At 28.7% G+C, this 144179-nt stretch overlaps 17 protein-coding genes, 1 non-coding gene and 1 pseudogene across 24 annotated transcripts in view; 7 read left to right on the top strand and 12 right to left on the bottom strand.

The window, feature by feature from the left end:
* The window catches only part of LOC114194161 (triacylglycerol lipase 2-like), a 2468-nt gene extending 736 nt beyond the window's left edge, over positions 1 to 1732 (top strand). Inside the window, exons 4-9 of one of the 2 annotated variants that reach the window (XM_028084250.2) lie at positions 1 to 96; positions 177 to 320; positions 418 to 458; positions 903 to 982; positions 1070 to 1165; positions 1285 to 1732. The exon at positions 1 to 96 is cut by the window's left edge and continues 15 nt beyond it. In XM_028084250.2, coding sequence (XP_027940051.1) covers positions 1 to 96; positions 177 to 320; positions 418 to 458; positions 903 to 982; positions 1070 to 1165; positions 1285 to 1607 — 780 coding nt within the window. In that variant the 3' untranslated portion in view covers positions 1608 to 1732. The remainder of the gene's footprint in view (positions 97 to 176; positions 321 to 417; positions 459 to 902; positions 983 to 1069; positions 1166 to 1284) is intronic. The other variant, XM_028084251.2, reaches the window with a different exon arrangement.
* Positions 1733 to 1790: 58 nt separating this feature from the next.
* Positions 1791 to 2096, bottom strand: LOC146884458 (signal recognition particle RNA). Its single transcript, XR_014984297.1, has one exon.
* Positions 2097 to 3098: 1002 nt separating this feature from the next.
* On the top strand, positions 3099 to 6943 carry LOC114192984 (protein disulfide isomerase-like 2-3). The gene is made up of 9 exons (XM_028082670.2): positions 3099 to 3326; positions 3532 to 3690; positions 4338 to 4451; positions 5020 to 5177; positions 5277 to 5376; positions 5577 to 5753; positions 5953 to 6098; positions 6275 to 6421; positions 6506 to 6943. Exons 1-9 carry the CDS (start codon positions 3192 to 3194, stop codon positions 6678 to 6680), a joined length of 1311 nt encoding a protein of 436 aa, XP_027938471.1. The 5' UTR covers positions 3099 to 3191; the 3' UTR covers positions 6681 to 6943.
* Positions 6944 to 8076: 1133 nt separating this feature from the next.
* Positions 8077 to 15104, bottom strand: ATZW10 (centromere/kinetochore protein, putative (ZW10)). 2 transcript variants are annotated; one of them, XM_028084566.2, is made up of 14 exons: positions 14320 to 15084; positions 13595 to 13732; positions 13339 to 13497; positions 12954 to 13115; positions 12431 to 12658; positions 12207 to 12356; positions 10714 to 10806; positions 10304 to 10399; positions 9943 to 10071; positions 9772 to 9849; positions 9429 to 9587; positions 9190 to 9334; positions 9012 to 9094; positions 8077 to 8637 (listed from the first exon to the last, which is right to left on the bottom strand). In XM_028084566.2, exons 1-14 carry the CDS (start codon positions 14977 to 14979, stop codon positions 8554 to 8556), a joined length of 2364 nt encoding a protein of 787 aa, XP_027940367.1. In that variant the 5' UTR covers positions 14980 to 15084; the 3' UTR covers positions 8077 to 8553. The 2 variants fall into 2 exon arrangements, 1 of the variants encoding a protein (XP_027940367.1); XR_003606386.2 differs by lacking the exon at positions 8077 to 8637 and having other exon boundaries at positions 9010 to 9094; positions 9429 to 9522; positions 14320 to 15104.
* Positions 15105 to 16953: 1849 nt separating this feature from the next.
* On the top strand, positions 16954 to 20740 carry LOC114193811 (transcription termination factor MTEF18, mitochondrial-like). The gene has a single exon (XM_028083753.2). It carries the CDS (start codon positions 17038 to 17040, stop codon positions 18778 to 18780), a length of 1743 nt encoding a protein of 580 aa, XP_027939554.1. The 5' UTR covers positions 16954 to 17037; the 3' UTR covers positions 18781 to 20740.
* Positions 20741 to 21653: 913 nt separating this feature from the next.
* LOC114195146 (transcription termination factor MTEF18, mitochondrial-like) lies at positions 21654 to 23710 on the top strand. Its single transcript, XM_028085535.2, has one exon. It carries the CDS (start codon positions 21783 to 21785, stop codon positions 23538 to 23540), a length of 1758 nt encoding a protein of 585 aa, XP_027941336.1. The 5' UTR covers positions 21654 to 21782; the 3' UTR covers positions 23541 to 23710.
* Positions 23711 to 25652: 1942 nt separating this feature from the next.
* Positions 25653 to 27386, bottom strand: LOC114193003 (GDSL esterase/lipase At2g04570-like). The gene is made up of 3 exons (XM_028082686.2): positions 26953 to 27386; positions 26181 to 26670; positions 25653 to 26069 (listed from the first exon to the last, which is right to left on the bottom strand). The coding sequence occupies exons 1-3, from the start codon at positions 27337 to 27339 to the stop codon at positions 25873 to 25875; spliced, it is 1074 nt and encodes a 357-aa protein (XP_027938487.1). The 5' UTR covers positions 27340 to 27386; the 3' UTR covers positions 25653 to 25872.
* A 15522-nt stretch (positions 27387 to 42908) lies between these two features.
* On the bottom strand, positions 42909 to 46513 carry LOC114193877 (GDSL esterase/lipase At4g26790-like). Its single transcript, XM_028083846.2, has 3 exons — positions 46112 to 46513; positions 45134 to 45623; positions 42909 to 43349 (listed from the first exon to the last, which is right to left on the bottom strand). Exons 1-3 carry the CDS (start codon positions 46475 to 46477, stop codon positions 43156 to 43158), a joined length of 1050 nt encoding a protein of 349 aa, XP_027939647.1. The 5' UTR covers positions 46478 to 46513; the 3' UTR covers positions 42909 to 43155.
* A 12616-nt stretch (positions 46514 to 59129) lies between these two features.
* On the bottom strand, positions 59130 to 64776 carry IBR5 (indole-3-butyric acid response 5). The gene is made up of 5 exons (XM_028085111.2): positions 63993 to 64776; positions 63071 to 63170; positions 60317 to 60374; positions 59988 to 60094; positions 59130 to 59818 (listed from the first exon to the last, which is right to left on the bottom strand). Exons 1-5 carry the CDS (start codon positions 64227 to 64229, stop codon positions 59502 to 59504), a joined length of 819 nt encoding a protein of 272 aa, XP_027940912.1. The 5' UTR covers positions 64230 to 64776; the 3' UTR covers positions 59130 to 59501.
* A 3179-nt stretch (positions 64777 to 67955) lies between these two features.
* Positions 67956 to 72722, bottom strand: CPZ (Metallo-hydrolase/oxidoreductase superfamily protein). Its single transcript, XM_028082880.2, has 8 exons — positions 72234 to 72722; positions 71315 to 71477; positions 71171 to 71241; positions 70821 to 70916; positions 70633 to 70746; positions 69077 to 69145; positions 68561 to 68635; positions 67956 to 68243 (listed from the first exon to the last, which is right to left on the bottom strand). The coding sequence occupies exons 1-8, from the start codon at positions 72609 to 72611 to the stop codon at positions 68154 to 68156; spliced, it is 1056 nt and encodes a 351-aa protein (XP_027938681.1). The 5' UTR covers positions 72612 to 72722; the 3' UTR covers positions 67956 to 68153.
* A 766-nt stretch (positions 72723 to 73488) lies between these two features.
* On the bottom strand, positions 73489 to 75779 carry LOC114194564 (lipid-binding serum glycoprotein family protein). Its single transcript, XM_028084887.2, has 6 exons — positions 75264 to 75779; positions 74921 to 75060; positions 74435 to 74789; positions 74083 to 74331; positions 73861 to 73986; positions 73489 to 73763 (listed from the first exon to the last, which is right to left on the bottom strand). The coding sequence occupies exons 1-6, from the start codon at positions 75669 to 75671 to the stop codon at positions 73560 to 73562; spliced, it is 1482 nt and encodes a 493-aa protein (XP_027940688.1). The 5' UTR covers positions 75672 to 75779; the 3' UTR covers positions 73489 to 73559.
* Positions 75780 to 76920: 1141 nt separating this feature from the next.
* Positions 76921 to 79646, bottom strand: IQD33 (IQ-domain 33). Of its 2 annotated transcripts, none has more exons than XM_028084889.2 (6): positions 79377 to 79646; positions 78970 to 79251; positions 78628 to 78834; positions 78099 to 78212; positions 77525 to 77902; positions 76921 to 77182 (listed from the first exon to the last, which is right to left on the bottom strand). In XM_028084889.2, exons 1-6 carry the CDS (start codon positions 79446 to 79448, stop codon positions 77069 to 77071), a joined length of 1167 nt encoding a protein of 388 aa, XP_027940690.1. In that variant the 5' UTR covers positions 79449 to 79646; the 3' UTR covers positions 76921 to 77068. The 2 variants fall into 2 exon arrangements, with proteins under 2 accessions (XP_027940690.1, XP_027940689.1); XM_028084888.2 differs by having other exon boundaries at positions 78970 to 79254; positions 79377 to 79567.
* A 7352-nt stretch (positions 79647 to 86998) lies between these two features.
* Positions 86999 to 87804, bottom strand: LOC114195348 (heavy metal-associated isoprenylated plant protein 47-like). Of its 2 annotated transcripts, none has more exons than XM_028085776.2 (3): positions 87719 to 87804; positions 87524 to 87599; positions 86999 to 87420 (listed from the first exon to the last, which is right to left on the bottom strand). In XM_028085776.2, exons 1-3 carry the CDS (start codon positions 87722 to 87724, stop codon positions 87080 to 87082), a joined length of 423 nt encoding a protein of 140 aa, XP_027941577.1. In that variant the 5' UTR covers positions 87725 to 87804; the 3' UTR covers positions 86999 to 87079. The 2 variants fall into 2 exon arrangements, with proteins under 2 accessions (XP_027941577.1, XP_027941578.1); XM_028085777.2 differs by having other exon boundaries at positions 86999 to 87411.
* An 8913-nt stretch (positions 87805 to 96717) lies between these two features.
* LOC114195349 (heavy metal-associated isoprenylated plant protein 47-like) lies at positions 96718 to 97367 on the bottom strand. 2 transcript variants are annotated; one of them, XM_028085779.2, is made up of 3 exons: positions 97309 to 97367; positions 97141 to 97216; positions 96718 to 97043 (listed from the first exon to the last, which is right to left on the bottom strand). In XM_028085779.2, exons 1-3 carry the CDS (start codon positions 97312 to 97314, stop codon positions 96751 to 96753), a joined length of 375 nt encoding a protein of 124 aa, XP_027941580.1. In that variant the 5' UTR covers positions 97315 to 97367; the 3' UTR covers positions 96718 to 96750. The 2 variants fall into 2 exon arrangements, with proteins under 2 accessions (XP_027941580.1, XP_085521653.1); XM_085665527.1 differs by lacking the exon at positions 97309 to 97367 and having other exon boundaries at positions 97141 to 97222.
* A 5737-nt stretch (positions 97368 to 103104) lies between these two features.
* On the bottom strand, positions 103105 to 103772 carry LOC146884457 (heavy metal-associated isoprenylated plant protein 47-like; annotated as a pseudogene). The gene is made up of 3 exons (XR_014984271.1): positions 103663 to 103772; positions 103481 to 103556; positions 103105 to 103400 (listed from the first exon to the last, which is right to left on the bottom strand). The product of XR_014984271.1 is annotated as a heavy metal-associated isoprenylated plant protein 47-like (transcript).
* A 6301-nt stretch (positions 103773 to 110073) lies between these two features.
* LOC114195647 (uncharacterized) lies at positions 110074 to 110753 on the bottom strand. The gene has a single exon (XM_085665210.1). The coding sequence runs from the start codon at positions 110720 to 110722 to the stop codon at positions 110315 to 110317; it is 408 nt and encodes a 135-aa protein (XP_085521336.1). The 5' UTR covers positions 110723 to 110753; the 3' UTR covers positions 110074 to 110314.
* Positions 110754 to 123114: 12361 nt separating this feature from the next.
* LOC114195145 (uncharacterized) lies at positions 123115 to 127736 on the top strand. Its single transcript, XM_085665993.1, has 5 exons — positions 123115 to 123264; positions 123411 to 123665; positions 126125 to 126298; positions 126894 to 127133; positions 127318 to 127736. The coding sequence occupies exons 1-5, from the start codon at positions 123174 to 123176 to the stop codon at positions 127590 to 127592; spliced, it is 1035 nt and encodes a 344-aa protein (XP_085522119.1). The 5' UTR covers positions 123115 to 123173; the 3' UTR covers positions 127593 to 127736.
* Positions 127737 to 135214: 7478 nt separating this feature from the next.
* On the top strand, positions 135215 to 136764 carry LOC114193020 (uncharacterized). The gene is made up of 2 exons (XM_028082709.2): positions 135215 to 135346; positions 136282 to 136764. Exons 1-2 carry the CDS (start codon positions 135253 to 135255, stop codon positions 136482 to 136484), a joined length of 297 nt encoding a protein of 98 aa, XP_027938510.2. The 5' UTR covers positions 135215 to 135252; the 3' UTR covers positions 136485 to 136764.
* Positions 136765 to 139954: 3190 nt separating this feature from the next.
* LOC114194024 (uncharacterized) lies at positions 139955 to 140918 on the top strand. Its single transcript, XM_028084054.2, has 2 exons — positions 139955 to 140158; positions 140294 to 140918. The coding sequence occupies exons 1-2, from the start codon at positions 140062 to 140064 to the stop codon at positions 140566 to 140568; spliced, it is 372 nt and encodes a 123-aa protein (XP_027939855.1). The 5' UTR covers positions 139955 to 140061; the 3' UTR covers positions 140569 to 140918.
* The last annotated feature ends 3261 nt before the right edge of the window (positions 140919 to 144179 follow it).

The following is a 144179-nucleotide window of genomic DNA, read 5'->3' as shown; positions in this document are numbered from 1 at the left end:
TCATGGGATGAATTAGTTGCATATGATCTTCCAGCCACATTCAAGTATGTGCATGATCTAACTGGACAAAAACTGCACTATGTTGGTCACTCACAGGTAAATTTCACATTCTAATCTTCAGAAACTGCACCATTCTTGTCTTTGACTTCTTCATAGAGTGTTGAATTCCTTTGTAGGGAACTTTGATTGCATTGGCTGCTTTTTCCCAAGACCAGTTATTGAACATATTGAGATCAGCTGCGTTGCTTAGCCCAATTGCTTATGTTGGTCAGATGACTTCACCCCTTGCTAAAAACGCAGCTGAAAACTTCATTGCAGAGGTATTAGTTATAAGAATGCTTTTATTGTTTGTCAAGAAAATTTTCCTTTTACAATTTAAATGATTGACACTGAAAACCTGTGTTTTCCTCTTTACAGTCACTGTACAACTTTGGAGTCTTCGAATTTAATATGAGAGGGTATGTTATTCTTATTGTCTATTATTCATTGTCATTCATTTCTTTGCACTGTGGCTAAGATTAGAAGGCTGCAATGTTGGTTCCTCATGGTTCCAATTTTAATGTTGTAAGAAAGTAATATGCAGACATTTCTCAAATTCTTAGTGGGTAGAATAAGATCGGATCCAGAAGTCATCCTGATGTTAAACTGTGTTTCCATTGAATGAAAAGTTTAAGTATAATTTAAGAAACCACGAATTTGATCCTCCAAAGTTATATGCATCCTCACACTAGTCTTTCTGTCACCACTTTAGCCTTCAAAGATTTTGTCTCTGAAATATTCTTTCAAATGTTTAATCTATCACCGAATTTGACTCTAAAGAGTGTTCTTTCACTACTTTGTTTCTTCAAAAGGACCCATATGCTGAAGTCTTATATCACTTAATTTTTCTGATGTCTGAATAGGGTCTCTGTTATAAAGTTTCTAAAGGACTTGTGCAATAACACAGGCATTGACTGCACCAACTTGTTGACCTCTTTCACTGGTAGCCTTCATGTTCTTATTCAACTATCATTCAACCACCAAAACTAACACTTAGTTTCCTTCATTGACAACACTGTTATGCTTTCAGGCCCAAATTGCTGCCTCAACCCTTCCATTGTAAATGTATTTTTGGATCACGAGCCTCAGTCAACAGCAACAAAGAACATGATCCATCTATCTCAGAGTAAGTGGTTCCATTTTCCTAATTTAGTTTTAGCAGAGATTTTGAAAATTTGACTACAATCAGCTGTTAAATTTTTCTTTCATGAGGGGTTATAAATCTTAATCATACATGAATATCAGTGATCAGAGAAGGAACCACATTAATGTTTGATTACCAGAATGAAGATGAGAACATAAAACACTATGGACAACCCACTCCTCCAGCATACGACATGGCAAGGATTCCAAATGAGCTTCCTCTCTTCCTGAGTTATGGAGGCGCTGATGCTCTTTCTGATGTTAAGGATGTGCAACGTCTATTAGAAATTCTTAAAGATCATCGCCCAGATAAGCTTGTAGTGCAGTACAGAAATGATTATGCTCATGCAGATTATGTTATGGGTGAAAATGCTTATCGAGATGTCTATGAACCTCTTATATCTTTCTTTAGGCTCCAGCAGTGATATCTAGTGAATTATACATCCTATAGAATTTTATCATCACCTGTCTACATCATAGAATTTAATAGCACAGAAATGTCACCATGTAATTTTACCGAATATGATATCAGTAAAGGAAATTCCTACAATCTTGCTTTTTCTCCTATAATACCACATTTTATGGTATTAAAAACAGAAAGAAAAAAAGAAGAAGATGGTTTATGAGCTTGGGACACCTGGTTTTTAGTGGGTTAGGAATGGTGCAGCCTGTTATCCCTCCACTGTCAACAGTAGGAAGTGTTCGCTGCTCTGTGAAACCAGCCTCACGCTATGCCCTCCATTTTAAGGATCAGGAGACCAAAGCTTTAGCCCAAATCCCATGGCCCAGCTATTGACTTGGAGTGGGCAAGCCAGCATATTGTGCATTCATCAACCCAACCAAGCATAGCCAAGTCGTATTCCAGCTCTTTAATGCTCCTATTTAGGTTACAAGCTAGCATTACCCAGCTCAGCGAACAAACGCAAATGTCAGAGATTTATAAAGCACGATTCATATGAAAATTTCTTCGATGCGGGACTTGTTTCAGTCATGGGGTAAAATGTAAAGTGATATAATAACTTACTTGAATTGAATCTACTTAAGATCACTAGTAAAATAGACGAGAAACAAAATAAAAACTTCGAAGTGCACTTAACTTGGTGATTGCCTTTTATGGTGATCAATACCACATCAAACACTTTACAATCCCTCATCGTCAAACAGTTTATAAGGGGATGAGTTGGTGAAACTAAAGTTATATAATTAAAATACATTTTTATGTCGATTAAAAATGTATTTAAGTATTAATCTTATACGATATTAATTATTGATATATCTTATATACTGAAAACATATTGTGTTATGAATAACCAAATTAAGATTATACATATTTATTCAATATAAGAGTTTATTATTTATTTATTTATGTATAACAAATATATTACATCTGACACATTATTTTTGTCGGAATTCTCAGAGGATGAAGCTAAGCTCATGGATGAAATGAAACTGAATTTATTAATTATTTATGTTATACAAATTTAAATACAAAATAATACATTAAAAGTAGTGTGATTTTTAATTTTAAATAAGTTTTTTTAAATTTTAATTGAACACTATTTATTTTTTTGCTATTTTATAAAATTATAGTCTCGAAAAAATACTTTTTAAAGATTTTTTCAATGTTTAAAAATCTTGATGGAATACCATCTCATTGTTTTTGTTTTATATTATTTTTTAAATATGTTAAAATTCAAATTAAATTCACTTGCTAATTTTGAAGATTTTTCTATCGTATATTATAATTATATAAGAATCTTCTGTCTAAGAGTAATTTACTTTTATCATCAGAAAGAAACATTTTTTCTTAACATTAATCAAATTCTTTATTTGGACTTTAAAATGAAGAAAGAAAATTTATTTGCCAACACGAGTGTCTGACGTGTAAGTATATAATTGGATGACACACGTAGCAATAGAAAGTACTCGAACAGACAAAACAAACCAAGAAGGGTTCTTTCTTCCCTGCGTAGATTCAGAGTGCACAGAGTGAGAGAAAGACAATACCAATGTCTCAAATTCGAACACCATTTTTCGTTTCATTTCCTCTTTTGCTAATTTTCTTCAACCTCGCCCCTTCCTACGCACTCTATGGAGCATCCTCGCCCGTGCTTCAACTCACACCCTCCAACTTCAAGTCCAAGGTGAATCATGTTTAAATCTTGAACTCTTTCCTCAGTGCCCCCATTTCGTGATCTCACTGTATTTGCACTTTTTTCAAATTGGTATTTTGTAGAAACCTTAAATTTTGTATCTTTGTTCTTGAAATCTATCTGGGCATGTACATAGATATTTGTGGCGTTGTGATGTGGTTGTAGTTTTGATGGCTGAAATCAAGGTTCATGGCAGGTTCTGAATTCAAATGGAGTTGTTCTCGTTGAATTCTTTGCTCCATGGTGTGGACACTGTCAGGCTCTGACTCCGATATGGGAGAAGGCAGCTACTGTGTTGAAGGGTGTGGTTACTGTGGCAGCACTTGATGCTGATGCTCACTCGTCTTTGGCTCAGGTTGTGTATTGTTCATTTCTTTATTAATGATGGCATTTTTAGATGTAATGAAACATTGAAATGTGTTAAATAAAGAGTATGATACATTTGTTCTTTGGTTCTTGCAATCAGCCTTTCTGAAATATGAAGGTGCTTTATTATATGCTTGACTTTTATGTGTATTGTACACTGGAATTGCCTTTATGTGGATCAGGCAGGATGCGAAACACGGTTTGTTTTGCATACTTATTTGAGCTCTTAGAACTGTCTGTTTCAAACAATTGAATGTTATTAATTGAAATGGACCTAATCATTTGGACCATTTTAGATTACTTGTTTGTTTTATGGAATATCAGCACGCAAGAACTATTGTATGTGTAAAGTTTTTCCTTGCTGTTGGATCTAGCACCAAACACTTTTTTTGTGCAAAGCAACCAAAGAATATAGTACCTGGACAAGATAGAATATCTCCTTGGAGATTCTTTATTTGCCTGTTGCTTCATAACATCAGCTGTCTATGCATGAGATTTTTACTCGTAGATTTTGAATTATGATTTACACGTTTGCCTGTTTCTTATTTTGTTATTATAACTTTATGTTGGAACTTTAAAAAACCTTTACATTTGCGCACATGTGGGTGTGCATGGTTTTTTCTTGATTCCCCACAGGAATATGGAATCAGAGGATTTCCAACTATAAAAGTGTTTGCTCCAGGAAAGCCACCGGTTGATTACCAAGGAGCCAGAGATGTCAAACCAATTGCTGAATTTGCACTTCAACAGGTTCGTTGGAATCTTGCGTCGGTTATTTTTAACCTTTTTCCCCCATCTTTAATGTAATATTTCTGGTGTTGTATGAGAAGTAGTATTGCTTGTGTGCTGTATAAGTGGATAGATCTCCTCTTCATAACAAATAAAACAATTTCTTGTATTTCTTTTAAAAATTGAATAACTGCATAGTGAATGAAATTCTGATTAAAAATTTAACAGCAAAATTCATTTTACACACCCCTTTTCTAGTGTAAAAACCCTAAGCAGAGAAAGTTTGAATGTATTAGGTGAGAGTTATGTGACTACTTGTAAGTACAGGTCTATGAAAAAACAAGTCATTCAGTTTTGTTTTAATTCTTGATTTGCATGATTTATTGACTGATGTTTGATAAATAAACAAAGTCATACGTGGCAGACTATCACAAGCAAACTCACTAATTAATTTTTGTGACTAGTTACTCCATGCTAAATCATTTTGTCGTGTTTCAAATATGCAGTATTTATTTTAGAAAAAAAAAATTCAGTAAATAGTATTACCTTGACTCTGAAGTATTGCCTCCTTATTTATATCTCTATACAGGTAAAGGCTCTTTTGAAGGAGCGGTTAAGTGGAAAAGCAACAGGGGGTTCAAATGAAAAGACAGAAACCAGTTCTTCAGTAGAATTAAACTCTGGAAACTTTGATGAATTGGTCCTCAAAAGCAAAGAACTCTGGATTGTGGAATTTTTTGCACCTTGGTAAGTGCTGCTTGTGTTCTGAAATCTAAAGTCTTACCATGTTGACATTTCAGAGGTGTAGCTCTAATAATAACATTTATCCTCTTTTATTTCCCAAAGGTGTGGACATTGTAAAAAATTAGCTCCTGAGTGGAAGAAAGCATCCAATAATTTGAAAGGAAAGGTTAAACTGGGCCATGTTGACTGTGATGCTGAAAAGGTAATGTTATACTTCAAAATAGATTGTAAGAACTTGTCAAAACCACTATGCCTGTGATCAAGATGGTCACTGCATAGTTATTTTTTTATTTATTTTTTATGTATTCTTGTTAAGGGTAAGACTCTTACTGCTGTCTTATTTTATAATGTTTTATTACGCTCTTTAGTTTATATTGTTCTGACAGGAAATTTTTTTACCAGTCACTAATGAGCAGGTTCAAAGTCCAAGGATTCCCCACAATCTTGGTATTTGGTGCTGATAAAGATAGTCCTATTCCTTATGAAGGTGCAAGAACCGCCGCAGCTATTGAATCATTTGCATTAGAGCAGCTGGAAACAAATGTTGCTCCTCCAGAAGTGACAGAGATACACAGTCCAGTAAGCATTTTCTCTCCTGCCTACTTAGTGTGCATTGGTTTGAAAAAAGATTATAATAAGATAATGGATATTGCTAAGGAAGAGTGCCCTAAGGGCACTGATTGTGAAACATATAATTTAACATGTGTGTGTGTTCTGTTAAATGATTTCAATTATTCACAAAACCATGTATTAAATGATACATGAACCTTCTCTATAGGATGTTTTGGAAGAGAAATGTGGTACTGCCGCAATCTGTTTTGTTGCCTTCCTTCCTGACATTTTGGATTCCAAGGCTGAGGGGAGGAACAGATATATTCAGCAACTATTATCAGTTGCAGAAAAGTTTAAAAGAAGTCCATACAGGCAAGTTAAAACAACATTTTGCTTTGCTTCCATCACTTTACGCGTTACTCTCTACATTCCAATTTTTTTTTATTCTGTCAGTGCTGCAAATACTTTATTTATGTGTATTTTTAATAAATCTTTGTTGGTGAATTCCTTAACATTTTTTGATTGAATTTTTGTGTCTTTGAGCACAGCTATGTCTGGGTAGCTGCAGGGAAGCAGCTGGATCTTGAGAAGCAAGTGGGTGTTGGTGGATATGGTTATCCAGCTTTAGTGGCCCTTAACATTAAGAAAGCTGTTTATGCTCCTCTCAAGAGTGCTTTTGAACTCGACCAAATTATGCAAGTTTTTTCCTTCTTATGCTAAATATAAACAAACTATTGAGATGAACAAGCTCTTAAACATTAGTTATCTATTTTCTGCAGACAATTTGTGAAAGATGCTGGACGTGGAGGCAAAGGGAATTTGCCGCTGCAAAGCACTCCAACCATTGTAAAGACAGAACCATGGGATGGAAAAGATGGAGAAATAATTGAGGAGGATGAATTTTCACTTGAAGAACTAATGGGAGAAGATGCTTCAAGCAAGGATGAACTATGATCAATTGAGAAGGGAATTATAGCAAATTAAAGTTTCAACCACCGATTTTTACGTTACAGGCAATATGTTTCTCATGATGATTGTGATCACTGTTCTGTTTTTCCATGTTACAAGTTAAAGACCAGTCTAGTGATGTGTGATCTTATGAGGATTTTGAAATATGTCATTCAGTGGTACTGATATTTATCTAGGAAAATGTCAGCGATGTTTTTGTTTTACCTATCAATGAGCATTGAGCTAACAGGTACAACATTCATAACAAAGGATCTTTGATGATCTATATACTCTGTTGGTTTTTTATGTTTAGAAAATATATTCTAGAAGAAGAGATTTATCATAAAGAGAAGTTTTAACAATTTTTTTAAGACTCTATCTCTTTATATGTGTAAAGAAAAAATGTAATAAAAAATAAAATACAAAGTCTCTCAATCTTAACTTCCTAAATACCTAATATATATATATTTTAAATTGAAACATAAAAAAACTCTTATAACTAACTTATTTAAATTAAAGTACAAATATTTAGACATACATTCTCCTCAAAATCATTAGCTATTGAAAGAGTGATGTCATTTAGATATAAATCTAGGTGTAGTGGATCATTGAGGTATTACAAATCTTATAAACAGGTATCATCAATGTAAAACACTTACACGGGATTGAATCTCGTTGACAGTTTTTGAGATATGTAGATAAATTACAATTAAATGCATACGTTGAAAACATGCCTGTTACATACAGTCAAGAGTCTATGTCTGGGGATCTACTTCAGTTTTATTAATCAAGGTGCATGTGTTGTGACTGATGAGTGTGTAATGTTGCTGTAAATTTATTGATGTGTTGAATTTGTATGAATAAATAAAATTTAGTTTAAATGGAACTTTGTCTATATTTGTGTCGAAATCATCGGTTAATGTACAGTTAGTACTATTACTTTCACTCTTACCTCTATCTCCATTTGATATCTTCAGGTTTCAGTAATTCAATTTTCCTCGGTTCCATTTCTCTCTGCTTTCCCTGCAACAGTCACGGATACGATTTCCCCACTTGCATCCCGCTGAAATCTATTAATATTAATATTTCACATTATTCAATGATATAAGGTTTTAACTTTTGTTACCAAGACCACTTATAATGAAAAGTTGTCCTTTCATTGACCAAAAATATTAAGCTCGACGAAGAAACTTCCTCAGAAAACCTCAATCATGTCGTATTTCTTATATATCAACACGAGAGCATTGATACCAAAAAAATCTAGCCAAATTCAAATTGCCAGTATATAGAGCTTTGGATTGAATTTAAACAAAATAACATCATTTCTATTAAATTCAAGGTCGATACAATCCAATTGCATGACCGCCATGTAGGTAATTGCACAATATTTATGACGTAATAATGCGAATCACAACACCTGAAAAATAATTCTATTTCCAACATCTGAGCGATAATCGTTTACCTATATATGTATCTAAAAATGGTCTCACTGAATCTATCTTTAAGGAGTAGCATTACATGCTTGTATCTACCATTGGATTCATACCAGTTATTCCTATCGATGCCAATTAGGATTTTCTCTACAAAAGAAACCAGGCACAAGTCTGCACAACCCCTCCCTACATTGCTGCTTTGAACGAAAAAGGAATAAAAATGTAAATAGAAAGACTATCACTCGTACAGCATACACTTTTGTCTAACAAAATCTTTATCGGGAAGCCTCCTCATCAGAATTTATCAGCACACATCTGCTACCCGTAGTATTTGGAGTGGCAGCTCAAACTCCAGCATGCCTTTGCCAAGGTCTTCGATCATCTCAAAATCTCAAATTCCAGTGTGTTCTTCGTATTTATAGATTCAGCACGAAGTTAGATGAATCCTAAAAGCTTGCATTTTGTATCCTCCATAAACATGCTTTTCTTAAAGGCGAATCTGTAAATATAGCTTTTATGAAATCTTCCACCTACCAAAAAGATCAACAATCAACGTAAGAGACCTTACAGGTTCTCATCAAATACAATTAATATACAACACTTTTAAAATTGCAAAAACATGAACAAGACAAAGGAAAAGATATCACATCAGGCCATTTAACATAAACTTTTATGGAACAAAACATACTAGTGAATCATATGAAACAACCCACTCAAACATGTTCTTATTTCCTGTAGTAGCAATATGATCCACAATTTTTTCTCTTCGAAAAAAAAAAAAACGCTTTTGATATGGAAAGAGGAGGAACAAAAATTCAACCACAGGAAAATAAAGAAATCAAGGATATAAAATATATTGTCCCAAGAAGGCCAAAAAATAAAGACATCAATAATCAAATAATACCTCAGTTACTGTAAAGCCACAAGAGAACAATTCTTTATTCTCCCAAGATGATGTAATGGATTTTAAAGGCATATCTAATAATTCTGAGGCAAAATGAAAGATGAGGAGATTAGCTGTTAACAGATAACACAATTCAATCTGTCTTTTAAGGAATAATTGAGAAGATTCTACATCATACCTGATAGTTTCCGGATTTTACGCAAGGATGGGATTAAATCTTCAGGAGACTGTGCAGGGAACTCTTGCAAAGTCTGCTCCACTGGGGCCAAAGACTCCAATAATGATGATAGGTTTTCCAGCATTAAATGAATAAGCCTTTGAAGCTGAAAATGTGTGAAATAATGCTTAAGACCAACTAATGAATTACAATAGTGCTACTACAAGCATTAATTAGTTGACTTATGGTATAAATTCTACCTGTAAAGTCTCGTCTGCAGCAATGTCGTCTAACAGAAGTATATCTCTAGCAATTCTTGAGAAAACTGACTCTAAGACAGTACACATGCTTTTCCTGTAGGTTGAAGGCAGCAAAAGTGGCTCCCATATGATATGTATTTTTTCCAGAATGAAAACAACCTAATCAAGTACATGCAGTTTCAATTTGTGAAACTAAAAAGACATCAACTAATACTAGAAATCCATGGTAATAAATCCACCACATATGCTGGATACAGGGGAGGACAAAGGGGAACAAAAGAAATGAGGAATAATAAATTGTAAAGTATTGTAGACAGACACATTATGAGTACAAGGAAATTACCTGCTCTATACTAAATTTAGCTGACTCAAATTGTTTCATCTGGTGAGTATTTTGAAACCCATCAGCACCATCTATAGCCTATAAACAGGCAAATATGGGGAAGCACCAGGTCAGTAAGGCAAGTGTCAATTATATCACTGCATGCTTCAAGCATTTTAATTACGATAGTACCTCCTTCAAATTATAAATAACAAGGTGAACTTGTCTCTGCAGTATTTCTTCTGCCAACAGCTGAAATCTTGGAGCCAAATCAACAAACACAGCATGCTCCTTAATGGAACTTGGAAAGTCTGTCCGATACTGAGAAAAGCAAACAAATGCATGAGGAGCAAAGAAAAAACAATAAACATATAAAATTGAGAAGGTTTACATAGTCTGATTGTCTTGAATTTTTCATTTGAGGAATCACAGTTATGTTTTAAGCAAATACTACGAACTAAAGTTAAAATAAAAGCCGATGTTTTTGTTAAACAATAGTAAATAACTTAAATATTGCGAATTTACTTCATCCTTAGCTATTAAAAGTGTTTACCTCAAATGCAAACCCAAGTATCTCCTGGGAGAGATAAAGACAGTCATTATGCAACAGAACAGCTACTTGATTAATGCCACTGAGCTGCCTCTCTAGCTTCACAAATTAAAAATAGAAGTTATTACTGTAAGATGAAAGTATAAACAGACAACAACTAACACCTAATGGTAACCTTGACAAGGACAACAACTGCATAAAGAAGATAAATTCTCCACATAAGTCTAGGATGCCAATTATAGGTTATCTCAGCCAAAGATCAGGAAAGGTATACACATTAGTACAAAAGGGGGTTACTCTAGAATTAATAATTCTATTGACAATAAACTGCCATTCATTCATTAGATTCACTCATAAATTTACTCCATTAAAGAAATACTAAAATGTACTGTCACTGCTATACATGGACTAACCTTGATAGGGACAACTACTTCATAAAGGAGTACGGCATCTCTAGCTGTCTGATAAAATTCCAAAGCAACTCTTGTAGATGATAAGCAAACATCCTGGACAATATTTTGTTGCAAAGATCAGCTTCACTACTAATATAAAAAAAATTGTTAACTAAATTAAGGGTATTGGTACAGTTCAATAATCAAACAATTGTCACCACAGTATTAGTAACATGAAAGAAGAAAAAAACAATGCACTCCGATCACCCAAGTTCAAAAATAAAATGAATTTGAGCCTAGACAGAGTAACTTCAATGCTCTAGACAACATCAACAATAGCTTTATCTCACTAGGTGAGTTTGGCTTATAGATTAAACTGTGCCATTTGGCTTGGTTAAAAACTAAATTCTCAAAAATGTCATTCATCCATTGCATTTAATAACTTTTCCCAAAGTCTTTTTTGGTCCCCCTCTACCTATTTCACATGACTAAAATCCATGCTATCTATTCTCTTAATTGGTGCCTCCACTGCCCTTCTTTCCATGTGTCTATCTGCTTTAACCATTTTTCAGTCGGAAGTCACCACTATCACATTACATAATCATTTTATGTACTGTCCTTTTCTGTGATCAAATATTCATCTTGACATTCTTATTTTTGTTACTCCCAATTTTTGTAGTTTATCTCTTTAAAGCCAAACACTCAGAATATAGTTGGTCAGCAGTACAACAAAACTTCCCTTTGAGCTTGATAGATATTTTCACCAATAAACCTACCACGCCTGACGTCTTTCAGTTAGAACTCACACCATTATCTCCTTATATATAATCATTCTATATCCTATGTGATCATACATCCATCTTAGAATTTTAATTTTTTACTCCTTAGTTATCCCTTTAAAGCCAAACACTCATACAATATAGTTGTTCAGCAGTATGTCGCAAACTTCTCTTTGAGTTTGATAGGTATTTTCACTAATAAAACTACACGTTTCTTCATTTTAACCACTCAACTTGAATCTTGTATGTGACATCTCTTAGTAATTTCCCCATCATTTTATTATACATAACTTAACCTTACAAACCTGTGGTATAACATCTTCAATTAATATATCCAAGTCATTTTCTCTATCGTCACAAATACCCCCCACCTATGTATTTGTCCATTTTAAAGCACCTAGTCATTATAGTGTGACATCTTCAGTGATATCCGCACCATTTTGTAATATTGCTCCCATATACTTCAATTTAGAAACTGCTAAACTATAGGAAAGAGAGACATCGATCTATACCCATGTGCTTCTGGAACAACATGGATGGCTTATTTATACTGAGAAAACTGAATCAATAAAATAAGCAGAGATTTGATATCCTCTAGTGATAAAGATAAAATATAGGACCTCTAGTGATCGAAATGATATATAGAAAAGAGAAGTCCAGAGTTTATATTTCAAATAAAATATACTGCATATTAGAGTCACTATTTAGATACTTCATTTTTTATGGATGGTATACCTGCAGTGTCTGATGAATTAGCCCCATCAATTCTTTGGCTGCTTTGGATACTAGACATCTCTCTGATAAGAAAAGTAAATTTACTACATGGCTGGATGACTGGACAGATGTTTCATCATTCTTCCAAATAGAACCATCCCTTGTATACTCCTGCAGCAACCTTCTTCATAAATAATTGCAAATCAAAATAGCAAAAGAATAATTTTCCCAGTCTGGAAACTCACTTGAGGAATTGAAAAGTCACATTCTAGAAGCAGATTTCTAGCTTTAGCCAAGATCTCTGTCTTTTTCTTAAATGCAAAGTGAACCTCAACATTTTCAGCAAAATTGCTCAGCCTGTTATCATTATCAGATGAAATGTACATAAGCTCCTTCAAAGCTGCCTCAAATTCAGATGTACGGATGATGATCTTCTGAAAGTCAGGAAGTTTTGATGCATCGGTTGGTACAACCTGAAATCAGAGATCTTGAATCACTATCTACAAATTATTAAAGACACGCTTCCTCCTTGTCTTTCAGACACTACAACTAACCACCAAGTAATCATTCTAGATCAGAAGATAGACAGGGATAGGAATAACCTTATTTTTGTTCTTAGGGATCATATGGATCATGTGCACTAGCATATTACAAAGCAATAGCAGCATTCATTTCAATTTCATTTGAAATCAATAAAATGGTATTTATATGGATACACATCCTTAGACTCGCTTCAAAGCACACAATGCTTAGGTCTGAAGGGCAAACCTTTGAGAGAAAACTAGATATTATTAGGTCTGATATCCTTGGCCATGTCAACCGTCCAAAACATTGCATCCAAGAACTTTTCTGGAGGCAAATACTTCTGTAAACAAATTTGATAAATAACAGAATCCCTGAATAGAGAAACTCTCCATCTAAAAATTCAAACTGAAAATGAAAATAAGATTATATCAGGTAAATGAAAATGCTTCCTGATCTAATCAATATAAATTCAATTTAAAATTAGTGAATGTTGTCCGTGAATAAACCAATAACACATGCAACTAAGTAACAATATCCCCTGCCAACGGTGCAGGCAGGTAACTCTGGCATGGAATGGAAAAGTGTGAGTAGTACAATTGATTCCATGACCCTAGCACATCACACTCACCTTAATATCTGGTGATGCAACTATCTTCAGGACAGCCGATTCTTGATGCAATTCCTCTAAAAATGAAAGAGGTCGTCCATGATTTACAAATGGAGTAATAACATATTTGATCATCAAATCAGCAACTTTAGCAAGCCCATACTCTAGAATACTAACAACCTAAAAATGAAATAAATAAGAGGAAGAACAAATAGCACGATTGGAACACAATAGAAGATCTCAAATAGAGAGTTAAAATTATAATGAATTAACTTACATCCATTGCCTCCAGAACTGTTTGTAACTGAATCCTGTTCACATTCTCTACTTCTAATTGATACTTGACCTCAACTTGATTCAAGTCCCCATCAAATCGTACAGCTTTTTCCATATATTTCACAAGGACCTCTTGAATCTACAAACCCAAATCGAATTCCTCTAAAAACAATCACAAACTCAATAAAAATCACAAACGACCCAAACATCATAACTATGGCACAAATCACACAAATTGATTATATTGTGAAATATATCAATGAAAGTATAACTCAGCTATCATCTTCAAAGCAAATATGAGGTAATCATCCAGGGAAAATGCATTAAGTATTACCATCATTGTGTTTAGTTGAAGATTTCCGACTGAAATATACTTGGCATAACTTATAACTTCATACTGCATCTTGTTTCCGTATAACTGAGTACTTAGCCTTTATTTGGGAGGCAATATGAAGAGCAAATAATGTGTAAATCTAGGAATCTAGTTTTTGTTTACTGCACATTCCCCCCCTAAACCAACCCTGATCTACATTGTTTTCACACTAAATTGTCAATACAACTCAAATCACCACTTACAAAAACCTATTTCATTTCCCACATACTGAAAGGCTTCACCTCAATTGGCACACGCAAAATACATTCAAAGCACGACGTATTAGCAAATAACCATAAACCTAATGCACCAAATCAAGCTATAAAAAATTGTAACAAGGAAGCAGAGCATACCTCTTCAAAGCACTGAGACCACTCCTTCCTCAACAAACCATACACCAAAGGCTCCCTATCATCCTCCTCACCAATCCTCAACGCCACTTTCAACTCCTTTAATCCTTGTGCTGCGAATTCGAACCTTCCACTCCTCAACGCTTCCTTCACACTTTCTAACCCCTTGTTCAACGCCACAACGGTTCCAACCAGCCCTAGGAGCTCCTTTTTCACCTTTAGCTCCTCTTTCTTCACCTTCATCTCCGACACAACCTCGCGCACCTCGGCATCGATCGGTCGATCGGAGAGGAGTCGGATAATGGCGGCGACGTCGTCGGAGACCTCGCGAGTCTGTGAAACGGCATCGTTGCAGAGAGAGAAGAGGCGCGCGAAGTCTTCACGGTGTGAGACGAGGTAGGACTGGACCTGCGAGCGGATCTGGAGGGACTGTGACTCGAGGCGCTGGATCAGGAGGTGCAGATCGGGCGCTGATAGAGGGGAGGTTGGGTCCGAGAGGTCCTGCGCCGAGAGAAGGTCGCGGACGTTGATCGTGTCGAAGAGAGACTCCATCGACGGCGCTCGCGCGGTGGCGAAGACGGCGGAGACTGCTAACGTGCGCTTGGAGTGTGTGTTTTTGTGGGGGGTGTTAGCGTGATGGGAGCGTTTGGACTTGATGGACATTTGGTTTCAGCTCTGCGTGACTCGCTGTGACCCAACCGCCACCGGCCCAGTTAATGGAGCAATTTTCTACATAAGCCCAAAGTTTGCATTTGATAGAACATCAGTTTAAATTCTTAGATTTTTTGCAAAATTAGATTAAAATATTTAAGGAAATGTTGACACTTTACATGTTTTGGGGCAGAAAAAAATTTAATGTAAATAAATTAAAAAATTTTAATTTAAATACAGTAACTAATTTTTATATGTGCAAGGTTTATATTTTAAAATATTTAAAATTGTTTTCTATAAAATATGTATTAATCAAAATTTAAATATTTAATAATTTTAAAATCTAATTTTTTATATCAATATCTGATAATTGAAAGAATAGAGAGTATAGAAAAAACAGAAAGAAATGGCTTAATTACTCGAATCATAAATGGTTCGAAAATTTCAAAATGATACTCACTCTGATCTTTGTCTCAATTTAGTACCCAATTTTGATTATTGCATCAATTTAGTATCCTGTGTTAAGTTTTCACAAACGGTGTTAACTACCTTGTCACGTATCAGCCTCTTGATTTTTTAAAATTTTTTTAATCGTCACGTGTCAAGGTACCTGACAAGTGTCATTGTCTTCATTTCAACTTAGTCCCCACATGTGTCTATTTGTTTCAATTTAGTACCCCTATATATTTATTGGTTTCAATTTAGTACCCAATTTATTTGTTTTAATTTTGTCTGAATATTTTTTTACAAAATAGAAAAATATTATTTGACCAAATTTATTATTTAATAAATGTTATATTTATATTTGTTATTAAAAATGACTTACAAATATGTTATTCATGACTTTTACCATTAGCTTTAATATAAATTTCAATATTTAATTTTATAACTCATGTTTAGTAACAAATATTAATAAAACATTTATATAAATAATAAATTTTGTCTTAAAAGAGATACAATATTTCTTCATTCAAAAAAAGATATTTGAATAAAATTCAAACAAATAAATTGGGTACTAAATTGAAACAAATAAACATATATGGATACTAAATTGAAACAAATAGACACATGTGGGGACTAGGTTGAAATGAAGACAATACACTTGCCAAGTACCTTGACACATGGCGATACCTTGCCACGTGTCATATCAAGGATTTGACACGTGGCAATTTTTTAAAAAAAAATTCAAAATAAAAAATAAAAAATAAAAATTCAAAAAAAAATTCAAAAAAATTCAAAAATCCAAAGGCTGACACATGGCGAAGTAGTTAAGACCGTTTGTGAAGACTTAACGAAAGATACTACATTGATACAATAATCAAAATTAGGTAATAAATTGAGACAAAATTCAAAATGGGTACCATTTTGAAATTTTCTAACAAAAATAAATACGATCCGAGTAATTAAACCAGTAAAGAAAGAACGAACTAACAAAATGCCGGAAGAGAAAGCAAAAGTGACTACAGGAAAAAGATATTGACAATTTAAAAAAAAGCACGGAAAAGGAAGAGAAGAAACGTCAAAGGTAAAGTGAGACTGAAAAAAACATGAAATTTTAAATTTATATTTTTAGGAAATTTAAAATTCTATCATTTTAAACAATTAAATTAATTTTTATCAAAACAGTATATTTTAACAAAAAATAATTCAGTTTCTTTGTAAAATACTCTCTTATAAATTATTGTTCAAAGGTTAATGTTATGTTAAATAATTAATTATAAGTTAAAGTTTAACTATTAATTGAAGAAATTTAAATAATTTTTGGGAGGGAGAAAAAAATTCTAACAATTTTTACTATTGACTTGTTTGTTTCTATATCAAAAACATTTAAACATAATCCACTTCACTTCAAAATTAATTTTAATCAAATTAAAGTTTATTTTAATTAAAATTAATTTAATAAGCACTAGTTGAAATATTTTAATTCACTTCTTGTATTTAGTCTGAACACAATTTTCATTTTAGACAACTCAAAGTCTTTATAATAATAGCAATTAAAATTATAGTCACAGTTTTTTGCTTCATGTTCTTCCCTCTTCACTGTTTGAACTCATAACTTAGTTCTTCCAAATGATTTCCCTGTTCATTTCAAATGGCTTCTTTCTTTCCCATGGCGCAATGCCTCCGAAACCTCTTCCAACAAAAACCCCATCTTTCATTTCCCTCAAAGTTCGATGCTTTCGTGCTTCTGAGCCAAACCCAGTTACCGATTTTCCTCCTCCAAGTTCCGTTCTCTTGCCACGTTCCATCAAACGGGTCTCTCGCCTCTTGAGGACCGAACTTCAACGCGCTCTAATGGATTACCTGCATTTCACTCGCGGCTACACCTTCTCCGACGCTGAGTACATCAGCAAGAACTCGCCTCGTTTTGTTGAATCATTGGTGTCAATGATTGACGACAAATATGACGTTCCCCGGTCGTTGCGGAAGTTCTTCAGGTACAACCCCATTAACGAGTTTGAACCGTTTTTCGAGAGTTTGGGAATTGGCCCTTCTGAGTTGCATTTGTTTCTCCCCCATGACATGATTTTCTTGGCTGATGATCACGTGTTGCTTCATAATTTCCATGTTTTGTGTAACTACGGGGTGCCGAGGAATAGAATGGGGAGGTTCTATAAAGAGGCAAAAGAAATTTTTGGGTATGCAGGTGGGTTGTTGGAGTCAAAGTTTCAAGGTTATGAGAATTTGGGTTTGAGTAGATCAACTGTTGTGAAGCTTGTTGTTTGCTGTCCTTTGCTTTTGGTTGGTGATGTCAATTGTGAATTAGTTGCTGTGCTTGAGTGGCTGAAGAGAATAGGGATTGAAAGTGATTCGATGGTGAATTACTTGTCTTGTTCAAGGACATATAGTTGGAAAAGAATGCTTGATACCTTGCAGTTTCTTCATAAAGTGGGTTATTCTGAGGAACGGATCCACAATTTGTTTAGGGGAAATCCTAAACTGTTTTTGGAAGGTATTGGGAAGAAGGTGTACTTATTTTTTGGTCGATTGGTTAAAATTGGTGTTGAGATAAATGTGATTTATTCTTATTTTGTGGAGTATCCCAATATCTTGTCGTATAAGTGTGCGAAAAATATGTTGAAAGTGATTGGCTTTTTGTGTGCTATTGGAATGGGAAAAGATGACATTGCTCACATTTTCTCTAAGCACGTGCATCTCTTGAGTACATGTTCCTTGAAAGGTCATAAAACTGTCTGCCAGGAGTTAAAAGTTGGTAAAGCTGATTTGTACCAAATCATAAAGGATGATCCGTTGAAGCTAATTAGTTTTTCATCAAAGCAGCAACAGAAGAGCGATGGAAAGGTAGATAGTCATGACCCACGAAACTATTTGGAAAAAAGAACTTTCTTGCTGAAATTGGGATATACTGAAAACTCTGAAGAGATGGCAAGAGCATTAAGAATGTTCAGAGGTAGAGGTGATCAATTACAAGAGAGGTTTGATTGCCTTGTAGAAGCTGGTTTGGACTATAATAGTGTGATTGAAATGATAAAACGAGCTCCTATGATTCTAAGCCAGAACAAAACTGTAATTAAAAGGAAGATTGATTTCTTAAAAAATGTTTTAGATTACCCACTAGAATGTCTCGTGGGATTCCCAACATACTTTTGCCATGATTTGGACAAAATTGTTGAAAGACTTTCAATGTATGCATGGCTGAAGGAGAGGAATGCCATAAATCCTATGTTAACCTTGAGTACCATAGTTGCATCCAATGATAAACGCTTTGAAAAGTACTTTGTGAACGTGCATCCTCAAGGTCCAGCCGTCTGGAAGAGTTTAAAAAGGTTATCTATTAAAGATAAGAACTAATAGCTCCTTGCAATGTATCCAAGTTTTGTTTTGCTAAGATGTGTCTTGATTTTAATGTATGCTTTGCTTGCTCTCTGTTCAAGGAATCCCTTGCATTTTCTTTTTTAAATATAGATGACTATCTATTTTCTGCGTGCTAAAATTTCTATTGTTGATAATATTGCTATCTATCATATGTTGTTTTAATGCTATTTGGAAGCAATTGCTTATGTACATAACATTAATGTTTTCTGCCCTTCTTCAGTTTGTAAAGTAACCAGGGACATACACTTGCCATTTTTCTTCATCTTCTTTTTTCCTTTTTGTTGAATGTACTTCTTCTTGCCCCATTTTCCACTCAAATCATCCCATGTTTTCCCACATTATATTGTCATATTTTGTTCTCATCCCTCTCTTTTTATTTTTTTGTTAACTTTAATCAATGGTATCCTGCAAGCAATCAACACTTTTACTGCTTGAAGCTGTGTTAGTTATCTTCTGCTAAAATTTGCATAATTGTAGACTATGATTTTGTTCAAAACATCAGTATCTTGAAAAGAGTTGGCTTATGTGCTATCATGTTCTGTTCATATTGTTGGGTGAGATAGATACTATGTTTTATTTTACTTTTATTGGCATGTTCTGTGCTGTAATTTTGTTTTTTTTAATATATATATAGTTTACTCGTTCTTAAAAATTTGACTTCAATTTATTTTAATCTTACAAAACTAGTTTGTAAAACAAGATTTGTATTAATTTATATATTATAATTTAGTCATATCTTTAGTTAATATAGGATCTTCTAAATACTCTCATGCCGATGTCTTAACATGTCGAGTGAATAGATAGGAAATGGTACAACAAACCCTTCAAAATGATGATAGATAAAGTAAATTTTAAGTTTAACGATCTTACCAAACCGTCTTATAAAATTGTATTTACTTATATATTATAATTTAAGTATCTTTAGTGAACATGCGATTTCCAACACTTATAATCTCTTGCAATTATATTGATTGATTTGATTGTTTTATATAAAATGTTATGCTTTAAGTCTCAAGGCTTTTCAAGATGTTACTTTTGGTATTTTATGGAAATTCCTTTTCATCATTTTTCTTCTAAACCTGATTGTAAAATATTACATATTATATGTACGTACAAGCATAACTCTATACACTTTCATATATTCTAACTGGATTTCTAGCATGATGATTCCCTTGAACTCAACTTTCATTCAACTGTTTTAAGGCTTGTTGATAATTTTGATGGCTTATTGGGTCCAAAACACTAGTTTCCATCACCACCTTACATGGAATCAGTTGTTGAATGTGATGAAACGTTGGCAGAATTTGTCTGAGACTTCGTGTTTGTCTGAGAATTTTGCATATGCACCTCTTGTCTTTGATGGTAAAAGTGCAGCTGAAGTTGTAGTAATGCCTAAGAATCTAAATCTGAATGTACACCCGGAGATGATGCAGAGTGTTACAGTTGAGGAAGCCTTGCCTGGCACCAAAGTTAAATCAAAATTGTTGAGAAAATTGCTCTGGATTCTCTATCTGATGAATAAAAGCATGATATGTTCAGGTAATAGTCACAGCAGCTGATGAAATGGTTCTAAGGCATTATTAACAAGTGCACAAGTAGCATGTCTCCCTCAAATTTGTCAAGGCCACTAGAAGCAGTTTTGAATATTATGAATGAAAACTGGCCAACAAGAGGTAAAACTGCTAATACTCTCAGGTTTGAACCATCAAGAATATTCTAACAAAAACAGCCAATGTCAATATTGAAGTTCAATGAACCACAAGAAGGATATCATATGTAAAACTTAGTTTTTTCCCAATAGTTTTGGCAGTCTGCTCAAGCATGAGTGTGGCTCATATGTACCTGGCTTCTTGTTCAGTGTCTAGTCACTTCTCAAACTGGCTTCGATGAAAAAAAAAATCAGAAAAATGGAATTAAGGTCGTATGGATGCTCAAAGACTGACTTATGAACAAGCAATTACTTTCATCTCTTTGCAAATACAATTTCAGATTTTCAGCATTGGTAGTATAAGACTTAATGATGCTAATATTGTACAGACTTAATGATGCTTACAATGTTGCAGCAGATAAATTAAAGCTCTCAGATGTTGCAGAAGAATAGTATATCTGCTTTATTAAGAGGAATGGTCTTATATAAGCTTTATACAACTAACACGAAGAAAATGCAGTATAAACGTTTAACAACCCCTAATAACTTGGAAGACTAAAAACCACTATTTAAATTGTAACCATGTTCCTGATATTTAGGACTTTATTTATAATAAATAATTACTAAAAACCACTTATTTAAATTGTAATCATATCCCTAATATTTAGGACTTCATTTGCAATAAATAGTAAACTGAATTGATTAAATAAAAACTGAACCCTGAGCAACAGCCTCTTAAAATAATGAAAAGAAAAGTTCACTTTTATTAAAATTTAAAAAAAAAAATAGTAGTCTTTTAAATTCTTAAAATTTGATTATAAATATTCGATAATAAGTACTTAAGAAGAAAGCACAGTAAAATTATTTATTTTCGTCAATCAGTCACTGATAATTCATCTTTAAATTTAATCATTTCATTTGTGAAAAGTGTGTATTTTTAATGGAAAACCAAACATTATTATTTTCATAAAAAATATAATTTTAAAATTAAGAAAAAAATATATTTTTTAAAAGGACATTGGTTTGGTTGCCATTAACACAGTGAATTTAATCACTAACATAAAGACTTCTTTTATTTGATTATTCAATCATAAACATAAAACTAATGACATAAATGATAATTATTAAAGATTATATAGTTTAACATAAACAAAAATAAGGTGATTTGTATCCTCTTCTTCACCCCTTTCCATTGCATTGACCTTAGCCATAGCTGCCACTTTAACTGTGTTCATAAAATGTACCATGTTGCATTTTGATACTTCAATTTCAAACAAGCGCCCTCTGTAAATGCACGCATCCCTTAGTCGCGAAGGGTTATTTCCTCCCAATGATTTCCCACCACAATGGAAACAATCCCTTTCTCTTCTTCCATGGTTCATATAAAAAACCCCTAACAAAACGAAACCCGTTTCCCCTTTCTCCCAAAGTTCCAAGCTTTCCTAGTTCTACGGCTACCCCTGTTCTTCAAGTCTCAAGGGTGCATTTCATTCACTCACACTTTTCCGCGAAACGGTTATCTCGGCAGGTAAAGGGGAAAGTGGAGGATGTGCTGTTAGATTACTTGCATTCGAGCCGGGGATACAGTTTCGTGGATGCCGAGTTCATCAGCAAAAACTCACCATCTTTTGTTCAAGGTTTGGTGTCAGAGTTTCATGGACAAGATGATGATGTTGCCACGTGTTTGAGGAAGTGGCTGTGGTACAACCCCATCAATGAGTTTGAACCATTCTTTGAGAGTTTGGGGATTAGCCCTCATGAGTTGCCTTTGTTTCTCCCACGTGGTATGATGTATTTGTCGGATGATCATGTTATGCTTGCCAATTTCCACGCTTTGAGTAATTATGGAGTTCCAAGGAATAGGGTAGGGAAGATTTATCGAGAGGCAAAGGAGGTTTTCGGGTATCCTAATGGATTGTTGTTGTCGAAATTTCGAGGTTATGAAAATTTAGGTTTGAGTAGATCCATGGTCATCAAGCTTGTTGTTTGTTGCCCTTCACTTTTGGTTGGTGAAACAAGTGTTGAATTGGCCATGGTTCTGGATTGGTTGAAGAAAATTGATATTGGACATGATTGGATTGGGAATTACATGTCTTGTTTGAAAACATATGACCCAAGAAGAATGCTTGATGCTATGCAATTTTTTCATGAAGTGGGTTATACTGAAGAACAGATGCACAATTTCTTCAAGGAAAACCCTGCATTATTACTGGAAGGTCTTGAGAAGAAGCTATATGTATTTTTGGGTCTAGCATTTAAGTTAGGTCTCAATAGGAATGTGATTTATTCTTGTTTTGTAGAATATCCTCATATCTTGACTACGAAGTGTGCAAAAAATCTTTTGGGAGTGATTGGTTTTTTGCATTATCTTGGAATGGATATAGATGACATTTCGCGTATTTTGTCTAACCACATGCATCTCCTGAGCTCACATCCCCTGAAAGGCCCTAAAGCTGTTTGTTCGCAGTTAAAACTTAGAAAAGCTGATTTATGCCAAATCATAAAGGATGATCCACTGAAGCTAATTAGTTTGGCTTCAAAACTGAAACAGAATTCTAATTTACAGTTATTGCGTGATGACCCAAGTAAACATTTGGGGAAAACAACATTCTTGCTGAAGTTGGGATATGCCGAGAACTCTGAGGAGATGGCAAAAGCAGTAAAAAGATTCAGAGGGAGAGGTGATCAATTACAGGAGAGGTTTGATTGCCTAGTTGAAGCTGGTTTGGACTATAACATTGCACTCAAAATGATAAAATGTGCTCCTATGATTCTAAACCAGAAAAAAGTTGTGATTCAAAAGAAGATTGATTTCCTAAGAAACATTTTAGGTTACCCATTAGATTGCGTCGTGGCATTTCCAGCATACTTGTGTTATGATTTAGAGAGAATCATGCTCAGATTTTCAATGTATGCCTGGGTCGCAGAAAGGAAAGCAGCAAAACCTATGATGGCCTTGAGCACTATCCTCGCATCCTCTGATGATAAGTTTGTAAAATACATTGTGAATGCACATCCTGAAGGTCCAGCCATCTGGGATGGTCTAAAGAAGTTATTGCTAAAAGATAAGAGCCAGCTCTTCCCTTAAGTTTTGTGAAGTGTCTATTTATGTTAATATATTCATTACTAAATCATTTTAGCCAAAATAATTTTTTTCTTTTGGTATAGGAGATGTCTTTGCAAATGAATAGGCTGTTTTTCTTTTATGCACGATAAAATTCTATTTCAATAAAGAAAAATAATTGTTTTTTCTTTTTATTCTTTGATGTGTTTTTAGACTGAGGTCATATAAGTACTACCCAGGTGTGCCAGTTTAATTTTCCCCCCACTTGACTTTGTTTTAGCTATTTCCTTTATATTGGACAATTAATAAAAAATGTCAGTGAAGAAGGCAATTATTTGTAGTAGATGTCTGATAAATCTGGTCTGGACAACAGAAACTGTTATATTAACTATAATATTTTCATGGTAATTGAGGTGATCTCCTTCAAATAAGGCTTCTTTGCCATTTCTTTATGTGGTGTTTCTACAGAGTGTTTTATCACAGCTGGTGTGGCTTACGAATAGAAGTTTCCCGTGTTTAGTAGAATAGAATAGAATTAACATATATTACTTTATGCGTATCAGTCAAAAGTACCAAATTTTAGGATAATCTATCAGTACTAATCAATGGAAAATAAGCTTCATATATGATGATATCAATAACCAAAAGAAGAAACAAAATACATGCAATAGTGAATGAGAATAAACTTTAATATCTCTCTACGTGAGAATATTTTGCTACTAAGATGTTAATAGAAAATGTCTTCTTATGATAATGTAACTTTCTTATTTATATATAGATCTATGATATTCACAATTTGAGTAATTGACAGAATCTTTTAATCATCAAAGTCTGTTTCTTGCACTGTATACAATATAACATGCCATGATTTCTTCTTACATAAGCATTTCCTTTGGTCTAAAGTGTGACTTAGCAAGTTAGCTGGCAACTCTTGCTCATCAGGGACAGGGCCAAGCCATTTTGCTTAATCTGTCTTTCTTACCTTACTTGAAGTATATGCTGCCAAAAATTGAATTGACTTATTACTAGTCATTATTCTCTTCATTGTCCTTTTCATTTATTTGCTTGTTTTGTAATTCGTGCTTTGCATTCTGCCTCTCGGTATGTCATTTTTGTGTTTTGTCCTCCTTTAGGCCTAATATTATGTTTGTTCCTTGTAATACTTGGAATATTTTGGTATAGTTTAGCAGGTGAAACTATAAATCATATGCATATAATTCCCTGCCATTGACAGACGTAGGTACTGAGATTATTCTGTTTGTATCAGTCATAGACGTCTGAACTATATAGGAACTTACAAGACATTGATTCTGTTAACTGAGGCAATGAGAAACAGACATCTTATGAAACATAAATTTATTGGGTTAATGTTACATATTAATACATAAATGAAATACACTTGCATATCTAATCACAACATTCTTTTTTTTTTTCACCAGAGAGAGAGAGAGAGGTTACTTAGTTCAGTCCAAGGGTTACACACCAAAATATTCCTTGATTCAAATTATGAGCCAGATTTGTTAGTCATGTATATGATCCCTCACAATTTTAGCAACTTGATGCGGCATATTGACTCTTAGGACACCTTTGTATTTGCTTGCTGGCACTTTTCTATTTAGTTTTGTCATGAAAGCGCCAAAATTGGCTTTATTAGTTGCATGATTTGGTTTGGTTGTACTAATGTACTTTCTTAAAAGTCAAAAGTTGTGTGATATCATGATAAATTTGACAATCACAAGTGACTGACTTTCAGGAACTGTTCATGCGCAGTTATGATTTAAAGAACATTTACCTTTCAAAAGCGATAGATGACCCAGAAATGATGTCAAATTAAGATGCTGATAATTAATAAAGAGTTGATACCATGTTGTCCACCAAGAGTTAATTTGGGAATCCAAGTTTGGATGAATTTCTTTAGATTTAGATGCTTTCTCAAAAGTGAATTTGGCAATGTGATAAGTATTTGATTTTGCCCATAATTCCAACCAAAGAAAGAACAGGAAATTCTGTATTTCGGGGGCTTAACATTTTCCAAACCATGCATTGTAAATTGATATTACAAACTATAGACCCAATAACATAATAGGGCCAAGATATATATATGTGAAGGAAAACATACATAGAGAACACCAAATATAGTAAAGTGCCTGAGAAGTATAAATACTATATATTGTCGAAAACAAAAGGACTTATTTCTAATTATCAGCACATTACATGGTGAATGTGCTGTGTTGACATACTTGTATATGTACACATCGACATGCATTCGTTCATAGAAAGGCCAAATGGCAGTTTATGGCGAATGTGCAAACGTGAAGAGGTAGCAGTACTTAAATAAAATTCCAGTACAAGTTATTTATTGTAAAAATTGATATAAAACACGCAGCACCATGTACTTTGCAACAATACTATTTGTCTTCTCAGTTGGATGGAAAGAGTCCCAAAACACATATTTGGAAGCATCTGTGCAGCTGAACATCTGGCCCCTGCTGCATGCGTAACCCATCTCGAACATTCCAGTGGCACAACATGCCACTGAGGTCGACTGAAATCCTGCAGAGAAAAAAAAAATAGAATGAATTATTGTGCATCATAGTTATTATATATAACATATTGTTATAGGTATGACTTTTAAGATGCATGATTCTGGGGGTGACAACATACCGTAAAGTTCAGGCTTTTTTATGATGTTCAACATGATGTAATACGGATTTGAAAACACCAATTTGATTCCAGGAAGCTCTTGGTTGAGCTTAATGGTCAAATTCTTGAGCCTATCATTGAACTCCAATGCTATGTTATTGAATCTGGCAACACAATCATTCCCACCAGCAATGTTTGTGGTTCTTTCTAGTGGCAAGCATCCCATGGGAGGTAACCCTCCTAGGGATATCTTCCTAGCACCAAGTTCATAGAGGCTCCTTATGAAGTTCTCAGCTATTCCAGCAAGAAAAACTTGGTACTGTTGGGGTGTGAATTGGGATGCTCTACCAGGCATGGTGTAGTAGTTTTCAAGGAAGTCGTTTGTGCCAAGACTTGTAAGGTGTAATGCATCAGTTATGGTCTCTTTTGCCTTGCTTTCACCAAGATATGCACTCAAATTCTTTTGGTATCCCTTGTAGTACTCTAATTGCTTCCATAATGGTATCACAGACTGCAACCAATATTCATTTCTTCCATATCAAACAAAACATGCGTATATTGATAAATTGATTATTCAAACATAAAACCCCTCGCTCATAAAACAGAATTAAAGGCCAGACATGACATGAAAAAGATACCAAGAATAAGATAAAGGAAAATGGGGTGTCCTAAAATCATTATAGAAAATTTGAAAAAACCATCAACAGCCTAGAAAGAAAGAAAGAAAGAGAAAAAGAAAAAAGAGCTTTGAAAGCACTTGCACTATATATAGGTTGAAAGAGACATGAATTACCAGAACATCTGAAGTTGCATTATCATAACCAGTTGCAGCAGAAGCAAAAGTGACCCCACTTGCAAAATCTGAAATATTATATTTGGGATCCAAGTACGCTGGCACATAAGTTTTGAGGCCAAAAGCCTCAGAAATAAAATCCGTTGGTATTTTTCCGTTGCAAAACCTGCCAGTGGCTTTTCCACCTTCAAAGTCACGGCCATATGGTTGGAAATTGCTCCTTGCAATGGTGGGGATGTAGTTGTTGTTGCCGGCATCGACAGACGAGTCGCCGAAGACTATCACCGCCGGCACCTTGGCAACAGTCTCTCCCACCAGGGAGAGTAAATGAAGAAGCACAATGTGGAAGCATAGTAGTGTTGTTATTCTTCTTCCATGGCCTTCCATTATGTGTGTTGAGTAGGGTGACTTTGGAGTATGGTAGGAAGTGAAGTTGTGATAAAATAAATATTGGTTAGGATTATTAATGGAAGTTTGATCTTTTGGTGTTTGGGTGAAGAAGTTGTTGGGAACCATTATTGCTTAGACAAGAACACAGTTCTCTGGATGGGACGAGCATTCATGGATTTTTAGAGTCGTAATTCTCTTTAAATTTGGATTTCTTTCTTTTTTTTAAAAAAAAAAACGTAGTTAGTGTTTTTATGTGAATGATTATAAAAATAATCACTTCATTTTGTTTATTTTGTTTCCATAAAGTAAAATGTAAAAATATCAATAACTTTATTTTCCCTAGTAAACATTAATAAATGTATATTTTAGGAAGAGAAGAGAAGAGAAGCTAAAAGCATGAACAGTTATTAAGTAGACATTAAAATAAGTGTTGTTGGTATAATGATAATTTTTTATTGTTGCTAGTAATAAGTTTTATGGCTCTAAGATGGGACATTTTTTATGTTTTTACATACGACACTTCTATATGTTTTCTTGAACTTCCAAACATGAGTATTAGAAAATAATGTATTTGGAATTTGTTAAAAGATACGATGAAATTATAAAATTTGTGACATTTTGAAAATTTAGAAACAAAATACATAGAAAGAAGAGGGAGTAAAATGAACAAGAGGATGAGAGAAGTTGAAGGCAATATAGAAATTAATTGAAAATATTCAAAAATAAATTACTTGAATGTTTTGTTATAAAAGGAAAAGAAATAAATTATCCATTACAGTAAATAAAGTATTTATCTAAAAGAGGAGGAATGTCATTACTTTTAGAATGAAAAAATTGTAAGAATATTTATAAATTAAAAAAATAAATGAAAGCTAATATTGTTATATATAGAATCAAATAGCTCAAATAAAAAAATAACTATCTTAATACCAGAATAACATATATTATATATCACATTATATCATAAATTTATATAAAGAAAAAAAGAAAAAAAAAAAAAAGACGCGTCAACGTTCAATCTCCTACCTCAATCCCCGTGCTGGGGTATGTTAAGTTGTTGGAAACCGTAATTGATTAGACAACAGCATTCAACATTTTTTTGGTTGAGTCAATGCTGGTTTAAATTTAAAAAAGAAAAATGATTTTGAATAATTATAAATCGATTATTTATTTTATGTGTTTCTATTTCAAGAATTTATATAAGAAATTCTGAAAGTAAAATTTTGTTTATATTAAATTAGTGAATGTTCCGACTTGATCTAATGAATCGTTCCTTTTGGAACATAAAATTTTAATATATTGAAATATTAAAAAATATTTTAATGAGTGAAAGAAAAAAATAGTATTTAAATTGTGTTTAGTCTCGACACTTGAGTGATACGAGACTTATTAGATGTATCGAAAATAGAAAATTCTAACAAAATAAAGAGTAAGAGAAAATAAATAGTATTTTATAAACATTAAAAATAAAAATGAAATACCAACTTTTTTCCGACCACGTGCCCTTTAGGACAATATCATTAAAATAATCACCATGTAATTTGCTTTAGAATTTGAATAAAAATGTCACAATTTAATTTTTAAAGGATGGTTAAAGGATTAAAAAAATGGATAATAATATTTTGATTACTAAATTTTGACAATTTTCTCTTACAACATGATGTGTCATCATCTTTTAAGTGGTTTTGGAATATTGAGGATGAGAAAATGGAGAAATGGATAATCATTTAGAAGAAAATGTCACCTAAAGTTGTAAAAAAAAGTTGTCAAAATTTAGTAGTCAACAAATTATTTTCTTAAAAAAATATGTATTTAGAATTCATTTAGTCTTGATTCCTAAAAGATAAAAAAATTTACTCAATATATCAAAACAAACTTTCCCAATTGAGGAATAGGAAATAAGGGATCATCTCTTTCTAGACGAGGATTAAGGGGATAAGAACTTTAATTTCGATGTAGAGCATGTAGAATGAAGATTTATGTTTGGGACATTTTTTACATTTAGTGTCTCATTTAATCTTTTGAAACATCTTTATTAACCATAATTATAATATATCAATGGATTTGGTTTTAAAATGAATAATCACCTATCAATCTTAAACATGACAATAATTTAATGTTGTTAAAAATTAAATATAATTAAACAGGAGAAAGTTTAAATTAACAGACAAATAAAAAAAAAATAGTGTTTAACATCTAAAAGGTTTACAAAAAAAAAAAAATTAAGGTATCAATTTGATACTTCATTGAATTTCTTTTATTTACAACATTCCTATTAGCTTAACAATATCTCCGTGTATTAAAGAAACACACCATATTTTAATATCTGAAATTATTAATTATAAATACATAAAATTAGTAATATAAAAAATTTAATTACCTAAACTTTCAAGTGAAACACTTGATTCAAATTTGCATCTTCATAAACTTTTCTATCACAAAGTTATTATCTAAAAATTTAAAAGAGTACTTTATCTTTATAAAATCTATTATATATATTTATATTATTTTAATTAATGTATTTAATTATTCCAGCTTTAAATACAAAAATAATGAAACCAATACGTATTAATTATTCCTTAACCGGTGTCTAGACACCGGTTAGCATTCTCCAATTTTAAATTATATTTTACATGAAAAAAATTAACATAAGTGAAAACATATATAAAAAATGGACTAAATTTAGACATGTTTTAATGTGTTAAACCATACCATTTTCTCTTTTGCACTCAATTTCCTTAGTCATTCTAGTAGGGGTAAAGTGAAGACATTTAAAAGCTTATTGTTCACAAATTTCATAAGAAAATATTCATGTTAAACAAAAAATATTATCCTTTGCTAAAAAATTAATGCTATAAAACTAGGTGTTGACTTTCTTACCATTATTTTGCTATCATTTTCCAAGATATTAAAAAGTGTGACATGAGGAATATATGAAGTAACTTCTTATTGAGGGTAGTGAAGATCAAAGTAAAAATCATTGAGTGAGTTGGGATAGGGTGTGTTGCCCCAAAGATCAAGGAGACCTCAAGGTTTAAAAACATCATATTTTTTAATCAACTATTTTTGGGAAAATGGAGATACAAAATCAAAATATCTCTAGTATTTAGCTTTAAAATCTAAGTATGGAGAATGAAGAAATATTGTGGTGAAAAACAAGGAAATTTGTTACCATAGAGGATATTTAAAATAATAAAATACTTATCACTTACGCTGGGTTAAACTATCAATTATGTATAGATATTCATCACTTACGTTTTGTTACACCGTTAATTATTTTATACTTGTCATTGTTCCTAATTTTGTAAAGCAACTTGATGTAAAAAATTGTTTTTTCAAAATATAACTTAAAATTAAAATAAATTTCAAATTAAAATTAAATAAATCATTATCAAACATTAGCAAATAAAAAGTATAGCGCAGAACGACAAATAAAAATAATTTGTTTTGTAAGGTTCCAAAATTTAAATTAATTAATTTTATCTTGAATACTTAAATAATAAAATAAACTTAAATTCATGTAAATATAACATTTAATTTAATTACGTAAAAGTAATTTTCCATATAAGAATTTATGTATATTATACATTAACATTTCCAAATAAGAATTACAATAGTGTTGAGAAGTAGTACATTAGAGTTATTCAAGCTAAAAACTGAAGATAATGTGCAAACATAATTTAAATTACAATTATTCAAATTCAAAATAAGAAGAAAAAAAAGTCATGTTTATATATATAAAAAAAGACCTACTGTAAATTATCAAAGTTTTGTTCAAGCTCATTAATTTATTAAAAAACTCTTTCCAAACCTTCACAACCATTTTAAATTTTTAAATGTTTGTTGAAGTCATCCTAAATTGGATTAAACATATCATCACTTTGGAAAAGTTGAACTTGTGGTCTCATACCTCATTATCGCTTGGAGGATTTTCACGATGTTGGTTTTGGTTGACATGTTGCTAGATATTGTTAATATCATTGACATAGGTAGAAATCAGATTAATTATGTCACATAATTTATATTTCACTATAAAAATTCAAATATTAAAAATGTGTGGTGATATTTTTGTAAATAAGAAAAACTTTTTTACATATGACATAAGATGTCTTAGGATCATATTTATGTTTGACTACAAAGAGTGACGTAGAGTTTTAAAAATGCTAGGTGCAACTTATATTGTTCACTTATTTTTTTCTAAAAACTTAAGTATATGACTTTTCTCTTATCGACGACGATCCTAGGTGTGGTGGAGGCTCCATTGGTGATTAAAACAATTTCTTTCTTCATTTTTTGTATGTAATTTCTCATAAAGAACAGTTTTGTTCGATTGCATTTGTGTTTTACATTGAGGTTGATTGTCTAAATCTCTATTTTATTTACATTAAAATCATGTTAGTTACTTCGATTACATTGAAGTTTTTGCAGGTTAAATGTATAAATTGAGGTATATATTTTATATCTCTGGATTAATTTTGGAATCATAATAACAACAATTGATGAATGTCTTTATTGTGATTCTCTCTTTGTCAATTGTTGTTATTTGTGTTTAATGTGTAGAACAAATTTTATCATACTGACACAGTACTGTTTGTCAATTGTTGTTATTTGTGTTTAATGTGTAGAACAAATTTTATCATACTGATACAATACTGACATGACACATAACATAAATAATTTTCAAAAAAAATAAAAAATTTAAAAAATTCAAAGATATAATAAAATAATCAAAAAAATATGGAATTGACATGTGACATGTAATTAACGTTGTTAATCTATACTAACGGAATGAACCTAATTATTACACATTTTCAATAAAAAAATATAAATCTAATTAAAAATAAAAAAATTTAGAAATGTATTTAAAATTTTAATAAAAAACATTAACCAATAAAATATTTTAACCTATAAATAATGCACGCGTATATAATCAATAGTCAAACTACATTGGTGGCATTCTAACTCTGCGACAGTGGTCGGTCGAATCATAAAACTCAAAGTTCTATCCTTGTTGTAGTTCAACTCCTGTAAAATATCATAAGCTGAAGCTTTGCCCCTGATAATTTATATTACCCACAACCAACCAATCTTAAGATTTGCTTATGACATTTTTTTCTTATAAGTTTGAGTAAAAGATCTTGATATTCATAGTCAAAACCATTTCAAGAAAGAAACTAATTCAATTCATGATATGCTAAGTAATGATGAAATTGTAATTAAGACTTAACGTAGAATTAGAAGTTCCTCCCTTAAATAAAAATCTTACATAATTATGTTTAGTTATCTAATATGCTTATTGAACAATTGTGTATAATTTGAAACCTCTTATATTGGTGGCATCTAAATATTTATTACAAATATTATTTAAAAAAATAAAGCATATTATTAAAATTTTAATGTCAAAAGATTTTTTTTTGTCAATATCAAACAATAATAAAAATATTGTAGTTACATATATTCTAAAATAAATGTCAAATAAATTAAGCGTGTTTTAATATTTAAAACTATGACGATCTATATATACATATTTCTTGTTGTGCCATACTTGGTTTAAAAAATTATAAGTTTCTCGTATTCATATTCGTATAGTGACAATTTAAATATTTTTTATAAAATGGAATAATTGTCATCTTACTTACAGACTAATAATTGAGACATTCTGAAATACGTTCTCCATCCGTTTGATTCATTTTCTTTAAATCTGACTTTAATTTATATAAACTTTTTTGGATTTTAAGTTTCCCACGTCCATTGCATGAATTGATCTTGTGGATTGGTGGATTATGTGAAACCGAATTCGTACATCAATAATAAATTGCATTGGATGCAGATACCAATAAAATCAGTTAAAGCACTTCCTTTCGTATATCTGAACAACGTATCTAGCACCTACCTGCACCACATCCCATTTTCACATTCTTCTAACTAAACCTTTGTTAATTTTCATTGTTTACATCAATTTTTTCAGGTCACAAAAGCTTTTTTCTTGTTAATTCAAAGGTAATGATCCAATAATTTTAAGTCGAAGGCTAAATATAATCTTGGTCCCTTATTCGGTGAAAATTAGAATTAATTCATCTTTAAAATTTTGGTCAAATTTAGCCATTTAACTTTCGAAATGTGTAGATTTAATCATTTTAATCAAATTTTGTTAATTTTATTTGATGTTTTCAACGTGTTTCATGATAGTGTTTGAGTTCTTTATACCGTTTAACACTTTTTTTCTTCGATGTTAACTAAAAAATTATCATGAAACTAATTTGAAATGTCAAATAAACTTAAACAAAATTTGGTTAAAATGACTAAATTCATGTATTTCTAAAATTGTGAAACTAAATTGGACCAAAATTTTGAAGAGAGACTAATTCTAATCTTCACTAAAAATTAAAAAACCAGAAACATATTTAATCCTTAAGTTGATGTGAAAAATAATTTAAATATATATTTTTTAAATTAAACATCTTTTAAAGATAAAATTACATTAAGAAATTTTGAGTTTCCAAATAAATAGCATCTCAAATACTTTTTTTTTATATGTAACATTATGATGGTGTCTCGAAAAATATTACACTATCAGAAATTCATTATCAAAGAACTACGAATATAATTATAAAAAATTGACATCATTTTTAATTCAAAAATTCGAGACATTAACGACTAGGTAATTTTTTTTCTTATATGGATTTTTTCAACATTGATATATTTCCTTTTGAGCGTAAACATTCTCGATCACAACCACAAGTATCTCTATGATAACATTATTATAATATCATGGTATGGTAATATGACACACTAACCATTGGCTCTATGATATTATTGATAAATCTTTTGAACAAAATTTCTTAAAATGATTATACTAATGAGTCCAACCTACATAAAAAAATTAACATTATTTCAAACTTAACCTTAAAACATTGAATTTATAATTCTTTTATAAGATGTTCAGTTGTTTTATGTTTTAAAACACAAATTCATATTCAAATTTTTTGAACACATTAGGAATGATATAAGAATATTATATGTTTGACTGATTCCGGCACCAACTAACTGCCACCGAAAGAGGTGGAATAGAAAAGAGAAGAGAGGACATCATTAATTAGAGAGTGGTGTGTTGTGGTTGCAACCGTCGAAGGAACAACTTAAGTTATATGTATTAATTAAATGCTACCCAACAATAAAGGAGGTGACACAATTTATGTATACATTACTCAATAAATGCACCACACCTCCCAAATCACCAAGGACATCTATAGTGCAAGAGACTCATACTATACCCTATTACACTTTTTCTTTAATATACTCAAATTCTAAATATTAAATCACATTCTAAATTATAAAGATAAAGATTACAACCAAATAAAACATTAATTAGATTTTTTTTATTCAAATAAAAATGATAAAATGGCTTAAAGATAAATTTGTATCTGATATGTAATGATTTTGCTTCCTATATAAATAAGATTATTAAAAAATTTGATTATTCTTCCTAGATAAATAAGATTATGAAAAAAAATTAATTAAACTGTATAATGGAATTACGGCTGAATCAAACGGCCATAATTTTTTATAGAGTTAAATATGTTTTTATCTTTTAATTTTTAATGAATTTTAGAATTAATTCATTTCAAAATTTTAGACCAATTTAGTCATTCATCTTTCGAAATACGTAAATTTAGTCATTTTAATTAAATTTTGTTAAGTTTATTTGACATTTGAAGCACGTTTCATAATAGTATTTAACTTAATATTGAAGCAAAAATGTGTCAAACGGTATAAACAACTCAAATACAATCCTAAAATGTGTACGGAATATCAAATAAACCTAAGAAAATCTGATTAAAAAGACTAAATCTACGTATTTTAAAAGATAGAAGACTAAATTAGTCCAAAGTTTCGAAATAAACTAATTTTAAAATTTACTGAAAGTTAAAGGAAAAAAACATATTTAACTTTTTTTATTATAAGTTGTAATGAATAATTTTTGGAAAGGTTAGTAACATTTTAAAATGTGGAATTGTAGTTTCACTTAAATGGGAAAATAGTACGAACCCTAGTCTGCTAGTAGAAGGTGTAATGTTTATTGTTGTCATAAATCTTGTCCATGCCTTTGTTTAAGCCTTTGGGGAGACAAAGAGGACGACGAATAAAAGGGACACTTCAGGGATTGTTGTTGACTTTTGAACAATTTGAATAAATTTTCCTTTTTATTTTTAGTTTTTTTAAACCAACACTCAAATTAACTTAATAAGAAAATTTTGCACTAAGTATCCTACTCTAAATTATTTACTAAAACGGGACCTGGTTTTTATAAGGTTATAGAGTTCAGATTTGGAAGTGTCAAATTTTCAAACATAAGATATTGAAGGAAAAAAAGGTGGGAATTGGAGTGTCTGATAACGAATTATACTATAGTATTTTGTTTTAAAAAAACAAATATTTTTAAAAATATTGATTTCAACAATATAAGACTTTAATATTATATTGAAACTATTATATTAGTAAATTTATTTTGGATTAAATATGTTTTTGTCCCTCAAGTTTCAGTGAATGAATTGGTCCCTCTTTGAAACTTTTGATCAATTTAGTCCTTCATCTTTAGGAATGTATGGATTTAGTCCTTTTAACCAGATTTTGTTAGTTTATATAACGTTTCAAGCTCATTTCACGATAGTATTTGAATTGTTTACATCGTTTGATCCATTTTCGCTTAAATGTTAACTCAAATATTATCATAAAATACCTACGAAACTTCAAATAAATTTAACAAATTTTGATTGAAATGACTAAATCGACGTATTCTTAAAGATAAAGAATTAAATTAATCAAAAGTTTCGATGGGAGACTAATTCCAAATTTCACTGAAACTTAAGGGACAAAAACATATTAACCCATTTATTTTTATTGATATTGAAATATTTTAATTTGTGAATATTTTTCAGTAAACCCTCTTTGAGAAAAATGAATTCCATAACCAAATCATTTGCCTTTTACTTATAGGATCTGACCAACCACACAAGATTAGGGGAGTAGAACTATCAACTTCTTTCTTCTTTTTTTTTTTTTTTTCGTTTTAGTTCTCGTTAAAAAACATGTGAGAATTTAATTTTCATGAATTGATTTGGACCTGGTTTTTCTTTTCTATTATTTTTACAAAAAGCCAGAACCTTTTGTAATATTAATAGATAATTAATTAATAAAATGTTAACTTTGTTACACAATAGTTAGATTAACTATTACATAGAATAATTAAAATTGAAATGTACTTTCAAATCTTTATTTATTTTAACTCTATCTTAAAATTGTAGTTAATGGAATTTTTTTTCTTAATGATTTTTTTCAAGTTGGTAAATAAATGTTTTACATTTTTAATTTTCTTTAAAAGATGTGACTAACGTCCTTCATGTTTTTTTTTTTTTTTATATATAAATTATGTATGAACTAATTAACCATATTCAGTATAAGTTAAATATGTTATGGTGTGTGACGATATATCAATGTTTTCATTTGTGTATAATATCTGTCCTTAATAGTTGGAGTTTGATCTTATCTAATACTCATTTTCAATCTCCTCTGGTTGGAGAATTTACTAATTTTGTATGATATCATCTCATTTTTTTTTCAATAAATTCAATGCAAATTTTCATTGATAAAACAAACAAATACATGATTTTGATCTTGAGATTTTAATTCCAAGAAAGTTTTTCAAAGATGGAAGATTCTTCATCTTGAATTTTTTTGTCAAGTATTCTTTCAGCTTAAGTTACTCTAAATCATCTTTTGTAATTATCATATCATCAACACAGACAATAAAAGTTATAACCTTTACTTCCTTTTTCTTTAGAAAAATGTATGATCTTGGCCGTTTTGTTGATATCCAAAAGCAAACATTGACTTGAATAATCTACCAAACTATGCTCACGTGGATTGTTTTAGTTCATATGACGACTTCTTCAATTTGCACATCTTTTTTGTTATTGTATATTCAAAATATCACGTCCTTCTGGTAACTCCATATAAACTTTTTTATACAATCTTCCTTGTAAGAATATGTTTTTCATTACAAATTGGTATAAGGAATAATCAAAATTTACAATTAGATATAAATACTCAAACAAAGCTAATTTTGGCTATGGGAACAAATGTTTCATTATAGTATATTTCATATGCTTGTGTGTACCTCATATGTATTAAATTTCATTGTACAATCGACGTCCTACTACATTCTTTCCAACTCAACAATATAACACAATTTCGATGTTTCGTTCCTTTGCAAGGAGATCTCCTGTCCTCATTCATAACATCCTTCCACCTAGAGTTATCTTCCTGTCAACTATTAGGAACAAATACAATATATAATTGACTTATAAATGCAACATGAGTTAGATAAATTTTGATTACAAATGCAATTACTCATTGATAAGGAATCTTCAAGTGGGAGAAATTTGAGGAAAAATTCTCTTTAGCAAGGAGGGTATGATAGAGAACTATTTCCTAAACTTCAAGTGGTATGAATTTAAGGACAAATTCTCTTCAAGAAGGAGGATATGATAGAGGACTTCCTAAACAAATATAAGAAAAACTTGAGAAAGAATATTTACAATTCAAATTATCTATGACAAGTCGAAAATCAAAAACATGTCTCTTGAAGCTTATAATGTGTCATTGAAGGAGAAAATTTAAAGAGTATGAAGATCATGAACACATTTGAAAATAGTTTTTAGGAAAAATAATTTATGTTCTATGCTTTTGGGTTTTGGCTTTCTTCTATAAATTAGTTTATATTTCTATACCTTTGGGCTTTTTGCTTTCTTATATAGTTTCTATGTTTTCTTAAATTTTGTGCACATATATAGAAGTACCAAAAACTAATGTAGACACTTTTAGTTATATATTAAATTTTATTTCGTTAAAGAGATGATTCTCTTTGTTTTCGGTTCAGGCCTCAGGTTCTTATCAAAGATTAACATCTTTGTGGCGAATATGCACTTGACTTATCAATCTTAGCTTGTGGCATCCTTCATCCCTATCTTATTTTACGTTATTCTTTGATTTATTTTTGTCGGTCCTCAAGAAAATTCAAATTCAAAACATTTATACTCTTTTCTAAATAGGATCGGGATCGTATCGCTCATACTTATAAATAGGTTTAAGGACATCTTTAATGACAAGATTTGACCAAATTCATTTTGTTGTATTAAGTTGTTGAGAAGCGATGTGATTTATTATCAACATGAAGAAGTAACTTTCAATTTTCACATGATAAAATTCTTCCTTATTGTGAAGTTGTTAATATCATATTATTATGCACTTTCATCATATAGTTTCACACTTTCATCATCTTATGATATAACTTTGTTATTTAATTTCTCTAATTTAAACTCATTATCATCTTCTTATGGAACAAAGCTGAATATAAGGTATGGATAATGGATCCTATCAAAGTTAAGAAGTAACTTTTGTTTTTCTTGAATTTGATTTTGAAGATATGATTTATTTATGATATACGATTATATCTTTCTATTATGGTATTTTACATCAAATAAAACATTAAAATAGTGAACAATTACACTCACATTATGTACAAAAACTAGTGAGTACTTATAATATCATAACAAAAGAAGAAAATTAAATTATACAAAAAAAAAATTGTCTTACAGTGTTAGTAGATAAGTTTTATTTATATTGTTAAAAGTTTTGACCTATTTTTAGATTTGAAGGGCTACTTTATATAGGACTCAAATATTAAAGTAGGAGGACTACGTTTTTCTTCTTGGGATTATGCAGAATTTTCTAATCAGAATTCACTAAATAGTTGCGTTCATGAAAAAGCAATCCTGTGGTAAATTTATCTCTTTCAAATAAATTTCCCCAAAATGTTTAATATATTTCTTTTATTTAGAAATTAAACGAGTTAATCAGGACAATCTTTAAAATTTAATTCAAAATTTTCAAAAACAGCACAAGCTTTTTACACCAGTTTAGCTCATGAAAAAATGAAAAAAAAAAAAAAAAGAGAAGAGATTGATATGCAGGAAAATGTGAACAACTGTATATAGTTGCCCATGGATTTATAGTATCTAACATTTATATTTGCAGGAATCCATCACTATCCTTATAATTCCGAGATAATATAATTATCAGAGTCTTTCTAAGAAAACATTATTTTGGAGGGGAAACATAAATTGAATCAATGAGCAAATCAGAGAATGCATTGAAAACTGGGCCATGATACATAGACCAATGCCTCATTAATTCCATTATTAAATTGGTCTTTTATTGTCAACTTTTCTTTCTGATTTTGATTTTAGAATTTCTTTTAAGTGAATTTAATTTTTTAAATTTTACAAAATATTCAATTTTAATTAGGTTCTTAATCATGTGGTTATTTTAATGTTTTAATTAATAACTACTTTTAATAATATTATAAATAAAGATTATAGTTTCGTATACACACGTAAAATTCAGAATCAGATTCAAATAAGAGTTTTTTAAAATATAATGAAATAAAAACACAAAATAATTAAAAGAATATTAAAATTGTAACGTAACCTAAGAATACGCCTATTAGTTTTTCATTCTTTAATTAAAAAGATAATAGAAAATAATTTCAGTATTAATTATTTTATATTTCACATTAAATATTAAGATAATAATATAATTTATTTTATCAATTATTTTAACTTGGGATTAAAGCTGTTAAATGGTTCTGGTCTAATTTAATGGAGCACTTAAAAATTAGTACTGAGACGGCTCAACAAGTTTAATAACAAATTTTAACCCCTGTTAAAATATTTAACACAAAGTTAGAATGAAATAAATTTGAAAATTTAACTTTTAGTTTTTTTTTTAACATGGGTTAGAACACTCTTAGGACTCTCTTTTATATTATTTTATCTTTTGCTCATAAATAAATAAATAAATATATATATATATATATATATATATATATATATATATATATATATATATATATATATATATATATATATATATATATATATATATACACACGTACGAAGGGAGAATATTTTTACACTACAAACTAACTTCTTGATTCTAAGACTAATTTTTTTTTTTCATTCAAAACATTTGAACTTTATATTTTACTAAAAAATATTCTTCTGCAAATTCATAACTGCTATAGACTATATTTGAACATATAAAGAAAATGAATGAATGTATAAGGAGAGTATAAATAACTTTTGTCTATTTTTTCCTATTCCTTCACAATTTCAACTTGTATTTTTATAAATTTTTTATTCAAGAATGCATAGTCTATAATACAGTATTTAAGATTATACACTAGAATAAAAAATAAATAATTTATTTTAATGTGTATAATCTAAAATATAATTTTTTATATTTTGAATTGTTTATTAATATCATTTATACTTTTTTAAATATAAAAAATTCTATTTTAAATTATACATTCTAAAATACAAAATTTATATTTTAGATTGTTCAATCTAAAATAAAAAATTAATGGGAGTGCGGATTGAAAATATGAAAATATGAAAGTACATAAAAAAAATTCTTAATTTTTAATTTTCTTTTATCTCTATATATTTTTTTTCTTTTTCGACCACATAATATTTTTGGGTTTTTCACTTTTCCGTGGGCTTCGAACACAAACTATTATAACCTGTATTGGACTATGGGACCTTCGTGATATCAAATTGGGTTTTATTTGGGAATATTTCTTCCTGCACCTTTAAAACTTCAACCTGCACTCCAATCCATTTTTGTATATGAAATATATGATTTAAAATATAAAAAAATATATTTTAGATTGTATTTTTGAAATGTAAAATAAAAAAACATTTCGAATGATTCAAAATATAGTTTATATATTTTGAATTATACATTCTAAATTGAATAAATAGAAAATATCTTATAAGTTATATAATCTAAAATATAAAATTTTCATTTCAAGGAATATAAAAATTTATGGGAATGAATTAAGTTACCTTATTCAAACCAAAATTTGTTTACTCATGTGTAATGTAAGTTTGTCTTTGTGAACCCCTTTATTACTAACTGCACCTACAAATCAATTATAATTGTATCTCCTAATTCTTTCTCAAACATAAAAATTATTATTCTAAACCAATTCTAATTCCCATATAATTTGAATTGACATTATAGTTTCAATTTTCAATTACAATTCCATGTGCCAAATTGAATCTAACTTAAATATATTGACAATTTGTAAAATAGTGTTTTATTTCACAGGATAGGGGACCATTTAACATATTTTTCTTCAGCACATGTATGACATGAACATACTATAATAAGATAATTATACTATTTAATTGTAATATATTGTTTATTACATATTATCTTGTCACTTATTTTATCACATTGTAGAAATATATTTTTTACTCAAAAAGAACTAGTTATATTCGACATATACATACAACATAAATTCTTCTCTCTCCTTTCTTCATATATAGATAAGATACATATATTTAAATTATAATGATAATTATACTATTACAAAATAATTTTATAATTAAAATATTTTGCAAAGAATTGATTTTAATTATAATATTGATTTTAAAAACTTTTACAGTTATTTTAATAATATTTATATCATTACTTTTATTTAACATATTATATTTTTTATATTTAAAATTTCACAGTATAAAAAGTAGTTATGTAAATAAAAAATAATTTTTTATAATTTAGAAAAATATACTTTTCTTATACTTTTCATAATATTTTTAAAAAATAAACTAAGTCAACTTTTGATAAGTTATATGTAGTTTTAAAGAAAAAAAAATACTATTTAAACATAATTTATGTTATATGTGATCATTATTTATTTTGTTATTATGTTATGTGCACTAAAATTTGATATGATTAATTTCTAACATTTCCATTCACAATATCTTTACCTTATTACATTCTATAATTTGACCCTACAAGATACTGTTCACAAAATGAGCTAAAAGAGATTTTATTAATTATGTTCTATGAATTTTGTTAGGATAAAATTAACTCATAAGGTTTTTTGTTGTAACTATTCATGTTTGAAGTTGGGTTTTTGAAGAAGTAAACGTTTTTTCTTTATACTGAAAACTTTCTGCATAAAAGTTTTTAAGGAAGTAAAATTTTTAAACACTCTAAATTTAATACAACAAGATATATAAAAAGAATATTGTTTCAGTTGTAAAGTGATTTACATATCAAAGGAGAGTGAGTAGTTGCTATCTGAATCAGATAGTTGTTCCATAAATATTCTTTGTTCTAGGTATGACCATTTTATGCTACTTTACCTAACTCCGCCGCAACTTTTAACTCTCAATATTTGTCATTTTCATGGTTGGACAACCTATGCAAAGTTCAACTCTTCTGAAATTTCTTTTCGTTGGTTGTGCTATACCTATACTTAGATTCTAATTAAGACCATGTTTGATTGGGAAATGCAAGCTTTAGAACATCTACTGTGTTCCCTATATATATATATAGTATTTTCCATTTTAGGTGCAAGGTAACAAGGTAGTTTGTTGAACAATGTTGGATCTGGTTTACGAGGTAATCAAAGTTGGCAACACAAAATCACGTAAGAGCCACACATGAATGAATTAAAGCGAAAAAACCAAACACAACACGAGGTTCTAAGTGGTGCACACATGACTAGAATTCATCAGGTGTTAATTTATTTGCCATAACAGAAGACATAAAACGTATACATGTCGAACATGCATGCATGGGAACCCAATAGAAAACCTAGCTATTTGTATATTTTGATGCTGCTCTAGGCATGACTGTGCAATCTTGTAAAGTAACGCGTGGTGATGATGATGATGATCATCTAAAGTTTGCTTTCAGCTTCGGAATCAAATAGTTTGAAACTATGCGATTTGTCTTTTCAGTAGGATGAAATGCATCCCAAAACACATACTTTTCAGCATCTGTGCATGTAAGAGGATTCCTGTCACTGCACAAGTAGCTCATCTCAAACGTTCCTGTCGAACAACACGCCTTGTCTACAACCTCGTATCCTGAAATCAATTTATGTGTTTCAATACTTTTCAAGTAATGAAATGATACTAGAAATTTACATGAACTGAAAGAGTAACTCAGTTTTAGTAATTTCATCAACAATAAATGTGTTTTTATTGTGCTTAAACTTGCAATGTCAAAAATCCATGGCCATCCCTAAACCCTAAACTCATCCCTATAAAAGTTACATAATACTTAGGATACAACTGTTAAATCTGTGACAGTGATTCGAAGTATTTACATAATTTATATTCATTTCATACTTCTTATTCTAGAAATGTGAAAACAAGTGCTTTAAATTGATTAAAAGACATTTAAACAACTACATTAAACGTTTAAGCAGTTGGCTAAAAATATGCAGAACTAAGTTAGTTTTATTATATATGTATGTAAATCACAGACACAAATATGTGTGTTGCGTGAAATTATTGGACTCGAAATTAAACCTTTTCTGAATTTGATTCTGGTTGGTGATATATAGTGTGACCTGGTGACAATAAATTAGTATTAATGATAAGAAGTGAAAGCATACCTAAAAACTGTGTATGCAAGCACACAAGGTTTCAGTGGCCATTAAAATTCAGAATTAAATGCTATGTTTTTCTTACATCTACTATTTCCTAATTAAATTCAAATGAACTAGAAAAACAAACCACTCTATTTCTCTGAGATGCAACTGTTTACTTGATATTTTTATAATTTTGTTTGACTGTGTGACTGAAGTATTGAAGAGAGATTCGATCTCATTAATTTATAACATTTCTTACATGAAGTAGCTAATGAATTTATTTATTTTTTCTTTTATTCTCAATGCTTTAATGATTTTACCATTTTTACCTCCTTTACCACTTTCATATAAATAACTATTAGCTATATTTAAGCATAAAATTGCCAAAGTTATCACTGTTGATATTAACTGGTATTATGCATATCACATTATAGACTCGTCTATATTAATATAACTAATGTTTAATTTCCATTAAATAAGGACTATACTGATGGAAATTTAACATTTTTTTAGAATATAATATTTACAATGTATTTGTTGAATAAGAATATTAAAATTAGTAATAAGCACCGTTTTAAACATTTTAAAAAAACTAATAAAATGTAAATAAATATATGTGAACCTTTAAATAAAAAAATCGTTAAAATATATTTATTACATTAAAATTAAAAAAAAAACATATTAATGCAGAAATTTTTGAAATAGTTAAAATACCTAATAAAATATATTATTAATAAGACACTTGAAAAACTAGTAAAACTGTATTTGAAGAAGGAGACATAGTCATCCCATTTAAAAATTAAAAGAGAAGAAGAACATTCCCATATTTGTACTTTTCATAATATAAATATATTTTAACTTTCTGTTGCACAGTTTTATATAAATTTGTTGTTTTATATGTGAATTTGAACATCTTAATATTCTTTATATATATACATATTCATATATAGTTTTCTGATAAAAAAAAGTATGATCGAATATTAATTGCATTCATCAATAAATGTATTTCTTTGGTTATAAAAACACGGCACAGCATTCTTTTGTATATTAATTGCATGCATTTACTATTTTATATTTTTACTTTGTATAATTGAATGTTATAGTATCTGTTTTTTTTTTTTTTTATAGGAAAATGTTATATGCAATACGAGGAAGAAAGAAAAAAAAGCACAGAGCACAGAACACCATAATCATGGTCGCCATCATTGTGTTCATGCATAGCAGATAAAAACAAAAACACCAGAGAAAGTGAGAGTAGAAGAAGATAACACATACCATAAGCAGAAGGTCTTGCAATGATATCACTGAAAACAGAGTATGCATTTGCCGACAGTGCTTTAAACTGCGGTAGTTCTCTATTAAGCCTTGCTACCACATTCTCCAACTTGGCATTGAAGGTCAAAGCAACGTTGTTGTATTCCTCGTTGCAACCATGGTCCCCCAAAATGTTTGTGGCCCTCTCTAAGGGTAGACACCCTACGGGAACAAGACCAGTTATGGACAACTTGCGTGCTCCAAGTGCGTACAATTCCCGCACAAAATTCTCTGCAATACTCAATAGAAAATCTTGATACTGTGAAACAGTGTAGTGGATCCTTCGGGTTGGGAACACATAATAGTTCTCCAGAAAATCGTTGGTTCCAAGGCTCATCAAGTACAAGGCTTCGCTTATGATCTCGTTCGCTCTTTCTACACCAACATGGCTTCTCAATCTCGCTTGGTATTCCTTGTAGAACTCTAGTTCCTTCCACAGTGGTATCACGTTCTGCAAGATTTAAGATGTAACCAAAAAAAAAAAAAGAAAACTGAACGCGTTATTAATTATACAAATTGAATGGTCTCCATCCAGCCTACTGTATCACTGGCAGAAGAAGACAACAAGATATTAAAGTGAAAGATTAAATACAACATTGAAGTGATTGAATAAAACATTGGGAGGATTGAGAAATATTAATGATGACAGAGGCAGATCCACCAAAATAATATTATATTTGGTGAATCACTTTCTAACACCCTTTTAAATATATAAGATAATATATCAGTAAAGTGTGTTTACTAATATATGTTTGTGGGGTGTGAGCTGATAAATCTGGTAAAAAAGATCAGTTATGTTATACAACTTCTTTAAAGTCATGAAAAGATAAAAGAATAGAAACTATTTCCTAAAAAGAAATCCGGCAACTGCAGAAGTAGGTAAGATTACTTTGTTTGGTGACTCAAAAGAAGAAGAAAAAAAACCCAAAACACACTTACTAGAACAGCAGAAGTAGCATTATCGTAACCAGTTCCAGCAGAGGCAAAGCAAACACCAGTGGCGAAATCCTGAATGGTATAAGCAGGATCTAAGTATGCAGGAATGGTTGATTTGACGCCAAAAGCCTCAGCAATGAAATCTGGAGGGACACGACCGTTGCAGAAGCGTCCCGTAGGACGACCACCTTCGAAGTCACGACCATAGGGCCTGAAGTTGCTCTTCAGAACAGTGGCTATGACGTTGTTGTTCCCAGAATCCACAGAGGAGTCTCCGAAAACTATAACAGCAGGGACATTGTTACTAGCCTCAGAATTTTTTACCACCAGAATTTGGGTTAAGAATAGTAACAGGCATGTGAGAGTCATTATGATAATGTGGTGGTGGTGGAGAAGAAAAGTTATCGGGGAAGAAGGTTTTATAGTAGTGGTTCGAAATTAGATGTGTGTGATTAATTGGCTGAGAAAGTTTGGTTGCAGATTTTAATGAGGGTTTGCATGTGTTTTCACGTTTCTGGGTTTATTCCCAATTTTTCCAACCTAATGTGTCGCCTATCACTCACTAAATTACTTTGTGTGTATCATAATGATAGCAATAGTTGTTTTTGTAGCGTTTTTTTAATATAGTTATATTATTAATTAAATGTATTGAAAACTTAAAAAGCTATGCCACTTTTTGTTATCTATTCTATGGTAAACCCGAAATTTAATCAATTTTTATTTAAATTATCATTCGATTTTTCAATTATTTTCAAAAAAAAATTTCTAAAATGTCTTTCATCAAAAGTAAAGAAAGGGCATTAAGAACAAAGTTTTAATTAATTGAACGGTATTTTTAGAATAATATAACTAATTTGGAATGAAAGTACTTAAATTGTTTATATATTTTAGTTAAAATTTATCCTTTTCACTTATAATTGAGTCCGAAAGGAATATTTTAAAAAGGTTATGCTGATGTTTAACTTATTTTATTATCTTATAAATAATACCTATATTAAAATTTTAAAAATAGTATTTAACATTACTTTTTATGCGTAATAAAAGCATTTTATATAAGTTATATAAGAAAATATTCAATTAAAACCCAATTTTAGAAACAAAAAATAATTAGTCACAATATAGTGACTAATTTAGATACAACTTTATGAAATAAAAAATTCTTAATTTCTAAAATAGTCATTATTATAAATAAAAAAATTATAATTGGTCACTAGATTGATTACTTATTTATTAGAAACTAATTTAGAAACTAAGTCATTTTGATAACAAAAAACTAGATTTTGAGTGACCAATTTTTTTATAGCTGAAATCATATTAATTAATTTTAAAGACCAGCGACCAATTTAGTAGTGACCAATTATAATTTTTTTTTATTACTCTTAGTTTTATAAATCGATACCTAAATTGATCATCATTATATTTACTAATAATTATGGATCACTAAAATTGATAATTATTTATATGTTTTCTCGTTAATTATTTATTTAATGTACTTCGTACGTTCAAAACCAATTTTAACTTTTGTCTGTTAATTTAATTATAAAAAAATAATGTGGTTTATTTTTACTATATGAAGGTTTATCGAGAAATTTCCGTAATGATAACAACGTTTTTCTATAATTTTATAGTTTGTATTGACATTTGATAGATCTTGTTTGGCCATTTGGAGAGAGTTGACTAGCATTTAGCTAATATAGAACCCCTCATTTATTTATTTAACTATTTTTTTTTCAATATTTGATGAAATATTATAATATATAAATTGGAAAATGTTTTTTTTTACGCTTAATAAAAATAGTAATTTAAAAAGTGAGCTTTTGTATTTGAAAAGAAAAAAAAAATGAGATTGAAGGGTAGTGCCAATGGGGATAAAAAAAAAAATGAACCTAAAATGTCCGTACAAATTTTGTTCCACTCTCTCGAGTTTCATACCATGAATTGAAGTAAAGTCTAAGTTTAATACCTCATAACATTTAAACCAAATGAATGTAATGGTTTGTTTTATCGTTTAGGACCAACTTAAAACATAGTCAAACTTGATTTTGGTTAGTTTGAATTGTATGATCATTAATTGCACAAGCTATAACAACTCCTAACAAGGGTGGACAAGCCAAATTAGTTAAGCTAGAAGTATAACACGAACCACATTAGATATATCGATTATGTTAGGTGAACAGATGGATGTTGTGTTTAATTTCTAGAACATGTTCAGTTTCATTGAATTTGGATCAAATTGGTTGAGTTTTGAAAATGCTTTTGAAATTTTAATCATTTGTATTATATAATTGTTTAGATATATAGAAAGCGTTAAAGGATATAAAAAAATTAATTAAGTTTTTAAGTTTAAAAGTGATATTTGACATGATTAAGTTTATATGAATATGAATAAAATATAATTACATAAAATTTATTTAATTTTTAGATGTCATATTATATATAGGTTAAATTATACTTTTGATCTCCATTTTCGTAAAATATCAATTTGATCCTCTATTTTTTTATCTCAATTTGGTCTCTGTTTTGAGAAATTTGATGCAATCAAGTCTTTTCCGTTAGTGGTGTAGTAACGGCGTTAGATGGGATAGTTCATGGATTTTTTGAATTTTTTATTTTTATTTTTGAATTTTTTGATTTTTTTTAAATTAAAAATTTGTCACGTGTCAATCTGACATCGTGTCATATGATAATGACGGTGTGATGTGACAATGACAGTGTCACGTGTCACTGTTATGCCAGATATCATTTTTCTAATTTAGTCACAATTTTTTGTAAAAATTATACAATTTTGTCTCCACCAAATTAAAATAAAAATTATACTAATATTTTTATTAAATTTAATATTTTTATTCAAATTGATATATATTCACAAAGTTCATATTATCGTTTCACTAATAAGTTGAAAATCATATGATCCAACTTAAGAAAATATTATAATAAAATATGATTATATATTTAGATATTATAAATAATCAATTATTTTGTTTCCAGATATTCTTAATATTATATATAATCAATTATCGTGTTTTTTTACCGTTCAACTTGTTAATATGTTTTGCTGTTATAACTAGTATGAAAACGATAGATGTTTATTTAATAAATTATTTTATTTCTTTCTCTCATAATTAACTGAAATAAATTTATTTCAATTCCTTTTTTGAACAACTTTAACTAAATTTAACAAAGAAAAGAAATTATATTAACCATCATTCACCCACACAATATTTAATTAATTTTTTCAAATTAATATACATTTATTTAATCCTTTTATACTTTTTAATAAATCTAAATTAAAGTTCGACCATCAATACTACTTATATACAATATTTTATAATTTAATCCTTTTTTTAATTTTTTAATAAATATAAATTGAAGTTCGACCATCAATATTACTAACATATATAGTATTTTGTAATTATAAGAAAAGAAAAATGCAAATAAATATGAATCTATGCCGTTAAAAACAGGATATTATAAATTTTCCCATGTTTAGCCGATGACATGAAGTTACTATATCAATAAATGAATAACATAGGTTATCCTATTTCAAAATAAAATTTATAAGTTTAGTTATTTCAATTAAGGGTGATTATATTAATACGTGCTCCTGTACCCACTTTTAAATTATTATCGATTGTAGAATGTTACACAAACCTTTTATTTATTGTTCACTAACCAATTTCCATCCACAAGAGTTTTTGATGGAATAGACCTTTCATAAAATAGTTTATTTCTGCTTTCTATTAACTTGGTTGGTTTTCAGTCTAATTAACTTTCTACTTCTGAAATATCTTATTATGGTTACGTTTATACAAACATAAACTTACAACTATTTTTTTTTTTTAACTTTGTTTGTTTGATTTTGTAGTGGATTTTCAACAAATATTTTAGGTCTGTCAAAATCTTTATATAAATGTATAAATATATCTTGAGATATCAAATATATAAAATATATTAAAATTAAAGAAAATAGTTAAAATTATAAATTAATTTATACAAAAATAAATAAAGGTCCGTGGCTTGTTTATCATTATTCTTCTCATTGTTGGTTATTGTTGTTTGTATGTTTGCTTCTTACTTTTATATATATAAAAACTGTATTAAATAGCTTCTTTTTTTTGTCTCATGAGTATGTCTATTTAGACAATATAAATATTTTATATAAAGTACTTAATGTAAAAAGTGGTTCAGATTAAAAATAATTAATGATTAAGGATAGATTAAAAGTGTAATAATGTATATAAATGAACAAGATGATCAATATTAAAGAAAAACTACAAGCAAATAATCTATTATCTTAAAATTGATATTATGTTATCTTATATGATTCACTTATGATACATTTACAAGTTATTTAGGTTGTATAATAATATTTGACATAATATCAATTAATTTAACCCACCCACGTAATTAATAAATTATATGGAGTAAAAATATGAATTAAATCTTAATAACTAATATTAATTAAAAAATACTAGTCAATATTTAGATCATCATATCAGACAACTAAAAAAAACAAAATAAATAATCAAAAAATATCAAAATGATAAATTAAAAATGAGTAAAAAAAATTATTAAAATATCATTATTCTGAAATAATCTTATTTTTAAATAATCTTTGGTGGATTTAGATGGATCCCTCGCTCATTTTTTCGGTAGTGTTTATGAATTGAGGTTCAAATTGTCTTACTAGAGTTCAAGTGAAGAAAATAAGTAGGATTAAATATGTTTTTATCCCTCAAGTTTTAATGAATTTTAGAATTAGTCTCTTTTTGAAACTTTATATCAATTTAGTCCTTCATCTTTGTATATGTGTGGATTTAGTCCTTCTTACCAAATTTTGTTAAGTTTATTTGACATTTTAAACGTATTTTATGATAATGTTTGAGTTAACATTAAAGTGAAAATGTGTCAAATGTTGTAAACAATCCAAATACTATCATGAAATGCGTTTGAAACATCAGATAAACTTAATAAAATTTGGTTAAAATAACTAAATTCACATATTTTTTAAGATGAAAGACTAAATTTGTCAAAAATTTTAAAGATGAACTAATTCTAAATTTTACAAAAAAAACTTCAAGAAAAAAAACATATTTAATCCAAATAAGTATTTTGCCTTGGTTTATCAACCTCGAAATTATCACCATTTTAATTTAATTCAACATCGCAATGTGCAATTATTCTACTCATGATACATTCCCCTTGTGCTTCTTCTTTTCATTATTCAGCATTTGAAATAGTTCACAGGAAAAATTAAAGTTTTTTTGCCTGAACGTGATGATCAATGCATTATTTTGTTAATAGTAGATAAATAATTTGGTTGGCTGTAATTAAAAGGAGACATGGACATATAAAATTGCACACAAAATTAGAGATCAGAATTGCCAAATGAGTCACTCATTCTAAATTTAATGTCATTTTCTCATCATTATCGTTGTGTTGAAGTTAGATATATATTGCAATCAAAAATTCGTATCACATCATGCCTTGAAAAGGAGTAAGGAAACGGTATATTTTTCATTATAAAAAGAAGAAAAAAAACAGAAACAATATATCTATTTTACACCTAACAAATCTTTTGCTTTTCTCGATTTAATTGTTTCATTTGAAGGTAAAAATATTGTCTAACTATGATTTCATACCTATGTTAAAGATACAGCAGTAAATATCAATAAGGAATATAAGTATTGAATCCCAATCTATTTTTGTACTTTTTACTCTGAGAAATTCAAAGACTTTATCCTAAAGAACTTTTTATACTGATTCCTTAATTATTTCAAATTATAAAAATTCAAATGTTCTCATTTTTATTATGATTGAACGTTAGAAAAGTTCTAGGTACGTCAAATGACTAAATCATAATATATGATAAATACAATTAAATCATAATATATATAAGTTAGCATAACTCTCATTTAGTAATTATATTCATAATTTATTATAATAACTTTATTAGGTTTGTTGTGTTATTCATTATTAAATTCCTATTAAAATCATTTACAAATATTCAATCTTAATTTTCATAAGTTTATATTTATTGTGCTGGAAAATCCACATAAGTTAAAAATATAATCAAATTAATATATGAGTAAGGTACGATCTCACCTTATATGTAATCAAATTATAATATACAAGTGAACATAAGTAAATTTTGTAAAATTAGTTCAACATAAACTTAATATTATTTTGGAATTAATTTTTTTATCGATTAAAAGATTTATCTAAACTTATATATTTTTAATTTTGTGAAATTAGTTCAACATAAACTCAATATTGTTTTGGAATTAATTTTCTATTGATTAAAGATCTATCTAAACTTATATATTTTTAAGGAGGCAAATAAATAAATAAATATATATAGTTTTATTTATTATAAATTTCTATTTCTAAAGTTCATATTCCAATTATAATTAATGTTATACATATTTTTTAGATCTACTTAAGTTTTGTCTACTAAGCATAGTATTTCTCATTTATCATGTTAAAAGAGAGGTTTACCAAATAAACACAATATTAATGAACAATACAATAAATTCACATATAAGGGATTGGTTTCACTTACCTAAAATTTATGATAATAAATTTACGAATCTTTTACTAATTTTTTACTAATTTTAGTGGCACAGAATAATTAATCACAATAATAACAAATTCGGATACAAATTTATAAACTAAAGTTACTAGTTACTAAAATAGTTTTTATTGTGAATAATTGGTTCTAAATTGATAACTAAAATAGTTTTCCTTGAATTTGTCTCTAAATTGGTCACGAATATTAACTATCAAGATTTTGACTACCAAAATAATTGATTTCTAATTATTCATTTGAAAACCAACCCAACCAATTTAGAGACTAATGCTATGATAGCCAAAACTTTGATAGTTAATGTTAGTGACCAATTTAGAAATCAATTTATAATAAAAAATATTTTAATTACCAAATGAGAAATCAATTATTCATAATAAAAACCACTTTAGTTACCAGTATTTTTTAATTTATAAATTGATATATGAATTAATTATTATAATGACTAATTAATTTTTATTACTAATCATTATTTAAATATCTTCTTATAGCACTCAACTTTTTATCTCTACTACTTGTGCATCTTAAATTCACACATTTAAATTCTCTATAATATATTGTTAAATATTGATAATAACTCTCAAAACACGTGCTTTCTCCCAACGTCAAAGGGCAGGTACCGTTTACTTGAGAATGCTTTTGTGAGATGAAATTTAGCTTTACCTTGAAGGATATTGCAGGTCAAATTATTGATAACAATAATTATCTACCTTTTCCTTTATTTGTGTTAATATTTTATGATGTAATTTTTATTTAGATAATTTTTTATTTAAGTGTATATTTTAAAGAAAAATTTAAAAATAAAATAAAAGAATACCTACATGTATTTATAAATGTCGTAACAGAACAAAATTAACAGAGACAAAGCCAAATCATTCACACGAACAAGAAAAGTAAAAAAGTTATTATCTAAGATTATTCTTTTTCCTACTCTCTTACTAACATGGAAAGTATATAAGTATATATATAAAAGAATATTTCGCCTCGTGAGTAGGACATAGTGAACATATAAATTAAACTCTACTTTATGACACTTATAAAAAGGAATTTGGATTCTTCACTGAATTTTGTTGTGTTATTTCTTTACTGTGTCTTCATAATACACTGATTATTAATACTAATTTTAATATTTTAAAATATATTAAAAAGATATTTAAAATACCAACATAATGTATTTTTAATGCTCAACTAAGGACAACACAAAAAAATCAGTAAAGAATTTAAACATGATAAAAAGATATATGAGAGATGAATTATGTGAGCAATGAAGGTGTTAGAAAGGGTGTGAATTAATGAAAAAAGTTGAGTACGTGCAGAGGCATGTAATAGAGGGTATTGTATTGAATTGGAACTGCAGAAATAAAAGCAGAATAAATGCAAGGCAACAAAATTTTATGAGGTGGGTATGAGAGCTACTGCTGTGTGAAATATCAGGTGTGAGAGTTCCTATGGACCATGGATATCATCAATTTTTACACTTCCCACCTACTCATCACCAAATATCAATTCCTTCTTCTCTTCTCTATCACCAATAAATTTATTATGCAAAACTTATGGTAGCTTTTAATGGAATCTATCTATTTAATTAATTACATTTCCTTAGGTCACAGTACTTAAATTCTATCTTATTGATAGATTAATGATTTCAATTTAATCAATGTTAGATTTTTGATCCTTAAGTATTTTGTTATGTCAACGTTAATATATTTTATTTGGGAACAAATTAAAAGTAAAAAATATATATTTTATTAAAATTGGAAACATCAACCCATTTGAACTTTTTAAAGAAAAAAGTTGTCCCACCTTGTTTTGAAAAAGTAAAAGAATTGGTTAAATCAATTGGATATTAATTTCTCATTACTTCAATTGTTTCTTTTTCTTAAGAAATGTTTGATAAGATTAATTATTTCATGTTCAAAAATCATGTATAAATCATAATTTCTAAAAATAACTAAAATTTATTTGGTTTCACGTCTTTAATTTCACAATCCATAATAAAATACTTGAAACTTTTGTTTGATTTTCTCCCGTTCCTGCCATTTTTTTTAAAGGAATATTAATCTTTTCCATCTCAAAGCGAATAACTTAATTTAGTTAATCTGAAAAGAAAAGGTAATTATTTGTAATAAAATAAAATGTTGATGTAACTTTTTAGTGTTGAAGAAAATTTTTCCTGTCTATAAACAACCTTCTGAAACAATACATAATATATTTTCTTACAAACTTTTTTTTTTCTCAAACATATATGTTGCTCTAATATACAAGTGGCTCAACACGCACACACTCTTCTTTTGGATGCAACTGATTCTTCAGCATGTTATTGCGAAATCTACGAAGAAGTACCCTTTTACCCAAAAAAAGCGAATCTTCACGTCTGAACTGAATACCTATTACTACGCGGAAAAAGAAAACAACAGAACATGTTAATTTAGAGTGTGAAACGGATCTACCTTAAGACCAGTTCCAACATTAAAAAAGACAGTGTTATAAAAATAGTAAACAGCAGTGGTTTTAAATTCCCCCAGATCGTATTCTCCACCAAGCCTGCTCCTTTCATCATCACTCTGAAAGACTGAACTGAAGAGAGATTTTGCGCACGCAATGGCAAAATATTCCAAAGCAATGCTCGTGTTTGGTCTTGGGGTGTTGGTGGTTAGCATGTGGTGTATGAAGAGCACTGAGGGTAGCCTTGAGGATGATGCTGCTTCCATCATTCACGCAGTGAAACGTGACGACCCTACTCTTTTTCCTCATCAAGGCTGTGGAACCAGCCACACCGAGGGAGGAGTCGAAGAGTGCTCCGACGAAGACGACCGCCTCGGATTGTACGCTGATGTCGATGACACTTTCAAGGCTGCCGCCCAAAGAATCACTTCTCATTTCCATTCTCAAGACGACAACGACGACTCTCCTAATCTTGCAAACAACAATGTCAATGTCTTGGGACACTGATATACGATATGGCATGTTTGGTTTCACGTTTCAGATGCGGCTTTTCACCTTCCAGGATGTGGTTTCCACCTTCTCAACGTGATTCCTTCGCGTCAAACAAAATTCCAAGCACGCTAGGATAAGGGTTTTTTTTTTTTTTTTTTTTTTTTTTTTTTTTTTTTTTTTCCTTTCAATCGGTTGCTAAGTTTAGAGTCCAGTTTTTGTTTGTCCTCTTCGTGGGATATGCATTACTTCTTTTGGTTGGTTTAGCTTAAGGATGTTTTTCCTTTTTGTCATGGTTGAGTAAGTGTTCGTAGGATCCAGCAATAAAAAATGCTTTTACGTTTTCAAAACAGTGTTTCTTCTTCTTCTTCTTCTTCGGTTGGCATGAATTTATGGGTGAACATTTATATCTATACCAATATCTACACCTATATGCTATTGTTATAGGTCACTGCAATATGCAGGTCAAAAAGCTTGTCATTTGTTTCTAATTGCTGCAGCATTAATATTAAACGTGCACGAATGGAAATTCAATGATGAGAAATAATGATGTATTAATGGATTGGGATGTAAGAAATTAAAACTATCAACCCAATAAATATGGTTTGTAACTTTTGGATGAATTGTTGAAAGGAAAATATTGGTTTAACACACTTGTACATGTTGGACAATCCAATTTAATGGTGTTTTTATCATTACAAATTATATTTTTTGTATAAAGAAAGAGAGAGATTGTATAGTAAAATATTACTTGATATAAAGTATGTGTAAAAATTTATTGAGTGTGAAAATAATGTACCTTGTTAAAACGAGTTTAGATTTTCTATTGATTTTTTTTTGTGTTGTTTTTTATTAGACATTAAAAATATATTGTATTGGTATTTTACATATCTTCTTAATATCTTTTAAAATATTAAAATTAGTAGTAATCAGTGTATTATAAAAGTACAGTAGAGAAACAATACACAAAAATTATTAAAACCTCAAATGTGTGTTTAAAATTGATTTATGAAAATAAAATGTGTCTTATGGCCATCATCAAACAATTGTGTAATTTTCGACTGTACTGAATCCATCTCAGTGAATTCATACAAAAAAAAAAAAAACGCATCCTCAACAAGTTTAAGAGTAACTTGACACAGTAACAGAGAAATTTATTACGTTAATTTGTTGGGGATGAAACTGGCATGTACTCTAAAAGTGTTTAAGTAAGAGAAAAAAATCAACAACAATAATAGAACCACCAAAGTTGTTGTCTGTTTAATTTTGGAAAAAAAATTCGATATGCATGTGAGCTCAAAAGATAAAAAGGCAAGAAATATTGAAGTTTAAATGTAGTAATACTTAATACTGTGTCGTTTATTTCAATGTTCAAATTCTGTTGGTAGGGTCAATGTTGGAATAATAAAATATAATTACTAAATCTCACCTTTATTAATATTTAATCATACTAGTTTTTTCTGTATTATTTAGGTGCAAAGGCTAGTTATATAAGTTCGTCTCCCCTCCTTAGATATGTAAAAAATAAATTACTTAATAAATCATTTGGGTTTAGAACATTATTACATTAATTTTGTTGAGAAATTGCAAATGAATACATCATAGTCCTGGAATATAAACTTTTATTTATGTTGAATTTATAGATTCATTTATCTTTTGCACATGCTTGGAAAGAGATTTTCAAATATTTTGATGATGATTTTATTTTTATTTGTCATGGTTTGTTGGATTATGTGAGTGATTTATTTGAGTCTTAGAAGGAGATGATACCGGTATACTTACATCAATTTTGTAAATATATGCAATTCAAAAAAATTATGTTTTTCAAGAAATTGATAAATTAGCTAACATAAATAATTTAAAATTTTACCTTCATATATTTATTTATATTTTTTCCAATAATTATAATTTGTTTATATTTTGTGAAGTGTGTAATTTTTATATGAACTTGGTGTAATCTTCCGTACTTTATATTTATTTTTTTATTTTTTTTAATAAATTTTTATGTCACGACAAATGATTGATGAATTTTGAATTATTAAATATATCAAGATTCATAACGATACCTAACTGAATCATTTGAAAATTATTTACTATCATATATTAGCTTTTTAATTATTAATTTTCAATTATTATCATCATATTATTTTTTTTATAGTGTTTGACCAAAATCTAAATTCAAATTCGTTATTGATTAGGATTTTCTCCATCAGCATTAACATAACTATTTTTTGATGTATACTGGTTAGGATTTTTTGTTGATAAAAATTAAACTTATTTTTTAACAAATGCAAGTTAACATGGTTTAGTAAAGTTAGACATGAATTATTTTATAATTATCATTATTGAAATTATTTATCCATTAATAGGTTAAATTATTTCTTTATTGATTTAGATTGAGTTATTTTTCAATTGAAGTTTACAAAGATTATTTTTTGTCTATGCGTACAATATTAAAATATTAATCTTTATATTTGATAGTAATTAAAATATTTTATTTAAAAAATTAAAATTATTTCATTTAAACAAAGCATTAGAAAAATTAATCAATTTATATATATATATATATATATATATATATATATATATATATATATATATATATATATATATATATATATATATATATATATATATATTATTTTTTTAATTTCCTAAAATGCAAAGAGTTCGTATTTAATTTTCATTTTCATAATTTTAGGAAAGTCTCCTATCCTGAGTTATATAACTTTTTCTTGAGAAAATGAATTCTATTTGAACGTTAGAGTAAAAATGTTATGATATAACCAAACTTATGATCGATATTACCAAACACTGCAAAAAGTGAAAGAGAAGAGTAAGTGAAGCTTTGGTAGAAACCAAGGTAGTACAACATAACCCACGAGGTTCTCACCAAGTACGGCTTGGAGAAAATAAATGCAGACAACCTTGTTCGTATAAACAGAAAGGGTTATTTCCAAGATTTCAAAATGATTCTCTGCATAATTTTAAGTGTTGTCCCTCTGCACAAAATTTAGATTCTCTGCAAAAATTCGAGTACAAGACGAAAAAATTGAAATGTATCACTCAAATCACAAAGTGACACCAAAAGTTGCAAATTTAATTTCCTGCAATTTGGGCTAAAAGGGCAAGAACTTAACATGAAAAGGACTTTTTGAAGCTTGAGACAAAGAAAGGAAGAAAACCAGGGAACATTGATGATTGCCTTCGTACTGTCAAAATGAATTGACAAGGCTTATGTCGGTAGACACAAGTCATATACGAAGAAACATGACTTCAATGCACCAAATACTATTGACCTGGGCCTGGTTAAGTATAATAAATGGAAAATGATAGAGTGAATAATAATGTTGATGCTGATGGTGAGACATAAGTGGAGAAATGGACAGGGTTCCGCGTGAATTACTTTAGAACTGTGCTATCGCAATAGAAAGATCGAAACATCACATTCAGTATCCAAATAATAAACATATCATGGTTACTTTAACATAGTCATAAAAATAAAGGTGAAAAATTGATAATGAATTTCAAAAACTTGTCTGTAAAAGTTTTGTATATTTCAGAACAGCGGTTCCACAACATGCTTGTTTACTATTGTATACTTTGTAGATAAGATTTTGCTTATAATATTAAAAACTGGATATTGTTGCGCAGATCTACTGAGACCAGTAAAATATGCTGTAACTCAATACTACAACCAGAGATGACTATAAAAAGATTTGAGAAAAACATGGGAAAAAAGAAGCTGGTATAGAATTGACAAGTCACTTATGATTGTTGCACCTTGACTTGAAATATGGCAGGCTGGTACCTGTAAACTTTACCAGAAGCCAAATTGTCAAGCAGCTTAATCACACATGTGGGTGGTGAGAATCAAGAGCCATCCATTTGTATATCAGTAGCATTTGGATTAGTTTGGTTGGCACTGAAGGGACTTCCAGCCACATTCTTCTGCATTGGTCCAGCACCAAATGTAAACTCTGTAGGAGCAATGTCTAAGGTTGGTCTGGCGAATAGTGAAGGAGTTCCAGCAGTGCTGAAGGAAGGAAGTTGAGCTGGATCGTTGATCTTTGGGAAACCAAAGCTAATCGAAGGAAGAACTGTAGGCGAGAAACCGGGAAGCAGGGAGCTGCTACTATCGATTGCTCCATAGATCTTCTGCTCATACTCTTGTAGTTGCTGGTATACACCTACATTAAGAAATGAAGCATGCATGTTAGCATTTTGCAGTACTGAAATTGTTACATAATGATCATAAGATAAATGACTTCACCAGTTAAAAGTCCTCAATTAACCAATACGAATCTTATGATTATACTGGAGACTGGAAGCAAAGCTGGATACGGTAAAGATACGTACCTGGAGTTAATTCAACCGAATGTCTACGTTCCTTTACCCACTGATAACTCTGTGCAAGTCTCCATCCTTTGGACTTCATCAAGTATGCAATCACAATAGCTGGAGACCTGTTGTTAAATATGGCATGATTCAGAAAATTTAACATTTATATATATATATATATATATATATATATATATATATATATATATATATATTACATCCTCATTTGAAAGGCAGCAGTACTAAAACCTCTATCAATTCCATTTTGAATTTTGAGAGTCACCATCACTAAGTAATTCAAACTAACCAGCACCAAATGTCACTGACATGTTGTAGTATTATCTTACCTACTCTTTCCTGACATGCAATGAACCAGAACACGCTCCTTTTCCTTCTCACATAACTCTGCAAAGGAAGAAATATAAAGAGAAAAGTATAATGTCAATTTAAGACAAAGATTCCATTAATTACCAGTTACTCAGTTAATAACAGCATAGGAAGTGTTATTTATACTTAATATCCCATTAATGTTGTCAACATTAAGGCTGAATATATTCTGGAAGACAAAAATAAGCAAAAAAGAATGCAAAATGCAACTCCATCAATGTTATAACAAGTGACGACCATTTAAACAAAATGGGAAAGATTTACAGAGATAGCAAGTTAAAATAAAGCCTTAAACAATAGAGGACTCATTAAAGATTAATTATATAATGATGGAAATGAATCTAATATTACAATACAAACCCACACACTTGTGCAAACACGCCCCCCTGTTCATTATCAACAATAGTGAAGGAAAGAAGATGGGGGCATATTAGAAGACAAGAGGTAAAGGGCATGGAGAGGGACTTGGTGAAAAAGCACAAAAAAGTTACCTATGATAAAACAATTTCGTTAAGGCGTAGACATTGAGTGACAATTTATGATAGAGTAAAAAATGTCCCTAGGAACATAAGTTATCAAATTGTTCAACCACGAACCTACCCTTTGGAAGGTCCATTAAGGCTCAATTAGAGTGTTGCTTGGATTTCCTCTGTGCACCAGATCAATTTTTCTCATTAGTTCTTCTACTGTTCTTACAAGGTCAAACCACCTTATGCTGAGATTTTACCATCTCTTCCTCAACAGGGGCTATTGTTTCCTTCTCTCTAATGCCTTCATTCCTGATCTAGTTTTTGTACGTCCACTCCCCCACCACAACCCCACCTTTGTCAAACAGTTTATGCTCTAATTCGTTCTATATCAACCAAAATTCAATACCAATTATTAAAAAACAAGTTCATTAAGAAAAACATATAATAACAGAGTTAAGAATACATGCAATTCAAGAATGTTTTTCTTTTGTCCTTTTTACCCATTATTTCATTAAACTTGCTGATATCAAAGTAATTTGTAATAAAACTAACAGTTTGTTTGCATAAAAGAGCAAACTGTATTTAAACTTCATTCAAGATATGTCTCTAGCAAAGTAGTCAATTCAGCACATTCACAGCTCTACAGTAGGAAGGTCTGCCTCCTGTTTAAGTCATTGTTTTATGTCTTCTAGTCATGGTCCTTCACCAATCACAGTGCAAATGGAGCCCTTCACACCTATTACCAGCTGCTCCAGGTGTTACCAGCAAGAAGACAATCTCACGCGCTTTTTCGCGCTTTTTCCGTGTCGTTTAATGCATCTTAATGGGGTAAAATTGGAAAAGCAATAACACTATATTCTGACCCCATTTATTCTTCTTTGATGCCCAGTCAGCCCTAGCTTCTACACTTTCTCTTCAACCCCAAGCACAGCTTTAAATCCCTAAGGTTTCACATATGCGGCGACAACAGCTCATTCCCTTGCCCTTGCATGGTATTCAAATCATTCAGTGGTCAAGTCCCTTGCTTTGCTCAATTTTGACTCGTCAAATCGTCGCAATTTCGTCCCGTCACAATTTCGTCCTGTCACGATTTCGGTTGCGACACAAGTTTTAAGGCAAAGATTGACCTCGTCAGACCTGATGAGATTTTCTCTTCAAATACATTCTATTTTCTCTCAGAACTTGTATGCATTTCCAGATTGGTGAATGTTAAAATTGTTTTCTTTAGTGTTTATACTAATTGCATTACATCATAAAAAGATGCAAGAATCTGTTCCATTTGTTGCCATGTTCCAAATTTAGGTATTTTATTTATTTTTCAGCATAAATAGACGTTTAATGTATATACATAGGACTCAAAATGGTAGTCATCCCACAATTGCACTTTTGGGGGCGTGGATCTGGACCACTAGTCACTAATTACTACTATCGTCCCTCACCATGGCATTTATCTCAATAAAACAATATATTAAAGCTTTTGATGTTACCAACCTGACTATGCACTGTTGGGAAAGTTTTAGACTCTGAAAGACATTAAGACATGGATGCAGATGCCCATAATGAGAAAATTACACAAAACCACTGCAATAGAGTGATAGATGTTTGGGATTCTCTCAAATAATCAAACTGTTGAAGGAGCCTCCTTCAACATTGACTTTAAGCAGGCCCTCTAGCAGAAACAGAAACATAGGTAAAAGTGGATGGAAAAGGAAATTGCAATTTTAGGCAATGTTTGGATCGGAAGGGATGACTAGTGGAGTGCGCAATTAGTAGATAATAAAGTGTAGCAGATTGGTTCAAGATATAGTGGAGTAGACTGGTTCATAAACATAACAGAATGAAGTGAAAAGTACTAAGGAGTATCTTTCAAGACTTTTATTGATCCTATGCTAAGTAGGTGAACAACAAATATCTAATGTCTCTGTGATTCTATAATGGTCTTTTCCTTTGAATATACTGCTTGTTTTTTATTTGTTAATAATTGACTAGATGATTCATAGAGAAAATCCTTTAGAAGAAGAATCAAAATACTACAAAGTAGAAGTGCAAAAGAACAAAATAGTAAAAGTCCATGTAGCAGATCATTTACTAGTATTATTGAGCATGAACATATTGGCCATAGTTCCAATAGCAAGTACAAGTATTATATTTAGTAGTTATTATCAAAAAAACTGCAAATCCATGTTAAAGAAGCACCTGGGCAAATGGAAAGTATAAGTTTTAAATGGACAAACAGAAAAATACCTAGAAACTGAATTGCTTCATCAAATGGCAAAGTTTTGTCATCTGGGAGGCAGTGATAGGTAAATGAGTTCTTGTAGAGATTTTGACAAGAAGGAACAGTCTGCAAAAGTAGAGAATTCAAAAGTATTAGAAGAAAATAAACACACTAAAAGTTCGGATAAGCAGGTTTAAGGTGCAAAACCTCTGAGCAGGATAAGAATCACATACACCATGAAAACACATTGAAAATAATTTCAAATCATTCTTCTTTTAGTCACTTCTTGCTATGTCCAAATAGAATTAACTATTTTCCACTAGTATGGGCAGTAAGCTAATTCCACATCTTCGTGATTTTCCACATTAAAAAAAAAGTATCAGCACAATCACCCGACCAATGAAGGTGATCATTGAGCTTATGAACCATGAATCTGTATTCATTCAGTCATATTAGTCCCTAAACTGGAACTAATTTATAATGCCGCTAGCATGGAAACCAATTTGGCTCCCAAGATGCAATTCAAAATCCTCCAGCAATCTGACCATTAATCTTTTCTGAATCTACAATCTATATCAACAACTAAATGTTTAACTTGGCATCAAGGTCTTAAAAAAGGGTCCACAATTCAGAGGATTTTGTAGTTTTCATGACTGTAACACATCTGGCAACAACCACAATTTAATTTAAATCCCTGTTTGGCATCATCATTCCTATGCATTGACCACTTAGAAATTATAAGTATGCTATAATGAAAATCCTAACTAAAACCATTTCACCTATGATTCCTCATTATTACCAAAACCACAAACAATAATAATCCAAAATCTCAACCCCACAACACTCAACTGATCAACATGCATACATTCATAGTTAATCATTGGAACATTGAAATCAAAAAGATGTCAGATTCGATCACAGATTATAACAAACAATAAGACCCCTTACATTGAGGATTCGAGTAATCCCCTGTGTCTTGAGAAGCTCGGAACGTGATGCGTTGTCGTAGCTTCCTAGGTAAAGAAATTCCGGCAGAATCACCGAAGGAAAAGCACTCACTTGTATCGAAGTTTTCTCCGATCCAACTGGAATCCGGTGACCGCAAATGGAACACACCTCCCCTTCTTCATATTTGTGATAGTGGCCACACACCCCACAAGGATTCTCTCTTTCTCTTTTCCTCATAATTAAACAACAACAATGAAAACAACAGAAGTTTCCTTCAGACCCAGATCGCAAAACAAGGGATTGGGAACCAAACCGGGCAAAAAATTAGATCTTTTTAGGGGAAGAGACCCAGTCAGAAAAAATGATTCCAACCTGAAAACACCAAACACCCAGATCGAGAGAAAAAAAAAAAAAGATGAGAGAAGGGAAGAAAGAAGATGTGGTGTCGGAACAACAAGAGAAGAAAGAAGGAGAGGAAGGGAACGATATGGAAGTTTCCTTATTGTAAGTTTGATGTAATAATAGTGTTATCAACTTAGGACATGACTACAATCTATGTATCTATTAAGTTAGAAACACTCATTGGTTTGCACTACTGGATTGTGATAGAGGCAAAGCCTTAACCATGGTTTGGTAGTAATTAGAGAGGGATTTGGTTGGATTGGATGATGGTGATTATGGTAGACACAGGGGTAAATTTTTTGGGTATATGTATTAGTTGATGGATTTTGGGGGCTTCCAGATTTTTGGTTGGCACGTGAAGTGAACAATCCAGGTTTCTTATTCTCCTAGAAATGAGAATAGATCTGGTAAAAATACAACTTGCCTAACACTCAACCATCTCAGTTTCAGGTAAATAATCATCATTTCTTCCATCATAACTCTAAAGCCTTTTCCCCTTCTCTCTTTCTCCATTTTTAGACAAATGAGAACATTCATTCACACTGTAAAAATATTCAATTATGATTGGTGGACAATGATGTCTTTTAATGGGTGAGGAGTTGATTTTTTCACAGAATTATTTTGATTTTTTAGATGTTATTTAAATTAATGTACTTGTTTATAGTTATTTTCATTATGAATATTTTTTTTCTGAGTTAAATAAATAATCTTTTTCAAATTCTATTTAAACATAGCCAATATAGATTTGTATTCTTTAATATATGATAAATTTTAAAATATAAATTTAATAATTTTAGTATAAATTTAATATTTTAAAATATCTCCAATATGTGTGTTTTTGTTATAATTTTAGTATAAATTTAATAATATTTTGTTTGATTGTAATAAATGATTTGTTTGAGTACATGAACACTTATGTCCCACTGTTCAACTTATAATCCCGTTTATAACAAATAAAAGATATAGAAAAATATTATTTATGGATTGTTTATACCCATTCTTAGCCATAAACTATTAATTTGAATTTTGGTTTCTATAAAATGTTTGTCTTACTTATGAATATTTAGTAGAGTTAAACTAATGCGGTACCTCTAATTTGATTGAGATTCGCATAATGTTTAATTGTGAACTAATTACTCTTCTAACAAGTTTTCACCTTTATAAACCTATATTGAACCCTAGATTTAGAGAATAGATAGGAAGAGGAAAAAATAAATAATATTTTTTAATAATTCTATTAAAAAGTTGTACTATTTAAAAAAAAAAATCTACGTAAGTCTATGACAGAGAGTAATTTGTTTTAAAGCAGGACTAAGATAATTTTTGTTTCATCATAGGATAAAAATATTTTGGTTAGTGTTAAGTTAATCAAACAAGTTACTTACCTAATATGTTTGGTAGCGGGAGACAAATAGTATTGCTGATAAACTTGACCTATATTATGTTTCTAAACACGCAAACTATATGATCTTGTAAGAAAACAAAATTAACATGACATTAATTAAATGAATTTAATGAATTTAATGTGCAAATATTTTTCTGTCTTACTAAAATATCATGTGCGTAGTTGGATAGAGATACAATTTGAATAATTTGCATAAAATATTGAATTATATATGAACCGACTTTGTTATGAAGAGGTTTATCCATTTGTTGATGTGTTGTTTGTTTGACGTATCATAGTTAATGAATACCAAGATGCTGTTCATTGATGAATCAAGTTGGTTCCTTTGCCCCCACAAATATGAGTCTTTAGATACGATGTGGACACAACTATGGCACACCTTGTGTAGGAAAAATGTTCCCAAATTAACCAACTAACTATAATATCATCTCTAACTACCTCAATCATCACATGATGATTTTTGTTTGATTAGTGTACTGTGTTTGATTATTATTTTTTTTACATATGTAATACTTTTTTTAATTAATTTTACTTAAGTGAAAAATAAATAAAGTTTGGTCAAGATTTTTATTAAATTTATTTTAGTCAGCATTTCATTTATATTAATTTTGGAATAAAAGTATAAAATATTAGTTAAAACATTCAATTTATTATTAAGAAAAATTTATTATTTATGTGTTTTATTTAATATTTGAGAAGTTCTAAATTTATATTTTTCAATATTTTTGAACTAAAATTGTATTACTCGTTGGTTATTATTTTTAGAATTAAATATATTTTTGGTTGTTTAATTTTCAGTAAAGATTGAAATTAGTCTTTTCTCAAAATTTTGGATTAATTTAGTCTTTATTTTCATAAATATGTGGGTTTAGTCATTTTAACCAAATTTTATTACATTTATTTGATATTTCAAACTCATTTTTTCAACTAACATTGAAACGTAAATATACTAAACAATGTAAAGAACTCAAATAGTAACATAAAACACATTTAAAAATTAAATAAACAAAAAAAAATTAAAAGAATTAAACTCACATTTCTAAAGTTTGAGAACCTCATTGGATCAAAGATTCAAGAAAAGACTAATACTAATTTTCACATCAAAAACATATTTAATCCTTATTTTTATAATTATCTTACTTTTAACATAATTGCATTTAAATATAGATTAGATTATATAACTATTTTTGTAATTTTGTTAATTTTTTTTCAATTTATTTCCACTATTTTTTCAGGTTTCAATTTAATTTTAATCTTATTTAAAAGTAGTTAATGCAATTTCTTATATTAAATTGATATTAAATAATTTTAGATAATCATATATTATGTAACTTATACACAGTTACAAAGGCAAAGAATGTTTGAAAAACACTCTTCAAACATGCATGAAATTAATAATTCCCAACCCAAAAATATAAGTGTAGTTTCATGCTCTTTATGTTAGATTGTGTGTTTGAGTAACCTTTCAGAGGGGACAAATGAGACACATGATTTTGAAGAAGGTACAATTCAAAAGAAAAGGAACAAAAGAAGTAACGTACAAGCTATCTTTAGTGAGATAATGGTGTACTTTATCTTTATATGGAACAGGAACAGAATGACTGCTGGAATATATTCTGAGATGATTGGAAAGTAATGAACACATTATGACTCTACTTTTTTTTCAAGGGAATAGATTATGATTAATATAAGTTTTCCAATACTTATATTAATATAGTTTCTCTAAAATAAATAATTTTCTATAAAATATTTTTTTTAAGATCATAGAGACAATAACTTTTTAATGTATTTTTTCATGCCTTTAAAATTAACATTTTAAAGAATCATCCTTGGACACCAATTCTGTCAAAAAAAAAAAGGTCACTAATAATCTTTTAAGGACTAATGATAAGTGATTTTCTCTTCAACAAACAGACTATGTGTAAAAGGTGTTTGAAAATTATTAAAGGACTATTGTGTTTCATATACTATTTGGTAGCTTTTCTCCTTTTGTTTAGGTGGGGTTACTGCCTCAACAGAAGAATTTGATTACAAGCCAAAAAAAGAAAGTGGTAGTTTTTATCTTTTTCAGCAACCAAATTAGTTTGATTAACTTTTTTCAGGGACCGAATTAGTGTCTAATTCTCTATCCTATCAATCAATAAAGCATATGCATATGAAGCCAAGTTGGGGAAACAATAACTTTAATGCTGTGCAAATTACATAGATATAAATTGAAAGCTTACAAGTTCCAAAAAAAAATGTACCTCTCTAATTTACATGAAATAAACTGTGAAATGTAGATATATCTAGGTACACTTTTTATCCTCTACTTGATACACTGATAATGGTGAAGAGTGAATATACTTTGATTCCTAAGTGTACATAGATTTGAAGCCTTCCGTAAGAGGAACCACCTTTGCGGACAGCCTGGACTGCAATTTTGATGCAGCTTGTCGAATATCCTGAGGAATTACAAAAGATGCCTATTTTATTCACCGGTTTTTTCCTTTATCAAAACAAAAACTTAGATATAATTCCTTAAGAGGCTCTGGTGGTGGTGTCTGATTAGAAATGGAATTGTATTCAGATAATATTTACTAACCTTTGATACATATACACATTGTTGAGATAATAAAACTTTAAGTATGATTGAAGAACACCATATAAAATACTCTAGGAGTTGCATCCAAGTTTTTTTTTGGTCATTATATGCATATATGTGGTAAGGGAGGGTATGCCCTTGCAAGTTAAAAAACTAAAAGGAAAAATATAGCATTACCTCTAAAGTATATCTTGGTGAAAAATGAGTCAACAGAACTGCTTTGTTGCGAATCCACTGTGCATTTGCAATGATCTACATAAATATCATAAGTTTACTGTTCAGGAATTCCACAATATATTATGAAGTAGTGTGGAAATTCTGAAATAATCAATCACCAAGAAATATTATAAGTTTACTGTGAATTTGTCTGAGCAGGTTATTTTTAATATTTTCAAATGGTACAAGATTGACTTATGAATGCAACATGGTATACGACTTGGCCCCAGAAAAGTTATGTACTTAGTTGAACTATTCTGTAACATTTGTCTAAAAAAAGCTGCTGACAATACAATGATTATGGTATATATGACTATAATTATAGCTATACTAACATGAATAGCAACTCAATCATAAGTGACAGCAAAATAAAAGAGAAAGTACAAGCATGATAGCAGCAAAAGTTGGCCTTTGTGCATCTATGATTTGTCGAGTTAAGTTCAGAGTAGCCATGAAAGAATGAAACATGTTACATACCTCAAATAAATGAGTATGACCATGTTGCCGAGCATGATCTATGCTGAATGAATCATCTAGGAAAGTTGCCTATTACAAGAGTTTCAACAAGTAAAGCAATCAAAACAAAAAGATCAATTAAGATAGCCAAAAGAAAAGCACACTACAAAGGAAGGCAATAGCAATTTTTGAGAAGTTTTATTCCAAGTTTTTCAAGTAGGCGAAAAACCCAATGTCTAAAAGTACAGATGAAATGAACTTAGATTACTCTGATAATTCTAGTAACACAACATAACAAAGAGGACGACAAACCTTTGGTATACAATAAAAAAATGTTTACATTTTAATATTAATAGATCTTGTCACAGTTAAGTGTAAGAAAGAACAGAGAAGAAACAATAAACGAGAAAGGAGAAGAAAGAAAAGAACAAACAAAGTCCAAAATAAGATTAAATAAAAAATTATGATTTATCATTGACAAACAGGATCTTTTCTTGTAGCCTCCCACCATTCTCTTATTCTGTCTTCACTTTTGTTGTATAGGCAAGAAAATATTATATAAAAATAAAGACATTTCAATGTGATAAAAAAGGACGACAAGCAGAAAATCATTATCTCTACCCCTCATTCTTCCTTTATCCTTTGGGATAAAACAATAAAGAAAGACTATAAAAGAATATGATAAGAATCTGCAAGAAAAAACATGTGGAGAAAGTCAACAGGAAAATCACGACCAAAACACCTTAAATAATATGGGCCGGCAATCTTTGCATATAGCCATCAAGGAGAAAACCCCCCTTAATTATCATTTATCAATAAACTGAAAACCATAGAAATTATAATATCATCCTTTTTCACTATCTGTTTTATTCCTTCCAATTTCACTCTAACCAGGCACAAAGAAAAAGTTAACTAAAAATTCCCCTGACAATACCCCATGTTGTAATATGATCATTTTAAAGAATTGGTTAAGGAACTGTTAAGCCATTTACGAAACTAGGAAGGTTGTTTTTATGCTAAAACTTATTACATACGCATTTTACACATTGTCCCACACTTGATTACTGCAATGATGTCAAAGTCCAGAGTAAACTTGCAAACTTGAACGATCCTGTGAATAAAGACACCGCCACAAACTGATGCAAATGGCAGATTGTGCCAAGATCATGATGTTGCTCGTTGAATCGCAGGATTGTGCGCTGTGTAAATCCTTTCCATCTTGTGAAGCTAGGTTTGCCAACCCATATGTTGGCTAAAAAGTAATCCAACTTGACCCAAAAACAAAGCCTAACACTTGTGTAACCCTTTTGTTCAGCTAGGGTTCCCAGCCATTCGTAAATCAGAAACAAAGGAGACTCAAGACTGTGCACACACCTCTTACAAGTTGACTTATGATACTTGAGTTACAATATTTTATCCCTCTTCGGATCCTCTTATAATCTCCAAAGATTACTGAACCCCCTTTTTTTATTCTCCATTTCTAAGGATTTCAAATAATCATACTATCAATTCTCAAAAGTCCAGTGAACTAGGAGACAAAATAATTGTACCCGTTTCATTAAAAGATTGTACTATACCTCAGTTATGAGAATTTTGGCTCTCAATGCATCAGAATTGCATGGGTCAAGCATAAAATCTGGTGTTGTATCACCGGTGAAGGCCACCTCAGGAGATAATATAGTGTCTGTAATCTAGAGAGGAGAGTTCATTAAAGGTAAGGATCAAAGAAGATTTAGATCCAAATTGAGCTCCAGCAATCACAAACCTCAGCACCCGCCTTCTTCAATTTCTCAATTTGTTTCCCATTCAAGTGGGCATACTGTTTCCTCAATTTTTTCCTGATTGAATAGAATACATAGCCCTGCATAAAACAAGTATGTGTTTTCAGCAGATAAAGGTGTTGTGATGCCAAGATCGGAAGTCTTCACACAATTTCAAACTGAAATATCAAGAAAAAGAAGACAATACTGTAGACAACGACAAAAATATACTAAGCCAAAACCCGTTAATTTTTGTGCCAAATTCTCTGTTCAACAGTCTTAGTAGACAGAACGAGTTAACTTCCAGCGCTTCAGTTAAAAGAAAATGGCTACAGAATGGTTGGTTGAAAGATACCTGGCTAGGTATAACATGTTGTGTACTGAATGGTCGGACAACAAGGTTATTCCGTATCTCATATGTCTCCCCTGAAATGAAACTTTGCATATCATTTCCTTGAAGTTATCTCCTGATCATTAACAGCAGACAAATGACACATACCAACATCCAAGGCAACCACTTCAGCATTCAATTCAACCTGGCCCATTGTTCTGTGAATATCAAGCAGCTTCTCAACATCCTCTTTGATGCAAGGAGGCACAAAGATAGTCGGTGGTTTTAAATTGAACAAACCACGGCTAGCTACATACATTGGAAGCCCTCCCTAAATCATTCAACATCATAGCACACTTATCCCAAATTTACAGTTAAGATCCAAAGTATGCACAGAACAGAACAAATAAAACTTACAAACAACTTACTAGGATGCAAACGCTCATTTACAGATCACAAGTAAGACCCACAGGGATCAGTGAAAACCGAAAAAAAAAAAACAGGTCAGCATTGTGTATGTTGTTTTTAGAATGTGTTTGGTTTAGCAGAATTCCATTTTCCAATGCATGTTAAACCCAAACCTCCTCTCACATTAGATTCACATTCAATGTGACTGAGCACTTATTCAAAAACAGCCTGTATATGCCATCAACATTAGTCCTTGCCATCACCACATATAGGCCTAAGTTCTAACAGAGAAGACTTTAAACATCGTTTGGTTTGAGAAATCATTCTCTGTCTTCGTCTTCTGCTTTCACTTTTAATTAAAAATGTCAGTGTTTTTACTTTATTTTCAATTTTCAAAAGTTTATTTAGGAAACTATAAAATAACTTTTGTATTATTCTATGTTTTCACTATCTCCTATGCAAACTTAAAACATAACATTTTTTCATAACAACCTTCTGGCCATGCTAATAAAGTATGAATTGGCCTTTCATAACAAACAACTTAATACAATCTATTAAGCTAACACAGAGCATATGAAATTTACCCTTTCTTCCCTTTTCTACGAATCCAAAATAAAAAATCAAAAGAAAAAGCATCACCCCATATAAAGTTATTGGTGAGAAAGGTGGAGAACCTTACAATGTGATCAAGATGAGCATGAGTAATGAAAAGGAAATTTTGATTAATAGCTCTACTAGGGCACCTCCCAATATCAAAAGTGCACTTGAATTCAGGTATTATGATACATGTCTCTTGGCCTCCAACTGAAATACCCTCAATGGAATAACCTTCCAATTCCAGAACTTTCCGGTTCACCTGCGACCGGGCTATACGGTACTGCTCTTCGTTATCAATTTTTTTGCTGATTTCAGACAAATACCCCGACCCTTTCAGCACATTCACATGGCTTTGCGTTGAAACTTGGTGCTGCAGCAGTGGCTTTGGAGGGAAAATGGGGTGGTGGAGTGGGAAGAGTTGAGGGGTCTTGAAGGCTAAGTTGCTAAGAGAAATATGCATTGTTGTTTGTGAATTTGAACGGTGATGGATAGAAAGAGGGACTGAGAAAAAAAAGAGGGTTTATTCTGGGTTTTACAGACGTTGGTGTCTATCTAAATCAACCACAGGGACATTGGTGATGGAATTCGAAGATAAGGTTAACTTGCTAAACACTGTCGTTTTGACCTTCGGGTTTTATTGCTATTTCTTTTAAATGATCCATTTCCAATATTTGACAAAATGGGTTCTTCTACTTCTGTGGATTGATATAATTATTATAATTTCCTAGTGGAAACATGGTCTCCACTTTTATTTTACTCATGATAATAAAAAATCTAAGAGTAAAAAACTAATTATTATAATAATGATTAAACTAAAAAGTATTATTAAAATTTTATATTAAAATTATGAAAGACGTGTTTATAAAAACATATACAAAAATAAATCAATTTTATTATGAGTATTTTTCATAAAGGACAAAATTGTAAGGAACTGTATAAAAAAAAGTAGTTACAAAGACAATCTTTTTTATTAATGGTATAAATTATCATTGTTGAATAGTAAAGTTAGGCCAATAATATTTTTGACTGCTTTTTTGAATTCGATTCTATTTTTATTTGTTTTTGTTTTTTAAATTGAGAATAGATTTCAGTGAGAATTAAGTAAATATGATTTGTGTTTTAAGCTCAAATGTTTTTACTAACTAAAAGCTAATAAAGAAGCATGCATAAAGAGTAGTTCCAATGTTTATTCAAGTGTGGTTTGAAAGTAAGATTTTGTATTGTATTGAAATAAACCTATATACTACTTTTTACATGATAACTGAGATGAAAACTTGTATCAATGTTTATGGCTACTTCATTTCCTAGCAATTAACAAAACCAACAGATTGCACAAGTAGAACAAAAGTATCATCTTTGATTTCTGGTTTGAAATATTTACAATCCACGAATATTAACAACACACTCTTCATCTACTGAATGAAATAGGAAAACGTTTGTTTGATTCTGTTGTAAATGCTACATCACTGCAAACTGCAAGTCTTGAAGTTGACAAGATTATCTCTGCATTTTGTAAGATGAAGCCATGAACGATGGGCAAAGGTAACCCTTTACTTAGACGTGTATTGGCATGCGGCAAGAAGACAGTTTCAATGAGAGTCCACACAACTGGCTGCAGTAGGAAAAATCACAACACATCCTTTATCAATGAGGTGTTATAAAATTAAATTTGAAGTCACTGTTATACGTCATATACAACATAAAGGCACCTGAATGAGGTACATCCGCAGGTTGCCAATTTTGCTCCATTTCAATGACATTTGAAAGTCATTCAATCTGATATCACCAACGAGGTTGTTTCCACTGATTTTGAGCACACTTGTAGCTTGAATTACCTGTGGAAACAGGATGTAATATAGCAATAATGTTCGGTCATCCTTGTACTTAATTTAATGTGATAAAGGTATTTAATTTAGTGCTAATGATCTTACCAATGATATGCATGCCACTGGTATTACTTTGTCTCCTTCTAAAACATCAATTGTCATGTCTGCAATTGTGTTGGCACCTGCTTTCTGATTTGAAATCTCCACAACTGGAGGAGAAGATAAAGATATATTCAAGTTCATGTCATGATTTGGGTATTTCTTGTACAGCTGGGGAATAATAAATCTCCATCCTGCAGTGTTCAGTAGAGACTGATCTGGTATTTGATCCACGATCCAGTGCATAAATTTTGCCTGAAGAGAGTAAGCAAGTTCTTTGATGCCAATCCAATGATACACAAAGAAGAATATTTTAAGAAAATATGATTTAATATCACAACCAAACATCTAAACTTACATCATAGTATAAGGCTGATGCAGAGTTGAAAACAGCCTCATCTAAAGTGATTCCTACCATTTTTGACGAATTTGTGCATAGAATTGGAAGTTTCAAGTTATTGTGGTAGAGGTCAAGAATAGGTAGGGAAGGATTTCTTTTAATAAACAACCCATTGGTTTCAAATCCAACAGATGAATCACTTAATAAAACATCATTCACAAAAGTTACATTCAGAGAAGTGTGGTCATCAACCGGAACTTCCTTTGGAAGAGTTTCCAAATACGAATCTAGTCTTGAAATCCCTTTTGTAAGTTTCTTGGAGATGGCATTTTCAACCGCTGAACCAATTTTCTCTTCAAAGGCATCAACTACCCTGTTAGATATGAAGCAAAATTAGAAGTCAAAAAACCATAGAATCATTTTATACCAGCAGCACAAGTTCTATAATGTTACAAAAAGATACATTCCTTTATGAACTAGAATCTAACATGGATATTTCCATACCCTTGATAAAGCCAAGATGCACCTCCATCCAATTTTATTGAAATATCTTTAACATTAGACCCGCAGTCCTTGAGTTTCAGCTTCAAAGACCCTTCTTCATTTTCCAAACCCAATGTAAGTCCTACTTCCATGCTTTTAACCTTTCCAAGCAGTATGCATTTAATTGTCAACCAATCAGAAACCATCATAGATATAACTTTCAATATAATTGTTATGAATGTCAACAAACTTAACAGGACAATCTATAATTTTACGACAGCATATAATAACTTTTAAAGTGCATTGCAACTAAATTCTCGCTATATATAAAGTTATAAACAAAAACAAAGGATCAATTTCTTACCTGAACTTCTGCTCTACCTCTGTCAGAGATCTCAACAGGCACAAGCCATGTGCTGTAAGAATAATACCAATTCATGCTCAAATCACAAGTAACCCCAGAAGCTGTAATGGAAACTCCGGTCTCCCCTGGCTTGACACGTGAGGAAGGAACATAGATATGATAAATTGTGATGTTGGAAAGCACCATGTAGACATTACCCACAAATGGGATTTTCGCAGTCTTTTCAATATTCGGCAACTGAAGTGGGATGAGTGAGGAAATTGCCTTATTCACCAGCATCTCCTTCACAAAGTCAAGGCCGTTTTGGGTAATCGACAGGGATATAAAAGCTTCGTTTTTGGGATGAAATTGAGCATACCCATGATTCAAGGAAGACGCTAGTAGAAGCAGAACAAGGAAAGGTGCCATTTTGATTTATCGTTTGCGAAAATTGGATTTGATCATCTGTTGCAAAAACAAAGATAACATAGGGAAAGCCGTACAGAGGGAGAAATCTTCCGAGGAAGACTAGAACACTGTTCATGGACTGAAATGTCTAATTTGCCCTTTCTGATTTGGAGTTCGTCTAATTGAAAATAAATAAATAAATGCTGACAAATTCTAAAAAAACTAATTTCCGATAAACTGATTCTGTTCAAAATAGTTTAGAATTATTTTGAGTTATTATATTTAAGAATTCAATTAAAAATTATTAATTAAGCTAAAATAATTTTATGATAATTTGATTCTCACGGTTCAAAATTTATATATATTACCAATACCATACTTCTTTTTTAAGTCAAACTTAAGTTTTACTGAACTTGTTTATGACCATCACATTAATCGTGTTTTCAATATATCATCACTTTGAATTGTGATTATTATTTTTTAAACACTGGTTAGTCTCCTTAACCAACCTATTTTAGCATATTTCTAATATAATGATTAGTCCCTATGAAAACTAATTTTATTTGGTTCCTGATTTGCAAGAAGTATCTTCCATGTTTTTGACATAAAAACACATAAACATAAAGGATTTGAATGGGATTAGCCTTTAATGTATACTCCTTTTTCATGAAAGGCTCCAAGAATACAAGTGATAATCACTTGTTTGCGTGCTCAAATATATATAAGAAACTATTAGCAAAATGATTAGCTATTGCTGAAGTGACTTATGAGTTATTCACAATTTTTATGCTTCTTAATTATTTGCAATTTCTCTATTCTTATCTGCGGCTGCAATAAGAATAGAGAATATTTTATTCTTATCCATTATTAGGACCATCTCATATTTAAGATTCATGATTTATTTTCTTCTAGAGGGTCAACGTTAGGGATTATCTTAGGTCTGGTGTTTATGTTGCTGTCATCTTTTGCTTTCTGATATCACCCCAACCTAATTTCATACACGTCAATCATGTGCCGTTTACTTTAGCCATGTGGGAAATGATGGAGACTTTTTTGGAGGCTTTTTTTAACCTAATCATGTGCTTAAGATATTCAAAATCTTTCTATTAAACCAACACACATTGTTTTTTACGAAACAATATACAATGTTGAATCTTAACATTGAGCATTTTCATGTCTGTTATAATAAGATAACAACTACTGTCCAACAACTAATTGTGATTGCATTATTTTACTGCTAAATAATGGATGAAACTTCGGAAAACAAATCTCAATCAGAACAACCATCTCAATCCTGCACTTGTCATTATGTACAATGTACACATAAGATTATGGAATCAAGAATCTACAAGAGAGTCCAACCACTGCTCCTCAATATAGTACCAGAAACATAATATCAGACTTTATTTTATTACAAGTTACACATTAGAAGCTTTCGAGGAGCTTAATGTAATCTCTGTCCTGCTTCCCACTTGCTTTTGTTTTTGCTTAACATCCTTACTAGCATTTCCCCAACCATCTCTCTTGCTTACCTGTGAGAGCATTAAAATCTATATTTTCAGGAGATGGTAAAGATACACAAGCAACATTCTCATGCATTCACATCATATATATCTTTGGTGATCATCACATTGTATTAGAAAGGTTAATGAATCGTTATTTTGTTTCTTGAAGTTGAAAGTATAAAGTGCTGCTATGTTAAGCAAAATTTCAGTTTATTCATCTATATCTGTTGACTTAATTGTTTACTGTCATTCCTATCTCAGTAAGGAAGGAATACAAATGAAAGTTTGTTCTTTCAAAAATCAGGAGACATAATCATGAACTTGTTATGCTTGGCTTGGATGGCATGAGAAATAATGAAAATTTCTGACCTTTGGCTCTTCATGGAATTGATAACTTGGCACTGTTTTCCTCCTTGAAACGGTTCTCCTAGCCTTGAAGTTGGACTTTGCTGTGTGGGGTTTGAAGCTAACTTTTTCTTCTTCTGAATTGATTGAATAGTTATCAAAATGAAGTGGCACCTCGTTTGAACCGCAGCTTTCCTTTTCTTCCCCAGCAGCATCTAAAAATCTTGTCATGATTGTGAATTTGTGATTACAGTTAGAAGTGTCATATTGCTTCATGGCATGGCTTTCAACTGATGAAGTCTCTGGAAGACGTGTTGCCATCCATCTCTCAAGCCAGCTCCAACTCATATTTGACTCCAAGCTGTTGTGTTTTGTTAATTTTCTCTTTGAACAGATTCTCAGCTGAAACAACAAGGATCAGTATTTTGCTGTCAGCCATGTTTGTCCTTTATCCACATTTGATTCTATGTATTGTCAATGTAATAAGAAATCACTGATTGTGCGACTTTTAAGTTAATTGTTGTACAAGTCAAACAAACTTATAATACATGGTTGCTTGTAATTGAATGATAATGTAAAATACACCAGTAGTGTTTACCTGTTGTGAGAAAGCATATGCCAGTGCTCTTTCTCTTCTGGTTGATGCCTCCATTCTACTCTGCATCCTCATTTTTGAAACATAACTACTTACAGTGCTGTCATCCCAGTCTTCCTGAAAATGCCTTGTGTTAATTTTCAGCTTAACAGAGTTTTTATTAGTTTCAAATTATGGCCAATTCAATTATGTAGAAATGTTGCTTGCTTTAGTTGTAGCTAAAATTAACATAAATGATGATTTATCATGTTAACATGTCATCTTCGTTATCCTCTTTTGTAAAGTTTTTGTTTTTTCTTTTCTTTTTCTGTAGAAGAAAAAAAAAGGATATGATATTATATTATTAGCCACTCTTTCTGTTAGTCATCTGCAGTTTAAAATATGTGGGGAAGGTGTCTTAAAATGCTAATTTTATCTAATTTCTTTGTCCTTTTCTTCTGAATTCATTCTCTTGAGCATCTTAATTTTCATTTTCTCTTTTAACCAAAACCAAAGGAGCTAGTTCACAACGCATCATTAGGTTGTGCTATACCTTTTGTTTTATTACTTGAGTTCTGGTCCTGCGCTGAATTCGGTGGCAAAGGCCCTTTTTTTCTCCTTCAACCGAGAAAACTTCAGTGGAGTTTGCAGTTTGGACTTCAACTGATGTGCCCATGGACTTTCTATCAGGACTTTCTGTTACCAAATTCAACTCCTCTTTTCCTGTTTCTGATCTGATTTCTCCATTTTGACGCCTCAACTGTAATGCAGATTATACTGATGTTAACAAGCGAGATTATACGCTATGATCAATGAATAAACAAGGTATGAATCAAGCGAATTTTTGCACAAACAACGGCTAAAGATTGATGTAAACAAAGTTTGGTGAGTTTACCAGGAAGCCTCTATATGCTGATTGAATAAGAATTGCTGCTTCTTCCTCGGTCAATGATCTGGAATCTGAATTTGGTCTTTTCTGTGTTACATTCTCCACAGTTTCTTCACTATCGGTGTCTCCTTTATCATTCAACTCTTCCAAAATGGACTGTGAAACCGTGACTTCAGTGCTCTTAACTGACGCTGAATCATTCTCTGCAAGGACCGAATTGAATTCATCGCCACACAAGTACGACCTAACAGATAACCATCTTCTATTTTCAGCACTACTTCGTTTCACCTGCTAGCATGTCATAATTCAAACCTGGTTAATGAAATATTCAATAGTTTTATTGTACATAATAAAATTAAACAAGTAGTAAACAGAAAAGAAAGAAGTTAAAGAATGGAGCTTGAGATACTGACTTTGGTTTCATGCGACCCATCAGAACGATTTTTGGAGAAGACAGTTCTTACGAATTCCCCAGTGAAGCCCATTTGAGTTTTGGAATTTCAGAAGTGAAATGTGGTTGAGTGTATTAATATGGCAATGCAGAAAGGTGGAGAAGGGTGCATTATTAGGATTGGATAAAGTATGATAAGGAAAGTGAGAGATTGTTACTTGATGAAGAATATTAAGTGTTAAATATGAATAAAGTTGGGTTATTTTAAAGGTTACAGGAAAGTGGTAGGTTTAATATGTAGGGAGAGAGCACATGTTAACTAGAAATAGGTTGATGATGATGATGATGATGATCTGTGTGTGCAGGGATTGCAGAGCTGTAAGGGTAGCTTATAAGTGAGAAAAATAATAGAAGGTGGAAAAGTTAAAGAAGGATAAAAGGGTATATGGACTTGAGTGCATGTTTTTATTGCTTTTGTATATACTTTTGGCACATGGCTTGCAGATGGTATAGGCTTTTATAAAGCTTACTTGTTACTGGGGTAATGCCTATTATTCCTTTCTGGTTACTACTTCTTCTTCTGTCCTTAGCCTCTTATTTTTATTTTATTTTATTTGTTTTTGTTACTTTACTTATTTGCCAGTGCCTTTGGGAACAGGTTAGGAAGCCTAGGATTTTTTTTTTTTTTCCATGGATTCTTCATTGTCAATTTTGTAGTGCTTTGGCAAGAGTTTGTGTTCCTTTGTTTTGAATGACCCGTTGATTATGTGTAGGAGAAATGATTTAGCTGAATCAATTTTGTGACACAGAAACAACAATAAGTTCTCTAATAACTTCACTAATTCTATTTTATGTTTGCAGGTCTTTTATATGTATTGTTTAAAAAGTGAAAGACTCAACGATTATTCATTCACCGAAATTAGAAGTTAAAATTTTGATAAATAGGAATTTTATAAAAACTTCTTTTAAAGAATGGACAAATCTGGCCATTTCTCAAGAACAATAGTTAAGGAATCAGATCTTACTACTTAAATTTAGAACCTATATGCTGATGCTCATATTTTGATAGCCATACTAATGATTTAGTAGAGATTTTTCAATGAGTTTTTAATGTACATTTGGGCCAACACAACAAACATAAACTATTTTACATTTTGCGTTAAAAAAATCAATTCTATATCACTTTATACAAAATAAATACGTAATATACCAATTTTATATATATATATATATATATATATATATAAATATGAGTGGAAATTTTAGTTTACTATTTAAAAAGATTAAACTAGACATAAAAGTTATTTTTTAATATGAGAAATGCTAATAATTGATATTTTACAGAAGAAAATATATTTTTTCTTCTTTAAATCTTAATAGATACTTTATTTAATGATTTGATATTCAGTGTGATTGAAACCACCAACTAATGTTAGTGTAAGAGGTCATGCATGGTTGGAAGAAAAAAATGTTTAGAGAAAATCAAGGGAAGTAGTTAAAGAGTAGCCATCAGATGTGCATGGTAATTAGAGAATCATGGTTTGCTCAATAAAAAGGAAAAGGTTAGTTAGAAAACCCTACTTTTCCTTACTCTACCAAAAATAGATATGGTTTCTTTGGTGGAGCTTTTGGGAAATGGTGGTAGTTTAAGTAATAAATAATTAAAAGATTATTAAATATTTATACCTTTTTTATTATAATAATTAGTTATTTTATTAATATTTATATTCTTTATTATAATAATAAATGATGAATAAATTTACTTTACTTTTTTTTATTCTATTTAAACAATATCGTATTTTACTTATATTTTTAATTTGTTTTACTTCCTACTTTTCATAATCTAATTCACCTTAATTAAAAAAAAAATCGATTGTTTGAATAAAGAAAGTGACGTTCCCTTCATGTGGTATCACTTTCTTTCGTGTTTCTTGTTGTCCAATATTTTACTTTTACTAAATAATAGTAAAACAGTACAACATCATTTTTTTAATGAAAAAAATAGTGATTTTATTATATGCTTAAATGTAGTTTTTTGAATAAAAAATTACATGCTAGCGATTACTATTAAATGTGCTTAAATATATTTTTTGTATTTGTTCCTAAAAAAACTTATTTTGTATTTTATGTTTTCTAATATGTTATTTATATTAGCATGGTATGTCACCATATAATAAAAAAAAACACATTAACTATTATAATAAGAAAATTTTAAGGATTAATTTTTGAAAAATATTTCAATAATTAGTTAAAAGAAGCATAATGGTATAATCAAATGTAAATAAATATTTTTAAGAAGTAAATACGAATTTCAATAATAAAAAAGTGAAGAAGAAGTTTATTAGATAATTTTTATAGTTTACAATTTTTAGAGACAAAACTATATTTAAGCATTTCTTATATGATTATTTTCTTGTTTGATCATAATACATGATTTGTAAAGTTGACAATTATAGATTTAAATAAATAACAAACTTATGCTTAATTTTACACTTAATAAGGACATCAATGAACCGAGTTTATGTTTTATAAATTAGCATCGGTGTGTATAATAATAATAATAATAATAATAATAATAATAATAATAAAATTGATTTAGTAAGTTGCAATTGTGATCAATGAATCGCTTTTATGCTTAAAGTTCTTCTATTATGTTTTTTTTTTTCTTTTTTTTAGTTTAATTTTTTATATGGAAATATTTATTAAATCTCCCATTAATAACTTAAACTAAATAAAAAACTTCAAGAGTATATTTACTGGACATTGAAAGTAATAAGAAGACGCGAAGGATATAAATTATAGGCTAATCCAAGTAGTTAGGGAGATACAGTCTCATAAAATAACATTTTGACTAATTAAAAATTATCAAGATAAGTTATAAATAAAGAGATGATGAAATTAATCTAGTTAATATAATTTAATTCAACTGATTGAAGAGAGTGCGTGAGTAATTATTATAAACTTTCTCTCACATGTTTCGAATTCTTACTAATAATAAAAAATCCAAAAGTATTTCCTATAACTCGGAAGTAGTAAAGAAAACTCAATAATAAGCAAGAGTAAACAAAACCGACGTAAAAGACAAAATTAGGATTCAAACACAAATTCCATGTAGAATAACAAACTACAACTCAGTCTTCATTGATACCTCCATTTCCAAAGAAGACAAAGTTGAAGTAAAATGCAACTTAAAAGAAACAATATGCAACAAAACAAAACAAAAGCACACCTATAAAGGATGAAGTTTTTGGATCTTTCAATTGCGAGGGAGGTGCTACATGTTGTGAATTATATTTATTTATGAAAAAATTATAAATAATTATTATTACAATTTTTAAGACTATAAGAAAATTTCTAAATAGTAATTAATTTACAAAACTAAATATTATTGGTTACTAAAATAGTCACTATTATGAATAAAAAATTATAATTGATCACTAAATTTGGTCTTTAAAATTAACTATCATGGTTTTGGCTATCAGATTACTAAAAATTAACTACCTAAATTTTGATTACCAAAATGAATTAGTCTTTAATTAATTACTGACAATTTAGTAATCAATTATAATTTTTATTTATAATATTAATTATTTTAATATCTAATAATTTTTAATTTTGTAATTAGTATTTAAATTTATCACTATAGTGACTAATTATTTTTTGTTTCTAAAATATGTTTCTTAATAAATTTTTTTGTAGTGTATATAGTATATAATTACTTACAAATTTTTAATTTATTTAAATAAATTTGTTGAATTCAACAATTACTACTAAAATTTTTCATATTTCATCGTTTATTTTTGTAATTATAAAATTTTGCAAGATTTTTTTTTCAATTTTTCTAAGAGTTTTAACTAATATGTAATTTTTTCGTGGATAATTATATCTTACCAAATTATAAAATTTTTAAATATTTTTTACAAAATTTCTTGTAAAAATATTTTATGCAAAATATTTTGTAAAAAATTGGTAGCAATTTTTTGTGAATCATTTTTCACAACAAAATTTTGTAAGTATTTTATAAAAAAATAAAACAAAATTGGTATAAATATATGCTTTTTTATAAGGGAAGATGTTGAATACATGCATCTACCCTCAAACAAATCATATAGAACTTAATGCATGTTTGTTTGAAATTCAGGCGATTGCCGATGATATAACCAGTAAATATGTTCCGCCTCATGTGAACATATTTTATTGTTTAGGAAGAATTACACTTACTTGTTTTTTAGTCTAAGTAGCAACAAGATTTGCTATGACTTTTTATTGTCGCCCAACCGTTACTGAAGCTTTTGCTTCTGTTTAATATATAATGACTGAAACTAATTTTGGTTGGTTAATCCGATCAGTTCATTAATGGTCGACAAGTATGATGATCTTAATGTTTGTTTTTCAGTTTGGGAATTCAAATCCAAATTTACTTTACATAGAAAGTCATAAATAATATTTGATAAATTTTTATTATGTTTTATTGAACTCCAAACTAAGATTATTTTCAAATCAAAATTATAAAACTTTTCTGTTGAATGAAACTGCATTCCAAACACATAAGAATATATGTACATACGCTATAATTTATAAGAGCGAAAGGTATTAAACAATATTAATAGAAGTAGAATTTTTTGGGGAAATAATTGATAATTTATAGACACGTGTTCGAAATGATTACTTCTGAGCACATGCATGTGGGCAACACATTGGTGAGCCCTGCAATATGTTGTGCCAAATAAGGGATATGGTTGGAATTAATATTACTATATTTAGATTTTTAATTGCAAAATATTAAAGTTACGAAGAACATGAACATGTGCACTCCACCAAAGACCGTGGACTTTCTACCTCTTTTTCCTTTGAGGGTTAGTACCAACATCACGTAACGTGATTAAGTGCTTTAAACAAGTTTTTCTTTTTTTCTTATAAAGTTTATTTCATTTTGCTTTTCTTATATATATCTTTTTGAAGTTTTACGAAAAATGTTTGTGAGAAAATGTATGATATGTGGTAGCAAGAAGTAGTTCACCTGAAAATTGTTAGAGAGAATGTGAATTTTTCTCTGCCGTTTTTGTGTTTGGTTATATATATATATATATATATATATATATATTACAAAACATATAAAAAGTCAAAATGGAAAGATGATAGGGAATATATATATATATATATATATATATATATATATATATATATATATATATATATATATTCCTATCATCTTTCCATTTTGACTTTTTATATGTTTTGTACAAGCTTGTCTTAGCTTATAAATAATCTTTGTTGAAAATAATAAAAACATAGTCACACAAATATGAATGAACATTACAACTATAAATTAATATTATTCTCCATCCCAATTTCACATTCCATGACATTAATACAAAATTAATGAAGCACTTTCTTCTTTGAGTTGACTTCATAATATTTTCAACTTCATTTCATCTATTAATTTTACAAAGTCAATGAAAAATAAAGCTCCTTATTAATTTCATAGAATCCACCCCAAAAACTAGCAAAAAAATGCAGAAAAAAATCATAAAAATAAGGCAAATTTAAAAAAAAAAGTATATATATATATATATTGATTTTGTTTGTTTTAATTGTTATTATTTTTGTGGTATATTAAATGTATTAATATTGGGGTATTTAATCTTTTACAAATTGTGTTGTTTACTTTTTAAGAAGTCCTTACTTCAAGTGTTATGATGCTATGATTTTTTTATATATAAAAATTAAAGTGTGAGTATTAATATTTATTGTATTCAAACTATTTTGTTGGACCGATCGAAAAGATTAATCAATTTTTATTAGTTCATTAATACGTATATTTTAATTTATAATTCAAGAAAACATAAATTTAATTTACAAATATCGTTGTACACGAACTATTAAATTATTTTTTAATCCAAAGACTCATATATTATTAATTTTTAGTATCTATTTTTTTAATACTATAAAATTTAATTTAGCTGACAAAATATATATCTGGTGTGCTAATTGGATAACTTTTTAATCACATAAAGAAACATAAAATAAATTTTATGAAAAAATCTCATATATTGTCAAAATTTAGATGTAAAAAAGGTTTTCTCTATTGTAATATGTATCGTTTTTTATCTCTTTATTTTGTGTCATATATTATTAACCAATATAGAAAAATATAGAAAGTCCTCACATCTTGCAACCTAGAATTTATAATTAATTGAACTTTTTGAAACATTTATTTATACAACATTTTTTTTTTGGCACCATAGATATTAATTCCATTAGTATGTGTAGGTACCTTTCGCAAATTCTTAAAGTTCTACGGGCCCGTCAATAGAGGTGGCTGAGTAAAATATTTTTCTCTTTCTTAAATAGAGATATATAACCTTAATATCAATGTACAAAATATTGATTGCCATTTTAAAAAACAATAAAAAAATGTTCCTATAATATTTTCATATTCGTGTTATAAATATGAAAGAAATATTTTTTTTTCCACCCAATGAAGTGTTGTTGATAGTGATAAAAGTTTGAGAGAAATTGACAGGTTCCAGGAAATTTCTGCGAAGCAACTACGAAGAAAGAACCCTAATATCATACATGACATAGACTTGCCTTATCCTGAATTTCACGTGAATTCCACGTGATTTATTAACCAGTTTACGCCTTTGTATAGATGGTCAATGCATTTGTACGCGTATTTGACTCGATACATTATTACTAGAAAAATAGATAGAATTATTAGTGACAAAAACCAGACACTGAACAGACCATCGAAGAAACAACCTTGTACAAAAAAACCTCATGAGTGCCGCAGACACAAAACTTGATTGCAACTATTGTTGGAACAAAAACACCTAGACCAGTGCTAGTGTGTGTAACTGCTATACTTTGTCGTCGCACCGTATAGATATGGAATTTTTTTTTTTGGACAAATTTCACAAAGTTTTCATAAATAAAATTAAAATAAATTATTTTTTTTTTAATTTTTTAATCAAAATAAAGTAATAAAGTAGTATCTCTTTTATTTAAATACGTAATTTTTCATTTGTATTGTTGAATAGATATATAGAAGATATTTCCATCTGCACAGACCAAACCTCACTACAATTACTGAATTACTGAATTTTCAAGCAAAAAAAGAGTCTATAAGTGGAAGAAAAGCCTTAACCTTTGTGGTAAAGTCAGAAATCCAAATTTTATCAAGTCCAACGTGTCTCAACATTTGCAGACTAACCGTTTATTCTTCAATGTATTATGGGTTCCCTTTTATGGAAAGTCATCAAAAGTTTTCTCCATGGAATTAATCATAAGAATGAATGATAAGGGATAATAATATTTTAACCCATATTTTTTATTCACTTTTAACTCATAACTTCAATTATCATTAGATCATCACATCATATTATTTAAAAGAATCAAAATAGATGATCTAATGATCATTAAAAGAGTGGATTAAAAGTAGATGAAAAAAGTGGATTAAACTATCTTTATCCTAAGAACAAACCCCTGAGAGGTAACTTTCTTAAACTTTTTATAACCAAAAGATGTCATTATTGGAAAGAACAAGAACACACCATTTATATATATATATATATATATATATATATATATATATATATATATATATATATATATATATATATATATTAAAAATTACCATAGATACTATGTCTAACCAAAGAAAATGTCATTGTTTTGTGTTTAACATATCTATACCCAGCCATCTCTTATAGGTAAATTAACTCAGACAACGGTGCAGCTATTGGTGTCGGAATCATAAACCACGTAACTACGCATGGGAGAAGGTGGAAGAAAGCTGGTACATAATGGACAACGTTGAAGATAGGTTGTGCAAATTGGACAAGGTGGTGATGAATTTTCCTTTGGCGTGGCTTCTTCATCCTCTTCTTCTTCTTCTTCATCTTCTTCTTCGTCTTCTTCCATATCTTCCACACTTATTAGCGTGGTATAGAAGTTCTTTCTCAGTTGATTGGTTAATTTAACAGCATCGACTCCATCTCCGGTAACCACCACTTGGTCTCTGTTTTCGCCTTCTAAGGATAGTGAACGAACTCCTGCATGTACTAGCTAGTTTTGAATTAATTACACCACTCATCAAGCATAAACTAAGAGTTAATTAGCGAAATCAAAATTGTTTAACAACTTAACACACGTATATGAACCTACCTTGAGATTTCGCAGCGACTGTTAGGACTTTTCTTCTGCCTTTTTCACTCTCCACTTGCACCTTTATGACTATTCTCTGCTACGCCATATTGAAGCGTTCGAAGAACACACATATATGAAGTTATTTTCAAATAAATAAAATAGCTAGCATGTTATATTAATTGACTATAGAGTAATCATTGGAAGTGATCTCACCTTCATATTTGGTTATTGATGATATGAGAAAAACTTTAGCTTTCTGTTGTTGGAGCTAGATTCGTGGGTGATATTGTTCAAGTTTTAATTTCTTTGTTATGTGCATATGATATTTATATCAATAGGTTGAGTGCGTGACAGACATTTCGACCCCATTCTGCACGTCATGTAAATTGTTTGATCAACAAATTAATTTTATTTAAAAATAGTGACTCTTCCAATATGAGTTCATATTATACAAAAATTAAAATATATTACAAAACCTTAATTTAATTTACTGAAATTTATTTTAACATTTTTAAAATTATAATTGTTAATAGATTAATTGGACCTAGTTCTCTTTGGACGGCAAGCTAAATAGATAGAATTAAAATTAATTTATTTCAATTTAGATAATTATTTTTTTTTAACATGAACCCACCATTTTACATAGCAAACCTATTTTTGCAAATTCTATGATATTGCATCCTAACTTACCTAAATTGATACGTACTTTTTGTGTGGAAATGATGATTAAGAAATTAAAACTAATTAATCTTAAAATTTAACCTAGTTTGCTAACATAATTCTCGTATAAAACATTAAAAAAAATCTCGTAAGGACTCCGAACGTCGAAGAAAGAAATATGAAATTCTGTTTACCGTGTCTCATGAAAAAGGGTCCCGCTTAAGTAGAAAATACGTTGAAGTTTTTGTAAAAGCTACTACAATTTCAAAAAGCTTGTTAAGAAAGATTAAGCACAATTTAAAAGGATAAATCAAAGGGATAAAAAAGGAAAGTTACTAGATTATAACACATCAATGGAAAAAATCTCAACACTACCCATCTTTTTGTCTTACACCATTATCAAAGTAAAGAAACAAAAACTAAAACAACTTTTTTCTCGTAAAATTCAAATGCACCAAATCACACCGATGAAAAAATTAATAGAGATTTTTCCTCAATATTGTATAACGAACGAGTGGATATAGCTAAGAAAAGACCACAATATAATTAAAATATACATACATTTGAAATTCAGATTAAACAAAAATTAAGATTCCTAACACAGAAAACATATCACAGAATATAATTTTTTTATATATTTAAACATGTAATTTCATTTTTAAAGAAGAGTATTCGTAATATAATAATTTATGCGGTAATTTTTATACAAGATAAAATACAATAACATCTTATTTCTTATAAAAAGTGCCAAAGATAAAGATAGCATCATAGTACAAATAGTATCGATAAACTCCAGAATAAAAGATGGAGGCAAGAAGTATTAAAAAATAAAGTAAAATAATAATTATAAATAGTTTTTTTTATTACATTTTGATAAAGTAGTTACTATTAATAATCATTTTTACATGTTTAAATAAACTTATTTAAAAAATTAAAAGAATTAATAATGAATTTACTATAAAAAGAGGGCAACGAAAGTTAAAAACAAAAAACAGAAAATTATTTTATAATCTTTTTCATAAAAATATGCTCACAAAAAAAAAATTATAATAACAACTAGGGTATTTAGAAAATTACCTTCTCTTCATCTCATAGTAATTAAGAAAATTTGTATAATTAGTAGCAAAAACATAAGTACCATCCAACTAGGGTATCCACATTTTTTATCATTATTGTCTTGTAATTATATACTATATCGTTTATTTTATATGATTTTTTTGTTAATTTTATAAAAAAAATAATAAAAATATTCTCTATGCTATATTATATCAACATTGCGTTATAATGAAAAATTAATCATATAGAATAAAATATTGTAAATACTTACATATCAAATTATGTATAGAATATAGGTAGTCGCTTTCTTTTGGATTTATGTGGAGATTTTTCTCATTAGTCTCTTTCTTGTTTTCTTCTTTGCTCCACTGTATTTTTATTTATTTTTCATTTTTATATTGGTGTTTTCGTGGTAAATTGTGTACTGTAATTTTAAAATAGTATTAATGGTAAAAAATAAATACAAATTTGTGTACACTAAATTAAAAATCTCAATTGCACATTTTTATAGATAAATAGATAAATAAAATTTCTTAAATAAAAGTAACCAAGTTTTATATATATATATATATATATATATATATATATATATATATATATATATATATATATATTTAACCATCATCTAAAAATAAATATATTGTTTTAAATACAATTAAAGACAATAACCGTTATGAAAAAGCTAAAGAAATATAATAATGTAAAATAATATTTTATATTTTACTCTAACAATCCTCAACAATATTGAAGCGCGTATAGAATATAGTCAAGTCGTCTATAAGATATTTCCGTCCCAAAGTGTTATTTTGTGATATTTATCTACCAATCAATAAGGTTTTTTTATCTATATTGTCTAATCACAAAAATATTAGAACTAAAATCTTTTATGTAAATTGCTTAAACTTAATAATTACAAAGCCAATGCAAGCTGTTGAAATATGTATTCTAACTTCAACTACAATTATTACAAATATGTTTTCCTGAAAATTATTTTAAAGCATTTAATTTTCTTAACTTTTGTACATGTCCTTTAAATAAGTTTATGTTAAATATAACTATCAATTTTAATATGTAAACTTAGGTTGAAATCTTAAAATTCATTAATTATTTATCATCATATATAAATTATTAAAATATAAAACAAAATGAATGCAAAGTATGAGAGCCAAAAAAACATATAAGTTTATGATAAAAATCATACTTTACAAATTTATTATATTTTATGAATAAAAGTAAAATTAGTAAAATTATTAATTTATTGATTTTTTTCAAAAAAAAATGAAACATTTTGAATTGTATGTAGTTACGATAATGCAAACACTACCATCGTTCTCCAAGACTCTAAAAATACTAATTAATCAAAATAAATATGACAAATTGAAGTAAAATTACTCCTCAACCAAAGTTTTCAAATTTTTTTTTCTCCAAACATATTTAAAACATAAATGATCCGTATAAACTCAATATTAATAAAAGTTAACATCCCTAAAAGAACTAAAAACTATTTATATATTTCTTCTGACTTCATCTTAGAGCACATGTAACTAAACAAAATTTTTAGTATTACTTTTTTTTTTCTATTTTTTCTTCCTTGATCTCTAATTGTTTAAATAAATCACTAATAAAGTTATGTTCAATATTAAAGAATCACACAAAATGCATATTTTATCACATCTATTAATATTATAAAGAAAAAATATTTATACTATTATATGAAGACGATCGCTTACTTTGATGTATACAATTTTTTTTTCAATTTTGTCCTTAATTACGTGTTTTAAATGACTTTTTAAAATTTAACTGTTTTAACCATTTTTTAAAAATTTAATCATTTTTTAAAACTAAAATAACTTTTGAAAAGAATATTTACGAAGTAAATAAAAATATATACGATAGAACTATAAAAATTGTTAATTCTATTTTTATAATTGTAAAAGTATTAATTTTATTATTTATTATTATAACCTTTTTAAATATTTCTTTTCGTCATATCTTTCAAAGACATTTTTTAAGAATAAAATGAAGAGGAAGCTTCAAACTTTATAACCAATAATACCTCAAATATTTAGTAATTGAGGACGAACTTGAAATTAGAACAGTTATATTTATAAAATAAAATTGAACATTACACGTATATATTTTCATTAGTATTAATATAATGAAAATGATTTATATGATATTGTAGTTTTTAATTACTTATTTGGTTCTACACTTGTCGGTATACTTTGTGTTCTAGTTTTCATACTTAAAACTTGTACATTTTAGTTCTTTTAAGAATGTTTTTTAACTTTAGTTTTGCCATAATTACAAAATAATTATGATAATTTTAGTTGTTTTTAAAGACTGCGATTGAATAAGCATCATAAAACTACTAAGATTGTAAAATATTTCATTTTGTGTGATGATTTTCCAAAAATTTTCTGAGAATTTAAGAGAATATAATGGAATACTTCTTACTTTCAACTTCAGGCAGGGTAACGCTATGTATCGTTGATTGTACTTTCCTTTCTCTGTTTTCCTAGAACCTTCTCATTTTTCTATATATTTATATTGTGGTATGATTATTAAATAACTCTTAGAATTTATATATTTACATTTAATTAGATTGATTATCCTTCAGAGTTTATAACATTATAATTTATATTTAAAGTGTGATTCAGAGGCTGAATTCTATCGAAAGTGAAGACAAAAGTCAATTGTATAATTATTAAGGTTTATATTTTCCTTCTTTTTTTCATTTTTTTCTCATATTAAATAATTGAAAACTGAATTTATGAGGATTAATTCATGAAATTAAGACCACACAATATAAATCTGTATTTTGCTCTAAGTTTGTCCTTTTTCCTAATTTGAGTTCTCCTTTTAATGATACAACTTTTATTGATATTAAAATTAAAATTCAAAATCGATTGAATATTGATTTGATGATTAAATACAATTTGAATTGAATGGTATTTAAATTTAACTTGTATAATTGGTCCATTGAATCAATTAATTGTTTAAACTAAAATTGATTGAATATTTAGGAAATTATAATTTTTGGATTGTTTAGTTCTTTTAATCTCTAAATTTATATGTTTTCTATTTCTTCATTTTGTTTTTAATCTCTTAATTTTCCCATTTATTTTACATTTATAAATTCATAAATTTATAAATTCATAAATTCATAAATCTCTAAATTTAAATTTAATATGTATATAATAATATTAATATGGAAAAATCACATTACAAAAAAATTCACAAATATTATCATAATTGAAGTTTGAGACTAGTTGACCTCGGTCGATAGTTAAGACGAACCATACCAAAATGTAGGTCAAGATAGATCGAGGGCCAAACATTAGGAGGACCAACCTGTGCTAAAGATTGACATGGACCTCAATTGGGTTGAATTTGATAAAGTTGACCTCGACCAAAATTCGTCAGCATTTGGTTGACTTGGCCCTAGCTGAGCCAGATTTTTAGGCAATTGACTCTAAAAGAAATTCAACCGAAATTGGCCGAGTTGGCTCAAAATGAAATTCGTCCAACTTCACAGGTCAATTGGATGCCCATCTAGCTCGGTAAGCTCGGAAGGCTCGACGAGCTCGGATTGGCATGCGTATTGGAGGCCCATTGGTAAGGCCCAAGCAATCTCAGAAAAAAGGGTGTATGAAATAAACAAATAAAGTAAATATCCCGGGATATTTGGGATAAACTACCTTCACTGTGCGGAATTTTAGGAAGATAGTGGGAACGAAACGCGAGTTGGTTGGCAAAGAAAGTGAGAAATAAATAACGGTTTTTTGTTGAAAAAGGAGATATACGCGGGGGAGAGAGCAAGAGGGGGAGAACATTTTTGACGATAGAAAAAATCACTGTTTTGGTTTGGCCACACTCCCAGACCGGAACATTGGCGCCAACCGTGGGGCAAGGTAAAACTAGCATCTCTGGCCACATAAAACGATATAGCGGTAACTACTCCGGGAAACAATGGAGGAGATCCGCCCACTATGGAACAGATGCTCTCCTTCCTATAGAGCTCGGAAATTCCCCGTCTCCGAGAGACGATGGTGAAGAAGGACTTCGCGCAAATTTAGATGTGGTGGAAGAAGTCCGCGAGTTGGCATGAATAACAAGTAAAGCTAAAAAAAGGCGGGTAGAAAGACGGTACAAGACAAAGGTGAAGCCTCGCGACTTCAAGGAAAATGACCTAGTGCTAAGACGAGCTCATGCCGCTGAGATGGAGGACAAGCTTTCCCCCAAATGGGTAGGTCTGTTTCGCATCCAAAGGGTCCTCCTCGGTGGTGCATATAAATTGGAGACGTTGGATGTACGCTGAGGGCTATCTCGGTTCGACCTCGCTACGCGCTTGGTACAAACCTCAGTACGCTGAGGGCTATCTCGATCAGACCTCGCTACACGCTTGGTACAAACCTCAGTACGCTGAGGGCTATCTCGGTCTGACCTCGCTACGCGCTTGGTACAAACCTCAGTACGCTGAGGGCTATCTCGGTCCGACCTCGCTACGCGCTTGGTACAAACCTCAATACGCTGAGGGCTATCTCGGTCCGACCTCGCTACACGCTTGGTACAAACCTCAGTACGCTGAGGGCTATCTCGGTCCGACCTCGCTATGCGCTTGGTACAAACCTCAGTACGCTGAGGGCTATCTCGGTCCGACCTCGCTACGCGCTTGGTAAAAACCTCAGTACGCTGAGGGCTATCTCGGTCCGATCTCGCTACGCGCTTGGTACAAACCTCAGTACGCTGAGGGCTATCTCGGTCTGACCTCGCTACGCGCTTGGTACAAACCTCAGTACGCTGAGGGCTATCTCGGTCCGACCTCGCTACGCGCTTGGTACAAACCTCAGTACGTTGAGGGCTATCTCGGTCCGACCTCGCTACGCGCTTGGTACAAACCTCAGTACGCTGAGGGCTATCTCGGTCCGACCTCGCTACGCGCTTGGTACAAACCTCAGTACGCTGAGGGCTATCTTGGTCCGATCTCGCTACGCGCTTGGTACAAACCTCAGTACGCTGAGGGCTATCTCGGCCCGACCTCACTACGCGCTTGGTACAAACCTCAGTACACTGAGGGCTATCTCGGTCCGACTTCGCTACGCGCTTGGTAAAAAAAAAATAAAAAAAAAATAAAAAAAAATAAAAAATAAAAATACGCGGAGGGCTATCTTGATTCCATCACGCTGGGTAAAACTTCCCGTTAAAAGAACAATCTGGATCCAAGCTCGGGTACGCTACTTATAACTTTTCTCAAATTTGTATATATCGCTTAATATGGCTATTAGATCTTGGTCCGACCTCATATATTTATTATTTTTTGTCAAAGTTATATATATATATATATATATATATATATATATATATATATATATATATATATATATATGCTTAAACGTGTCTAGTTGAGCTCGATCCTAGCTTATATATTTATTTCCTTTTCTTAAAGTTATATATATATATATATATATATATATATATATATATATATATATATATATATATATATATATATGCTTGAATATGTCTAGTATAGCTCGGTCTGAGCTGATATATTTATTTCTTTCCTGAAGTTATATACGTATTGCTTATTAGGATCTTGGCCCGAGCTAATACATTTGTTACTTTTCTTACCTTTATTATCTTACATTTATTATGTATTATTTAAACATTTATATGTATATTTCTCAAGTCATATATATATTTGTCACATTTATATGTATTAAACATTACGTATATTTTTAACGTGAATTTGTCAAGTCATATATATATATATATATATATATATATATATATATATATATATATATATATATATATATATATTTTTGTTACATTTATATATTACGAATATTTTTAACATGTTTGTTATAATCTCGGCCCGAGCTCATCTATAGCATTTATTATTTGGCGAAAACCTTTCGTCTAAAAACAAACTCTTATTTCTTTACATCCCTAAAGTGGTTATGTTTTATGAAACTTCAAGCAATCATGATTCAGATCAGATAAACTAAAATATATTAACTACCATAAAAATATCCCATGATAATAAGTATGCGATATATAAAGGAGAGTAGAGGTTGCAACTTTTCACAGTACCAACATTATGCAAAGTTGGAGGACTATGTACTCTTCGCGCGGTATCAGTTCGGATGCCAATTTCACAGGTCAATTGGATGCCCATCTAGCTCGGTAAGCTCGGAAGGCTCGACGAGCTCAAATTGGCATGCGTATTGGAGGCCCATTGGTAAGGCCCAGACAATCTCAGAAAAAAGGGTGTATGAAATAAACAAATAAAGTAAATATCCCAACATATTTGGGATAAACTACCTTCACTGTGCAGAATTTTAGGAAGATAGTGGGAACGAAACGCGAGTTGGTTGGCAAAGAAAGTGAAAAATAAATAACTGTTTTTTGTTGAAAAAGGAGATATACGCGGGGGAGAGAGCAAGAGGGGGAGAACATTTTTGACGATAGAAAAAATTACTGTTTTGATTTGACCACACTCCCAGACCGGAACAGGTTGACTTGGCCCTAGCTGAGCCAAATTTTTAGGCAATTGACTCTGAAAAAAATTCAACCGATATTGGCCAAGTTGACTCAAAATGAAATTCGTCCAAATTGATCTTGGTAGAAATTCGGTCGATTCAGCTCTTACCGAAATTTGGTCAGATTTGATACTAGATTTGACTAAATTAATTCTGACCGAAATTTTGATTGAATTGATTTCAACCAAAATTACTGGGTCATGTGAACTGCATTTTTGCCATGTTTGAATTTTTTCAATAGGATTTTTTAAATCTCTATACTTTTTTAGCTTCAACTCACGTGGGTCGGAGCCCTGCGTTATCGTGGGATGATCCAAATTAACATCTCTAGGTGTAGGTAAGTGATGAACATGAAAGAGATGCAGAGATATTCTATTTTTTCATTATAAATTTAATGAGGGTAGTATAGGGTTTATGGACATTACGGGGTGCAAGATTTATAAACGGATATGCAGGAAGAAACAGCCACTTGTACCAGTTTCAATTTCTTTCCCAGTTTTTCGGGGGCCAACGAAGACATGGATTCTTTTTGGGCCTCCGGAGTGGAAAGCAACCCACTATGAAAAAGGAAAATGAACAGAGAATTGTCATTCCCATCCCCGTTTATTAAGTACCCCCAAACTTTCTAATGATTGTTCCTTACAAAAATGGTCAATCACATTATTATATCTCCTTAACATTGGAAATTGAGATACACGATCAAAGTTTACTTTTCTCAAGATGCACAAAAAAACTTTTAACACAGGTATATCTCATTTTAAGATTTATATTTTGTTTTTTCACTTTGGCATTGAAGCAAGTTTATGACAGTTTTTGAAAAACAAGTTTTATATAAATTTTATAAGATATATTTACTTTCAATTTTTCTTTTGTTTTTAATACAAATGTGAAACTATATTTTAATTTCAAACAAAATTAAGTGCAAATCATGAAGAACTTGTTTCAACTCATGGATATTTTGGTTGCACCATTTGATGGAAATTAGAGAATGGAGCAACCATTGGGGTATGGATCATAATCCATTACATATAAATGAGTAGGTGGAGGAAAATTTGAATAACAATAAGTTATTGGAAAATTTTCTGCAGTTGTTTCATCTTTGTGTTCCCCTCCAGCATCACCATCATTGGAAGCTTTTGCTTCTGTCACACTCATAAGAGTTGCATAGTTGAACTTCTTTCTGAATTTATTAGTCAAGCAAACAGAATCAATTGCATCTCCAGTCACCACCACTTGATCTCTGTCTTCACCCTCTAATGCCACTGAATGCACACCTACAGTTATGAATGAGAAAAAAAAAAAAGCTACCCTTTACATTTTGAATCAAATCACAAACAGTTATGATGCAAAAGAAAAGTGGCATGCATGCACCTTGAGAGGCTGCAGCAATTTTCATTGCCTTGCTTCTGCATTTGTCATTCTCCATGTGCACTTGGATAACTATTTTCTGCATAATTCAATCAGTAAAGTGAAGAGCTTAATATATATCGAACCCAATACAAGACGTAATTAATTACTAATCAATACAAGTAACCTCACCTTCATGTTTGAGAACTGAAAACAGAACACAGCTTTAGCTTTCGTTTCGGGAAGAAGAAGCTTACGGGGTCAGAGTATCTATCGGTCTATATATATATATATATATATATATATATATATATATATATATATATATATATATATATATATATATATATATATATATATATATATATATATATATATATATATAACATCATTGGACAGGTTACCTCTGGATTTTTTACTATAATAATTGTAAAAGTGTTAAAAAAAATATATGTTATTACTGAGTATTTCGAGAGAGGATCACATAAGAGATTTAATGTCAATGAAACATAAGTTCAACTCATATATAAGAGATTGACATCATCTATAATTCAAAATCTTAAGATAAGAGGAAGATTTAACCTTGATGAGACATGAACCCAACCCACACATAAAAGATTGATACCACCTCTAACCCAAAAACTTAAGATAATTAGTTTATGAATTTTCATTCTTATACGTAGTCAAAATGAGTTAGAACTTGCGAATAAATCCGACTTACCACGAGTTCAGGTTGGGTTAAAATTTTTTTACAAATTTCAATAAAAATTAATTTCTGACCCGACCTATATATTTATACGGCCTCAATTTTTCCGCTTTTACTTTTTATGATACTTTGACCCACAATTAAATTTCTAAACCGTTATGAGTCAAATTTACTTTAAATACACCGATAGTAACAAAAAATATTTTCATTCAATTTTTATATAGTATAATCTTATTAATTTTTTAAATATATTTATCTCAATTGGTATACTTAATATAATTTCGGATGAGCTAATAATATACAAATTTGTGTACTGACAAAATAGAAATCAAACAGTATTTTGTCTGTATTGTTGTTGACTCAGAGTAAACGTATTAATTTCTATTTTTCTTCCATTTTACACTCGGTTGTTATGGAAATTAGTTGACCGTCAACGTTAAAATATCGTGTTTGGTTGGAAAGTGAGATGGGAGTGTTAAACCGAAGAACTTTTAGACTCTCTGGAAAGACTTGGTCCCGTAATTGAAATTTTAATTTATTCAATTCTATTTTATTTGTTTATTAATGTTGCGCTGGTAGTTATATGGAAAGTTCTTAGGTATAAAAAAATTGGGTGGAAGATAATGATGTTTGTTATAAGCTATATATTAAGGCCAAGTTTGATTTAACTTTTGTTAATTGTACTTTCAAATTAGGGGTGTAAAAAACAGAAAAAAAAATCCAAATTCAATCTATTATTATTACATTGATATTATATAGTTTTAAGTTTATTTTGATAAATTTGTTTTCAATATGAAAAAATGGATTTTAAATCCAATCCAATATATTGGATATTAGATTTAGATTGTGAAAGGGATTTTTTCTTTGTTAGGGGATCCAAAATCAATGATCTATAGTTCAGAGACATTAGTTGTTTACAGTTAAAGCCATTTTTTTATTTGATTTGTAAAAGTATGTTTTTTATTTTAATCAATTTATTGGCCACTTTTTATTAAAGTGTACTTAGTTGCTATCGATAAAGAAATTGATTTGAGGAGGACGAAGAACTGACAAATGAGAAAAAAGAAAAGAAAAGGCGAGATAAAGGAAAATTTATTAAAATTTTTATTATGATAAGAATTTGTTAATAATTATTGATGGATATTTATTGACTAATATTAATTGATAAAATTTTTGTTTACAGTATTTTTTGACAGATTTTTCGATCTATAGATAGAATTTAATTATCAACAACTATATTATTAACAAATTTTTTATAGCAAGTAAACTTGAATTATTTACAAATTTTCGTTATTATTGATGGATTAGTAATATGCGATTATTAATAATAATATATGATACTTCTTAATCTGAATAATACTTTTTCAGCTGGCAACTAAATCCCTGGAAACCATATGTAATGGGTATTATAGTTGAATTGGATAATTATTAGGGCAGAAATTGTTTTCGAAATCATTTTATATGTTTCGTTTTCAAATAAAAAAAACGAAATCTTTTTAATAATAAGGTGACATTTTTAAAATTTTGGCATGTCTTTAGACTTTTTTTAAGACTTTGGTTCTAAAATAATCGAAGTTATAGTACTACTTTTGATTATATAATATCTTGATAGATTTTTTTTACATATATGTAAAGACTTATGGTAGTTTTTAATGGCATTTTTCTTACTGATAGATTATTTCAATTTAATCAATGATTTAAATTTGAATCTTATATATTTTGTTATCTCATATACAAACTTAATATAATTATTTGCGAAAAAACTAAAAGTAAAAGAAAAAATTATTAAAAATTGAAAGCATCAACCCATTTGAACTTTTTAAAAATTAAAACAACAATTATTTTATAAAGAAAATAATACATCTAATATGCGTGGAAAAAAAGTTTCCCACCTTGATTTGGAAAGGTAAAAGAATTGTTGAAATCAATTGGATATTAATTTCTCATTACTTCAATTCTTTTTTTTTTCTTAAAAAATGTTTGACGAGAATAATTATTTCTGTTAAAAAATAATGTATAAACCACAATGTAAAAATAACTAAAATTTGTTTGGTTTCAACACTTTAATATACTGTTTCACAATTTTGTTTGATTTTCTCCTCTGCCATTTCTCTTAAATGCATATTAATTTTTTTCCATCCCAACGCGTATAACTTAATTTATATTTTCTCATAAACATTTTTCCCCAGACAAGTGGCTCAACATGCACACCCTCTTCTGTCGGATCCAACCGATTCCTCAACACGTTGTTGCAAATTCTGCGAACAAGTGCATGTTAACCATCACTTCACGTATACCTTTTACCCCAAAAAAGGGTCAATCTTCAGATTTGAACCGAATACCTATTACTACGCAAAAAGAAAAAAGAAAAAACAACATAACATGTTAATTTTGAGTTTGAAACGGATCTACGTTAAGACCAGTTCCAACATTAAAAGACACTGTCATAAAAATAGTAAACAGCAGTGCATTTAAACTCCCCCAGATTGTATTCTCCACCAAGCCTGCTCCTTTCATCGCTCTCAAAGACTGAACTGAAGAGAAACCTTACGTGAGACACGCAATGGCGAAATATTCGAAAGCAATGGTGGTGTTTGGTGTTGGGGTGTTGGTGGTTAGCATGTGGTGCATGAAGGGCACTGAGAGTAGTCTGGAAGATGAAGCTGCTTCCATCATTCACGCAGTGAAGCGTGAGGACCCTCCTCTTCATCATCAAGGAGGGTGTGGACCCAACCACACCGAGGGAGGAGTGGAAGAGTGCTCCGGCGAAGATGACAACCTGGGATTGTATCATGATGTTGATGACACTTTCAAGGCTGCTGCACAAAGAGCCGCTTTTCATGGTGCTGAAAATGACGACTCTCCTAATATTGCAAACAACAATGTCAATGTCTTGGGACATTGATACCATTATAGCATCTTTCGTTTTCGTGTTTCAGTTGCCACTTTTCACTTTCGTATGATTTTTTTTTTTCTAGATAAAATTGCAAAGATTCTTGTAGAATTTTACCAAGCAGTTTATAAAGCATAGTTTTTCATGCATTGAGGTTACGTATGGAATTCAATGTTCACTATTGTTATTCAAGAGATAACACGGTGCTATAGCGAAATCAATGAATAAAGAATCACAATGCCTATTGGATAATAAATTTGAAAAACTTTGAAACAAATGTATTTAGTCATTACAATGATACCTCTTACTCTTAATCTGAATACCTTGGAATCACAATTACAAATATATAATCGCTAGAATGAGTTTATGGCGACGAAAATAAAAACCCTTTCATTCTTTTTTTATCATGTCTTACAAATTAAGAACACCAAAACAATCTGCTGATAAGAAGAGTGGAATAGAGGAAAAGTAAAAAAAAAAAAAATGAGGGAAAAGAGAGAAACAGAACGGAGTGGGTCATTGTCACAAATATTTAATAAGCTAGATTTCACACATTGTATAGAAATTTACATCAAAAGACCAGACCTAACAAGAAAAAAAAATTGAGATCTCAATGTAAGAACGAAAGTAATAAAAAATAAAGTAAAATAGATACACTTGATTAAATTTTATATTTAATTATGTTTTGAGTTTTTGAAAATTTTGAAAAATTTCAATCGAATTTTTATTAAATTTCTGTGATTAATTGAGCCCTTAAAAATGATCAATTAAGTGTTTGTAGTTAAATCTTTTTGTTAGTTAGTTATGTAAGGTGATAGTTATCTTGTACTGTTAACCTATTTAAATATTGTCACGTCATACTTTATTACAAGAGACCATGATGATAAAATCAAGGCATTTTTGTATTTCAGGGTCTCTTTCAAGTTAAATTTGTAAAATTAGGTCTGTTAATTTTTTTTTTATAAACTAGGGTTAAGTCATCAGGATACAAGAAGACATTATAAGTGAAGTTGACTTCTATGTTTCTTTTATTTTTTTTAGATACCAAAAAATTTTAATAGACTCAATCCAAAGTTTTCACATCTATCAAAAACTTGAAACATAATTAAACTTAACTTTTCTTAAGGAAAAAATTGTAGATCTTCTCTCACAATTTTTTTTTTTGAACAAAATTGCAAAAATTCTTGTACTATTTTATGAACCAAAGGAGCGCATTTAAAATAGAAAAAATAGTTCAAACATATCTCATGCACACAGGTTACACATACGGTACACAATGCTTATTACTATGCAAGTGGCAGCAGAGTACCACAAATTTTTCTTGTCCTTCACTTTGAGAAAATGATAAACTTATTATATTTTTTATAAAAATATAATATATTAGATTTATGATGTTAAACTTTATCTTGTTTTTAAATATTTAAATATACATAAACAAAACCATTTGAAGGAGAATCAATTGTTTGGGAGGTTGTATGAAAAACAAAATAAACTAAAAGCTAAAGAAATGGAACATTATAAGACTCGTGATCTTGTGGTATGTATAACTTTCAAGTTATAATTTAATATTTGTTACACATATTTTCTTTACAAGAATTATATTTGATTTCATTTTTTAGAAAAATTATAAGAAATGTTGAGAATAAGCCCAACAACATCATATATGCTTGAAAGCCATCTTCACAAAGCACTTTTTTTCTTCATTGATGATGATAGATAAAAGTGAAAAAATTGAAGTTTTAGTTGATATTTAGTGACCAAATAAAATATCGACTACTAATCATAGAGTTTTTGATACTACATAGTTCTGGTTACTAAATTTGTTAGTGACTAAATTAACTTATTTAGCAACAAAAATCATGGTTGCAAAAGTGCAATTTTTTTTGTTGTTGTTGGTCTTCTTAAATTTCCTTGTTCATATATATCGAAATTGAACATTATTATAAATTTTTATATTTTATGATTTTTTTATAAATTTATTATAGAATTTTGCAAGAAAATATTATTTTTTATTATTTTTTAAAGAAATTTAATTAATAGATATTTTTTCATAAATAATTATTTTTTATAACATTATAAAATTTGCAAGAATTTTCTAAAAAATTTTATGTGACAAATATTTTACAATATTATAAATTAATTTTTAATATAAATTTTTTAAATTTGTCTTACCAACAAAATTTAAAAAAAAAAATTGACAATAAATATGTACTTTTTTAACCATGGAAATTTAGGTTACCAAATGAAACTATCCTCACTCACATTACAAAATATCTTATTTTACATAAAATTACCACAAATATCTATAGAAATTTCAACCTTAATTATCCTGCTCCAACCTTTATTCATGAACATGGTTTTGTCGTTCATGAGAGATAACTATAATAGCTCAGAGGATGGAGCAGTTATTAGGGTATGTATAATCATAAACTATGAAAGAAGGTATAATAGAAGTGCTACAACATATTGGACAAGATGGAGGATAAATTTTTTCTGTTATGGTTTCGTCTTCTTCTTCTTGGCCACCCTCCTCTCCTCCTTCTTCCATATTTTCCACCCTTATCAGCTTAGCACACCGGAACTTCTTTTTCATCTATTTGGTTAAACGAACAGCATCCACTTCCTCTCCGGTTACCACAACTTCATCACTGCATTCTCCATATAATAATTCTATTGATTCCACACCTGCACATTCTGGTTATCAATGAAAGCTATACCTAGTTTTTCTATTATGGAATGAAAATTATTGAACATGCCACATGCACCTTCACATTCAGCTGCAATTACCATAGCCTCCTTTCTGCATTTCTCACTCGCCACCTGCACCTTTATAACTATTTTCTGGATCATGCATGAAAGGATATATATTAATATAGATACAATTATTCAAATAAATATCATATACCTTGTCATTTAGACATTTATTAATTGTTGCAAAGTATATCACCTGCATGTTCGAAAATTAAAGCTGAAGGTTGCAGTAGCTTTATGTTCTGTTGGAGAAGCACGAAAAAGCAGAATCTAGAATAATATCGATATAGCACAATAATGTGAAAGTATATATAGAGGGAAATTATGGATGTGAATTCAACACGTCTCTTTTTTAATGAATTTTCAGAACTATTTTTATAGATAATCATTATCATCTTTGGAATAGATACATGCATTATGTAAAAAAAAAAGGTAAAAAAAAATGAAAAGAAAAATTAGTTTATTTGTTTACCATACATATAAAACAGTTTTACGTTTCTTTGAGATAAAAATCATCAAATATGATAAACATGTTAATCTTTGCCACGATTATTTTAAAAGTTATGTTAATATAATTCATATTAAATAACAGGGTAAAGTAAATAATCATTAAATTATATGAAAAAAAGTTGAAAGTTAATTTAAAAGTGAAAAAATGAGAAGTAGAATTGCCTTGTAATTTGGGGTTAGACTTGGTAATTGAATGTGAGCCTAGTTTGTCACAATCATATATGAATGCATTATTGAAGAGGTCTTCGTCAACATATTTTGCATAATTAAGTTGGCACGTTTTGTTACTGTTGTTCATATATATCAGGAGGAGTTTAAGTAGAATATATTTTTTTTTTCTAATTTTTAATTCAACTCCCAGGTTTACCTTATTTTAGTAAATAAATATTGAGTTGTTTAAGTTAGTAAAAAATGTTATATTTCTTTTAACTCTTTCAATCAATAGATCTCAAATATATTTATTCTTAAGTTTTGGAGATAGTTATCATAATACACAAAAAAGTAATTTTTAAAATATTTAAACTTTAAAATAATATCAATAACAATAGTAATAATAATAAAATAGTAATTATAAATTTTCTTTATAAAGTCAATGAATAAAATTAAAAATGAAAGACAAATTTATGCGAATTCACTCTGAATAACATATAAGATAGGAAATATTAATTAATAATAATATAACTTCTTAAAATTATTTACTTATAATAAAATTATTAAATAATTAATAATTTTATTATTTATTTATTTTATTTATTTATTATAAACTTTGATTGCATCACGAGTTTCCAAATTGGCGCTGCTTGAAGTCAATTTACTATTACGTTATTCAAATTGCTATAATGATTCCGTGTTGGATTTTTTAAACTATTTATTTTCTTTTACCAATGGAAATATTTCATTTATATACTATTCTTAACTTTTTATATATCAGTCTAGCTAACCTTCCTTTTTGTTCTTCTAAAATTTCAGAAAACAAATAATTAAAAATATATATTCAAAATCAGGAAAATACATATATAAATATTATAAATAGAAACATTAAAAATATCATTAATATTATACAAACTGTTATTATTATAATTTATTTAGAATAATTTCTATTATGATTCAATTTAATATGTGAGTTTCAATGAAAAATATGTCAACAACATTTTTCACGGAAAATTTTATAATATATATATATATATATATATATATATATATATATATTAGGTTTAATTACTATTTTGATTCTTGTTTTCATCCAAAAAATATCAAGTTGATCTTTTAATTTTTTTATAATTCAATTTGATCTTGATTTTTGAAAAATTGATTTGGTATTTTTGTTTAGTTTCTTGAAACGAATTAAATATTTTTCATCAAAATTAATATTATGATATTGTTAATTATACCAACAAAATAAATTATCTCTATTAACAATTTCAATTTTGATGAAAAAAAATGTTTTATCCGTTTCAAGAAATTTAAAAAAAAAAACACCAAATTGAATCAAATTTTCAAAATTCGGAACTAAATTGAGGCTAAAAAAAATTGGAAGACCAATTTCACTTTTTTTGATTTTAATTTCATAGATCAAAATTTGATTTAATGTTTTAGTTTTCAAATACTTCATATATATATATATATATATATATATATATATTAATATCATTTATTTTAACCTTTTTTTATCAATAAATGTTAATTTTTAATATTTAGTTAGTAGAGGGTGTTGAACTCATAATGCCTCTCACCCTTTCTTCCAAATTCTTCAAACCAACCTTAATTTTCAAATTCTTCATATTTTTTATAGCAAACCACATATATATATATATATATATATATATATATATATATATATATATATGGGGTGTTTCAAATATAATTAATTTTTCTTAACATTTATTTTTAAACAATAATATTTATATATTATCTAAGTAAAATTAAAAATTTATATAGATATTTAAATGCTATAACAATTGCTGAGAAAATATATCTTATCATATAATGATACTCATGGTTTAGAAAAAAAAAAAAAAAAACTTCAGCAACTTTGGTTGATGAGAACAAATTCACTTTGACAGTTAAGACAAGAAAGACAATGGCTTTATTGATTTTTGTGGAAAAAAAAATGAAACGATAATTTGTTTGTAGTGTAAGTTTGAGTGGGTGTGTATATGTTTCTTCCATTTCACATTTGTGTTGTGATTGGAAATTAGGTCGCGTTTGTTTGGGCTGGAAATTGAAAATTGTATTTCAGCACGAGGAGATGGAATGAGTGAACTTGACGACCGTTACTGGGTGGACTCGCTTCCTTATATCTTTGGATATAAAGACAACCACGTTTGTTGGTTAAGCTATCAATTAAGTAAAGCAAGGTTGATTTCAACTTTTTGTTAATCTTTATTTGTTGAAAAATTAATGGTTTTTGCAATAATGTTTCATTAGAGTTGATGGAGACAACGGCATCGACGAAGTTTCTTGTTTTTTTAATTTTATACATCCTTCGATATAAGTGATCTATCTACACCTAGTTGAGCGTGAAAAATATTTATTTGATTTTGTTAAAATTATTATTAAATATTTAAAATAATTATTTTGTTCCTTTTAAACTTATATATTTATTTTCTTAATTATTTATTTTTACTTAATTACTTTTGAGACACAAATAATTTCTAATCTTTTTCACTGAGTTAGGATCTTAAATCCGTCACTTAATACCCTGATACTAATTATATGTAAAATTATATAATTTGGTTGTTGTTGAAAAAAAAAACTTTATTTGTTTGTTTTTTTTATAGAGAAATTAATAAAACTTATTAAAAAAACTCTTTAATAATATGAAAAGTATAAAAGAAATATTTATTTTTTAAATGGCTCTTATAAATGTTGAGATGATTTTATAAGGTTGGATCCTTCTCTTAAAGTAATTTATTTATATTTGAAGCGTGTTCCTTTCGATTTTTAAATTTTATTGAGATATATCATTCTTGTTTGTTCCTTGTTTAGTAAGAGAGATGTTTCTAAGGATACGGTAACACTCATGTCGACATAAAGTAAAACAAGATGACAAATAAGTAATAATATGAATAACTAAGATCTTCACCTATTTATATGTACCTTTTATCTAAGTGGATCTAGGTTAGTGACCCAATATTGTTAGAAAAGAAAATATAACTTTATTAATTCAAGGGGTAAATTGGTTTCAAAACTATTTTTTAAAAAAGATTTCATTTCTTAAAATTCTCTTTAAGACACTCATAGTTTGAACACTAGTATACAATTAAATTGAGAATCAAGAGTGATAAAAATTGATACTTATACAATAAAAGAGGATAAAGCAAGAGCAAGAATAAAAAAAAAATTATATTGGTACAAATCATCATTAATCATTCATCTAGTTTCAGCTTTTCATCTTTGAAAGATTGGTTTCACAATAAAAGAAAGATTGCACAAAGAGAATATGTATTTTATATATGTTTGAAAAACTGGTTTCACAATAGAAAAAAAAAGGTTTTAGAAGTGACGTGCACTATAAATTTACAACTATAAACTCTTGAACAAACCTCAGAGAATATATCCTGTATGAACTTTGAAACTCAAAGAGGATGTATATTTTATACATTCTTGTTTTTTTGTTTATTTTTGCCTTTCACACACACATACACACACAAAATGTCTATAATTTTTTTTAAAAAGTTAAATATATTTTTAATCCTTTAATTTTCATGTAAAAGTGAATTTTGTATGTCTCAATCTTTGAATAATTTTCATCTCTAGACTTTATTAATTAATCACGAGTACTATATCCATTAATTTTTAATGTTTGAGAATCAAACTGTATCAAAATTTGGAAAATGAACAAAATTTAATTTCACGTTATAGTCTAAAAACTAAAAAAATATTTAACTCATTTGTTTATCAACAATACCAATGTTATTATTTGAAAATAATTTGTTAGAATTTTTTCTAATATTGATTGGAAAAACCATCGGTTAACATTGATTAAGATTGTTTCTTACTAATCTTAGGAAAAATAATTTAAGATGGCATTGACTGAAAAGTGAGAAAAACAAAATTTGGATCAACAATATTGTAAAAACAACCAATAACTATAATTGATGTCAATATAGATAATTGTTGTTGACACATAAGCTTATAATAATCTCGATTGATATCAATAGTAAATAAAAATATTGTGAACATCAATTGAAAAATTCTTCACAAAGTTTAATAAAAAAAATAACATCATGATTCATGACTAAAAAACGTCATCAACATTAATACTTTTTAATGATTAAATCATGTAATATTTAAATATACTTTTATATATGGTGATAATTAAAATATTTTATCTAAAGGAGTAGAATTTAATAAATTTAATTGTCTTTAACATGAAGATCGTATAACACAAAAACATGAGTGGATGAGATGTCTCACATTAATTAGAGATAAAATCTTACTTATTTATAAGTTGGTTTTATGAGGTTCAGTTAAATTTAAAATTAACTTTTGAACATGGTATTAGAACAATGAGTTAGAATATATCATAGCAAAGTTTGTTATTTGTTGAATCTATTATTTCACGCGTAAAAAAATATTTATTTATAAGGTTGAATTAGTTTTAAAATTTACTTTTTGAATTTTTGAATTAAGTTTAAAGTCAATTTTTACTAACTCGTAACCAAATTAATTTGTTCATATCGATTATTTATTTACCTGAACCAATCTATCTGGGATTGTCAATGCAGTAAGTCATTTTGAACATATGTTTCGAAGTGGATCCTCTTAATGTGAACCTATACATTGATACTCGAAATATTCGAGAGAAGTACTTCCTTAGAAGTTATGCATGCAAAATGAACATTCGTTCACAACTTGATTGATAAGAGGAATATTTCCTTGAACTTGAGATAAACATACATACATCTCAAAACTAACTAAGATATAAAATGATTCTTTTCACTGCTGTCTTCACTCCATCGTCACAAAGGTATCTAAATGTCAATTATGACAAATTTAAGAAACAATTCATATTGGTTCCTAGACTTAGTAATTTAAGTGTGTATGTCTTTAAGTGACTCAGTGGGCCTCGTCCTTTGGGCCATAATACTTCTCAGGAAAGTCACCTTGTCCAATTATACCCCTAAATTATACGAGTTAGAGGGTCAACTCCACTATTGCTTTTGGAATCAAGACTTTTATCTAGCCTTAGCTGGTTCAGACAAAATATCATATGGAAAAGGTGTCGATTATCAATTAAAGGGACCTTGTGCAATTTTCATAAACTATATGTTAAAAGATACATTAAGTTATATTTATATAAGGTATAATTATGTTTTTGTCCTTTAAATTTTAGTAAAAATTAAAATTAGTCACTCTTAAAAATTTTGAAATAATTTAATCCCTTAATTTTGTAAATGCGTGAATTTAGTTTTTTTAACCAAAATTTATTACGTTTATTTAACGTTTCAAACACATCTCATTATAGTATTTTAGTTTGTTTAGTCCGTTTGACACATGTTCACACTTCAATGTTAGTTGAGAAACGCGTTTGAAATATCAAATAAACTTTAAAAATTTGGTTTAAGAGATTAAATTCACACATTTCTAAAAACGAGAGACTAAATTGGTTCAAAATTTTAAAAGGATGTAATAATAATTTTCACTCAAGACCAAAAATATTATATAATAGCTAATCTTAATCAATTTATGCTACAATGGATATATAAATATAAATTTTTATAAAGTTAACAAAGTTATTATATAGAAAAATTTATAATAAAATGATATTTGTTTACACTGATAAATTGTCTACTTTCCCATTGATTTAAAGTAATAATTATGTAATGCTAGTGATTATATATATATATATATATATATATATATATATATATATATATATATATATATATATATATTGTGAACCTTTTTGTTCTCTCCATGAATATTCTATTATTTTTCCTTACTTCAGAATTTAATAAATATTCATTTTTACTGTGGAAACTTTAAACTGTCAACTAATTCGAAGTCACCATTATACAAGTGAACCAAAACTGGTTGACCTTTTCTTCTTTATTTAGATTTTAGTGATTATGTATATTATTAGTATACAAACTTTTACAGTAATAATAACTAATCATAAATCAATATAGACCACGACAACAAGAACAATAACATATCTCTAATAGTAACAGTAACGATAATCATAAATCAGAATGAGCGTGCAAAATATTTCCGATGGATTTGAATCTGTGATTGATAATGAAAACAAAAAAAAAAGAGAAAGCACGCACGAATGACAGAAAGAAAAACCCTAAATAATAAGAAAGCGTAGTGATAGATATTGATTTGATTCTCTAAGCAGAAGAGAAGTCTCGTTGAACTGCTTTCATGAGAAGACTATCGTGTTCGAGAGCCATCTGAACAGGAACAGAGCCAAGCCCATTGGCCATGGCAAGCATTATCTCCTTCGTTTCCTCCTTGAACTCTTCCATGTCAACCCTCCCATTCAGATCATGGTCGAATTGCACGAACATCGACTCGTACACACGTGCCACTTCCTCTGGCTCATGCTTCACGTCCACGCCAAAATGAATCTCCAACACCCTCATCCTCTGCAACTCCTTCAGCATCTCCGCATACGACAGAACACCATCCTTGTCCGTGTCCAGCTGCCAGAACAGCTCCCTCACACACTCTCCGAACGCTTCCTCGTCCTCCACGAAACGCACTATGGTCGCGCCGTCTAAAACCTCCACACTCATTCTCTTCTCACCACTGCCAACTTTATGTGTCTTTGCTTTGGAATGACAACCTTTGTTGGTTATTCAGGGTTTATATAGCAAGTTGGTTAATATTATTATAACTGAAAAACATGTTTTAATTAGTTTCGCTTTTTGCGACCGTTGTTTGCTTGATTTTGAATTGGAATGCTTGCTGCGGTCTTTGTAGAGTTGAATAATGGGTTCTTTTTCTTTGGCACACTTACAAACAGGAAAGTTCCATTGAGACGGTGGAGAGATTATTGTAGGCCATAAATCAGCTAACAAATGATCATGTAAGAAAATATTGAGACTTTGATTTTAAGTTTGGATATTTAACTATGTCGAATATTTTAAGGATATTGACTTGAGTCAGTGGGCTTAATAAAAAACGGTTGGCCAATGCATTGATTTGTTCCAAGCTTCGAGAAAGTTCCATTGGTGTTGGGAGAAAAGCATGGTGCAACATCTAATTTGTGGAATTACGGGCACAAGTCCAAAACAGGGGAACCCACCGATTATTCCATTCATCTTTGTTTCACTGTACAAAATAACAACACTGTTGCAGTGTGAGCTTTCAACCACTTTCGGTGCTTGGAGTAAGAATGCTTATAGTTTAAGCAAAGGATATGTTTCATCATCCAAGGCTAAAATATTGAACCAAATTCAGCATGTCTCTCTGCTTGCCGCAAGCTACATTACTTTTTTTTTTTCTTGTCTCTGTTCTTAATTTATTTCTTTACTTCTTTCATATCAAATATAAAAATATTGTATCACAAAAAATTATGTGAGAGGTTTACTTTTGGAGTTTCATTTATGTTTACTTTTACTTCTTTGGGCTGGGATTTTCTACTTTTTTTTACTATTTTATTTGAGTAATTTTATAAAAACACTAAACTAAAAATAAATGAAATTAATAAACTAAAATGAGTAATAAAATAAATTATTCTATAAGTTACATAAAGGGGTAAATATATATATATATATATATATATATATATATATATATATATATATATATATGTTCATTTCTATGTAGTTTTCCTATCTCTCGTTACATTTATTTATTACATCGTTTATTATAATATCTATTACTTTAGTTCTCTTTATTTATTTTTTTTACCATTTAGTCTTTTTACAGGCTTAGTTGGATTCTTGTTCAGCCCACTTATATTTCAAGCCTTCCATTGATTTTGGGCTTTTGTCTCTTTTTTTACTGAACCTGGCGAGAGCCTAACTAGGCTGATCCAGCTTTAATTGTTTACTTTCGTTAGGCTTTTGCTTCTTGCTCTGGCACAATTTTTTCACACAACATTCCTAATTTTCAAAATAACCATTTTACCCATCGCAAAAGTGATTTCCCATTTATCTATTTTAAAATATATTTGAAAAAAGTTTTATAATTTTTACAATATCATTCTTGGAAGGAGAATTCCAGGACGCATGAAATACATTATGAAAGAAAAATTCTATAACAGGACTTTTGGAACAAGTTATCCAAAATATATATAATGTTTTTTGAAATAAGTTTTTTAAAACCATGAAAATACATTAGAACAATTGTATTTGAATTATTATACATTCTAGAATAATTTTGTGCCAAAGATAATTCTGCATTCTACCTATCATGTCAAAAACTAATTTTTGTCTCTTTTCTCAATTTCTATGTTATGTTATTATCAAGCCAATCTAGATATTGTCATCATCATGTTAATTTCTTTTTAAATCTCACCACATCTTTTTTTTTTGTTTGTTATAGTTTCGTGGTTTAGCTCCCTTCAATCCCAATAATTAGATAATATATCTCTTTACACTCTATGATTTTCGGTTGCAAAGGTCCATTTCTATTTAGTTAAAAGTGTCGTAAATAAATGTACGTCTTTTATTTTTAGACCTTCTATAACTTTTAGTTTGCAAATATTTATCCATTTCATCTATGCTTTTTTTTTATCTTTTGACCATCGCACCATAAGAATTATCTTTGAATTTTTAGAATTCTTTGATCACCAATATGATGATTTGAAAAAAAGATAAAAAAGAAAAATCAGAGTGCTGATTATAGATTTAGTTATAGGAACTGTTCCCTCAGAAGACAGCTGTCTACATTTTCAACTTTATTTAATCATATTAAATTTTGTTAACTTACTTTTATTTCAATTTATTTATTATTAAATTGTTACTCTTAAAGTTTTATAACAAAGTTCATTCATACCTATAAACTTCGGTTGAATATTATTAAGATGATACTTTTCCTCCCCATCCGGTTTAAGGTTATTTCCCCGAACCTTCCTATTTAAGAGATCTTATATTTGTTAAATGCATACGTAATATAGTTGTGACCATTTCTTCATTCTAATATTTCATTTGCAGCATATGGTTAAACATGACTTCTATTTGTTAAAGCTGTTGCATTACTGTTATTATTAATTCTCATTAATTTGCTGTGAAACACTTTACTATAGGAACATGTTGGATGATTATCATGATGTTGATGGCGAACGTGTGTCGGTGGTTAGTGATATTGTGAATAACCAAACATTTGGTTACAAATGGGTGATGCATATGCATTAGTAAAATTTTGAATCTTATCTGAAAATGATAAAATATCCACAAAATTAATTTATAAGGTGAGGTTTGCACCCTACTTATATGAGATAAGTTCTAACATAGTTTTGATATCATTTTATAAATGAACTTTAAACTTAATTTAACCACATAGAATCAGTTTGTAAGGTGAAGTTTGTACTCCATTTATATAGTATAAAATTGTCTTATTTCTAGTCGATGTGAGACTTTCAACCATTTATTGATATAAAATGGATGAAAATAAAATGAAATGTTTTAAGAAGAAAACAAGGTTTAACAGAAAAAGAATAAAAGAGTTTGGAAAGGAAAAAAAGAATGGATATAACATTAAAAAAAAAAACCATCTACAATAATGCTAATTTAAGCACCTTGTTCATTATTTTTTTTTTGTTGAAATTAATTAAAAAGTTTTAATTATGAAAACTTGTTTAAAAGTCTCATGGAAAATATATATATATATATATATATATATATATATATATATATATATATATATATATATATATATATATGCTAATTTGTTATTGATTAGATAAATTTTCGCATGAGTAACATATAGAGAAGAAGAAAAAAATCTTCTTACATAAATCAAATAGAAATCGAATTCGTGATCTTGACTCTTATCACTTGGCTAAAAATTAATGAATTGGTTTATCTGGCATCTGTCACGGAACAATCGTACAACCCACAACAAAAATATATGAATCTAATTAATTTAGAAAACAAAATTAAAATTATTTCGTGATTAAATTTTTTAGGAAGATTTTAGCCAGTATATTGTAACATCTTTTGATGATTAAATTTCATTGAAGTATTTTATCAGGTATTTTTTGTTGGATTTCCTCTTTTAAACTCGATAATATTCTTTATATTCTTCCAAATTTTAAAAACATATTTTTTTGATAACGAATATTCACTGAAAGATGAATGTAAGACTTTACATCCACAATATTATTCTCATTCCATGAAAATCAATTTATCCACTTCCTTTCTTGTGGATTAAAACCTAAACGTTTATCTTTCCCAAAAAATGTTAAAATAAGTGTAAATATAATCTATTTTATATTAGTACCAAAGTTCCAATATATACTAATTAAATCATAGATAATTTTACTGTTAATCTAGGTGGTTGGGGACCACTTGTTTTAGCCCACAAATACTTTTCAATTTGGTTGTTTAACACCATTATTTTAATATGGAATTAATGTTCTTAAACGCCGACCTATTGGATGAAAATAAATAAACATGCTGTCCCATTTTGAAAAATACATTAACTTGGTTCGGTCAATTTTTCTAAAGTTATATTATTTATATAATATTATATTTAATTTAATTTTATGTATCGCTGTTAATCAATGACAAAATGTAATAGAAATTACTTTTGATATAATTATAATTAATACAACAAGCTTAACATGTAACATATTTCGTAATTGAATAATAATTTAAAACTCTTAACAATTTATATATGCTTTACCTACAAATTTACGCATTATTTTTTATTATAATTTTTAATGCAACAAAAAATTTATCTCATTTTTTTTCTTTTTATTTGATTTTTCATTGAACAAATTGTTTTTTTTTCCTCCTTAGGTCACTGTAGAGTTTCGGTTCCGACAGGGCAACTCTTTTATTTACAAAATAGTTCGAAGATTTTAATTGAATTCATAAAAGGTGTGTCCCAATCCCCTAACAAGACTTCTTTAAAAATTTATAACTAATCTAAATATTTCAATCTTAATATTATTTATGATAATCTAATATAATATTTCACATTCAAAAAAGTCAACGAAATTCTCTTTCCATTTATATTGAGCATCACTAGCTTACACGTACTTATTAGAAGAAATACACAGGTAAACTATACTATAAATATATTTGGATAAAATTATAATTTATACTAAAGTATTTTTTTTAAATTCATAGACTGATAAAATATTTTTAGCATGATAAACAAAAATTATAATAATAGACCATCAAATCATATTTAAATGAATGATTTAAGTAAAAAAAAAAAAATATTTGAATTTTTTATGTAATTATGCATGTGTTCACTAGTTAATTATGAATGTGATCATAGATTAACCATCTATGACTGACGTTTATAATCTTTATTTCTTACAATAATTCTTTTGAAACATTTTCAACACATATGTGCGTTTGATAAAAAAGAATGAAAATAAAAAATATTAACTATTAAATTATATAATGATAGTTAAGATTAGGGTAAAATATAATTATGAACTTTTATATTAGTTTGGTCCTCTATAATTTGTTAGACTAAAATGTTTATTTCATTATTTTTGGTCCAAGCAGTCTTAATTTTTGTTAAATTGACAGACACTAATTATATGGTATGACATTTATTATAGTTTGTCACATGTTATCATGTTGAAAACTGATATGGTAAATTAACACAAGAATTATAATGCTCTAACATAGGCTCTTAAAAAATCAAAGTGAATAAGTTCAAACTTAACATTCCGTTTGCCTCCTACGAAGGGAAATTTGAGGATGCGGAAAATTATCGAATAATACGCGTTTTTCTTCGTGCAGTTAATGAAAAATACAAAATAGCACCACGTAGTAAATTATTTTCTAAATATACTCTTAAATATGACAATAATACGTAAATAATATATTCTAGTTACTTAATAATAGTCTTTGCTTTATAAAAGTCAAGATTATAAATAATTTAAATACACATTTCTTCTTTAACTTTTTAAAACGTTTTTAAAGATAAATTTATGAAGAAATTTTAAATTAACAGTATTTTGGATACAAAAAATTATCTTAAGAATGATATTTTAATAGATTTAAAGTTGGAACATTAATATTATTTGTATAAAGAAAAAAATAATTTCAAAGATAAAGTCTCTTTGTTTTTTAAACATCGACCGTAAAATTTATTGGTATATCAAATAATATTACTTGAGAATGGGTACTAAATACAATTTAAATACATATTTATCTGCTAATTTTTTTTAGACGTCTTAAAAGAAACAGAATTCTAAAATCTAAAATTAACAATGAGAATCTAACGATTATACTTTAATGAACTTGAGATTGAAAAATAATAAAAATATTATATTTTTTATTTTCTCATTTTTCATCTTTCATTTCATACTAAATGTATTTGAAGTCTGAAAATAAATATTACCTGTAGAAAAGAAAAGTGATTTTAAAGAATTTCTTTTTTAAACAGTGACTATGAGACTTCTTAGTATATGAAAGAATTTTATATTATTTGTTAGGGTTACGGAAGGTATTAATGGAGATATACAATATCAGATACCTGATTCCAATAACATAATAAAGCATTGATACCAAAACAATGAATTTATGGGTCTTTATTTTTATACCGTTTTCTAACTACAGAAGACATTGACACCATTTTTAACCCAAAACCTTCCTTAAGACAATGAATTTATGGGTCTTTATTTTTATACCGTGCTCTACTCTCTCATTTTTAACTAATGTGAAACTTAGACTCATACTTAATTCTTAACATTATTTAAAAAGTACTAAATACAATTTAAATATATTTCTATATTAATTCTTTAAAACATTTTTTAAAGGTAAATAAAATTCCAAACTTTAAAATTAAAATATCTCTACAACTGATTTTAAGGATCATATTTTAATAAAAGTATTATAGTTCTTTTTTCTTTATTTTTTTACTTTCTCATTTTTCATCAAATAAAAACAAGATATCAAACTGAAACAAAAATCAAATGGGAGACTAAATTTATATTACAGCCTTCAAATGGAGTAATTGGTTTAGACAGGCACGTTGACATTATTTTTATTAAATGTGATTTAATCTCTTCGTTGACATTTGCTAGCAAGTCTGACAAGTCATGTGCATGATTGAACTTGTGTGGTTGAGTTGTATTCAATTTGACCATAAAATGAAGCAATAAATATTACATTTAATGGAGAAATATATATTCAAAGTCTTTCGTGTGAACCGAATAAATTGGATACCAAATAACTCTGCTGGACATTATGTAGAGACAGATGCCATAATTCTATATTACTTTATCAATCAATAAATTGATTTTATTAGTATTATAATTTTCAAAAGAGTTGAAGTACTTGTATGTTGCTTTTCAAGACGAAGAAAATAAAGATTCTTTATATATAACTGAGATTATTTAACAATCAATGTAACTGAGATTTCAAAATTCATAATTATGTCTACATAAAATTATTTAGAATGTAAACAGAAAAAAAGAATCAATATTTCTAGAAAGGTCAAAAAATTTGGTTTTTTTCTTATCCTACCACATGCAAGAACATTAGTTATTTATGTTAAAATTTGTAAATTTATCGATGCGAGTCTTCATTACTCTCTCAAATAAGACAAGAAGAAAGCGAGGGAAAATTTTTCTTCTATAGGTCTTATTGGATAAGATGTCCGCTGTCAGCTTAAAGTTGCATAAAAAACAAACCTACTGCCTCATTTTTTCGATAAAAAAACTCTTAATCAATAAAAATGAGCTAAATTGTTAATAAATTTACCTTTATGATTATCTCATTAAAAATTTTATTATTTTCATAAAATTATAATTTTTGTTTTTGTTTTTAAATAATATATTTATTAATAAACATTTCAAAATCTCTATAAAAATGAATTATTATTTTTATTAAAACGAACTATAATTGAATTTACTTTAAGGGTCTCTTAAAAAAATGAAGAACACCCGATAAAAGATAGGTAAAAATCAAAATCGCGATGTTTTTAATATACACGAGCGAAACTTGAGGGTTGAAACGAACAAAAAAAACACATCATCTAAGATTAAAATGTTAATTCGAGATATATTTCCATAAACAATGAAATAGACGCACGAGATATGTAAGTTTTACTTGTTCTAATAAACACAAAGGTATAATCTACGTATAAAACATGAACAGGGAAGAAATCATACGAGGGGAACAATAAAAGATATCATATTATATTTATTTGTTAAATATCATTAAATTTGTCTATAAAATATTTTATTTTACATTTGTTACGGAGGCCACTAAGAAGTTGTGGATGTGAAAATTGTCTATAATATTTACTGATAACAAAATTTTATAAAAAAAAAATTTTATAAATACTACAAGTTCAAAAGAAACTGAAAAGTTAAATTTAAAAAAAAAAACTGCAACATAAAAAAGAAAAAAAAAAAACTAAAAGCGAAGATTTGCAGAAACCGTACTCTATCCTGACAACATTATTTTTTCGAAAAAAAAAATAAGAAACCGGTTTGGGGAGAACGACTTCATATTTAATACCGTCCTCCCTTCTAACGACTTAACCTACTTTTCCAAAAAAAATTCCAACCAATCCTTTTTTACAAAAACACGGTGAAAAGGACTTATAAATACAAATTTCCCTGATATTGAGAATGTAAACAAAACTTGTGATGTATTTTTAAATTATTATTATTAATGAAAATTTTTACTTAATTAGGTGATGTGATTTTTTTACTACATTTTCCCATCTTAAAAAATGTCCATGTTTGCTAATTTTATATATCCCGTTATTTTATATATTATTAGAAATAATACTTTAATATTCTTAGAGAATACACTTACTGAAGACCTATTTTTAATGATATAATAATATATATTATAATTTTAAATTAAAGTTAAAATAAATATAGTTAAAATATTATTATTTTAGATGATAATATAAGTATTTTTTGTCTTTAATTAATGGTGTGAACATATAGAGTGAAGTGAGTGACAATACACAGATAGACTGAAGTGAGTGACATTAGCAAGTAACATTGAAAAAAAAAAAAAAACTAAAATGAAGTATGAACCAATGAAACAAGATACAAGATACAAGAAGAAGTGGCCTTACAGAATCCGAATAATATAAAACATGTTTCTGAAAACTATGACATGTCAAGTTATTACTATTATTTTCTTGTTAAATTTTCAAACATGAAGAGGAGATAGTTGCTAATTGCTTTGTTTTGTCATTGGATACTATACAGAGTAGACCCAAAGACCACAACTAGTTGTACACTTGTATAGTACGGGTGGATTGAACAATCACTCTGCAGGAGCGTTTGAGCGTTTGGGAATTTAATGCATTAATGCAGTTACTTAATTTGAAACGTTAGAGGAAGCACGTTTGCGTGTGGACTCCGGACTCTACTCACTTTCACTTTTTTTTTTCTCTTATTTAAGCTTAAAAAAATAGCAGTTCAGAATTTTTATTGTTTTTACTGATATTATTCTGAACATTCAAAATATGATATTTTAAATATATTTTAAAACGTTTTTTATATTTTAAAATGTTAAAATTAAGGGTAATAGTGTATTCTCATTTACTGTCTGAACTGTTCACCAGAGTTGTCTTTCGCACTAAATAACGTGACCTGCTTTGCTGCATGGGCGGCATGGCAAAATAAATGCACGTTCCTGTTAGGGATCCATTATTTTGAAACAGCTGTTTCTCTTATTATGGCATAGGTTTTTAGGGTTAATGCATGTAATCTTTTTAAGAAACCTTTTACTCTCTAAATAATAAAACCTACATAGGTTGTTAATGACAGGAGTCTAGGAAGACAAATATTGTGTAACTTTGTTTCTAAAATCTTTACTTTTCTTTTCGTGTAATGTCAAGTTAGTTTTCTAAAATATATGTAAAATGTCAAACTAGTTGAAAATAAATAAAAATAAAAACTTAATATGCTAGTAGAAGATTACGTGTGATTGTTCAGTCAATTTGTCTCGCTAAACTATAATGTGACTTTAACATATAAAAAGTGCTATTACTTAGGATATTTTAAAATAATAACGCTACAAAAATTGTTTTAAGGTTAAAAGTCAAATTTACACCAAGTATATGACAAAATAATATTTAACATTGTTTCTTATGGGTAATATGTATAAATTAAATTATTATTAATTTAGAGAAAGATGTAAAAGTCTTTTATTCCACACATTTAATATCTTTAGTATCAACTCAAAAGTTTGATGTTACTGTTTTCATATTGTTTATTTTGATTATATATAAAAATTATTGGATTTACAGGTGCTTTTCTTTCATTGAAATTAAACATTATTATATTGTGAACCTTAATAAAATTTTATCAAAATATATTTCTTTTGTTTCTCTTTACCTAAGAAATTAATACATAATTAAAGAATCTAACAAATATTTTTGTTTTTGCAAAACTTTAACTTTTAGTACTTCTCTAAATTATAATGTGTGCAAAAACTAAACTTTTAAAATGCCGGGTCAGACGAAGATTCCATAAAAGTTTAATTCTTATATTTTAAAGTTCATATAAGTAAGCGAATATGCTGTAGAGTAGTTTAGGTAAAATTAAGAAAAAGGAAATATAATAAAAAAAATTGTAAATAACCTGTTAACTATGATAAGTAAATATTTTAATATATTACAATATTTTGAATTTACAATGTATAATGAAAATTTGGATATAAATCGTTTTTTTATTTTAAAATTGTTAACATTATTGAAATTTAATTTCGAGATGGAGATAAACGTATGATGTTTTTGATATAAGATATTTTTTTAATTATTAGTTTTTAAAATTATTGAAATTTGATTTTGGAAAAAGAGAAAAAAAATAAATGTAAAAATGTGAGTAGTAAAAAAAAGCAACTATTCAAATAAAATTAAACAGATGAAAACCTAAGGTGATTAGTGAATTTTCTGGCTAGTTGCCAAAGTGATGCATATGCATATAAAAATAAGAGAAGGGAGAAAATATTACAAAATATGTATAGCTGATTAAGAGGAGTGAGAAAATGAGATTGTAATTACTAGTGTGTTCTAATTTACAATTTAGTAGTAGAGATTTATTTCTTTCAACTTCAAGTACTATTTTCAAAGTTTTGCTCAATTATAATTTGACTAAAATTTTAAATCTTGACACATTTAATCAGGAGATTAAAAAATGTTTAATTTAAGAAATTAAAGTTTAAAATTATAGGAATTTTGCACGATCCTATTTAAATATACTTTTATAATTTTACACGTTAGCATATTACACGAAATTAGATGACATATATTAATTTAAAAAGAAATTCAATTTCTTCTTTTCAAAATACTTTTTTTCAGTTTATACCTATTTAACAAGATAAACTATTGATTATATAATGGTTTGATCTTTTAATTTGAATCACTTATCTGTATAAATTATTTTACCGATACTTATCAGCAAGTATCTAATCTATATGACAAATTTTTTATATTTTAATAATTTTTAATACATATAATTTAAATTTAAATTCAGATAGTACTCGTATATTTTTCATTCTCTTAAGATTTTTTGTATGTTTATTAATATATATATATATATATATATATATATATATATATATATATATATATATGTATATATATATATATATATATATATATATAAATAACGTATTATATTTTATTATTTTTAAAATAAATGTATTTGTATATCATATATACATGTTGTATCAAAATAATAACACACGCATTAACGAATAAAATAAAATTCGAAAATAAAAAGAATAATGCAAGGCAAATAATATAATTTTATTAAAGAAAAAGATAATAAATATAAGAAAAACGTTCAAAGATTAGTTTCCACTCCATGTATAACTTCTTTTCTATCGATACGAATAATATATCCCTGCATCATAATCATATATTATTATTAATAATAATAATAATAATAAATTATCTACGGTTAGTAACTTGTTTTTATTTTATGTATTTTAATTAACTGAATTAGCACTTGTGTACTATAAACACTTATGTATTTTAATTATTTTCATTAACTGATTAACACTTATTAATTTTGTAACGTGTTGCAAGCCGATCGACCGTGCTGACATCACACTGTTAATACTGTTTACTGAAATAAACTTATTGTCGGTTTATGTTGAAAATTTATTTTTGGAAAGTCAAATTCGCAATGTAAAACAATGTCATTAATTAGTGCAAAACGGGTTAGAATTTGATTTTTTATTTAAAATGCCAAATTCTTACGTGAATTTGAATTTGATTTTGAATAGAGATAATAAAGTTAATAAGTAAAGATATTGTTGTAAGATTTTATATCGACGTTAATTTCTTGCGTGAAATTTTTGAAGGTCTCTTTAATATTATATTTCTTTATTGAATTTCTTATAAATATTAAGAATTTAAGTTTAAGTCTAAGTCTCATATTGGATAAGAATATAAGAATAAAGATCCACAAATTTATTATCTTAAAATTTTAGATCGAAAATGATGTCAATTTCTTATGTGATTAGATTAAGGTCTTATTGATGTTGTATCTCTCCAATGAAATGTTGTATTTCTTCAATGAAATTTTTTATGTGAACCTAACAAAAACTCCTCCACATGTATATGGACTATTAATTAAACTTTAAACTCCACTCCTTAATATTATTTCATGTATATTTATGTTATGTATTTGGACTATTAATTAAACTTTAAACTCCACTCCTTAATATTATTTCATGTATATTTATGTTATGTATTGTTGGTACTTCAGAAATTTTTTGGAATAATTTTGTTGTGGGGAAAAAAAATTCTTATTTTGTATATTAGTATACTAAGACCGCAGTTAATTTTGAAAGGAAAAGGTGATGAAATTATGATAGAAAAGGTACAATAATTGCTGTGTTTCAACAGAGGCTTCCCTTTTTTACCATTGAAAATGAGGAAGGAAATTGAGCTGGAGATGAAGAACAACAACCCTGCGGTTCTTAACTGTTTAGGACTAAATTAATACACGCTACAGCGACAACTATACCAGATAAAGCTTCTATCTCTTCCTATAAATACACCATTATTCATCTCAATACTTCATTCATCTCAATAAATCTCTTCTATTTGCTGCTGCAACATATGGGTTTCAAAATGGCGATACTCATCCTAGGCCTGTTGGCCATGTTCCTTATGGTCTCCTCAGACGTCGCATCCACCAATTCAAAACAGGGTACTTCCATTTTATAAAATAATATTTATCCATTTCCTTCACTTTTATTAATTAGTACGAAAACCTTTAAATTAAAAATGAATAATACATCTATTCAACATTTTCTACGATAAATCCTTCACTAGCTCCATTTTTGGTTGTTAAAGTGAAAAATGTAGTGGGTGCTGCCAAATATCCTGGTGGAGGCTACGGAGGGGGGTACCCTGGTTATGGCGGTGGCTATCCCGGTCGTGGTGGTGGATACCCTGGACGTGGCGGTGGCTACCCTGGTCGTGGCGGTGGCTACCCTGGTCGTGGCGGTGGTTACCCTGGTCGTGGTGGCGGTGGCGGTGGCTATGGTCGTTGTCGCTATGGGTGTTGTGGTGGCCGGACATACAATGGAGGATGCAGAAGGTGCTGCTAGAGAAGCTGTGAATCCATGCACTTACGTAGTACTTAAGATATTTGATAAATAAAATAAAATGTGGTGTGAAAGGCATGGATTCGCATCACCTTTCTCACCACTGAGATATACTTCGTAACTAAAAGTGTTAAATCTGCTTGTATTGATTATTATTTAAGAGCAAAATAATTTGGTGAGAATATATATCATCACATCATCTCTTACGCAAAGTCCACTTTGTTTATAGTTTTCTTTTACTTTATCAACAATAAGAAACTAATATATTATAAAGAATATTTAAAATGTTTCGACCTTTTTACATATTAATTAGGAAAATATATACGTTACATTACAAACTACAGTTTGCATATATTTACATTATGGGTTTATATATATTTTTCAAATATGGGTTATGATTATAGTTATTGAGAAATTGTGGTTATATATATATATATATATATATATATATATATATATATATATATATATATATATATATATAATATTGGTCTTACTCATATAAGACTTTTGATACTACTTTAACCACAAAATCCTAAAACAATAGTGTTATGAGTCTTTATTCTTATATATAATGTTTAACTTTGTCTTTTCTATCTAATGTGAGACTTTTTGACTCACACTTGAACTATTCCCAACAGTATAAACTTTATACAAAATATTATAACCAATAATATATATTAATTTTGATCACAATATACATTTCATGAAAGATATCAAACATAAATTTTATTTTAATATCGACTAACTCTCATCAAACAATTAAAAGAGAGTTTTTTTTTTCGTTATTATATATCATGTCTTTGTTGTTCTGTTTTTTTTTTTTAATCAGCGTCTTTGTTCTTCCCTATATATAATAATGTCTTTATAGCCATAACTATTTATCCCTAGAATAGAGAACTCAACCATCTAAATCTTCATTGAACAAGCGTCAACGTAATTTTTAATTTCCGCTGATTAAAACATGGAAAATAAACCTTGAATCGTATCAAATGGATTCAACTAGAGTAATCAGTTTTCAATAAATTTTAAAATCTCACATAAATTTAACAAAATATAGTTAAGAGAATTAAATTTATTCACTTGTAAAATTTGAAGACTAAATTGAATTAAAATTTCAAACAAAAATTAATTCTAATTTTTATTAAAAAATTGAAAAATAAAAAATATATTTAATTCATAATATTAATAACGATAAAAATAATATAAATAATAAAAATAATAAACAGTTAGAATAATTAAAAACTAGGTGTAAATCCATTTTAAACTATTTTCTCAATAAATATTTATAATTCTCTAATATATAAACTTTTGGAGAGGAGAGCATCTTCGAACGAGGGCCACCATATATACTTGAAAAAGAGAAAAAGCCTCTTTTTCATGATTTTGTAACAAGAGGAGAATATTCTCTCTCTTTCTCATTATCAGGTTTCTAAATATACTCTTTGTTTTTCAAAGTGACCACCTAACATCTCTTTCTCTTATATCATCATTCTATCTTTTGTTCTATTTATTTTTTATGTTCTTGTTCATTTGAAGTTATATATTATATAATTGAATTATTTTCTACCTTCTTGAACTCTTAAAAGTGTCTTCTAATCTAGATAACCTCTTGGTTAGCCGGCGAGAATAATCCTTGATATTTCTTAAATAACTTAAACTAATACCTTAATTCTAAAATTGATAATATAAACTCTTATAATCTTACTATCCATTATCTCAAGTATGTTTAACTTAAATAAAAGAAAAACAATATAAAATATGATGGACCGGACAACTTATATATGTCAATAAATTTATATAAGCATACATTTTTGTAAACTTAATTATATAAAATGTGTGAATTTTGAAATTAAATATTGCCAAACTAAATTAAACTCTAAGGTGATTTAATGAGTATGAATTGTTTTAGATGAACTGAATTATATCATAATTTGAATGAACTAAATTAAACTAAAATACTCTAATTACTACTATATTATTCGAACTTTCTAAATTATTAAGCTTTATTAATAGATATTTTATTTAAAAGATATTTTTTAATATTATAAGTTATAGGATACAAAATTACATAGAAATATTTTAGTTTGAAAAAAACTATAGTATTCGTACATTACCAACAACTCTAACATTGTGTTTGAATGAAGCATTTCAAAAATGCTGAGAAATTGAAATGCATTGTATTTGAATTACTTGCAATTAAATTTCTTTCATTTTCTAAATAACTTATTTGGACAAAAAAATTAAAATACCTTACATTTCAATTTCTTATTTGGATAAAACAATTAAATTTCTTATGAGATAAAATTTTATTTTCACACCATTTATTTTAGGTTTAATTATGTTTTGAGTTAATGATAAAATTGAAAACGGGCTCCAAGACCCATACGGGTCAGGCTGACCCGGCTACCAAGTCTATCCTGGTATATTTGGATCATTAGCCAAACTTGGTCCCACTAGGTTGTCGGATCCACCAACCCGTCTGGGTCGTTGGACCCGTTTATCTCAACGGGCCCACCCGACTAGTTTGTGTCGTTAGACCGTCTGATCCTATTAGGTCGTCAGGCCAGTTGGTACTACTCGGGTCATCAGGCCGGTCGGACTCATCTAAGTCGTTAGGTCGATCAGGTCCAGGTAGGTCATCAGATCGATCAGGTCTGTTTAGGTCATCGGATCAATCATACTTATTTAAGTCATTCGATCAATCGAGTCCGTCTAAATTTTCAGGTCGGTCGAATCCATCATAATTATTTCATATATTAAAGATCTAGAAAGATAAATTATAAAACAGATTTGAAAATCGTCTACTCTACTTAAACTTGAAGTTATAGATTCAAATAAAATAATATATTAACTAACCAATAAATTAGTTAAATTATTTTATGTTATACAGTATAATAATTTTATGCTATAATATAATACAATAAAGTAGGAGAATAATCCACATACATTATTAAATCAGAAAGAATGAAAATAGTAAATTTATAGTAGATATGATCAGATAAGATAAGAGAGACAGAAAAAATAAATGTAATAAGAAAATGTATCTATATTATTGTTCAATAAAGTAACATATTGTAGGAGTCCAATGCTAAAAATTGATGCCTGCCAAGTTGATATGGGTACAATAACTACACTGCCTCAATTTAGAACCTACAATTTTCTACCGTTCAAAGTAGAGAAGGACATCGAAGTGAAGAACAAAACTCTTGGGCTCTTAAATCTGGATAAGATTGCATTAATAAACGCCAACTACCAAATTTAGAAATCACTTCCTACTTCTGTATCTTCACTCCTATATATACACCATCTTTTTCACTACTTTTCTCATCCTTCTTTACCAAACATATCTTCCTTTTAATAGTTTTCTACTCAAACATGGGTTTGAAGATGGCGATACTGATCCTAGCCATGTTGGCCATGCTCCTTTTGGCCTCCTCAGAGGTCCAATCCAATGCAAAAGAAGAGGGTAAGTTACAACACATGTGTAATTTTCTATCTTGTAAATGAAAAAAATAGTTGCATGTCAAGTGAAATGGAATGGAAATATATAAACACAATGATCTTAAACTATGTACAAATTTCTACTTAACTGATGTAAAAAAATATTTGTTGTGGTAAATGGTTCACTAACTAGTTTGTGGTTATTAAAGTGACAAATGGAGTTGGTGAAGCCAAATATCCTGGTGGAGGCTATGGCGGTGGCTATCCTGGCAATGGCGGTGGCTACCCGGGTCATGGCGGTGGCTATCCTGGTCATGGCGGTGGCTACCCTGGCCATGGCGGTGGCTACCCTGGACGTGGTGGGGGCCACGGCTGTCGCTACGGCTGTTGCGGTGGCCGGTCATACCATGGAGGTTGCAGAAGGTGCTGTTCTTACGCTGGTGAAGCTGTTGCTGCACAAACTCAGGATGAAACTCATAACTAAGACAACTCAATCAACGTAGTACTTATGATATTTCATGAATAAAATAAATAAAATGTCGTGTCTATAGGCATGGAATGTTCCAGTGACCTTCCTTATAAGTTTAAGGGCAAATTAAAGTGATGAATATTATCTATATTCAGCAAATTTGTTCCATATATCGCGAGTTTTACTTCTGTCATTATTATATTATATCATTAATTTAGATTTGAAACACTTGGAACTCAACAATACCTGAAGCTTAATTAGTTGGACAAGGGTCAATCTCCATTAATTTCCCTAATTAAATCTGCGTAAAATAAACTTGAATAATATCCTTTATAAAAAATAAATAAATAAACTTGAATAATACCCTTTATAAAAAAAAAAAAAACTTTGAATAGTATTACACCATGGTTAATTACAACTAGGAGCCTTCTTAGCTTGAGAATCTTATGCAAAAATAGATTCACCGGAGTACAGGGCGTGTTTGACATGTGTTTTATAAAGGCCACTTTCAACACCAAAATTATGGATTTCTTTTATAAAATTATAAAATTCATAAATATATTTTATTAAATTTTTAGTAAAAGAAATTTCAAAATAAAATTAAAATAAAATGTATTTTTTTAGTAGTGTTTTTTAAATAAAATAAAGAAACCATTTAATATATATGATTAGGTTTAATATCTATTTAATTTATATTAAGAAATAGGATTTCAAGTAAACAGAAAATGAAAAAAGTTATAAATAAATTTATGAATTATTTATTTCATATAGTTCGATGAATCTCATGTAATATTTTCATAGTATTATATATTGGTTGGATGTATGTGTGTATAAAATGGATATGTAATTCATATATGTAAATGCAAAGTGATATCTGATGTATATTTATAGGTATGTATGTGTTGTATGTATATAAACAAGATGAACAGGCTTAAAGATATCTTGCAGTGGTTCACCATCACTTTTAACAGGACAACCTTCTTATCATGAATAGTAAATCTTGTTTTATAGATAACACCTGTATTGTAAAAAGCAGATGTCAGTGTCAAAGAATCACTGCTCTTTTCACATTGTCCACAGAATGGACTGCATATGTATTAATTGTAAGTTGTACAGTTAATAATGATAACATATTTTATTTAAAATTCATGATGCAATCTCTATGAGAAGGTGCAGTTATTTGAATAGATATAGTTTAACTTTCACATTTTTTTTCTTATTATTTCATTTATTTATTTAAAGAAGAATCGAGACCTATACCTACCCGACCCAAATTAAAATTATTGTTATTATTACTGAAATAGAGTTAAAATGGTTTAATAACTATAAGATTCAAGTGAAATATGTATAAAATATTAACATAAAATATAATATAGAGAGACAGAAAAAAAATGTATGAATATAAGTAAACTAACCTGCCAAGCTGATATTGGGTACAATAACTACTCTGCTTCAATTTAGAACCTAGTATTTTTCTACCGTTCAAAGTAGAGAAGATATTGAAGTGAAAAATAAAACTCAAGGTTCTTAAATCTGGATATGAGATTGCATTAATAAACGCCAACTACCAAGTTAAGAGAACACTTCATACTTTTGTATCTTCACACTCCTACATATACACCATGTTTTCCACTACTTTTCTCATCCTTCTTTATCAAATATCTCCTTTTAATAGTTTTCTACTTTAATAGTTTTCTACTGTAACATGGGTTTGAAGATGGCAATACTGATCCTAGTCATATTGAGTTCTACGTGTTTCTGAATCCGAATTAACGATATAATATAATAATGACCGAAGTAAAACTTGCGATATTTGGAACAAATTAGAATTTGCAGAATATAGATAATATTCATAGACATGACATTTTAGTCTTGAAATATCGTTGATTTGGTGACAGCCGTGGCCCCCACCACCTTCAGGGTAGGCATCACCGTAAAAAGAAAAACATTGAACAGTATTACTTTGAGTCTTACCAGCAATTCCACTCTTATCATTTGATCTACTTGACTTCCAACAATTTATTCTTTAACAATTATTAATTTAGAGTGAAACTCATGATCACTTTGATGTCAATGGTTTGAACGTAACAACTTGATTTATTAAGAAAAACATATAATTAATTCTAAATATTATCGTTTCTATCTTTAATAATCATATCCTATTAACAGAAGAATAATATTAATATAAAGAACATAAGAATATAATGTGAAAACTCCAAATAAAAAAAAAAAATCACAACCGCAGATAATAATTATTATATGTATATTTGTATACCATACATAAAATATTCCTAATTCTTTGATTCCAATAACACTCACACCTTCCAAAACAAGAATTTAACTATATCTCACAAGACTCTAATTATAAGATGTCAAAAAAGTCAAACACTAACTTAAAGTGATAAATTAAGTTTGAATTATTAATTATATTAAAATAATTTAACATGTAATAATTATTTTAATTTATCTTACTAAAAATATTAAATAATTAATTAAAAACTTAAAAAATATTTATACAATTAAATATGTTTTAAATATTTATTTATATATATATATATATAAACAGTTTTTATAAATAAAAAAAAAGAAAGTTAAAAGAAAAAGTGGCAAACCAATCTTTTAGTGATGAGGTAATTCAATCCGTTTTTAACAGATGAAAGATTAGACGAGTCAAAACGGATGAACTTGCCCGTTTTGTGAGCTTAGTGTGACATGTCCATATCTTGAATTTTCTTTTATTATTTATTTTTTCTGATTTCTTTTCGTCCTTTGATTTCCTTCCTCCTTCTCTTCTACACCACTCTTCCATCTTCCTCCCTGAATTGACACCTTTCACGTGCTTATGTAAGCAACATGGGGGACTGCAAAAATGAATAGATAGTGTTGGGAGGAAGAGAAACGAGACGAAGGAAGAAAAAAAACATAGAAAAAAAGAAAACAAAAAAATCCTCAGCAAAAGACATTAATATTAATTTAATATTATACAATTTTAAACAAAATTGTAATAGAATTGAATTAAAATAATAATTAGAAAATAATTGAATATTCGTACCATAATTTTAATTAAACCTTACTTTTATATCATACAAATATTAAATAATTATTTTTACAAAATTAAACAAATATTTAACTTAATTAGAAATAAAAAAACTCTTAAAATATTATGATAATTATTTTGGATAAATCTCTTTTTTTTCATCATATAAGTTTTCTTTTCTAAAAGAACACAAAACTAAAAGCATTAACATATATTATTATACAATATAAAAAAACTAGAATTCTCCCTTACATGTCTTTTGAGGGGTAAGGATTAATATTATTGAGTTAAAAAGGATAATATTCGTATATTACATCAATTAGTCTTTGGATATCGAGATATTACACAAATGTCTTTTACTTTTCTATAGTTATAGTTTTCTTTTTCCAATAATATATATATATATATATATATATATATATATATATATATAAAAGTATGTATAATTTTTAAAACTAATATCAACACTAATATATTTTTTTTTGAGAAAAACGCATCATCAATTAAAAATATTATTATCTTTATCCTAATATTCATCTTATTAAAAAAAACAAGAGATAAAAATAAGAAATACAAAGATATAATGTGAAAACCCCAAACTCAAAGAAAAATTAAGAATATAACGTGGAAATCACAAAATTGGAGAAAAATCACGATCATTGTCTAATGACAACTAGAAAATAAAACTATGTGAAAATTTGTACATTGAAATACACTCACATTTTCCAAAACAAGAATTTAACCCAAACCTCACAATTCTACTACAAAAATATAAGAAAAGTTAAATACAAGCTTAAAATGTGTTTGACTAGGACGAGAAACACCATAAATTAAAGTCCATTATATAGTCAACAACACACATTCTTAACTTATCTTAGACAATGTGAGACTTTCCAAGACGTATTGTTTTCATCGGTTCAACATCTTTAAACAATTAAGAGAAAAAAAAATGTAAGATAGAAAGTGTTTAATAATTTTCTAAATTTATAAGTATATATCATTAAGCTCACATTTTAAAAATATAATAATACTAATAATTGTCTTTATAAAGTGTACTATATGAATATGATGACATTAAGAAAAACAACTTTTTTTAAGACTCATTGCAATTCAATAAGTTTTAAGTTCAACGTTAAATGAACTAATAAACTAAGAATATATTGGTCTTGTTCACCTGTTTATTGAGAAGTACTAGTGTTGTCATTAAGTATATCTTACTAACAAGTATTAAGTAAGGTCGAGAAATAACAATGTCGAAGAGTGTCTGACAAGACTTAAAAATATTAGGGAGATTAAAAAAATACTTGTCTTGCCAATAATTATTACACAAAGTTGAGAATACCTAAACATAATGTTTAGGTAGTTAATTAAATAATAAGTCAACATGATTAAACAACCACTAAACCAATATTAGAATGACATGAACTTATCCCCAAGGCTCTTCCCAGTAAAAATCCATTTACAATGATATATTTTCAATAATACAATTTTTAATAACAATATACAAAAATCCAAAAATATATTTTATTTTATTTTGAAAAGTAAACGAATAACGTTTAATATTCACATTTTATATTATTAGAGAAACCACTGTTTGGTCATATGTAGAGTGCTAACACTTGTTATACATAACCCACTAAAACATTTTGTAAGTCACTTGTAACAGATTTTTAAATATTTTTCTCAATAAACTTTTTATGAAAAATCTTTTATTTTTGAAGTTATTTTTTGCTCTCTTTCCTTACCTTCACAACTACTATAGATAACACGTTTGCTTTACTTAATGTAAAATAAAATTTAATTTTCAAGATTTTTTTTTCATTTTAAATATATATATATATTTATTGTAGAAAATAAACTTTGATAACAACCCCTTTCTAAATTAAACGGTGTGGGCAAACGACGAGGGTGGGACCTAAACAATTAAGAAAATTAGTGGCAACATATTGCAATGTCAAATGAGGTTAGCTTAGCACCTTGGCCAATGGGAACTCAACCACAATAATATTTTCTACAATAAATTAATAAAACTTGCTTTCTTTTTCTTTTGAAAAAACTTCACAATGGGAGTTATGCCTACAAACATAAACTTAATATTGGTGGATGAAAGAGCCGACATAAATATTAATTATCCCTGCTTGACTTTATAAAAAGAACAAAAAATATTTATTAATCTTCATTCAGATTGAAAAAATTAGTGAGAAAAATGGTTTACCTGTAATATTTACGACTCATAACCATAGTATTGGGATGAAATGTCACCGTTAAAAAATTCATATTTTTTATTAATTTTGTTTTGAATTTCTTTTAGAAAATACTTATAAATTTTATTTAAAAAAATTATAAAAAATTGCTGTTAATCTTTTTACAAAATATTTTGTGTAAAATACTTTTCATAATAAATTTTGTAAAAAATACTTACAAATTTTATAATTTTGTAAGAAATAATTATCCACGAAAGAATTACCTATCAATTAAAATTTTTAGAAAAAATAGTAAAAAAAATTTTCTTTTGTAAATTTTTTTAATAAATTTAATAAAAAAAATTCTCATGTAAGAGAAATTTTAGTAGTGTGTCGAATAAGTATTCACAAATCACGAAATTATTAAAGTTATTGTTTTAAAAGGGTTAACTAAAGTTACTATATTAAAAACAAGTTCGAGAGAAGGGGAAAAACTTACGTTTTATTCAAAAGAAAAAACTTTGAACAAAATATAAGGTAACGTGTAGATTAATATGTATTTTTTTTCTTGGACAACATTTGCATTTTTTTACCTTTTTCCGTAGTTGTAAATAATGTAAGAATTGGAGGTGTGAGAACCTAGTTATAACTGGATTTTATTTGTAATCAACTTATTTTTAACGGTCCGTTAAGATGCAATCTCAACTAGGTTTTCCTTTAAGTTGTCTTTTTGTTAATAGGTTTTTACGTGAACAGATTTTTGAAGTTTTAACTACTTTAGACTTTAGAACTCCAAGTAAATGGTAGGCAGAGTTAATGATTTTATTTTATTTTCAGTTGATTTTGGATTTGATATGAAGTTTACTTTCTAAGTTGAAAATTGGATGAATTATGATGAGCTACGTTAATTAGAGTTTCAAAATTTGGAATAAATATTTTTGTAAGATTAATACTTGACTATATGAACATTTGAATCAATTCGATTTTGAATTTTGTGGTTAATGAGTAAATTGTATGATGGTATTGAGTGTTTTGGAGTTCATATCTTATGTTTATATGATAATACTATGTTGTTATATATATATATATATATATATATATATATATATATATATATATATATATATATATATATATATATTATGTAGTCATTTTTGAACGAAGTGATCTACGAGTTTTAAAACATAGAGTTCTTTTAAGTATTGTTTTAAACTTACAAAAGAAGTTTGAACTATGTTTTTTGGTAAATTTTGGAGTGTTTTAATTTGATTGTTGCACAGTGTCTTTTTAGAAGTTTGAACGATGTAGTCTGATTTGTATCTGTCAAGTGTGGCTGGGCCTAAACGGGTTGAACCTGCCCGCATTATCACCCAAAAATAAAGAGGATATGTATGGTAGAAGAAGATAAGAATGAATAAAGGAGATGAATGTAAATAGACTTATTGAGAAAGAAAAATTGTATATGAAAATATCTGTCATATTTAAATCTAAACATTTAGATTAAAAATCAACTTGTTTGTTATTAGAAATTGTACAAACTCATAACATACAATTTAAAATTAACTTAGTCAAAACTTAAATAAATATAACTATTAAAAATAAATAAAATTAAAATCAACTAAATAAGTTGCTTATAAAAAAAAAAAACTAAATAGGCCCTAACATTACTTATTTATAATATTTATTTTAATTAGTATCAATAAAACTAACGTTATTCTACACTAACATAACAAAAAATTACTTATTATAAAGAGTTTAAAGTAAATAACATTCGAAACTATTTTAATACTAGCATAAATATTTTCACTCATTAAAAAATATTAAAAATAATCAATATAAATTTTAGTATAATATTAAAACTGAACTAATGTTAATATTTATAATTAATTTAATATTTTCTGAAAGATAATATTTGTTCGTGAAAAAGAAAATTTTTTTAGGGAGAATTAGAGAGAGAGAAAGCACATTCAACACTTTTATGAAAAAAAATAAAAAAAACAACATAAAAAAAGTAGAGAATGGAAGAATGGGTCTTGGTTGGACAGGTTGTCGCATTAAATATAAGCTAATAAACATAGACTAATGAAAAATTTCGAAACAAAACAAAATAAAATAAAACACTTAACAATTTGAGTCTAACTCGTGCATGAAACTTTTCATTGTTTATGGTAAATAAAATAATATTATGATGTGAAAATAGGAGTAGGTGTCCACTATAACATTCATGAAGTCATGCACAATAATGGCTGGTTTCAATTTCATGGCCTACATTTTTTACCATTGAAAATGAAGAAGAAGTGGTTCGAAAAAAAAAGAATGAATTGCTACGCTATACGGCGCCAATTAAGTGAAAGGTCCCAACCTTCCCCTCTTCACTCTATATATATAGACTGTACCTTCCACCAATTTTCATTCTTCAATAACACAACAAATAATCTCATTATTCTAGTTTACCATGAGTTCCAACATAACAATACCACTTGTCTTATGTTTGCTCATGATGTTCTTTTTTATGTCATCTCAAGTGCCAGCACAAGATTTGAAAGAGGGTGAGTTACATGTCATTTTATATCATCATAAATAATTTTCAAAACACTAGTTATTTTTTAATATAATAAATTTTCCTAAGTATATATATATATATATATATATATATATATATATGTATTTCTATAAACATGCTATCATTTTGTATTAACTTAAAAATATATTTTATTACTTGAATCTCATTGGCTACGTACGTATGATTAGACTCAGATCTTTTACGTAAAATTGTGAACTATTATGGGAAAAAAAGTATTGGGAGAAGAGTTTCCACATGACTAATGATTTTTCTGAGAGATTAATCACCAAGAAAATTAGTGAATGATTAATAGCATTTTAAATAAAGAAATGCTTTTTGTTGTCTTTGTAATTTCTTCTTCGTTTGTACTTTTTGTCGTTGTGTTTACTAGTGGTCCTTCTAATTTATTTACGTTTATTTTAACTCATATAATATCTAGTTTTTTGGTTGTGCTCTCGTAATATAATACTATTATCATGGCTAAAATAAAGACAAAATAGTGAAGAAAAAAATACAGTTAATATCATTTCGAACTAATTGATATCATAAGATTGATAATTTCAGAAAGAAAAAAAAAACATTGAAGCCTTTTCTATTTATCAAATTTTATTCAGCACCCTTAAAGCATTTGTTATGCAAAGCTTTAAATCAAAAAACTATCTTGAGAATACAAGTTTTTTCTTTTTATAAAAAAAATCATACCCATTCTGCCATTATTTTTTCAATTTGTTATCATTTAAACCTTTTTCATGTTAAAAAAAAAAAACTTTCATACTACAATTTTTATTTTGAGTTTTATATATATATATTTTCTATCAAATCTGTTTCATCTCTTCCTAATATTATACCTAATATGTGTGTGCAAATTTCAGTTTTCTATAGTAAACAGTTGATGCTTTAAGAGCTATAATGTGTTTGCAGATGTGGTTGCTAGAGAGAGAAATGGAGTGGATGATGGAACCTTAGTTGGCGGCGGCGGCTATGGCTTTGGTGGTGGTTACCCCGGTGGCTATGGCTATGGCTATGGCGGTTTCCCACGGGGTGGCTTTCCCCGATGGTTCTGTCGTTTAGGTTGTTGTTATAGGAATCCATTCACGAGACAATGCCTTAGGTGTTGCCCATAATGTTGGGAAGAATCTAAAAAATGAACAGTGTGAAGTTCAACTTAATCAGTGACATATTTCATCAATAAAATCTCGTGTTATGAGAGGTATGATTGGATAGATCACAATCCTTCCATTCTTTCTTAGCACAATAGAGATATTTAGTGTTGAATAATGCCAAAATTATGTATCGTACAAATCCTGGGTTTTCACTTCTAATGTATATCATCATCATCATTTGTAACTCAAGTGTTTGCTTCTGTATAATTATAATGTCATTATAGAATTATCCTTACTGCCATGTCATTTATTCACAAAAGCAATAAACTTTCACAGTATAACAAAATTCTAATAATTCCTATATACAATAGTATTTTTATTTTTTGACAACTTCTTTTTATATATAACACTTCTGTAATAATAATAATAATATAAAAATAAGACTTTTATGTAATGTCAGTGCTATAAGATTTTAAGCGTAAATTTAATATCACGTATAATGAGAATAAAATTGAAAAATAACACACACACACACACACACACATATATATATATATATATATATATATATATATATATATATATATATATATATGAACTCGTATAATTATTATTTTAAGAAAAATATTAATATATTGTTTTTTTAGAAAAATATTCATATAGGTGCTGTGGAATATATTTTCTTGTAAAATTGAAAATTAGAATACAAATGATAGACATGCGTCATTTTAGAAACATGTTTGAGTGGCTTCTAATGCAAGTTACGGTAATATTGTCTTTACGAAGCTTTAGTTTACTTTTTATCATGCCGGAAGTATCACACTAATTATTAGTTATACAAAGTGAATAGAAATTTTATTTTCAAACTAAGTTTATGAAATTAAGTTAAGTTTTAAATTTATTACTTAATATAATATCAAAATTATGAAATAGAACTCAACTTAATAAAATTTATTTTTATTATTAAATTGAAGTTTTTAACTTGTGAATTTCATTTTTTTAATAAAATCATTAGTTTTAATTAATTAAAAATTTTAAAAATATTTTGATATGTAATGTTCATTTCAAAATGAAAAATTAATTATGTTCTCAATCCATAATAAATTTGAAAACTTTAATCCCTAATAAATTTTTGTAACCAAAGTCTTACAATTTTAAAATTATTTAATTTAGTCACTACAGTTAAATATTTTTATTGTTGTCGTTAACTTTGTGAGGTAACAATTTATCTTAGCATGGTTAGACTTTTTGTATGTCGTCACATAATATTTTTTATAATATTTTGTTGCAAGAAATCTTGATGACGAGTTATTTCCCAAATATTTATGTATTTTATTAAAGAAAATGAATTTAAAATTTAATTAAAATTATAAAATTAAGGATAAGAAAAAAAAATACAAAATCATAAAAATATAGAATATATAATTATAAATTTATGAAATACAAAATTATAAAATAAAATAAAATTTAAAATTTAAAATTACAAAAATAACTAAAATTAAAAAATTATAAAAAGTGTAAAAATAAATAATTTCATAATTACGAAATTATAAAATATATAATTATAAAATTAAATAATTATAAAACTATAAAATTACAAAATTATGAAATTGCAAAATTATGAAAATACAAAATTATGAAATTATTAGTAAATTTTTTAATTTTTAATTTTTGTAAATTTAAAATTTTATAGTTATATATTTAATATTTTTATAAATTTTTTTTTATTTTGAAATTTTTAATTTAAATTAAAGTTAAAAACAATTTTCGTTAAATACAATAAAATATTTGAAAAAGATCTCGTCATCACCGTCTTTGTAACAAAATATTATGTGATGACTTTTAAAGAGAGTAATAATAGTACAAAATTGACATAAACATTTAGACATCTAACTGCAGAGACTCAATTGAAAAGTTTTGAAATGTCCAAAATTCAATGACCACAAAAATTTATCGAAGATTGAATTAAAATTTCTAAATTTTATTAGAAACTCAAAATATAATTAAACCTAAAATAAATGTATAATATTTATTTTAATGAGTGCATCTTATCACACTAAAATTAATTAAAAGTCGCAAATACTCTTCTGTATAGAAAATTATGGGTATATAACTTTAAATTTATATATTTTTAGTTTTAATATATTTATAACCAGCCTTGATTACAGTTCTTTTTTACTTTTAAAATATTCTAGAAAATTAAAATTTTTAATATTTGCTAATAATTGAGTTAAGACAAGTAGAACATATATTTTAAAAGGGGCCAGACTAAGCTACTCAACAACATTTTTGTTGTAAATAAAAAAATTGACAACTAATGCTAAATTGAATTTTCCTCGATGAAAAATTGAAAATTCTTTAAAAAATTTATCCATCATGGTTTAATGGATTTGAGAACTAATTGAAGTATAAGTTGACAATATGAGTACAATGACAAGTTGTTGAATAGAAACTAAATAACAATAACAATGACTTGGTCATTCATCAATTTTAGAACACTAGTTTACTTAGAGAATAGCCTTAAGATATGTATTTTATTTTGTTATATTAAAATTTTATTTGCACGTATGCGTATTTATCTTCATATACGTGGCGATTATAATAATAATAATATTTTTATTATCTTTAAAAATATTCCCACTAACTTCTAATCTTAAATTCACCACTAAATTGTTCCCTAACATTATTAAATACATAAGCACTTGCAAATTAAAAAAAAAAATTAGTTTCATTTTTAGGATACAAAAAAAAAAAGAGAGGATATAAATTATTATTTTTTAAATCAAAACTAATTGCAACTTATTTTACAATGACAAAAAAAAATTACGAAACTCTTATTTACATTATAGCAAAACTTTAAAGCTTTTTTAATTGCTTTGAACCGTCAATAAGTTGTAGGTGAAACTAGAATTAAATTTGAGTTCCTTTTATTTTAAAAAGATATTTCAAGTTGATCCTGTGGATGAAAAAGAGACACTTCATTGAAAGTAGTAAGTAAGATTTTCTTAAGCAGTATAGTTTAAACAAAATATGTCATTTTACCCGTTTTTTTTCATGTAGAATTAAAATTTAGGTTTTGCTAATCGACTTTTCAAAGACTTGTGTTTAAGGTTACTATATAAAATTTATTAAAAGAATTTATAATTTGATTAGAAAATAAAATCTGAAAATGATTAAGAGAATGTATCTAATTTTATTTTGTTTTAATTGAGTGTATAGTTTGGGCAATACGAGATACTACAGTACGTAGCAAAGTACAGTAGGTGTTTACTTCTCCACTTGGGATGAGATATAGGAAGTTCATGCACGTAATCACCTACAATAACTAATTAATATACACGTAATCACCTACAGTAGTTAATTAATGTGCTTGAATTTCTTAGCCTACAAACTTTTTACCATTGAAAAATGAGAAGGAAGATTAATTAGGTGGTGATGAAGAACAAATCGGTTCTTAAGTTGAGAATAAAAAGTCTGAATGAGTACGCTACGGCGCCATTAAAGAACAAGGTCCCAACTTCTCCCTCTTCCCTCCTATATATACACTGCACATTCTCACCATTTTTCTCATCCTTTCACTTACTCTCTTATTGCAAAAATGGCGTCCAAGAGGAACATATTATCACTCATGCTGAGCCTGTTGGTCATTTTCCTTTTCGTCTTCTCAGAGGTGGCAGCAAGGGAACTGAAAGACCGTGAGCTATTTCTTCTTTTTTTTTTTACCTTCTTTTTTCATTTCCACTTTAACGTAAAACAAAGTATAAAATATTATCAACACCAACCAATAATCTTTTTATGTTTTTCTAATAATCATGGTGTTGGCTTCCCAGTTTCTGGTCGTGATCGTGGTGGCTTCAATAGAGATTCTCGCCTCTTCTGGGGAGGATTTCCTAACTTCTACGGTGGTTACGGTGGTTACGGTGGCTACTTCAACAATCCCTTCGATCCCCGTTACAGTTTTGGCCAGGGCCGTGGTTTCCCTTTCAATCCTCCTTTTGGAAATGGTGTGTTCAACAATCCTTTTGGAGGTGGGTTCAATACTGGTACAGGTGGAGGGTTCGTTGGTGGGATCCCTAACATTGGTGGAGGTGTGAGAGTACCGTGATAGATATTATTAAGATGGTGATGTAGTGAGAGGATAAGATCGTTGAGACAGTGAAATTCTACGTACTAATTAATAATATAGATTTCATCAATAAGATTTCTTGTTATAAGAGGCATGGATGAATAGATAGCAAAGATGCATGCATGCATGCTTTGTTGCTTCTCTTTTCTCCTCATCTCTCTTACGACAAGAGATAGGGTTGAACAAGTTTTTAGGTTGTGTCTGTGATGTGTGATTAGTTTGAGATATCTGATGTACAAATAAGTTGTCGTATATCATGATTTTTTCTTCTTCTGCTGTTACCTTTACCATGTATCATCATCCTCTTTGCTATTAAGTTTTCTCCTTCATTCTCTGTGTTTTTCGTGTCTTTAAACCTTGCAACCATGTGTATGGATTCAGAAAGCAGATAAATTAAAAAGCAGAAGCTGAATTTAACAAGGTCAATGCTGAAATTAATATTTAATTCTCTCCTGATAAATATGCCTAATAACTTCAATGGATAATAATTAAGGACTACAAGATGTCATATATTCATTGATTTATATAAATGTCAAAAATAAATTCTTGGAAATTAAAGTATAGTCAATGAGAAATAAAATTACAGGTAAATCTTAATCCAATATACACGTGTTAAGAAGGAGGAAAAAAGAAAGCTAAATATAGCTTTGAAGTGACTTGTGATAAAAGTATAAAAAAAGCTAAGGAGCCATAAAAGACTTAAATTATGTTTCGTATGACTTTTTTGGCCATTTTTCTTTTAGTTCTAAAACAATTTTTTTTTAATAAAAACTGTTTGAAGATTTATTTTAATTTTATTAAAACTAATTGCCTCATTGAATGAAAAAATATTTTAACAACAGTTAACACATAGTACTAAAGATAACAAAAAATATATAAAATTACACAAGTATATAGTACTAAAAAAAATATGTGATAAGTTTTTATGATAAAAGTAAATCAATTTAAATATTAATTTATAATTGATTTAACTACCAATATTTAGTTAAAAAAATAATTTCTAAATTCTTCGACCAAATAAACAAATCTAACCATATCCACGTTGCTGCAATCCCTATGACTGCAGGGCTTTACAGTTGGTCCAGGGCTGCAAATTAACATGTACACTTTAGGTTGTATGTATTTGCAGATAACAGAGGGTATTAATGAGGAGCTGGAGACTAAGCTGAGATTGCATTCCATATATGAAAAACAAACATGGTTCATGATTTTGGGGTATTGTCCGGTACCGTTTTGTTTGCATTGTTAGACATGCGATATTTATATTTTAATTTAAGAGTTAAATATATTTTTAGTTTTTATCTTTTAGTAAAAATTGAAATTAATATTTATTGGAAGTTTTGAACTAATTTAGTTTCTAAACTTAATAAATTTTGGTTAAAAAGATTAAATCCACGCATTTACATAATTTAAGAACTTGATTCAAGATCTTTAAGAAGGACTAATTTCAGTTTTCACTAAAAGTTAAAGAACCAAAAATATATTCAACCATTGATTTAAATATACTTTTCCTCCTTTAAAAATTAGAATTATAATTCTTTTTAAAACTTTGATTTAATTTAGTCTAAATTTGGAAATTTAGCTTTTAGTCAAATTTTGTTAAATTTATTTAATGTTTTTTAATTAGTACCGAAATGAAAATGTATTAGATAATGTAACCAATTTATGAGACGCGTTTCACAAATAAATTTAACAAAATTTAGTTAAAATAACTAAATTTACATATTTTTTAAATTAAAGAACTAAATTAAACAAAAATTTTAAATATAGAATAATTTTAATTTTCACTTAAAGGTAAAGCAAGCATATCATATTTAACCTTTATATTTTTTGTAGTCTAAATATTATATAGCTTTCTATGTATAACTGTTTTTATTTTATATAAGAGGAAACATTTATTTCTTTACATATTCCGTTGATAAAGAATATCCATATTTATATCTTAGGTTTCTAAATAATTTTCTATAAAAAATATTAGAATAAAATGATAAAACAAAAATAAAATTAACTATTTATAAGATGAAGTTAACTTCTGTATCAATTAATTTATAAAAATTGTTTTATATTAATTATTTAAAATATATATAATTATGCTACATTAAAAAAATTCAAATTAATTGAACAAAATAGTAGCATATATCTTAAACTGATTGATTTTAATCGTTTTCCTGTTTTATATGCCAACACCATATCATTTATCCCACCCACTAGATGGTAATTAATATTGTCCAACTACTTTTGACTATCACTAATTAAGGTTTGTTTTTTTCAAGGTGTAATATGTACACAATTTTATTTTTGTCAATGTATAGAATAATACATAAAAAACAAAGAACAACAATATAACATTGTGTTGCACACCCTAATCCCTGATATGTAGGTCCGAAAGAGTTTAAATTCATTGATTACTGACTTTAAGTTTACCTAATTGTTAGGACTATGTTGTTGTTTTTGTTCTGTAAGAAAAAAAAAATAACAAGAAGTACCATAGTAGTTTGAGTTTTAAATATTGATACATAATAAATATTCAACACTATAGGTAGATAACTTTTTTTATGGTATAATTTTATAACTAAAAAATAATATAATTATATCTCATCTTAGTCTGATTTTGGAGACTTTATAGAAATTTACTTTTTATTAAAAAGAAATACATGTACATTGAAAATAAAAATAATACAATAAATAAAACATGACATTAACATGTCAAATATTCAGGTAAATTACTTTAAAACATATTTTCAAAGAAAATTTTATACTAGTGAAAGCAGGGATTGGAAGGAAATGGGACATGTTTTTGAAATAAAAAATTATTCTTTTCATATATTTAACTAGTCGTGATTATACCTATACTCACAACTATATATCTCTCTATTATTTTAAATATGAACTAAATAATCTTTTATAAAAATAAAATAAAAAATATTATATATATATATATATATATATATATATATATATATATATATATATATATTCTTATCCTCATAATCAATTTAATTTGCTGAAACGGATTTAAGATCCCTACCTCTTCTAGGCTCGATACAGCTAAGAATTTATCACGGTATGACTATCTTTTTACAAACAAATGGTATGGAAAAGATGAATTTATATGAAGGTTTTAAAAATGAAAAGAAAGCTAATTAAATGCATTTGGCTATAAAGATCAAAGATCACTGCTTCACATATATGTCTAGTTGGATGAATCACCTGCAACCGATGTTTGAATAGCATGGGATGTAACTCTAAATCCGGTGACTAAATTTTAAAACAAACATTCATATGCTTAAATTTAAAAAGAAAACATGTTGAGGAGTTATGGTTTATGCAGACACAGAAAATAAAAAGTCTTAAGCTATTCTAAAATTAAGTTCAACATGCAAATCCAGGTCTCATAAAGAAAAATCCCAATGTAACAAAACTACCAGAAGGAGCAATGGTTCCAATTCAGCTAGGGCTTCTTTTGCTTCTTGTTCTTCTTGAAGATGAGTCACAGCTTTGTCCCCTCCTAGCCTTCTTTCGCACTTCATCTTCTCTATCCCTCATGTACGGATTCTTTGCTTCGATGAGAGTAAAATCAGCTGGGTTTC

Source organism: Vigna unguiculata, chromosome 8 (assembly GCF_037176805.1).
Source record: "Vigna unguiculata cultivar grain cowpea cultivar isolate G323 ecotype 2 chromosome 8, ASM3717680v1, whole genome shotgun sequence".
Taxonomy (NCBI): domain Eukaryota; kingdom Viridiplantae; phylum Streptophyta; class Magnoliopsida; order Fabales; family Fabaceae; genus Vigna; species Vigna unguiculata.
Note: the sequence above shows the minus strand (reverse complement) of the source record. Positions and strands in the feature narration are given on the sequence as shown.

Bases quoted from the DNA above. Each gene is read 5' to 3' on its own strand.
- LOC114192984 (XM_028082670.2), top strand. From the start codon at position 3,192: ATGTCTCAAATTCGAACACCATTTTTCGTTTCATTTCCTCTTTTGCTA. The intron at 3,691-4,337 runs GTTGTGTATTGT...GATTCCCCACAG, and splicing joins CTCACTCGTCTTTGGCTCAG to GAATATGGAATCAGAGGATT. The intron at 6,422-6,505 runs GCAAGTTTTTTC...TATTTTCTGCAG, and splicing joins TTTGAACTCGACCAAATTAT to ACAATTTGTGAAAGATGCTG.
- ATZW10 (XM_028084566.2), bottom strand. From the start codon at position 14,979: ATGTCCATCAAGTCCAAACGCTCCCATCACGCTAACACCCCCCACAAA. The intron at 13,116-13,338 runs GTGAGTGTGATG...TTTCATTTTCAG, and splicing joins TTGCATCACCAGATATTAAG to TTTGAATTTTTAGATGGAGA. The intron at 9,850-9,942 runs GTACTATCGTAA...GCCTGTTTATAG, and splicing joins TTATTTATAATTTGAAGGAG to GCTATAGATGGTGCTGATGG.
- LOC114193811 (XM_028083753.2), top strand. From the start codon at position 17,038: ATGATTTCCCTGTTCATTTCAAATGGCTTCTTTCTTTCCCATGGCGCA.
- LOC114195146 (XM_028085535.2), top strand. From the start codon at position 21,783: ATGATTTCCCACCACAATGGAAACAATCCCTTTCTCTTCTTCCATGGT.
- LOC114193003 (XM_028082686.2), bottom strand. From the start codon at position 27,339: ATGGAAGGCCATGGAAGAAGAATAACAACACTACTATGCTTCCACATT. The intron at 26,671-26,952 runs GTAATTCATGTC...TATTGGTTGCAG, and splicing joins ATGCAACTTCAGATGTTCTG to TCTGTGATACCATTATGGAA. The intron at 26,070-26,180 runs GTATGTTGTCAC...TTTTCTCTGCAG, and splicing joins AAAAAAGCCTGAACTTTACG to GATTTCAGTCGACCTCAGTG.
- LOC114193877 (XM_028083846.2), bottom strand. From the start codon at position 46,477: ATGACTCTCACATGCCTGTTACTATTCTTAACCCAAATTCTGGTGGTA. The intron at 45,624-46,111 runs GTAAGTGTGTTT...TAAATCTTGCAG, and splicing joins ATGCTACTTCTGCTGTTCTA to AACGTGATACCACTGTGGAA. The intron at 43,350-45,133 runs GTATGTGTTATC...AATTGATTTCAG, and splicing joins TGCAAGACCTTCTGCTTATG to GATACGAGGTTGTAGACAAG.
- IBR5 (XM_028085111.2), bottom strand. From the start codon at position 64,229: ATGAGGAAAAGAGAAAGAGAGAATCCTTGTGGGGTGTGTGGCCACTAT. The intron at 63,171-63,992 runs GTAAGGGGTCTT...CTACTTTTGCAG, and splicing joins GGATTACTCGAATCCTCAAT to ACTGTTCCTTCTTGTCAAAA. The intron at 60,375-63,070 runs GTATTTTTCTGT...CTTCCTTTGCAG, and splicing joins TGAAGCAATTCAGTTTCTAG to AGTTATGTGAGAAGGAAAAG.
- CPZ (XM_028082880.2), bottom strand. From the start codon at position 72,611: ATGCATATTTCTCTTAGCAACTTAGCCTTCAAGACCCCTCAACTCTTC. The intron at 69,146-70,632 runs GTATAGTACAAT...CTCTTGTAATAG, and splicing joins CCAAAATTCTCATAACTGAG to GCAACTTTCCTAGATGATTC. The intron at 68,244-68,560 runs GTAATGCTATAT...GTAATTCCTCAG, and splicing joins CACCAAGATATACTTTAGAG to GATATTCGACAAGCTGCATC.
- LOC114194564 (XM_028084887.2), bottom strand. From the start codon at position 75,671: ATGGCACCTTTCCTTGTTCTGCTTCTACTAGCGTCTTCCTTGAATCAT. The intron at 75,061-75,263 runs GTAAGAAATTGA...CTGCTTGGAAAG, and splicing joins GAGGTAGAGCAGAAGTTCAG to GTTAAAAGCATGGAAGTAGG. The intron at 73,987-74,082 runs GTAAGATCATTA...CTGTTTCCACAG, and splicing joins CAGTGGCATGCATATCATTG to GTAATTCAAGCTACAAGTGT.
- IQD33 (XM_028084888.2), bottom strand. From the start codon at position 79,448: ATGGGCTTCACTGGGGAATTCGTAAGAACTGTCTTCTCCAAAAATCGT. The intron at 78,835-78,969 runs GTAAACTCACCA...TCTGCATTACAG, and splicing joins CAGCATATAGAGGCTTCCTG to TTGAGGCGTCAAAATGGAGA. The intron at 77,903-78,098 runs GTAAACACTACT...TTGTTGTTTCAG, and splicing joins CATATGCTTTCTCACAACAG to CTGAGAATCTGTTCAAAGAG.
- LOC114195348 (XM_028085776.2), bottom strand. The intron at 87,421-87,523 runs GTAGGTTCATAT...AAAACTAGCTAG, and splicing joins AGTCGCTGCGAAATCTCAAG to TACATGCAGGAGTTCGTTCA.
- LOC114195349 (XM_028085779.2), bottom strand. The intron at 97,044-97,140 runs GTGCATGCATGC...TCATAACTGTAG, and splicing joins AATTGCTGCAGCCTCTCAAG to GTGTGCATTCAGTGGCATTA.
- LOC114195647 (XM_085665210.1), bottom strand. From the start codon at position 110,722: ATGAGTGTGGAGGTTTTAGACGGCGCGACCATAGTGCGTTTCGTGGAG.
- LOC114195145 (XM_085665993.1), top strand. From the start codon at position 123,174: ATGGGTTTCAAAATGGCGATACTCATCCTAGGCCTGTTGGCCATGTTC. The intron at 123,666-126,124 runs AGAGAAGCTGTG...TGGTCCCACTAG, and splicing joins AGGATGCAGAAGGTGCTGCT to GTTGTCGGATCCACCAACCC. The intron at 126,299-126,893 runs GTAGGTCATCAG...TTAAATCTGGAT, and splicing joins GTTAGGTCGATCAGGTCCAG to AAGATTGCATTAATAAACGC.
- LOC114193020 (XM_028082709.2), top strand. From the start codon at position 135,253: ATGAGTTCCAACATAACAATACCACTTGTCTTATGTTTGCTCATGATG. The intron at 135,347-136,281 runs GTGAGTTACATG...ATGTGTTTGCAG, and splicing joins AGCACAAGATTTGAAAGAGG to ATGTGGTTGCTAGAGAGAGA.
- LOC114194024 (XM_028084054.2), top strand. From the start codon at position 140,062: ATGGCGTCCAAGAGGAACATATTATCACTCATGCTGAGCCTGTTGGTC. The intron at 140,159-140,293 runs GTGAGCTATTTC...TTGGCTTCCCAG, and splicing joins AGCAAGGGAACTGAAAGACC to TTTCTGGTCGTGATCGTGGT.